Source organism: Rana temporaria, chromosome 1 (genome assembly GCF_905171775.1).
Source record: "Rana temporaria chromosome 1, aRanTem1.1, whole genome shotgun sequence".
NCBI classification, from domain to species: domain Eukaryota; kingdom Metazoa; phylum Chordata; class Amphibia; order Anura; family Ranidae; genus Rana; species Rana temporaria.
Window position 1 is genome coordinate 589,076,447 of NC_053489.1, and position 144,179 is coordinate 589,220,625.

The 144,179-nt window shown below is 44.1% G+C and overlaps 3 protein-coding genes across 4 annotated transcripts; 2 read left to right on the forward strand and 1 right to left on the reverse strand.

Annotated features, from left to right (window-relative positions):
- The first annotated feature begins 223 nt into the window (after window positions 1-223).
- Window positions 224-38,926, forward strand: UGDH (UDP-glucose 6-dehydrogenase). Its single transcript, XM_040335118.1, has 12 exons — window positions 224-393; window positions 11,782-11,950; window positions 16,374-16,475; window positions 17,917-18,117; window positions 25,508-25,705; window positions 28,528-28,675; window positions 30,816-30,910; window positions 32,675-32,805; window positions 33,139-33,272; window positions 33,404-33,495; window positions 35,151-35,261; window positions 38,245-38,926. Exons 2-12 carry the CDS (start codon window positions 11,789-11,791, stop codon window positions 38,353-38,355), a joined length of 1,485 nt encoding a protein of 494 aa, XP_040191052.1. The 5' UTR covers window positions 224-393; window positions 11,782-11,788; the 3' UTR covers window positions 38,356-38,926.
- A 1,723-nt stretch (window positions 38,927-40,649) lies between these two features.
- Window positions 40,650-84,716, reverse strand: LIAS (lipoic acid synthetase). The gene is made up of 11 exons (XM_040335119.1): window positions 84,601-84,716; window positions 79,994-80,160; window positions 75,709-75,802; window positions 73,042-73,122; window positions 58,699-58,855; window positions 58,276-58,333; window positions 56,515-56,643; window positions 53,069-53,214; window positions 49,843-49,913; window positions 47,542-47,653; window positions 40,650-41,266 (listed from the first exon to the last, which is right to left on the reverse strand). Exons 1-11 carry the CDS (start codon window positions 84,649-84,651, stop codon window positions 41,214-41,216), a joined length of 1,119 nt encoding a protein of 372 aa, XP_040191053.1. The 5' UTR covers window positions 84,652-84,716; the 3' UTR covers window positions 40,650-41,213.
- A 290-nt stretch (window positions 84,717-85,006) lies between these two features.
- On the forward strand, window positions 85,007-97,176 carry RPL9 (ribosomal protein L9). 2 transcript variants are annotated; one of them, XM_040335120.1, is made up of 8 exons: window positions 85,007-85,053; window positions 87,806-87,852; window positions 87,966-88,081; window positions 90,838-90,933; window positions 92,024-92,156; window positions 93,981-94,061; window positions 96,200-96,309; window positions 97,119-97,176. In XM_040335120.1, exons 2-7 carry the CDS (start codon window positions 87,807-87,809, stop codon window positions 96,304-96,306), a joined length of 579 nt encoding a protein of 192 aa, XP_040191054.1. In that variant the 5' UTR covers window positions 85,007-85,053; window position 87,806; the 3' UTR covers window positions 96,307-96,309; window positions 97,119-97,176. The 2 variants fall into 2 exon arrangements, with proteins under 2 accessions (XP_040191054.1, XP_040191055.1); XM_040335121.1 differs by having other exon boundaries at window positions 96,200-96,306; window positions 97,117-97,176.
- The last annotated feature ends 47,003 nt before the right edge of the window (window positions 97,177-144,179 follow it).

The window sequence follows — 144,179 nt, forward strand, 5'->3', positions numbered from 1 at the left end:
ACAGGACCCGGCATATCAGAGTGACACGGTATACAGATATAATCCTTCCCAGGATGGAAGGAAATGCTGTATACAGAAGGGGGAGGGGTCCGCCGCACATCGTACGGTCCTCTCTCTATATACAGCACACATGCTCCGTACAATGTATGGGAGGGATCACACCTCCATCTACATCCGGTGCACGCCGACCATCCCCCTCCCCATTCATCACTGCGATCCCCTTCCCTGCACCCCTACCGAGCACAGCCTCACCCCGCTACTTCCCTGACAGCCCGGACCCTCCCACGGGGCGGGGCTAACGGGAGTATATGGAGTTCCAGGACAGTAGAGCGGCCGGCATTGGGTGACGGGGAATCCGCTGTACACATCGCTGAGAAGAGGAGAGAGATCCAGGTGAGTGCGGGATGGGGGGTCGCTTCTGTCACCGATCATCTCATACACTGCCAGCCTCATCATACGATGCCAGGGGTGGATCTGTGTAGAGTGGCAGGGGATCTGTGTAGAGTGGCAGGGGATCTGTGTAGAGTGGCAGGGGATCTGTGTAGAGTGGCAGGGGATCTGTGTAGAGTGGCAGGGGATCTGTGTAGAGTGGCAGGGGTTCTGTGTAGAGTGGCAGGGGTTCTGTGTAGAGTGGCAGGGTTCTGTGTAGAGTGGCAGGGATTCTGTGTAGAGTGGCAGGGATTCTGTGTAGAGTGGCAGGGATTCTGTGTAGAGTGGCAGGGATTCTGTGTAGAGTGGCAGGGGATCTGTGTAGAGTGGCAGGGGATCTGTGTAGAGTGGCAGGGGTTCTGTGTAGAGTGGCAGGGGTTCTGTGTAGAGTGGCAGGGTTCTGTGTAGAGTGGCAGGGATTCTGTGTAGAGTGGCAGGGATTCTGTGTAGAGTGGCAGGGATTCTGTGTAGAGTGGCAGGGATTCTGTGTAGAGTGGCAGGGGATCTGTGTAGAGTGGCAGGGGATCGATCTATGTAGAGTGTCAGGGTACTGTGTAGAGTGGCAGGGATGGATCTATGTAGAGTGTCAGGGTACTGTGTAGAGTGGCAGGGATGGATCTATGTAGAGTGGCAGGGTACTGTGTAGAGTGGCAGGGATGGATCTATGTAGAGTGGCAGGGATCTGTGTAGAGTGGCAGGGATGGATCTATGTAGAGTGGCATGGTTCTATGTAGAGTGGCAGGGATCTGTGTAGAGTGGCAGGGATGGATCTGTGTAGAGTGGCAGGGATGGATCTGTGTAGAGTGGCAGGGATCTATGTACAATGTCAGGGTTCTATACCCCTCCATGCTGCAATGGGCTGATCCTGATTGTTGGACATCTGATTTTTGTTAATAAATGTATCCCTTTAATTATGTACCCCCCCGCATTTCCCTAATTGGATCCATACCGGCAGATCATTTCCTCCTGGGAAGTTCTCCTCCAGAAACTGGGAAACTGGGCAGATCTGAGGGCTTTACTATACAGTTACACACAAGAAGAGGAAGAACTGAAATCTGATCATACATTGTGGGGGGTACATCACTCAGAGGCCAGATGTTCTCTATTGCTGAAAATTACACAGTTGAGGGGGGGGGGGGGAGCATGACTGTTACAAAAAGATACTCTTAATACTGTGCAACTTCATTGCCATGTATCTAAAGCTTACATATCTTTTTCTCCTGCTTCTAATAATAATAATAATAATAATAATAATAATAATAATTGCACAAAAAAGAGAGAGAAAATCTTCTTTATATGTTTGTAATATTGGGGGAGACTTCACTTTTGATTTCCTGTAGACCCCACTGGAACTTAGAGGACCTCTCCCCACCATAGTTAGGGACATCTGCTGACACCCGCCAGCATCCAATCCGGTCCACTAAGAGCAGACGGATGGGGATCCTTTCAGATTGGATCAGATGACTGTCAGAAATGAGACAGGCAATCAGTTTCCATCTGACTGCTCCATAGAGAAGAGAGGGCTGTCTGCTGGGAATAGCGTAACCGACACGGACTTGTCATCCGCCTGATCAGCGGACCAATCCCTCACCGAGCAGGCAGATCAGCTTGGCGGAGTCTTCCCCGTCTTCAAGGGGCCTAAGAAGTTTTGGCTTTGGATACTTAACTCTTCTGGAACGTTGTGATGATTGTCTATAAGAGTAATTTTATCTCTCATTGCTTAAACAGAGTAGACTGAAATGTGATTGGTTACTGTTTAAAACCACAATTGGCACATCATCCTGGTTAATTCAGGTGTGAATAGGTCCTGTATCTAAAATCTGGGGTGTGGTGGTCTCCCGAAAGGTCCCAGGAGTTTGGGTCTACGGGACTGACCAGTGGTCTTCAGGACATTCCCGGGTGTGGTGGTCTCCCGAAAGGTCCCAGGAGTTTGGGTCTACGGGACTGACCTTTCGGGAGACCACCACACCCGGGACTGTCCTGGAGACCACTGGTCAGTCCCGTAGACCCAAACTCCTGGGACCTTTCGGGAGACCACCACACCCGGGAATGTCCTGAAGACCACTGGTCAGTCCCGTAGACCCAAACTCCTGGGACCTTTCGGGAGACCACCACACCCCAGATTTTAGATACAGGACCTATTTACACCTGAATTATCTAAAATCTGGGGTGTGGTGGTCTCCCGAAAGGTCCCAGGAGTTTGGGTCTACGGGACTGACCAGTGGTCTTCAGGACATTCCCGGGTGTGGTGGTCTCCCGAAAGGTCCCAGGAGTTTGGGTCTACGGGACTGACCAGTGGTCTCCAGGACAGTCCCGGGTGTGGTGGTCTCCCGAAAGGCCAGTCCCGTAGACCCAAACTCCTGGGACCTTTCGGGAGACCACCACACCCGGGAATGTCCTGAAGACCACTGGTCAGTCCCGTAGACCCAAACTCCCTGGGACTTTTCGGGAGACCACTACACCCGGGACTGTCCCGGAGACCACTGGTCAGTCCCGTAGACCCAAACTCCTGGGACCAGTGGTCTCCAGGACATTCCCGGGTGTGGTGGTCTCCTGAAAGGTCCCAGGAGTTTGGGTCTACGGCATTGACCAGTGGTCTCCAGGACGGTCCCAGGAGTTTGGGTCTATGGGACTGACCAGTGGTCTCCAAGACATTCCCAGGTGTGGTGGTCTCCTGAAAGGTCCCAGGAGTTTGGGTCTACGGAACTGACCAGTGGTCTCCAGGACATTCCCGGGTGTGGTGGTCTCCTGAAAGGTCCCAGGAGTTTGGGTTATGGGACTGACCAGTGGTCTCCAGGACATTCCCGGGTGTCTTCCAGGGGGGAAAAAAAGGGAGGTGGGAGAGTCCTTATAGTGTAGCAAGTCGGCCCAAAAAAATAATACAGCTGCAAATAGATCCTGTATCTGTTACCATTGCAGTCCTAGAAAGAAAATATTTGTGAAGTAATCTGTTAGTGCATGGGTCTTCAAACTATGGCCCTCCAGTTGTTCAGGAACTACAATTCCCATCATGCCTAGTCATGTCTGTGAATGACAGATGCCTCATGGGATGTGTAGTTCCGGAACGGCTGGAGGGCCGTAGTTTGAGGATCCCTGTGTTAGTGTTTTCATTATGGGGTAAGTTTATATTCTTACGATTGTCCTTGCTAAAGAGAAAAGGGTCCAAGCAAGGGTACAGGAAATCAAACTTTTATAATTGCTGCCTCTTTCATACAACACATTTTCATATGTACAGAGACTTTTTTACAATTTTTTTTTTTTTCTTCCAAACTGTAGGCCAGTCATTTTTAACCAGCATTCCATAGCACTCTGAGGTTCCTCCAGAGGTTGCTAGGGGTTCTTTGAGCTGTGGCTGATTGACCTCCCCTCTGGTGGTGCTTGCATAGTTCCAGGTCCAATACGGCGTGACCGACCCAGTGGTATGATGCCAATAATCATTCTGACCACCACTCTAAGGGGGCAGTTCTTCCCACTGACCACCAATGTAAGGGGCACATTCCCAATGACCCCCACCTATCTTATTTTAACAGGCTTTCCTGAGACTCGCAAATGATTTCAAGGGTTCCACTGGGTTAAAAAGGTTGAGACAGGCTGCTATAGGTTATAGTTAGAATTGTTCCCTCCTGTTCTGCTACATTTCCATTGCATGCCAGTGTGCATGCCAGTGTGGTCTACTCTTGGCATCACGTCTCCTTGACCGTGAATGTTTGTCCAGAGCAGAGTGACCCAGGCTGGATGATCTGTAGCACACAATTGTCCCATGCCCTTGCATTGTGTTTCCTGGCTATCACTGATTATAGGAGGCTTGGCACATTACAATATAACTATACAGTGAATACTCTGTATGTATGTTGCAGAAGTTCATTTGAAGATGGCTGAGGGTTGTCCAGGCCTACTAGATGAGATGAAACTACAAGTTCAGATGTTCTTCATATTGGATGTTGCCTACTTGGCTTTCTAATGTCAGAGTAGGGTTTTATGTTGTGCAAATGCCTTTTATAATATACTGGAACTCTTTTCTATATCTAGTAATGTGAGCGACAGTGAAAGAAATCCCTGTTCTTGAATGCTCCTTCTGTGACGTGTTCACTGAGGGAATGAAAGGCCCCATTTATTACCTGCAGGCGCCGTGCTGTCAGGAAATCCACTGGGATGCCGACTGTATTCCATACTCTTCTGCTCTGACGGCACGTACTTCTCAAGTGTTTTGGGGGACATGCACTTAAAGCGGGGGTTCACCCTAAAACATTTTTTTTTTTTTTTTTTTTTTTTTATGTACCATACCATCCAGCATACTTGCGTCAGCTATAGTATGTTTTTTTTTTTCGCCGCTGTATTTCCCGTTTTAATCGCTCAGTTTTGTTTTAGACTCCGGCGGGGAAATAGGCGTTCCTATGAAGAGGGGAACATGATTGACGTCCGGCTATGGCGTTTCACGCGTTCCGAAAATAGCCGAAATAGGTCTCGGATATATATACAGCGCCTGCACAGTCAGCTCCTAGTCTGTGCGCAGGCGCCGTATAGTGCCGCGAAGAGCCGAGTCCTACTCCGGCTATTTTCGGAACACGTGACGTGCCGTAGCTGGACGTCAATCATGTTCCCCTCTTCATAGGAACGCCTACTCCCCGCGGGAGTCTGAAACGAAACTGAACGATTAAACGGTAAATACAGCGGGAAAAAAAAAAAAACACATACTATAGCTGACGCAAGTATGCTGGGTGGGATGGTACATAGATGTTTTTTAGGGTGAACCTCCGCTTTTAACAATATGATTATTTGCCGAATCTGACAGGAGCAAATCTACGACTTGTCAAAAAGACCCAAAGGAATTGATTTACCGAAGGCTGGTAGACTGACCGCTTTGCAAGTGAAGTTGCATTTTGCAAGCGCATTTTTCCCAGAGTTTAGTGGATGAGGTGAAGTGGTGTTGACTTGATCATCCAATTATGTTGCACATAATTAGATAGTTCTTTGCAAAGTGAAGTTTTGCCACATTTACTGAGCTCCTACCATTATTATTTTTTTTTTAAACCTGCAAGGCAATGGCATAATGTGCTAGTATGTGTTGCGTACTAGCACAATATGAAACAAAGCTGTAAAGTTGCTGCTGAGGGCTGATTTGTGCACGTTTAGGAGATCTTCATTTTACCTACAGGTAAGCCTTATGCCGCGTACACACCAATAGCTAGATTCAGGTCGGCGTATCAGTAGATACGCCGACCTAACTCGGAATCTAAACCCACCTAAGTTTAAGTGTATTCTCAAACAAAGATACACTTAAACCTATCTAAGATAGGACGGCTTGCGCCGTCCTATCTTAGGGTGCAGTATTTTGGCTGGCCGCTAGGTGGCGCTTCCATTGCGGTCGGCGTAGAATATGTAAATCACTAGATACGCCTATTCACGAACGTACGCCTGGCCGACGCAGTACAGATACGGCGTTTACGTAACTCTTTATCAGGATGGAATAGTAATGTTAAAGTATGGCCGCCGTTCCTGCTTCGAAATTCGAAAATTTTACGTCGTTTGCGTAAGTCGTCCGTGAATAGGGATTTACATAGTTTACGTCCACGTCAAAATCAATAGGCCCGTGCGGCGGACTTAGCCGCAATGCACACTGGGAAATGTAGGCGCCCGGCTCATGCGCAGTTAAAAAAAAAAGTCAATCACGTCGGGTCAAGCCTCATTATCGTAAAACACGCCCCCTCAGACAAATTTGAATTAGGCGCCCTTACGTCCGCCCGCTTTAGGCTACGCCGCCGTAACTTGGCAGGCAAGTACTTTGAGAATCAAGTACTTGCCTCGCTAACTTGCGGCGTAGCCTAAACGCGCTAAGCTACGCCGCCGCAAAGTTGCGGCCATCTCTCTGAATCTAGCCACATCACTTTATGTGATGGAGGGGAAAAAAAAAAGACGTTTTGAAAAACGTCAATTAAAATGACCGTGTGTGGGGAAAACATTGTTTTATGTCTTGTGAAAAACGACAAAAAAAAATTGAAGCATGCTTCAATTTTTTGTGTCGTTTTTTTTTTTGTGTCAATTAAAATGATGGCGTGTGGGCAAAACGACGTTTAAAACAACGTTTTTAAACCCGCGCATGCTCAGAAGCTAGTTATGAAGCGAGCTTCAATGGAAAAGAGTGCTGAACGTAACCGAGCTTTGCTAGAGCATTTTGAAAAAACTATGGTGTGTAGGCAACGTCGTTTTTGAAAATGAAGTTTCAAAAACGTTGTTTTATTTCATGATTTAAAACGTCGTCTTTTTTTCATCACATAAAGTGATGGTGTGTACGCGGCATTATTCTAGGCTTAGGCCCCATACTCACGAGCAAACATGTCTGCTGAAACTGGCCCGCAGGCCAGTTTCAGCAGACATGTTTGGTCGTGTGTGGGCGCGAGCGGGCCGAATTCCAGCAAACATTTGCCCGCCGGGCCTTTTCCCAGCGGGCAAATATTCCTGGACTTGTTTTAAAACAGCCCGCTGGAATTCAGCCCGCTCGGACATGTACGGTCGTCAGTACAGACCTACCGTACATGTCCAGGCGCCCGCCGTCCCTCGCATGCGTCGAATGACTTCGACGCATGCGTGGAAGCATTTTAAAGGCGGGCCGCCCACGTCGCCGCGTCATTGTCGCGGCGACACCGCGTCATCGACGCGGCGACACCGCGGACACGCCCCGCGTATTGTTTACGCGCGGACTTCTGTACGATGGTGTGTACAACCATCGTACAGAAGCCCTCTGGCAGACATGTATGGTGAAAACGGTCCGACGGACCGCTTTCACCATACATGTTTGTCCGTGTGTACCCGGCCTTACCTGTAGGTAAAAATTACCAAGCGGGGTTTACAACCGCTTTAAGGTGTAGATGAGTTAATAAAATTATTATTATTATTATTATTATACAGTATTTATATATAGCTCCAACAGTTTGCACAGTGCTGTATGGGAGACGGTAAACATTGCAATGCAGCTCAATGTGGGAGGTCCTTGCTCATGGAGCTTACAATCTGAAAGGGGGGAAGTGGAATAAAAAGTAGTAACTGTGGGGGTGGACATTCACTAGCTGCATAGAAATGAATGAGATTAATCGTGTTTAAAGATAATCTCCACTAATGTATGTCAGGCTTTACGTCTACATCAGGGGTCTTCAAATTTTTCAAACCAAGGGCCAGTTTATTGTCCTTCAGGCTTTAGGAGGGTCGGATTGCTGCCTGCGGGTCAGAAATTTCCTGAGCCCAGCATCAGTGAGAATAAATATGGCCTCAAGGTTGGTGGTCAGTAGGAGACATAGTAGTGACACCTTATTAGTAAAAGGAATAGTATCCCATCATTGGTATCAGTGGAAGAAATAGTGCCCCAAGGGCCGGATAAAGGCTAGCAAAGGGCCACATCTGGCCCTCGGGCCGCAGTTTGGAGACTCCTGGGGCCAGATTCACAAAGATACGATGGTGTATCAGGAGATACACCGTCGTATCTCTGACTTACACTGGTCCTATCTATGCGTCTGATTCATAGAATCAGTTACGCATAGATATGGCTAAGATCCGACAGTGTTACACTGTCGGATCTTATTTTCAATTTGAAAATGGTGGCGTTCCCGCTGATTTACGTTGAATAATATGTAAATCGGCGAGATCCGCAAATTCACGAACGTACGCGGACCCGACGCAGTGTTACGACGTTTCCGTAGCGGCTTTCCCGGCGTATACTTACCCCTGCTTCTATGAGGCGCAGCCAATGTTAAGTATAGCCGTCGTTCCCGCGTCGCTTTTAACTTTTCTTACGTCGTTTGCGTACGCCGATTCAGAAACACGCGCGTCGCAAGTTACGCTCACGTCAAAACCACTGACGTCCTAGCGACGTCAGTGGGAGCAATGCACGCCGGGAAATTCCGCAGACGGCGCATGCTCATTTAAATCGGCGCGGGAACGCGCCTGATTTAAATAGTACACTCCCCCTTAGCCGCGGAATTTGAATTCCGCTGGGGGATTTACGATCCGCCGCCGCAAGTTTGGAGGTAAGTGGTTTGTGAATTACCCACTTGCCTCGCAAACTTGCGGGAGCGGATCTTAAATCAGGTAGATCGAGCACATCTAAAGATCCGCTGATCTACGTGAATCTGGCCCCTGGTCTACATCGTCATTGCTCATTAAAGCCCAAGTATTCACCGTCGCCCCCACATGATTTGCGTAATAGATCAGACTGTAGTCATAGATTTCCCTGTAGCTTCTGAGTAGCCACGATTGCACAACTACACTGGAGACTGTATGATGCCTGCCCCCCCCCCCTCCCTCCACTGGAGACTGTGTGATGCCTGCCCCCCCCCCTCCCTACACTGGAGACTGTATGATGCCTGCCCCCCCCCTCCCTCCACTGGAGACTGTATGATGCCTACCCCCCTCCCTCCACTGGAGACTGTATGATGCCTACCCCCCTCCCTCCACTGGAGACTGTATGATGCCTGCCCCCCCCCCCTCCCTCCACTGACGTAGTCTCTGTGAACCATATGGATGTACTTAACGTGTATCTGGAGGAATTCCACGTTTCACAAGTCTAGAGCCGGGCTGTCTTTATCCTGTGCTTTGAATTTTTCATCTATTCATTGACCGACAAAGTACTCCTAGGAGTAAATAGTGTGGCAAACGCCTACTATTCCACATCTAATTCCACATAATGTTTGTGTGTCTTTGTAATCTCAAAGTGATAAGGGTCTTGTGCCACGTGTAAAATGTAAATGATGCCTTTTTGTTCTTTTAATGTTAACATTACTTTGTTCTGCCCTTTTGGGTCTTGTGTCTAAGTAATTATAGAAATGTATGTTAAACCAGCCCTAGTCTCACATTCCACTTTATCTTGTCCTAACATTTTAAATACAGTAGTGACTCTTCCACAGTGGACTAACGTTATCTGGCAGGAGGTGCACCAAATAGTATATAATATTAATATGCTTGGGGACTTTACTATGAAATGTTAGTGTACTTTTGTCCTTTAAAGTGATTTTAAAACTAAAATGTAATAAATGGCATTTTACCAACCCTAAGGCTGCATTCACACCTAGGCGTTTTGTCGCCTGAAGCGCAACGCTACAATACGCTGGAGGGGAAAAATAACATTATACCCTATGGAGATGGTTCACATCTGCACGCCGAACGCCTGAAGCGCAAACAAGTTCCGGACCCTTTTTTGTCGCGCGTATCGGGCGGTTTGAGCGTTTCCATTTCCCATAGAAAGTAATGGAAACGCTCGATTCAAGCGACTTGCGTGACAACAAGCGTTTGCTACGGGCATTTTGTCGCTTTAATCAATAGAACTTTTCACCCAGGCAGAAGATTAAACAAATCTATCAACCTAGCAACAAGTGATGAAAAGATGATCAACGTTTTTTATTTTAGCCAATAGGAAAAATGAAGTACAAAAACGTCGGACGACGCTGTATGCAAACGCGCAAATAAGCATGAATACGTGCGACAAAACGCTGGAAAAAAACCGCCCAAAAAACCGACTGACGCTCAGGTGTGAATGCAGCCTTAATGTAGGGCAGGGCTCGACAAACCCCAGGCGCCAGGTTTCCCTTTGCAGCCACCCGAATGCTCTCCTGCTATGTATCTTGGACTCCACTTGCCCCTCTGGCCTGGGACCAGCATAGCCGATGTCTCCGGGTAGAGGGGATGGAGGGAGGAGAGCAGACACGCGTCCACTCTTCTCCACTCTTCTCCCCTTCTCGTTGTTGTTGTGTGATGTCCTTTCCAAGTCCCTGATGAGTTTCCCCAGCCATTCAGGCCAGGAAAGAATGTAATGAGGTGTGATGTGCATTGCTTTCCATTCAGTGGAGCACAGGGGAGACGTGCAGGGTCTCGTTAAAGAGAACCTGTGACCAAAAAAAAAATCTTCAAATTTTTGTCCCCCCCTATGTGATGATTTGGGGGGGGGGGTTAGATAATTAAAAAAAACAATTATTGTAAAAGGCTAAAGTCACACCCAAGCACACAAAATCCATCCCCCGCCCAAAATTTACAAACGTAAGTGCCCGCAGCAGAGCACCTACGCTTGAAAACAATGATTGGGTTACATATCGCTGCTCACGCCGGAATGGGAGCAACAATTTTACCAGACCTTCTTCGTAACGCTAAACTGATTACTTTATAGGGGGCTTTTAAAGCTTTGCCTATGGAAAATATAGGGTAGTGACATGTTTAAGGTTTAATACCATAGAGCAAAGGTACCTCCCAATGTACACATGGGGACTTTATGGGCATCTGAGTACATATATTGATTACAAAATTGTTTTATTAAATATTATTAAAAGGTTGGTGCATGGGAGCTGCGGTGGCTCAACGCGATTGGCACTGCGCTGACAAGCCATTCACTGCTGCAGCTAGGGGTTTGGATCCCGGTCTCGGCTACATGTGAATTGAGTTTGGTGGTCTCAGCCCGGCTCCCGGTGGGTGTGCTATGCGAGGTAAGCCTGCGCTTAGTACGCCAACCCCCCCATACCACAAAAAAACACCACACCTACACGCACTCGAAATTGGTTAACATGCACGCACTTTGACCACGCGGTCTCTAAAAAAGAGAGGCGAAGGACTAACGGGGCTGGTTGAGCGGGCTAGATCCTCTCACTCCCTTATAGGGAGTCCCTCTGCCCCGTTGGGCTTCAAAGCAGAGCAGGTAGGGCGGGCTGTGTGGGAGGACCCCCTCACGCACCCGCCATTGCCACCCGGGGCATGGAGAAAGGTGGCAGATTGCCTCTGGGGGAGGCCTGCCTACTCCCAAGTCCGGCTCCTCTCTCGAGTACACGCACAAAATACACTTTAAAAAAAAAAAAAGGTTGGTGCATACATCACCATACAATAAAATGGTAACAAAGCTGATTGAAAAGTGATTGTCTCCTGATATTTGCACGACGTGTTTCAGGACCCGTGAAGAGTCTTTTCCTCAGGGGCATTCCATAAGGAGTTCATTAGACAACATTCTAGAATAGATTATAGCAAACATTAAGAATCCTATTGCAGAAAACAGAGCATTGTAGGAAGTGGACCAATTCAGCACAGCTTTCAACCAATTTGTCAAATAAGAGGATTACAAATAAAAGTATTTTTTTTTTAATTATTATTATTATTATTATAGGGGGTAATGGTATTTAAATGTGGTGCTAGATGTACATGTGTTTTTTGTTTTTATAATAAAACTGGGACGGGCAGATATTGTGGGTACCACCACTTTTAAAAGAAAAATGGCAGTCTGGTTGGGATTTTTAATCTGCCCAATAATTTAGCCCTCTTAGGAAAGTACATATGTCAATTCAGTAAAATAGGAAGGTTAATATAATTCTTTTTTTCTTCAATTTACAGCATAGACATGTTCAAGATTAAGAAGATCTGCTGTATTGGCGCCGGCTATGTTGGCGGTCCTACTTGCAGCGTCATTGCTCAGATGTGCCCTGACATCAGAGTAACGGTGGTGGATGTTAACGAGACACGAATCGATGCCTGGAATTCTGACACCCTCCCCATCTACGAGGTAACATCTACGTCACTACCTAACCTGCAGCCTGTGTGTGTGTGATATAAAATATGAGATGGGTGACATGATCAAAGAATGAGCTCCAAGCACACTATGTACACAGTGTGACCTACAGCCCGCACACTTGGATTTATGGCATTCCATTGTATAGTTGCAATAAAGCTTTTCACAGGCTGAACTTTTGCATTCGGATGACGTAGTTCACTTTTTTTTTTTTTTTTTTTTTTGTGGTATACCAGAGAATACAAAGGGAGGGCATGAAACATTTAAAGTGATTCTTCTAAAGGCACATGTTATACTTGCTAGCTCTGTGCAATGGTTTTGCACAGAACAGCCTCTATTCTTCCCTTCTGGGTCCCCTGAGAGCGCTCCTGGCTCCTCTACCCGCCGGGTGTCCCTATAGCGGGCCATTTGAATCGTGCATGCCCGCTCACTAGACAGTTCAATGAAACAGAGCGACTCGTCCCCGTCCCCCGGCTCCCTCTTTACTGGCTGTAATTGACAGCGGTGAGAGCCAATGAGGAGAGAGAGCTGCTGTTATCGTGCACATCACAGGGTTTTCTTACCTTAATGCAGGGAATGCATTAGTGCCAGTTCACACCAGACGCAGTTCAGTTCATTTCAGTGTGCTTTTTTTTTTGCACAAAACGCATGCACAGTGTTTTCCATGTATTCCAATGGCTCTAGTTCACACCATGCAGTCAGTTTCCGCACCGGAAACTGACTGGGTGGTATGAACTAGAGCCGTTGCAATACATGGAAAAAACTGTGCATGCGTTTTTGGCGCAGAAAAAATGCACACGGAACTGCATCTGGTGTGAACTGGCCCTTAAAGTAAACATTATGGGCCAGATCCACATAGATCGGCACCGGCGCAGCGTATATAAGATACGCTACGCCGCCGTAACTTACTTGGCTTTGTTTCAAATCCACAACAAATTCACGCCGTAAGTTACAGCGGTGTAGTGTATCTCAGAGGCGGAATTCAAATCAGCGATTAGGGGGCGTGATTCATTTAAATGAAGCGCGTCCCTGCACCGAATGAACTGCGCATGCTCCGTTTTGAAATTTCCCGCTGTGCATTGCGCAGAATGACGTCGCAAGGATGTAATTTTTTAAACTTGGACGTGACTTGCGTCCATCCCGATTCACGGACGAGTTGCGCAAAAAAAAAGAAATACCAGCTTTAACTATACGCCGGAAAAAGCTGACTAGAGACGTACGTACGTTCGTGGATCGACGGAAATGGGTAATTTGCATACCAGACGCGGAAAACAACGAGAACTCCACCCAGCGGACGCCGAAGTATTGCATCTACGATCCGAAGGCGTACAAAGCCGTACGCCTGTCGGATCGAACCCAGATGCCGTCGTATCTTGGTTTGAGGATTCAAACTCAAGATACGACGCGGGTAATTTGAAAGTACTCGCTCTGAGGATCTGGCCCTCTGCCTTTAAAACCACTTTAAGCGAATGTAGAAAGGTGATTCCAGCATTTTTACTGCTTACGGGAACAGCGAATGGTAGCATTATTCCTGACTGTTTTGAGCTCTTTTTTGCTAAGACTATTATTTTAGATCTTTCATTTAAATTCTAAAGAAAATATAAAAATAAGAGACCACTGCACACAGTGAAACACCATACTTCCCCTTTAAGTCTAATCACTATTGTCTTTTTACCCTTGCTGTACTTCCTCTGCTGAGTTGGCAGTCATATTGTGATTACAGCTTTGAAAGATCGGGCTTAAAAACTGCAGGAAGTGATCAGTCATATTTACTGTGAGTTATACTCTCTACAAGACTCCTTTTTTATTGTATGTAGTAGTAGCAGCAAATGGAGTCCTGATTAAAAAATACAGTAGTCAAATCTAGAACTGCGTTACCACCTTCTGTTTAAACCAATGGATTTCTTTAGCCTGGCTATTTGCTTGTGCATTTCTATTGAAGAACCTGTGATATTTGTAACCTCTCTATGTGAGATAAAACAAATGGGATCCCAGACAAACAAAGGAGCCACTTTCACATTTCATCTAGGCTTTTGTTTAATTCGGTGATCGTGTCTTTGACACAGAAAGTGATCTAGTTAAAATAAAAAAAAAATATATATATATATATATATATATATATATATATATATATATATATATATATATATATATATATATATATATATATATATATTATGGTAGCATTGTCTTGCAAGGCTAAATTCGATTTTTCTGTAGCATAAAGTAAAATGCTAAGCCTAACTAATCTTTAAAAAATGCTTCCCCCTCCCCACTTTCCAACACCTATGCTAGCCTACCTGTGTAAGAAAGATGTATATGCTGACTTATTTTCAGGCCATGTTGGCTAGCAGTAACTGCAGGGGAGAGGATGGGGTGCTGACAATGAATGGGCCATTGAAGACTATGGGTGGCATGAGAAACTGATGGCGTTCCTTTCTGATACGCATGACAAATTTCTTAGGGTTTGGCAGCCTTGGATTACATACCACCACCCTTCTTGGTTTGACACTGCATTACTGTCAATATAGGACTCTTGCGCGCACCCCGTGGACCTCACACCCCCTTCCTCTGTCATTACCTCTTCGCCTTCTACCCCTCTTCTCGCTCTGCTCCATTCTTCTTCTTTTTCCATTCTCCCATAGTCTATTTTCTCTTGGCAGTTAATTCTCTCTACTCTTTCTAGAGGATGCTAACCTTTAGGTTCTTCTATTGTGTATTATATACTTGTTCTACAGGTTTACAGACAGCCGGGCACAGCCCGGGTTCTAGACCGTATGGTTCTATGGACCCTTTTCTTTTTTCTTATATTTGAGTATAGCATAAGAGCTCGGCTCCTGCTTGCAGGCCCGGATTTGCTTTGTATGACGTATACTATAATACCCTATCGTAAACCTGTACTGTTGGTTTTTATGACAATAAACTTTTTGTAAAAGAAGACTATGGGTGGCAGTCCTGCTCCTAAATATCCAGCCATTGTCAAACATTCTCGCCTGTAACCTCAGCTGGCTGACATGGGAGGTCACATGACAAAACTGGAGCATAGGTGTTAGGAGTGGGGAGGGAGCAATGTTACGATTAGTAGGTTGTTTTGCCTTGACTTCCACTTTAAAGAAAAAAATTTAAGTAAAAAAAATTTTGAAAAATACTTTCCAGTTCAGTGGTAATCCTAAAGGAAATCGTAAACCCTGAAAGCTGTACCAGAAAAGGGCAGGCAGAGGGCTAAGGACTAGTCGTCGGTGTTGCCAGAAGGTCCAAGAAGATCTTCCCCCCATTATGAACTTGCTATGCCTTGTTGTGCACTGTGTCTCTGTAGAGGTGGCAAGAACTTTACTTCCTCATGTCAGAGCTTCTATAAAGAACGGTGAGCAACACAGTATAATAACAATATAACTGTAAAGTAAAGTCACCAATTTCACTCCAGATCTTGTGAGACTAGCAGTCAGAGGCAGCAGTGCCTAAGATCCCACACTGCAGATATACAGCTATGAGGCTATATGCAGGAATGCCTAGACACCATTGTATCTCAGGAAGCACACTGTAACTTTTCCAGCATTTCTGTTCAGGGTAATGCCAAGACTGAAAGGATAAGTTCACCTTTTGTAACCTGTTGCACCCATATTCAGGGTGCAACATGTTACAATCCCACTAGATCCTGCATCTCCCTGGCTCCCCGATGGTGTGTGATCTTCTTCCTCCTGCTCTCTGTAAGAATCTGCAGAGAATGCAGCCACCCACCGTGTCACTCAATCAGAGTTCTGTGAATTTAAAACTACAAGATCCAGCAGCCTTTCATTGATCCCTGCTACGACGTACAGCCAAACAGCTTGCACATAGAGCCTGCAAGAACCTTTGTGGGTGCAATACTTTCCAGGCACTTATTTTTTACATTTACTCCTTTTTATAACATGGCAAATCTTCACTTTTTGAGTTCAGATCCATGTTATTGGGGTGGATTTACACTGCCTCGCTGCACGTTTGCAGTAGTTTTTCATGCACGTTCGCTGTGCTTTACCAGTTTTGGTGTGGTTTCAGAGAAGCACACCAAAACTCCAGTATGCTGCATGTTTGGTGCACTTTCTGAAACTGCACCAAAACCGTGGGACATCATAAAGGGTATGGGGGAAATGAGGGGAAATGCAGCTAACGCACACAAAACCCTTGGGTTAGCTGCGCTTTGCCCCACGAACCATATCGGGGCAGTGGGAAGCTGCAATTACAGTTGGAAACTGACCTTTGTCCATGACACTTGTGGACAACTTGGCTATGATTATTTTTGTGTCATTTGACTTATAAATCATAAAATAGAATTTGTAATGTATAAAATTGATAGCTGCCAGCTGGTAATGTATTTAGACGGTGATCTTTTTGAGTTTCCCACTTATGAGCATTTTGGGTTTGATTTCCCTTTTTGCAGCCGGGATTAAAAGAAGTTGTTGAATCTTGCAGAGGAAAAAACTTGTTCTACTCTACTGATATAGATGGAGCCATACAAGAGGCTGATCTTGTCTTTATTTCTGTAAGTACTTTTATTTTTATATGCAAAAATGAGGCAATAAGGAATTGTTCACCTTTTCAATAAAATGGAGTATGCAGTGGTTCAAATATACTGTGCAGCTTTGTAAAATCTTGCTTAATGTGGTACTCCTGAAGCCTCCTTGATTGTCTTTATCCATCCTGGCTAGCTGCTAGGATGCAGCTTATGGGCTAGATTCGGAGAGATTTGCCTATCTTTAGGCAGGCGTAGCGTATCGCATATACGCTACGTCGCCGTAACTTTGACAGGCAAGTCCCGTATTCAGAAAGAATTTGCACCCGAAGTTACGGCGGCGTATCGTATATGGGCCGGCGTAAGCCCGCCTAATTCAAAATAGGCTGGTAGGGGGCGTGTTGTATGCTAATTACTAGTGACCCCACGTATTTGACGCTTCTAACGAACGGCCGTGCGCCGTCCGTGAAAGTATCCCAGTGCGCATGCTCCAAATTACGCCGCAAATAGTCAATGCTTTAGACGTGAACGTAACTTCCGCACAGCCATATTCGCGTACGACTTGCGCAAAATACGACGCTGTCCATACTTAACATTGGCTACGCATTATAGAGCAGGGGTAACTTTACGCCGGAAAAAGCCTTGCGTAAATAAATGCGCCGGGTGCACGTACATTTCTGAATCTAGCCCCATGTTGCGTGCTTCTCCCCCAGTGTCACAGGAGTAAGCCCTCTTGTTTAAAATCCAGGTAGTGTGCTCTCTGGTGCAGTAGCGGCTGAGCATAGCATTGCTGCGATAGGTAGGAGGAGTGCATTGCATCTGTGCAGCTTTTAAATGGGGGTAAAAATCTTGTTCCTGTGACACTGAGAGGAAGGGAAAGCGCTCAACACATGCTGCAACCTAGCAGCTAACCACAGTGGGATAATTCTAACATGGGAGTTTTTCTACCAGGCTTTGGGGCTGTTGTGATTGGCCTACAGGTATGGCAATTACAATAAAGTAGTATTAGAATCTATTTTAAAATGCTGACAGGTGGGTTTTTAAGACCGACAGATACTATTGGTCTCTTCTGTCATAAATGCAGCTCAGCGTACATGTATGTCATCTGATTTGTGCTGTGATGTGACTCCCGCTTTGTGCTGTGATGCGAATCAAGCCATCATGGCCTAGCCATTCAAGCGGCTGAAGAGACGGAACCCTGGAGAAAGATCAGGTGAAGATGGTAGCAACCAGGATCCGTTAATTGCTGACAGCACAGAGCTGGAGGGCACATAATGGCGAACTTGCTGGTCATAATGTGGTGCACGTTACGGCATGACCCACCTGGGGGTCAGTGTAACAAATATTTTAGCCAATATTTGACAAAACTGCCCAGTGTATTTTAAGCAGCTTGGGCCTCTTTACTACACCTTAAAAGCAAATTTTTAATAAAATTTAACTGACATTACCTGTCTGTTTTTTCTTAATGTAGGTAAACACGCCAACAAAGACTTATGGAATGGGCAAAGGTCGAGCTGCAGATCTTAAATACATTGAGGCTTGTGCCCGTCGTATTGTTCAGAACTCAAATGGCTACAAAATTGTCACGGAAAAGAGCACAGTGCCTGTAAGAGCAGCAGAGAGCATTAGGAGGATATTTGACGCTAACACAAAACCTAATCTTAATCTGCAGGTAAGAATTAAAGTATGTTCTTTCCAACGTTGGCATGTGGGTGTTGGTATCTGTTTTAAAGTGTGTTTCTGTCACATATACCATCCTTTGCAGGGTAATTGCCATTTGTGCTGTCTAAAGGCACACATGACTGGCCTTTCTGAAAGACTCGTCCGTTTTTGTCACCATGCACACCTAAAATCAGATTGTCGGCTTCAAACACTGGCACCATTAGACTCTTCACCAGGAGTCTCCAGACTTTCTAAACACAGGGCCATTTTACAGTCCTTCAAACTTTAGGGGGGCCTGGAATAGTGCATCATCAATGGTGTCCGTGGGAGGAGCTTTGCACCACTTTTGCTAACAGCGGTGGGAATAATGTCCCAAGGGCCCAATAAAAGCAAGCAAAGGGCAGCAGTTTGAAGACCACTGTTCTATACAGATTCAATCTGTAAAGAAGCAGGTTATTGGAGCTCATTTAGTCTAACCCCTTTTTAGTAGCTCCATAATTTCCTTTTCCATTTGGTGCACTGATACAAAATGTACTCAAATGTAAATGGAATTCTTTTTCTGCAGTCTTGCCTCACTGCCTGAAGTATTGGCCTTATTATAATCATGTACCTTACAATAACTCAAATAACTAAGTAAAATAGTAATGTCAACTTTTAGATGCACTGAAAGGTTAAAGTGGAGGTTCACCCGGAAATTACAATTTTTAAGATTGGATTCATGCTCATTTTATCTAGGGGAATCGGCTAGTTTTTTTTAAATCAAAGCCGTACTTACCGTTTTAGAGGGCGATCTTCTCCGCCGCTTCCGGGTATGGGTTGTGGGACTGGGCGTTCCTTCTTGATTGACAGGCTTCCGACGGTCGCATCTATCGCGTCACGATTTTCCGAAAGTAGCTGAATATCGTGACGCGATAGATGCGACCGTCGGAAGCCTGTCGGAAGACTGTCAATCAAGAAGGAACGCCCAGTCCCGAAGACCCATACCCGGAAGCGGCGGAGAAGATCGCTCTCTAAGACGGTAAGTACTGCTTCGTTTTTAAAAAAAACTAGCCGATTCCCCTAGACAAAATGAGCATCAATCTAATCTTATTTCTTTATCGTTACATCACGGGACACAGAGCGGCATTCATTACTATATGGGTTATATGGAGTACCTTCAGGTGTAGACACTGGCAATCTTCAAACAGGAAATGCCCCTCCCTATATAACCCCCTCCCATAGGAGGAGTACCTCAGTTTTTTCGCCAGTGTCTTAGGTGTTAGTCATGGTTTAGCTTGCCTCCGCATCCTTGGGATTAGGTGAGCTACCGGTTCTGTCCAAAAAAGCCTGCGCGCTAAAGTGGTCAGTAACCGGACCCCAAACCCTTGGGGTATAGCCCATAATGCTTTCTTTTTAAGAGAGCTGGACCCTGGGCCCAGAACTTAGAAAACCTTTGGGGCGCCTAATGTTTTCTGTTTGCCAGGGTGCTGTATGGGCCCAGGACAGTGGATCCTTCATGGAAGAAGGTTCCCAGGGCCTGAAGGTCTAGACATCCCCACGGAGATGGGGGAAGATTGGACCTCTTGCTTGGCAAAGTCCTGCGGCATGGAGCAGGTAAGTAAGGGGAAAAAACCTGCGGGGCTTGGCTCTTAGCAAGTTTTTTCTGGGAGGTCACAGGGGACATGCCTAAAGGTTATGCATTGCATCTGGCAAACCAGTCACATATCATGAAGATAGGATGGCTCTATATGTTATATTTCCCCATAAAAAGTGACCTCCCTGGTAGTGTTGCAAAAGCTGTGAGTGGGGCCTTTTATGTACAAGTGTATGTGTGTGTCAGAGAGCTATGCTTACCTGCAAGCCTCCAGGCGATGCTCTATCCAGTCCTCTCCCTCATGCCTGCAAGGCAGGCAAAACGCTGACCTCCTCGTGTGTTCCAGGCCTGCGGCTGCAGGAACAGAGAGGCCCTTCCTCCCAACCCCCCCCCCCCGTCGGCGGGCGCGTGCGCGTGCACGTGTTATAGACGCATTTGGCGCCGTTTTAGCTGGGGGGGAAGGGCGGGTCAGTGGTTTAAAGGAAGGGGCGGCCCTTCCTTAGATGCCACAGCTCATTCATTTCTCTGGCTTAAGGGAGGAAGGACTGGAGTGAAGCACGGGGCGCTGAGGACACACAGTGGCCAGAAAGAATACTACAGTCTTCAGAAGATTGTGGTTTAGCCTAGGAATAGGCTGGTTTTCTTTTCCATCTCATAGTCTTTTCTTTGGCAATACTACTCAGGGGGATAGAATGTTTTTTCTTGCCTAGATTGAAAAGAAAAAAAAAAAAAAGAAGAAAAGTTTTTCTTTGGAAAAAAAAAAAAAAAGAAGGTGTCATCTAGGGTAGAGGAAACATTTTTTATTCCCCAAACAGGTGTTTGGGCATTTAACTATTATAAGTCCCAGGTACCAATAAGTAGCAGGTGTACCTCGGTATTGTACCATGGCATCAAGAGCAGAGGGTACAAAAGGTGGGGATTCCCCCGCAGAATCTGAGGTCTCGGATAGAGCTATGCCGCTGCTTTCCCCACAGGGAGCCTTTGGGCCATCGAGGTCTGGGGCTAGAGCTGACGCGAGTCAACCCAACCCTAAGGTGGTCACGGAGGAGGTGTTACTCGCCTCTTTAAATGAGATGCGGAGAAGCATGGGAGAAATGATAGCCGCAGCCATGCGGGGTAGTAAGCGGAATAGATCTCCGTCACCCGTGCGCGGACCCTCGGAAGAGGAGGTCCTTTCCTCTGGGGAATTGGACCTCTTGGACAGAGACCAGGTAGGTTCAGGGATCGAAGATCCGGATACAGAGGAGTCTGGGGCAGTCTCCCTGAGGGAGAGCTGGTGGATTCAGGGCTTGACGGACTTGGTCCATAAGGCATTCAACCTACCTGTACCAGATCTCCAGGTATCCACGGTTTCAGCTTTGGGCTCACTGAGGGCGCCTCAAAGCAGTGCTGTGTTTCCGATCCATCCTCTATTGGAGGAAGTCTTGTTCCAAGAGTGGAACAAACCAGACAAGGTTTTCTTTCCACCTAAGAAATTTTCTGTCTTATATCCTATGGAAGAAAAGTTTTCCAAGAGATGGGCTTCTCCTGCAGTAGACGCAGCCATCTCATGTGTTAACAAATCGTTAACATGTCCTGTAGAGAACGTACAGGTTTTCAAAGATCCAGTTGATAGACGCTTGGAAGCCCTACTTAAGAACTCCTTCACTTCTGCAGGGGCAGTAGTACAGCCAGCCGTGGCTGCGATTGGAGTCGCTCAAGCTTTATCGGATCAATTTAAGCAAATGCTTGAACTTATTCCTGCCGAGCAGGCAGAAGAATTTTCGGATGTCCCTAAGGCCATATGTTTTACGGTAGACGCAATCAAGGATTCTATCCAACAAGCGTCACGTTTATCATTATCCCTTATCCATATGAGAAGACTCTTATGGTTAAAAAGCTGGGAGGCTGAGCCCCCATGCAAGAAGCTCCTGGCAGGGTTTCCCTTCCATGGAGGACGGCTCTTCGGAGAGGACTTAGATAAATACATTCAGACCATTTCAAGCGGCAAGAGTACTCTCTTGCCAACTAAGAAGAGGGTTCAGGGACCTGCGTTTAAACGACAGTCCTCCCCTGGGCAGGGGCCCTCTAATGCCAAGCAGTATCGACGGCCTCCTGCAAGAACAAACTTCGGCTTCAACAGCAGATCACGAGGACAGGCTGTTAGGGGCAAGAGGCAGTGGTTTCGCAAGCCAGCAAAACCAGCCCCCAAGTCTACCTCATGAAGGGGCGCCCCCACCCACGAAGGTGGGGGGAAGGCTGCGACTCTTTTCGGAGATTTGGGAAGCCAACATTCCCGACGAGTGGGTACGGTCTTCCGTGGCCACAGGCTACAAGCTAGAGTTCCTAAGGTTTCCTCCTCCTCATTTCCAGGAGTCGAGGATTCCAAACGATCTGGAGAAAAGAGCCGCATTAAGGTCGGCTCTAGATCATCTACTTTCCCAGGAAGTAATAGTAGAGGTACCAGTCCTGGAACAGGGGCTGGGTTTCTACTCCAACCTATTCATCATCCTAAAGCCCAATGGAGATGTCAGGCCAATTTTGGACCTAAAGATGGTAAATGCATACTTAAAGGTCCGCTCATTTCGGATGGAATCCGTGCGGTCAGCAGCTGCCACACTCCAAAAGGACGACTTCATGGCGTCCATAGACATAAAGGATGCCTACCTTCATGTTCCAATTTATCAGCCACATCAAAGATATCTACGCTTTATGGTGGCTTCGCGTCATTTCCAATTCGTGGCGCTTCCCTTCGGGTTGGCTACGGCCCCCCGGGTGTTCACGAAGGTTCTAGCTCCAATCCTAGCCAAGCTAAGGATCCAAGGGGTCACGATCCTAGCATACCTGGACGACCTCCTAGTCATAGACCACTCATCTCCCGGCTTGGAACGAGCAGTGGCCCTCACGGTCCAATACCTCGAGAGGTTCGGCTGGGTCCTAAATCAAGAAAAGTCAACATTCCAGCCCACAAGGCAGTTGGAATATCTCGGCATGAGATTAGACACGGAACAACAAGGGGTGTTCCTACCTCTGAGGAAGGTCAAAGCCATCAAGGAATTAATCCTACTGGTTCTAAGCAAGAAAAAACCGACTATTCGCCTATGTATGAGATTACTAGGCAAGATGGTGGCTACTTTCGAGGCGGTGCCATACGCCCAGAGCCACACTCGCATCCTGCAGGCAGCCATCCTGTCAGCATGGAGCAGAAGGCCACAGGCCTTGGATATCCCGTTGCCTCTCTCATCAAGAGTCCGGCAAAGTCTGTGTTGGTGGTTAGACCCTCAGAATCTACTGAAGGGAAAATCTTTCAGCCCAGTGGCTTGGAAGATAGTGACCACAGACGCCAGCCTGACGGGCTGGGGAGCGATTGTGGATGGTTCCACTCGCCAAGGTATTTGGGCAAAGCCAGAGAAGCTTTTACCCATCAACATCTTGGAGCTCAGAGCTGTTCGACTAGCCCTCAGGGCTTGGACGTCGAAATTGCAGGGGCTCCCGGTGAGAATTCAATCAGACAATGCCACGGCAGTGGCATACATAAATCACCAAGGGGGGACCAGGAGTCAGGCCGCTCAGAGAGAAGTGAGCTTGATTCTCTTATGGGCAGAGGCTCATGTGCCCTGCATATCGGCAGTATTCATTCCCGGAGTGGACAACTTTCAGGCGGACTTCTTAAGCCGCCAGACTCTATGGCCGGGGGAATGGTCTCTGCATCCACAAGTCTTTCAAGCACTCTGCCAAAGATGGGGAGTGCCGGACGTGGATATCATGGCATCGAGACTCAACAAGAAGCTAGACAGGTTCATGTCCCGCTCAAGGGATCCGATGGCCTGCGGAACCGATGCTCTGGTTTGCCCTTGGCATCAGTTCAAGCTTCTTTATGCGTTTCCCCCGCCCCAGTTACTACCCCGCCTGCTGCGCAGGATCCGGGTGGAGCACATACCAGTTATCCTGGTAGCTCCAGCATGGCCCAGAAGGGCTTGGTACTCACTAATCCTAAGGATGGTAGTGGGAAACCCTTGGACTCTGCCTCTAAGGCCAGACCTGCTATCGCAAGGTCCGATCCTCCACCCTGCCTTACGGCATCTAAATTTGACGGCCTGGAAGCTGAATCCTTGATTCTCAGGGGTAGAGGTCTGTCTCAGAAGGTAATCTCTACCCTAATCAGAGCCAGGAAACCGGTCTCTAGGGTGATTTATTACAGGGTCTGGAAGGCCTATGTAGGCTGGTGCGAGTCCAAGCTATGGCTTCCTCGCAAGTTCACCATAGATAGAGTTTTAAGTTTTCTCCAGCTAGGAGTGGATAAAGGATTGGCATTAAGCACAATCAAAGGACAGATTTCTGCCCTGTCAGTGTGGTTTCAGCGGCCACTGGCCACCCACTCGCTGGTTAAGACCTTCCTTCAAGGGGTCTTACGTATTAAACCTCCAGTTAAATCCCTGCTTTGTCCGTGGGATTTAAATCTTGTTCTGTCGAGTTTACAGAAACAACCGTTTGAGCCGTTGGCTGAAGTTCCTTTGGTTCTACTGACAAGGAAGTTGGTGTTTTTGGTTGCCATAGTTTCCGCAAGAAGAGTTTCGGAACTGGCAGCCTTATCCTGTAAGGAACCATATCTTATATTTCATAAGGACAAGGTCGTTCTCCGCCCTCATCCTTCCTTCTTACCGAAGGTCATATCCAGTTTTCATTTGAACCAGGATTTGGTATTACCATCCTTCTTCCCTAAACCTACTTCCAGAAAGGAAGGGTTGCTGCATACCTTGGATATTGTCAGGGCCATGAAGGCCTATCTTAAAGCTACAGAGAAGATCCGGAAAACAGATGTGCTGTTTATTCTACCGGATGGGCCCAAGAAGGGGCAGGCAGCTGCAAAGTCCACCATTTCTAGGTGGATTAAGCAATTGATCACTCAGGCCTACGGCTTGAAAGGGTTGCCTCCTCCAGTATCATTAAGGGCTCATTCTACTAGAGCCATGGGCGCCTCCTGGGCAGCGCACCACCAGATCTCTATGGCTCAAGTTTGCAAGGCGGCAACCTGGTCTTCTGTCCACACATTTACAAAATTCTACAAGTTGGACGTAAGAAGGAATACTGATACTGCCTTCGGGCAGGCAGTGCTGCAGGCTGCAGTTTGAGACCCTCGGATTCCGGGGGCTCCTCTTTTTTTGAGTTAAATTTAAAATTTAAGATTATTTTTCTCAAATAAGTTGGATTTATTATGATTTGAGTATATCTCTAAATTAAATCCTTTTGTCTTGGAGATGTTCTCCCTCCCCTCATTGTAAGCATTGCTTTGGGACATCCCATATAGTAATGAATGCCGCTCTGTGTCCCGTGATGTAACGATAAAGAAAAAGAGATTTTTAATACAGCTTACCTGTAAAATCTTTTTCTTGGAGTACATCACGGGACACAGAGCTCCCACCCCTCTTTTGAGGACCATTTTGGGAGGCATACTGCTTGCTACAAAACTGAGGTACTCCTCCTATGGGAGGGGGTTATATAGGGAGGGGCATTTCCTGTTTGAAGATTGCCAGTGTCTACACCTGAAGGTACTCCATATAACCCATATAGTAATGAATGCCGCTCTGTGTCCCGTGATGTACTCCAAGAAAAAGATTTTACAGGTAAGCTGTATTAAAAATCTCTTTTTTTTTTTTTGAACTCCTGCTTTAATGTGGCCTTTCATTGCTGGGTCTTGTATGACTTCAGTGATGCTATGTAGGGCCAGATTGCATGTCTCTGCATTTGGATTTTTTTTTTCTCCACCCCTTCAGGGGATTTCCTCGTAAAATGAAAATTAATACATATTTGTTCAGAAATCAATTTGGAATGAATCTTTTGTCCACAGGTGCTTTCTAACCCAGAATTCCTTGCTGAGGGAACAGCCGTTAAAGATCTTAAGAATCCTGACAGGGTGTTGATTGGCGGAGACGAGACTCCTGAAGGGCAAAGAGCAGTGCGTGCTCTGTGTGCTGTTTATGAGCATTGGGTACCCACTGAAAAAATCATCACCACCAACACTTGGTCATCTGAGCTTTCCAAACTGGTAGGTGTTTTGTCCATTTCTGCTGTTGACACACTTTTTCTCTGTAGAAGGTAGACCTAAGGTGTGTGGGTGTAAATATATGAATGAATGAATGACTTGTATAGCGCAACGCATGCGAACTGAATCGCCTCTGGGCGCTTTTTCCAGCCAGTATCTGCTTGGCTGGTGCGGTCATTTTTACCCCGTAGGATCATGACACGCTTGGGACACAGTCATACACATATATGGAACTCCCGTGTTCTAGCGGGATGAACATTTGGCACAAGCCAGTTGGAACTGAAGTAGCTTATCTGATCTTTTGCCAAAACTCATGACAGATCGACCCATACAAGCCAGTTTATGTTAATGGTTAGACATTTCCCAAACAAACATTAGACAAACCAACCAGTACATCTTCTGGCCCCTGGGTTTTAAAAAAACTGCATGATGAGATAATTGCACTTTTGCCTTGTAACTCTGAGATTGTGTTTATTTGCTACAAGATTCAATGGTCTCAATAGAGTTGAACCATATCTGTGTTTGATATCTAAAGCATGCTAGTAGGTTAATTGGCTTTCTCACAAGTGAACCAGCATTTAAACTTTTGAAAAGTCCTGCCTTGGATCACACGCCAAGACCACTGTTTGTCAGCCAGAAAATCCTCCTCTCTGCCCCTCCCTGATTTAGTTGAACCTTGTTTCCGAGACCTTTATTGCTAAGCTTTTGCCATTCTATTTCACTTCCATTTTTCCAGCTAGGCGGGCTTGGTTGACCATAAGGTAAGGGGCATTCCTACCTGACCATTGAAAGGTAGCTGGCATGTCTTTGCAATGAAGTCTGGGAAATCTGGCCTCAGTATTGTTTGACAGTGGAATGGCGATTGCCCTCAGCTTGAGAAGGGCAACAAAAAAAAATGTATGTTCTTGTAATAAAGTTTATTAGCAGCCATGTTGCGATATCTGGTCTTGGATGTGGTGTGTGTGTGTTTTTTTTTTTTTTTTTTTTTTTTTTTAAGCTGGCCACACACCTTAGGCCCCATACACACGATTATATTTTTGGCAGACTTTTGTGTTCAGATTTACCAAAACCATGTAGTGCAAGGGCCTACCTGATTGCATACAAATTGAAACTCTTAAGGTTTTACCCCCTTACTACATGGTTTTTGGTAAATCTGAAGACCAAAATCTGCAGAAAATCTAATAGTGTGTGTGTGTGTGTGTGTATGGGCTTTAGTCTGCTAATGTAGGACTAAACTCTGTAAACGCAACACTGTTGGCAGGAAGACTTTGCTCACAGAAGAGGCTCTGCATGTCCTGAATATACACTGCTAAAGTCCTCCCAACATATTGCCGATATTGTCTGCTAGTTATTGTGTCAACTAAGCAATCCAGTCTCATTCTTTACAATTGGAAAATCCCTCACTCTACATGATTACAAAATTTTGGTAGCAAAAAAAAAAAAATCAGACAACGCTATCACTAGCTTTATGGTCTATGGGTTTATGTAGGTTTTGACGGTTATAAGGAAGTTACAGTAGATTATAAGAACCATCTGGGCAGGGACTGACTTCAATTATCTTTTTTAATGTAAGAATTCACTCACCCGAAGTGCCGGGGTTGATTCTACTTGAGTAGAGGTTTGTTTCACTTTGTAAAGTTTTTATATTTGCAAAATTTTTTTTGTTTTAGTAAATTAAGTTGCATAGTAGGTGAAGTTTAAAAAAAAAATAAAGTCCAACCTGTGTGTGATTATTAGGGATGCACCGAAATTTTGTCCAAAAATTGCCTTTTCGGCATTATGCTCCTGGTGCCGCCCATTATGGGGGTGTCTTTTTGTCCGATCTCCTCTCCTCGAGCTTAACTACACATGCCGCTGTGACAGTCGGCACACTGATCCAATGGTGGGACATTTGAATCAGTGTGACGTGTCACAAGAGGCGGGACATTGTTACTGCGGCCTTGTGTAGTTAAGCTGCGTGACACCGAGGTTCCCGCAAGGAGGGAGGGCACTGGCAAGCTGCATTGATCTTTTAGTATGTCCCCAGTCTCTGACCATCTCCTCCTGTATAAAAATATTTTTTTAAACGGTCCCTTTCAGTTTTTGGGATCTTCTATTACCATTTTCGGTATTGGTTTCGGCACCAGAAAACCCATTCGGTGCATCCCTCGTGTTTATATGTCAGTATCACATTACATATGTCAGTAAATCCTTGAACATTGTGGTTGTTCAGGTGCTTATCTAATAGTTTAAAAAAAAAAACATCAATGCCCCCCCGCTAAAACCACTGCCTGTGGCAGGGAATTCCACACTCTTGCTGCTCTTACAGTAAAGAACCCTCTACGCAGTTAAGGTTAAACCTCTTTTCGTCTAATTTCAGTGAGTGACTACGTGTCTTATTAAACTCCCTTCCACAAGTTTTATCCCTATTGTGGGGTCACCAATATGGTGTTTGTAAATTGAAATCGAATCCCCTCTCAAGAGTCTCTTCTCCAGAGAGAATAAGTTCAGTGCTCGCAACTCTTCCTCATAACTAACATCCTCCAGACTGTATTAGCTTTGTTGCTTGCGGGACGTTGCGAAAAGTCCTGCAAGCAGCATCGTTGGGAGTGCTCAAACACCCTGCCCATTGCAATGAATGGGCAGCGCTTTGAAAGCACTGTAAAGCAGGACTTTTTAACTTGGTTTTTAAAATAAAAAAAAATAAAAATCCCGGTAGCAGCCAAAATGCTCCCCAAAAACGAGAGGCGCTTTAGTGCTAATGGCCAGGCACTGCAGTGTGAAATGGGTTTTAGTCTGCCAAGCAGTGAAATTGTATTCTTCCCTCTCCTCCCTTGTCCATCTAGGCTGCCAATGCATTTCTTGCTCAAAGAATCAGCAGCATTAACTCCATCAGTGCCCTGTGTGAAGCCACTGGAGCAGATGTTGAAGAAGTGGCCAGAGCTATCGGCATGGACCAGAGAATTGGAAACAAATTTTTGAAAGCCAGTGTTGGTAAGTATTGCAGATCTTGCTGTTTTTTTGCTCAGATATGTTGCCTTATTTGAAAATCAACTTTCTTATTTAATAGGAAGTTACTTTTACTGTTATGTAATCTATTAATACTCCATAAGCCTGTGCAGGAATTTACCTGATCAGTCTGCACAGATTTTAGATGGATCATTTTTAATTCAGTGCTGGTCACAAACTTAGGCTCCATTCACACTAATGCGTTTTTTTGGTGCATTTTGCAGAAAAGCAGGGAATTTTTTTAACATGGGTTCCAATGGAACATGTTCACATCAATGCTTTTTTTGTGCCTCTGCGTTTTTGGAAAGGGTCAGGGACTTTTTTTTCCCTGCAAAAAGCAGCATTTTGCATGTAATAGATTCCAAAGTACTGCGTTTTTACCGCGATTTGCGTTTTGCATTTATTTTTTACCTGTTTTTACCTGTTTATAGCTGGTTGTTAAATGAAATGTAAAATTGACGTAAAAAAAAAAATTAAAACGCAAATCGCGGTGAAAACGCAAGTCAAATGCAGCAAGCACCGCAAAAAGCACTGCAAAAATGCTCAAAAGTAACATGCATAGGTGTGAATCGAGCCTGAAAGTGGAGGTCTTTCTTGTGAAAGTGGAGGTCCACCCTAAAAAAAGACACCAAAATCCTGCTAAAAAAATGAAGCCTTCTTCTTTTTTTTTTTTTTTTTTGATTTACCAGAAATTGCAGTTGCTATGCGGATCTTCCTAATCTACCTATTCCGCGGCAGGTCTTCCTCGTCCTCCTCGCGCTGTCTTCTGGTGAATGGGGCACACTGCCTTCTGGGAACTGTATAACCCAGTTAGCAGCGGCCCATTCACAAAGCGTTGCGAGACTCGCGCATGCGCAGTAGGAAACGGGGAGCTGCAAGGCTCCGCAGCACTGGGACCTGCCAGGATCGGCCTCGGGGGGGGGGGGGGGGGGGGGGGGCAGACATTGCGGGTACCTAGGACAGGTAGGTGTCCTTATTAAAAGTCATCAGCTACAGTGTTTGTAGCTGCTGACTTAAAAAAAAAATATATATATTTAAATTGCGGGTGGGACCCCCCTTTAAGAAATCCATTTAATTTAGTCACGGCAACACCCCTTGCTTTTAAGTTTTCCAGTGGTGTTAGATTTCAGTTCTTGTGCTAGCAGTTTCTGTACACAATGTAAACATTTTAATAGGATTGAGTTGTGTTGCTGGGTCATTTTCAGGCTTAGTGGGACAGTAAACACTGTTTACTGGAATTATTCTTTCAGTGCTAGGTTTGGTTAAAGCCCAATTCAACATTTTATTTTTTTTAAATTGGCAAAATAAAACAAATGTTTTGCCTTTGTCCCTGGCTAATTTTCCGTTTTAATCAGTTAGGCATGAATTAAAGGTGTGTGTGTGTGTGTGTGTGTGTTTTATTTATTTTTTTCCCCCTGTGACTAAGGCTGGGTTCACGCTACAGCACAGAGCGGCTCACAGCAGGGGGTCCAGTGTGTGTCCATTCACTGGTTCAGGTCCAAATTCAGCCCAAGATTTTTGGGCTCAATTTGGACCTGAAACAGACCAAAACACACACAGGACCTCTGTGCAATTCGCACCAGAGATGTGAGAGACGGTCACAATCTCCTGCTATGCGAATTGGATGTGGAGAAAACCACATCCAATTCACAATAGTGTGAACCCAGCCTAAAAGTGAGGAATAAACCAAAATTGAGTTGCCATCAGAATTACATTGGCAACGTGGATGTGAAGGAAAATTTCACCAACGGGACGCAGATGGGGGTAAAGAAAAAGTAGTGGTGGTTTCACTATTCCCACTTAATCTAAACTAAAATGCTTCTTCTCCCTTTTTTTTTTTTTTTTTTTTTTTTGTTCTTTTAAAATCTCTTTATGCATTTAAAGTTCTTAATTTTTTACAAGGTTAAAAATAAATTCTGTAGAGATGTCAGTTCAGACACCGAGAGAGAAACCATGTTTGCCCTATACAGTAAAAGTTTTTTAAGGGAGGAAGTTTACTGTGTGTTTTTTTATTTTTTACCATACAGCAGTACTGATCTATAACGCATTAACTAAAGCAAACCCTTTTTACGTGTTTATTTAGTTGTATTTCAAACCTGTAAAAAATGTTTTCTTTTTTGTACAGGCTTTGGCGGTAGCTGCTTCCAGAAAGACGTGTTGAACTTGGTTTACCTTTGTGAGGTTCTGAACTTGCATGAAGTAGCAAGATACTGGCAACAGGTACATCCTGCTTCTGAGATCCCAGTGTTCTAAAATAGGTTTTGCCCCTTCTGGAAAATGCTTGCTTGCAAACCTTTTTAAACAGCATGGTCTTAAAATCCTAGCTGCTGGTCTGAAATAGGCCTAAGATCGGGGGAGATCAGAATACACTCTGTGGGTATATGTTGGGTTTTCTATAAACCTTTTGTGACCATCGCTACCAGTTGTGGGCTAATAAGCCCAGAAGGTCAAAACTGTGCATTTCATGGGTCGGCCATCTAAATCGGCACAGGCCATATGATTCTTTAGAAACCTCACTAAAAAGAGCAAGCCACTTACAATTTTGAAGCTTGCCTTCTGACATGGCATTCAGAGGTGGAGGGTAGGGTGACCACATTTCCAAGCTACCATTCAGGGACACCCCCTTTCCAAAAATCAGCTTGTGCTGTAACGAATCACAGCACAGTGATTGGACACCATAGTCGGGATTTATGATTTCTCCAATCGCAAGCAGGGGGCGGGATTGTGCGCCTCCAGGCATTCCGGGCCAGGACAAGTACTGTCGGTAAGTAAAGCGGTGATGTGTCGGCTTTTTTTGGGGCCATCAGAGCGGCCCCGGGGTGGCTGTGTCAGTTTTATTCCAGGAAACTGTATTGTCCTGGAAAAAAGGTTCCCGGGCAACCTGGGACACGTGGTCATCCTAGTGGAGAGGTATATATCAAACTTATCCAGCATACTGTCGTACAAATATTTTTCATGTGGGGTGTTTTTTATTATTTTCTTCTTCTCTTACCACTTCTGCAAACTCTAGCGAGAGACTTATTCAGTTTGTCATCTATTGTCTCCATCTCCGTTTTGCATAATGGTGGTGTTTTTCCAAAACTTTATTCATTATTCAGTTTCTTTCTTTTTTCAGAAAGAGAAAAATGTAAATGGTTAAATCGCATTATTAGTATTACCCTCTACTTAACTTTTAGAGATTCAGGGCCAGATTCACGTAGGGCAGCGGCGGCATAACGTATCGTAGATACGTTACACCGCCGCAATTCTTCATCGCAAGTGCCTGATTCACCAAGCACTTGCGATGAAAACCTACGCCGGCGCAAGGCGGGCCAATTTAAATGGGCGTGTGCCATTTAAATGAGGCGCGCTCCGTTTCCGAACTCCCGCCGTGCTTTGCGCGAAGTGACGTCATTTTTTCGAACGGCGACGAGCGTAATTCCGTATTCCCAGACGGCTTACGCAAACAACGTTATTTTTTAAATTTCGACGCGGGAACGACGGCCATACTTTATACAGCAATACGATTGCTATGTAAAGTTAAGGCACCAAAAAACGACTAACTTTGCGACGGGAAACTAGACTAGCGGCGACGTAGCGAACGGGAAAAAACGGCGGGAATCGCCGTAACTCCTAATTTGCATACCCGACGCTGGTTTACGATGCAAACTCCCCCCAGCGGCGGCCGCGGTATTGCATCTTAAGATCCGACAGTGTAAAACAATTACACCTGTCGGATCTTATGGATATCTATGCGTAACTGATTCTATGAATCAGTCGCATAGATAGAAACAGGGATACGACGGCGTATCAGGAGAAACGCCGTCGTATCCCTTTTGTGAATCTGGCCTTCAGTTCTTTTCCCTACCCTTCTCTTTTTTTTTTTTTTTTTTTTTTTTTTTTTTTTTCCACCCCTTTCTTACCCAGCAAAAAGTGGTGTTCATGCAGAAGTGCCTTCTATCCCACTCTATCCCACTTATTACATCTATGCTTTCCAATTTATAGGTTATTGATATGAATGACTATCAGAGAAGAAGGTTTACCTCCAGGATCATTGATTGTCTCTTTAACACTGTAACAGACAAGAAAATTGCTGTCCTGGGATTTGCATTTAAGAAAGACACTGGGGACACAAGGTAAGCAACATGGCCGTTGAAACCATCCTTGCACAGGTGCATTCTGGGAAATGGAGGCTCTATTGTCGGATAGGCTTAGTATGCCACTAAAACTCATTTTATACAATAGCGGCACAATCTTGACTATGTGAACTCCACAATAGTTATCAACTACTCATGCTAGCAGGTTTTGAGACTCCCATTTTGTTTCATCTAATGACCATGGAAGCCAGAGCTGCTGTGCACTGAGGTCCCTGTTGTGAAGGCTAAGAAGCATGTGAACACTCTGCGTCATTATTGGGTATCCTCAGTACTTTTATATTGGGTTTAATTGTTTTTCTTCTTTACCTCCAGAGAGTCCTCCAGTATTTATATATGTAAATATCTCATGGATGAAGGAGCGAATCTGCACATCTATGACCCCAAAGTACTTAAAGAACAGATTATTATGGATTTATCCCAGCCAGGTGTAGCGAAGGATGACAGAGGTAAGGGCAATGGAACGGTCTGAGCACTCATTTATTACAGAAGCCTTTTTTATCTTATAAAGCTAATATTTAGCATCTTATTCAAAGTGTGTGACTGGAACTTTATGCTATGTACTTTCTGTGTTTTGTAGTTGCAAAGCTGGTCCATATTTCTACAGACCCATATGATGCCTGTGAAGGAGCTCATGCCATGGTGATCTGCACAGAGTGGGACATGTTTAAGGTTGGTGAGAAATGGCCCATCCAATCCACTTTGATTTAGATAACCATCATTTTATTTTAAATTCGAATGCCACTCTTACTTTTGAGGGAAGGTTTCCTACTTCCAAAGATGTGGAAGAGGGCCAACTAAGCAAGGTAAAGTTCCCCTAAGGCTCGTCATAGACCGTGCAAACTTCTTACCTGCAACCATGGGTTGCAGGAAAGAAATTGCTAGATTCTTCCATCAACACAGCCCGTGATGACAGGGGAATCCCTCCTACAGAGAAGGTGGGGGTTATTTACGAAAGGCAAATCCACTTTGCACTACAGGGGAGACATGCAAGGAAAATAAAAAACAGCATTTTAGCTTGCACATAATTGGATGATTAAATCAGCAGAGCGCCCCCCCCCCCCTTTCATTACAGATCTACACCTCAGATTTACAGCGACTGCACTTCCAAGTACAATTTCAAGTGCACTTTGCACAAGTGGATTTGCCCTTTGTAATTGACCTCCATTGTGTTCTCTTGAGTGGGGCAAGCTATCCTTGCTGGGAGAACAGTGGTTGCTAGCGGCTATAACAGCCACCAGCCATAATCGCATGTAAAGTCCAGCAGGCTGGTTGTATCAACTTGGGTACATGGTTCAAATCTTTTGGTTCATGCTGAACCGGTCGAAATTCGAACGCTCTGACTGGCTTAAAGCGGGGGTTCATCCTAAAACTACTTTCTAGTATTACAATGTCCCGACACATTACAATACAATTATGCCTATATTTTTTTTTTTTTTTTATGCTGTACATACCTTGGTACAGCTAATTCACCCACGGCTTCCGGGTTGCGAATCCCGCGGGAGTGGGCGTTCCTAACTTGCTGGTGATTGACGTGATGACCAAAAACGAGCTCCCCCCGTCGCATAAGCTGCGTCACGATTGCCGAAAGAAGCCGAACGGCGAGTCGGCGCTATACTGCGCACCGCCGTTCGGCTCCTTTCGGCAATCGTGGCGCAGCTTACGCGACGGGGGGGAGCTCGTTTTTGGTCATCACGTCAATCGCCAGCAAGTTAGGAACGCCCACTCCCGCGGGATTCGCAACCCGGAAGCCGCGGGTGAATTGGCTGTACCGAGGTATGTACACCATAAAAAAAACAAAATGGGCATAATTGTATTGTAATGTGTCAATAGGACATTGTAATACTAGAAAGTAGTTTTAGGGTGAACCCCCGCTTTAAGGAATTTTGCTGCTGCCGCCTTTTTTTTTTTTTTTTTGAGTAATCTTGGCTCTGATTATTTGTGGGGGGGGGGGGGGGGGGGTGGTTATACGAAATGAGCCCTTCCTGTTTTTTTACCAATTCGAAATTGCAGTACATGTTAATACAGTTTATTGAAAAATCTTATTATTCAAAATCAAAGTATGCCTTTCCCACGTTTATAAGTGGTCTCAAAAGCTCCTGCCAGTCTTTTTCCCTAAATGAAGAGCTGGGGAGTGGTGTGTGCATTCCAGGGATTCAGAGCAGCTTGTGCATTGAGCATCGGTACGCCAGGCAATAGTCCTGGATGGGGGTATGCTTGTAAGGGTAGCTACAGCAGGGTTCCGACAGACTCTACAAGGCAGCTATTAAATATTATTTAATTCTTTTTTTTGTATTTGTTGCAATTAACGTGTTCTGTTCTATCAGGAATTGGATTTCCATCGGATCCATTCTAAGATGTTAAAGCCAGCGTTCATATTTGATGGAAGAAGAGTTCTAGATGATCTCCATGGAGAACTACAGAATATCGGTTTCCAGGTACAGAGCGACTATTATATAACTGGCCTTGGTGTTAAAACATGCTAACTGTAAATTCTTTGACGTGAACCTGTATTCTTTTAAAACGGCAAGACCTTAAAATGTATTGGCCAAAAAATATTGTGCTGCAATCCTAAATTTCCCTTCGTTATTGAAACCTGCATTTATGACTACACCCTGCCAAATGCAAAACCTCCCAGTTCAACTGCCTCGGAAGCCAGTAAGAGCACAAGGAATAGGGGCAGGGCTCAAGTCCTGTGGGAACGGAGTTCCTGCACTTTTTTCACAGCAGGAATGCAGTTCCCTTTGCAGGACTAGAGCAGCCGAGCCAATCCTTCACTAAGCGGCGATGCCCAGCTCGAGTCACTGTCAGGGGCAGGCGAACCTTGGTAATCCTTTTATGTTACTGGCCGCTTCCTGTATATGGATTCATCGGGGAGTGTGCGGGTATTCCGTCACTTCCTCGATGCCGCAATGTCTCCTGGGAGCTTTTGTCATTGTTCCCAGGAGACATTGCGGAGGTCTGCCGCGAGTTATCGCAGGATTTAGAAGACCTCCGCAATGTCTCCTGGGAACAATGACAAAAGCTCCCAGGAGACATTGCGGCATCGAGGAAGTGACGGAATACCCGCACACTACCTGATGAATCCATATACAGGAAGCCGCCAGTAACATAAAGGATTACTAAGGTACAGTGGATCGAAAAAAACAAAAAACATGCGGTTTAGTAATTATGCATATGAGTGTATCATATTTTTTTTTTTTTTTTTTTTTTGGGGGGGGGGGTGGATCTTGGGTGGAAGTTCCCACACTTTTTTCCGCAGGACTTGACCCCTGAATAGGGGGGTTGGTAGTTTGTGGTGGAGCTTCTTCATAATTTTCAGAGGGACAGGCTTCAGAGATGGGAATAGAAGGCAGAGCTTTTACTTGCAAATCGTAACATTTCGTTTAAGTTCAGAGCCAAGCGGCTCCAGCCATTTTCCTGTGTCGCATTGGATCTGTGTTTATAGTTTGATCAGATTCTTTCCCATTCTGTCAGTGGTTTTGTAGACGATGATCTAAATCTGATTAAACCAAATTGAAAATGTCAAGTTTTCTGATGTTGCAACGTCATCATGAAGTTCTTCATTAGGTCACCGTATTCCACCCTGTTTGCATCAGTAGTCCAGTCATATACAGGAACCACCCTGATGCATCTGGTTAGTTATCTGTTTAGTGAGATAACCCATTCCTGTATTTATTTATTTTAATTGGTCGGATCTCCAGCCTTGGCCGTGTTTCCAGGAATAAAAAGCCAATTGGCTGTTCTAAGGAAGAAGTTCTGGTATTCAGGCAGACTGTTCTATGGGTGGAACCATGCAGACGTTCTGTAATTCGAACAGATGAGTAACAGGAAGACTATAAACTTTTTCCAGCATGACTCACATATTTGAACTTGTGTATGCTGAGCCTTTATAAACCATTATATCCAAAGTTTTGCAACACTGCCCTTTTTTTACAAGGCCATAGCTGACCCCTCTTTATAAAATATATCATTTTGTCGTAATATGTGTGGTTCAAAATACAAAAATATAATTTTTTTTCCCCACATAACTGGCAGATGGTGTTTATTATTCAGGACTTGCATCCTTTTGGATTTTTGTAACCTGATAACAATTTTGCATTTTTATGCTGCCTTTTTGCCACGCCTGATTATCACAACCTTTTCCAGGTGCTCACATGGACAATTGTTTGGGATTTTAAAATTCATTTAGGTGCAGGTTAAAGGGGAGTTCCAGCCAATATTTATGTTTATTAAAAGTCAGCAGCTACAAAAAGTGTAGCTGCTGGCTTTTAATAAACAGACACTTACCTGCTCCGGCGTTCCAGCGACGCGCCGGCCGGGGCTCCGCTCCACTACCCCCCCCCCCCTATCCAGCCGGCGTCTTCATTGTCACTGTGGGCACCCGGCCGTGACAGCTTTCGGCTTCACGGCTGGGCACCCACTGCGCATGCGCGAGCGGCACGGCGCTGTTTGATTGGACAGGCGATCGCCTAGGACCTGTCACGTGTCCTAGGCGATCGCCTACAGGGAGGTGCTGCCAAAAGGCGATTAAGCTTAATCGCATTTGCACCCACTCGGCAGAAGGAGGAAGTGCCCCCCCCCCCCCAAAAAAATGACTTGCCAAATGTGGCATGTAAGGGGGTGAGGAGTGGGGTAAGCGGAAGTTCCATTTTTGGGTGGAACTCCGCTTTAATTAGGGAGGGTGAAGTTTTTTTGAACCTGACTCGCAACCATCACATTTTTATTGTTGGCTTAAAGCTACTTAAAGGGGTTGTAAAGGTTCATGTTTTTTTACCTTAATGCATTAAGGTGAAAAAACATCTGATGTTTGACAGCCCCCCCCCCCCCCGTTTACTTACCTGAGCCCTCGAAAGTTCCGCGTCATGAACGAGCAGGCTTCTCGGTTCATTCATTGGATGATTGATAGCAGCGCAGCCATTGGTTCTCGCCTAAGGCCAAACGTCGCTCGTGGCGTTTTCCCATGATCGTGGCGAGCTGCGGGTAGGATGTTTTAGGCGAGGCCGCGGCTTCGGCCTAGTCTGCGGCCTTTTCCCAGGATCGCAGCAGACTAGGCAGACGCCGCGGCCTTTTCTAAAAACTTGGGACCGGCGCAGTGTCCATCAGGAAAAAAAATCCATTTGAATTTTTTATTTTTTTATCGCAGATTTTTTTGGGGGCCAAAATTACCCAGCTCTACTTGAACCCATAGAAAACATGGGACTGTATATAGGGCAGTATATACTCTAGACTACAGGCAGAGGCTTTTTATACTGTATGTGTACCTTGCATTTGCTGGGGTGTCGGTGATCTTTTGTACAGGGCAATTCATAAGACTCGTGTACAATCTGTTCTCTTTTGCTTGACCAATGTAGCTTCATAAAAAAATAAAAATTGTGTTGTAAAAGGTAATGTGTTAATTTTTACTGTATATTCTTACAGGTAGAAACTATTGGAAAAAAGGTGGCCTCCAAGAGGATCCCTTTCACACCGACAGCAGATATGCCCAAGATCAGTCTTGCTGATATCCCTCATAAGAAGCCCAGAGTATAATGTATCCCAGAGGCGGCATAAAGCTTGTGGATTCTAATCGTATCATGTCATGTCTGTGGGCACACTATTTGCCGCATTACCTTTTTTGTCTGTGTCCACAGTGACTACAGTTATCTAGGTACATTGCATTTATAATTCCTATCTTAAGTATGAGATAATTTATTTGTAAATAATTCACTTTACAGCCATGCTTGGCATTATGTCTGCCAAACCCTTGCAGTAAATTTGAAGACCAAACAGCCATGCTTTGCTCATTTTCATTTAGGTACAGAATGTCATCTTTTAGTTGCCCTCTATAACCAGTCCTGTATGTAAAGAGGATGGCACTGTAAATGCATCCTACCATCTTTTGTGACCCAGACAACTTTTCTCAGTCTTTTGTATTTTGATATGTATAGGAATACTTTAAAAACGGTTCTATTTTTGGAATGTTTTTTATATTTTTATAAGCCTGTATCATGCTTCTGTCACTGACACCTCGAATAAGGGTGTTATGCTAACCATACCAAAAAAAGGTGTTTTTTGTAATGAATATTAATAATAAAATAAATGATCTGTAACTTCTTTGAAATGGTCTTTTGATATATTTTTCCGCAGCTCTGATGTACTTTACTTTCCATGAACATAGCAGAAGTTAATGTCCTGTTCCTGTAAAAGGAGAAGGGGTGGGAATGTATTTGTCTAGTTTTATAAGCATTTACATTTGGAAATGAAAAAATAAAAGGTCTTCCTCCACTCCATCTGGGCCCTCGTGCAGGAGGGATTAGATGGGGGGGGGGGCACAGAAAGCCAACTTGTGGAGTGTGTGTAAACCAGGGATCGACAAATCCCGGGCGCCAGGTCGCCCTGGGCGACTAGAAATAGGGTCCTGGCGACTTGGCTTGGAAGGGCTGGAGCCATCTGGTGGTGAGCCGTTGGTATTACAAGTTATTACCACCAGATGTGTAAGCTGGCGCCATCTGGTGGTGGCCGTTGGTATTACAAGTTAAACAGCAATTCTAATGTAATTTTTCACTGCCATCTTCTTCCCTCTAATTAGAACCCCCAAACATTATATATATTTTTTTATCCTAACACCCTAGAGAATAAAATGGCGATTGTTGCAATACTTTTTGTCATGCCGTATTTGCGCAGCTGTCTTACAAGCGCACTTTTTTGGGAAAAAATTACACTTTTTTTAAATTAAAAAATAAGACAACAGTAAAGTTATCCCCATTTTTTTTTTTTTTTTTATATTATGAAAGATAATGTTACGCCGAGTAAATTCATACCCAACATGTCACGCTTCAAAATTGCGTCCGCTTGTGGAATGCTGACAAACTTTTACCCTTTAAAATCTTCATAGGCGACGTTTAAAAAAAATCTACAGGTTGCATGTTTTGAGTTAGAGGAGGTCTAGGGCTAGAATTATTGCTCTCGCTCTACCAATCACGGCGATACCTCACATGTGTGGTTTGAACACCGTTTACATATGCGGGCGCTGCTCACGTATGTGTTCGCCTCTGCGCGCAAGCTCGTCAGGACGGGGCGCGTTTTCTGGCTCCTAACTTTTTTAGCTGGCTCCTAGATTCCAAGCAAATTTGTCAACCCCTGCTGTAAACACCTCGTACCCAACTGTCACAGCACATACTTCAATACACTCCAAGGAGATGTGCTGAGAAGAAGTGCCAAATGCAGGGTCCTATAGGCCGTTCCCATGTCTTCCATCCAGCAGAGCCTGGGTACGGTCCCAATGGTGTGCCTAAGATATCCGGAAGCTGTGCCCTTAGCCCATGACACTAGTGCACAGCTGGTACTGGAAGAAGGAAACTACTCAGACTTCCAGAACATTTATGATGCATAAACATTTTTTTTTTTTTTTTTATTATTATTATTTGTCGATTTCAATGTTCTATATTTAACACCTTGTCAGTTGCAAAAATACTTTTCACCACAGAATATGTTCACACCATATACCTAAAGGAAAACATTTACTTGCAGCTCTCCTGCTGTTGATAAATTACAAATATGCATCAGCTGTTAATTGGGCATGTAATTCCTGTACAGAGACTGGCCACATGGTGACCTTAAGTCCATAAATTGTGAAATATCATCTGTTTTATATTTTCTCAAGTTCTGGGTGGATCCAGGCTGGAGATTTGCCTGTGTGTTCACTACAGAAATGTACAGAGATACAGTCAGAAGATTTCTATAGTGACTCTGGGACTAGACTCACTTGGCTGCAGAGACTGTATAGGAAAAGCCATAATGTGCACCACATATGAAATAAGGCTGTATGTATCATACAAACTGTCCCTAATTGCAAGATTCTTTCTCGAAGGTTACTGAATGATTCCCATAATTATAACACATTTCCAGCGTTTACATTAAAAACACAGCACTTGATTCTGCATGAGAGTTCACAGTCCATGTATCCATAACACCAGATTACAGAAGAAGGCAGGGTTTACAAAGACATGTTTAGGTAATGACAGTGTGCATTTACTCTGGGAAATGCATTTTACACATACTGTATGTATTGTGGTCGTGTGTATCCCCCCAGTGGTCACTAGTAGTACTGCACTAGCTTCCTCTGATCAGATGGACGATTGTATAAAGCAGGGCATTTTACAAGCATTGCGCTCAATTTATTGCAAATGTTTGAAGAAATGTTGCAGACAGGTTTGCAGGCATTTGGGCGGAAGAGTTGCAAGAGCAATAAAAACCATCACAAATTCCTTGCCGGATAAGATGTACATCCATCATATACATTCTCCTCGGCCTTCTAAATTTTTCCCACATGTCATCGATCCTACATCACGATTCTGGTTGTAGAGTCCACCAGTTCATCCAAAAAAAAACAAAAAAAAAAAAAAACTTTAAGCAACTTTTTTCTTCCTTTTCTCCACTAAATTCTTCAAAAAGAATTCACCTAATAAATAAAACAAAAGGTTAGTTTGTGATACAGCATTTCCCTTTCCACTGTCATAAAAATATGAGGTCCTCCGGAGCTTAAAGTGGTTACTAAACCCAGGACTCTGCATTCACTATCTCTGGTCTCCCCCCAGTACACAGAACATGGAAATGCAATTATTTTAGTAAATATAAACTGCTAAATACCTTTTCTCATCAGCAGTATATAGCAGTCTTGTGACTTCTATCAGTGTCTGGTTATAGCTTGTAGGAGGAGTTTTCATACTGCACTGACATCATAATGCAGGACCCCTGACCAGAGGATTAACCCCTTAGGTTTCCACAGTGGGTATAACAATCATGCTTTACTGCATATAACGACTGATTTTACTGTTGTGGGTTTAAACCCAAAAGCAAAAATGTAATATATTTCAGCTCACCAATCCTTTAATGTCATGGCTGCATGATTTTCACCCATTAACACACTTCCTATCTTAGGGTGTCTCCACTGGATGGAGGGGCAATTTGGACAGAAGCATTGTTAATCCATGGAGAGGGCAGAGTTAGATGCACTAGCAAATTTAAATTAACATGACTAGCAAATTAAAGCCAAACTCCAGCTAACATGTTTTAGGCAGCTACAGCAGTAACAAACTGTTTTTTTTTTTTTTCTTTGTTGGGATAGAGTTTTTACATAAATGAACCACTTAAGCCGCAAGCCTGTTTTTCAGACTCAGTGTTTACACGTTAACACTTTTTTTTGGCTAGAAATTACTTAGGAACAAAAATGTATAATGTTTGAGGTTCTAACACCCTAGAGCATGGGTGCTCAACCTGTGGCTCTCCAGCTGTTGCAAAACTACAATTCCCATAATGCCTCAGCCTTTGGGAGACATGCTTGTACCTGTCAGCGGCTTGCAATGCCTCATGGGAATTGTAGTTCCGCAACAGCTGGAGAGCCACAGGTTGAGCACCCATGCCCTAGAGAATAAAATGGCGGTCATTGCAATACGTTTTATCACTATAAAAAAATAAAACGGTAAAGTTAGCCCAATTTTTTTTATATTGTGAAAGATAATGTTACACCGAGTAAATTGATACCCACATGTCACGCTTCAAAATTGTGTCCGCTCGTGGAATGGCAGGTCCTCTTAAATATGAGATCTGGGTTCAAAAAGACCTCAGATCTCATATTTAGACTAAAATGCAATAAAAAAATAAATTGTAATTTGAAAAAAATTACAAAAATAAATTGTCTCTTTAAGACGTATGGGCGGAAGTGACCTTTTGACGTCACTTCCACTCTACTATGGTATGGATACGGGTGGGGGCCCATCGTACCCTCACTTGTATATATGCCTAGCACGAGAGAGGACCCGATCGTCTCCACCGCTGCCGATGGCTCCGGTAAGCGGTGGAGGACGCGGGAGGCCCTCTCCTGCGGCCGATAACGGTGATCTCACGGTGAATCCGCCACAGAGACCACCATTGAAAATGGAAGGGCTCTTGCGCTATCGGTACTAAAAGCTAGGGGGCACTGATGCAGTCACCTGGTAGTCTGTCCTCGCCAGAAAAATGTGAATAGGTGATAGTGACGCGCCACTATCACCTAGAGACCACCATTATCGTTTACAGGTCCGGCGCCTGAAGCGATGGATACCTCGGTTGTGGCAGCAGCTGCTGCCGTTACCTAGATATCCCTCTTCAAATTATGGACGTATATAGTCGTGCAGCGGTCCTTAAGTGGTTAATAAAAGCCGATTATTGTAAGCTCCCCCGTAAATGGTTTGTCCCAACCCCCTAGAATATGCTACTATTTCTGCTGCTCTGAGGCTCCATTCACACTATGGCGTTCCATTTTGCGGGCAGAATCAGAGATTCTGCCTGTGATTCGGAAACGCCACAAATAGCGGGACGCCCTTGCGATCCACGTTACTTTGAATGGCACCAAATTGCAGGGCAGTACTACCGCGATTGTTGCCCGACAAATGGCGGTAAAATCACGCAAAAGAATCGCGGGACGCCTGACGTCCAAAAGAATACAAGAAATGGCACCAGGTGAAAATAAGGAAAAAACCTAATAAAGAAAGCTAATGCAGCCAGCATATCTAAGGATTAGTAAACTGCAATATAATAGGAATTTTAACATGCCTGTAAATTCTGTATCTTGGGGTACGGTACAGAACACAGGCATTGACTCTTAGACTATATTTTATATGCTACTACCTTCAAGTGATTGGACACTAGCAAAAGCTTGGCTGGGACTTCCCCTCCCCTTTCCTACCCAGTGTTTCCAAAAAAAAAAAAAACTCCCACCCTATGAATCTTCAGTTTTTTAGCAAGCAGTAAGGAGATCACAGAGGAGAGGGACCTGTGTCATGTACTTTACTGTAGGACAGGGATCTCCAAAGTACGGCCCTCCAGCTGTTGCAGAACTGCATGTCCCATGAGGCATTGTAAAAACTCTGACAGTCACAGACATGACTACCAGAGGCATGATAGGAATTGTAGTTCCTGAACAGCTGGAGGGCCATGGAATTTACAGGTACATTAAACATAAATAACCGCTAGATGTGTCGGGCGCAATTGAGAGTTCTAATGGCATGCATTCTAATGGGCAGAATAAATTAATATTGCCAATGGAATCCATTAACACTCAAGCACTTGATGGGCTTAAATGCGTTAGGCCCTTCTCCCTGGAGCTCTGGCGTTCAGAGGGCTAAACAAACACCCTGGGCCAGATCCACGAAGCAGTTACGCTGGCGTATCTATTGATACGCCGCGTAACTGCTAGTTTGCTCCGGCGTATGTTTGTTTTGTATCCACAAAACAAGATACGCCTGAAGCTGGGCTAGATCCGACTGGCGTACGTCTTAGTACGCCGTCGGATCTAAGGTGCATATTTACGCTGGCCGCTAGGTGGCGTTTCCGTAGATTTCCGCGTCGAGTATGCAAACTAGCTAGATACGGCGATCCACGAACGTACGTCAGGCCGGCGCATTTTTTTACGTGGTTTCCGTAAGGCTTTTTTCGGCGTATAGTTACCCCTGCTATATGAGGCGTATACTATGTTAAGTATGGACGTCGTTCCCGCGTTGAATTTTGAAAATTTTACGTTGTTTGCGTAAGTCGTTCTCGAATAGGGCTTTGCGTAGAATGACGTTCACGTTGTAAGCATTGGCTTGTTGCGGGTTAATTTCGAGCATGCGCACTGGGATACCCCCACGGAAGGGCGCATGCGCCGTTCAGAAAAAACGTAATTTAGGTCGGGTCAAGACGTATTACCATAAAACACGCCCCCATCTCATCCATTTGAATTGCGCGCCCTTACGCCGACACAGATACACTACGCCGCCGTAACTTACAGTGCAAATTGTTTGAGAATACGGGAAATACGCTGTAAGTTACTGAGATACACTACGCCGGCCGTAAAGAAGCGCTGCGCTTCGTGGATCTGGCCCCCTGTGTGCATAAGGTCTTATTATGGTTATTATTATAATACGGGATTTATATAATAGCAACAGTTTGCACAGTGCTTTACAACATGAGGGCAGACAGTACAGTTACAATACAATTTAATACAGTAGGAATCAGCGAACCCTGTTTGTTAAAGCTTACAATCTAAAAGGGAAAGTCAAGAGATACAAAAGGTAATAAATGTGGGGGGATGTGCTGATGGAAAAAATAAATGTACAGTTGTTAGGTGGGGGCAGAATAGGCCTCTCTGAAAAGGTGAGTTTTCAGGGATCGTCTAAAAGTTCGACAGAGTAGGAGATAGTTTGCGGTAGGGAGTTCCAGAAGATGGGAGAGGCTCTGGAGAAGTCCTGGAGGCGAGCATGGGAGGAGGTGGCAAGGGATCTAGAGAGCAGAAGGTCTTAGGAGGAATGAAGAGAACAATTAGGTTTTGAAACTAGGTTAATGATGTAGCTGGGGGCAGAGTTGTGGATCGCTTTGTAAGTTGTTGTTAGTATCTTGAATTTAAAGTAGTTTTTTTTTTTTTTGGATAGAGTAATGGAGGGTTTTAACGCCTCCATTAAGTAAGGAAGCGAAAAGAAACCCCCTGCAAATTAAGGGGAACCCCCAGGTCACCAGAAGTAGTGGACCAATTGGAAGATTTCCATGTAATTACTTTTCTGGGGACAACCCAAAAGTTGGGATTTTCTTTTACTTTCAGTGATAACAGTAAACAGGACAAATAGAGAGAGTGAATGTCCTTAACAGGGGTACAGGTAGGAATAAAAGCCGACAGGTGTTCTAATTCATCTCTATTCTGTCCAAAACTCAAAAAAAAGTTTTGCCTTTAGTTATATTTTAATTTGTTGGGTGAGCAGAAGCCAGTGGAGGTATCGGCAGAGAGGAGTAGCAGACATGGAGTGGTTGGTAAGGTGGATGAATATGGCAGCAGCAGTCATGGTGGACTGAAGGGGTGATAGACTATGTAAAAGGTAATCCAATGAGGAGGGAGTTGCACTAGTCGAGATGGGAGATGACCAGGGAGTGAATTAGGAGCTTTGTGGTATCCTTTGTTAAAGGGGTTGTAAAGGTAATTTTTTTTTTTCATAATAAGCATCCTTTACCTGCAGACATTCCTCTTTTCCCTTCCTCATTGTTCGTTTTTGCTCAGAAGTTGCTCTATTTCTTCTCTGTTCACTTCCTGCTTGTCTGATTTTACTGACCACCGTGATGGGAGGCTTTACTGCGGTGGTCAGTGACGTGCTCGTCCCCTCCTGGGAACTACATCTGTGCGGCAGGATGCTCTCTACGTGTTAGAGACTTCAAGGAGGTGTGAATTACTGGGCGTGCCGCAGTTCATACTGGGAAATGTAGTTCTTACATGAACGAGCGACGCAAACCAGGAAGTGAATGAGAGAACAGAAACTAGAATGCCGGAGGTGATATAGATGAAGGAATTTAATAGGTATTTACTCGTTTTTTAACAGAATCATTGACTATTCTGTCTGTCTACCTTGCAGACATTCATTTTAGGCAAACATTTTTTTTCCCCTTTAGTGACCCTTTAACCACTTCCAGACCGCCGCATGTAGATATACGTCGGCAGAATGGCTTGTACAGGCACATTGGCGTACCTGTACGTCCCTGCCTAAACGTGGGTCCGATCGGGACCCCCCCCCCCGCTACATGCGGCGGCTGGATTCCCGCGGGGAGCGATCCGGGACGACGGCGCGGCTATTCGTTTATAGCCGCTCCGTCGCGATCGTTCCCCGGAGCTGAAGAACGGGGGAGAGCCGTATGTAAACACGGCTTCCCCGTGCTTCACTGTGGCGCTGCATCGATCGAGTGATCCCTTTTATAGGGAGACTCGATCGATGACATCAGTCCTACAGCCACACCCCCCTACAGTTGTAAACACACACACACTAGATGAACCCTAACTCCTACAGCGCCCCCTGTGGTTAACTCCCAAACTGCAACTGTCATTTTCACAATAAAGAATGCAATTTAAATGCATTTTTTGCTGTGAAAATGACAATGGTCCCAAAAATATGTCAAAATTGTCCGAAGTGTCCGCCATAATGTCGCAGTCACAAAAAAAATCGCTAAAACCGATAAACGCTTATTGCGATTTTTTTACCAAAAATATGTAGAATACGTATCGGCCTAAACTGAGGAAAAAAATATATTTTATATATATATATTTTTTTGGGGGATATTTATTATAGCAAAAAGTAAAAAATATTGCATTTTTTTCAAAATTGTCGCTCTATTTTTGTTTATAGCGCAAAAAATAAAAAAACGCAGAGGTTATCAAATACCACCAAAAGAAAGCTCTATTTGTGGGGAAAAAAGGATGCCAATTTTGTTTGGGAGCCACGTCGCACGTGCCGAATTGTAAAAACACCTTGGGTCATTTAGCAGCATATTGGTCCGGTCCTTAAGTGGTTAAGAAGAGGTGTATTTTGAAGATTTTGCAGATGTTGAGGCAGCAAGATTTAGACTGGATGAGTGATTGGATGTGGGGCCAAAAGGATAGTTCGGAGCCCAGGATTACACCTAGGACCTTGGCATGTGGGGACGGGTTGATAGTTAAGTTGTTGATCTTAGATTTCTCACATTCAAAATCAATAATTTCTTACCCCACAAGGGGAGGATAAAGTACTAGCGCCTGAATACCCTAACAGACTCCCATCCTATCAGATTGTCCAAACATTTTCTACTCGGCTCAATCAATTTTTTAATTGAAAGGCCACCCACAGAGCAACATTGCTTGATTCAGCAGGGATCAGACTAAATATGAGGCGTGTGTGATCACGCTAACAGCACTGCTGGACATACCTGCTTTATAGGATGACCGAACCAAAGGTCCACTAGCTGTATAAAGGAATCCTAATTTGTTGCCTACTTCCTCCCAATATTTAAACTTTTCAGGAGTGACAAATTCTTCAACCTGCAGATGACAAAAAGAAATAGCTATCAAGTTTCCATCTTTCATCTGCCAAGGCTATGGAGTAAGTGAAAATCAGTACATTTACAACATTTATTTTATCCTCAATACCTTACAATCATTCAACTCCAATATGTTTGTTACGTGTTTCCATTCACACATACAACTGATAATGAGATCTGCCAGCAGATAAGATTATCCAGTCCTGGAACATTTTTCAGGGTCCATGCACACTGGCCTAAAAAATCGCTGCTTCTCCAGGAGTTTTGTGTTCTGCCTCTAGAAGCAGCTCAATGTTATCCTATGTGTCCATTCACATTAGGAGGATTACAGGCATATTATAAACTCATTGGGGTAGATCCACAGAGCGAGTACGCCTGTGAATCTACTGATACGCCGGCGTACTTTCAAAAATTTCCCGCATCGTATCATTGTTTTGAATCCTCAAAACAACATACGACGGCTTCTGGGTTAGATCCGACGTCTTCGTACGCCTTCGGATCTAAGATGCAATTCTTCGGCGTCCGTTGGGTGGCGTTCATGTAGTTTTCCGCGTCGGGTATGCAAATTAGCTATTTCCGACGATCCACGAACGTACGAGCGGCCGGCGCAATTTTTTACGTCGTCTGTAGTCGGCTTTTTCCGGCGTATAGTTAAAGCTGCTATTTCGTCGCGTATAGTTAGACTTGCCATGTTTAGTGTGGCCGTCGTTCCCGCGTCGAAATTTGCTGTTTTTCTTTTTTTTGTGTAAGTCGTCCGTGAATCGGACGTAAGTCACGTCTAAGTTTAAAAAATGACGTCCTTGCGATGTAATTTCGCGCAATGCACGGCGGGAAATTTAGAAACGGTGCATGCTCAGTTCATTCGGCGCGGGGACACGCTTCATTTAAATGAATCACGCCCCCTAATCGCCGATTTGAATTCCACCGCCAGAGATACACTACGCCGTCGTAACTTATGGCGCAAAATTTTTAAGGATTCGAAAACTACGACAGGTAAGGTACGGCAGCGTAGCGTATCTCCGATACGCTGCGCCGATCTATTTCTCTGTGGATCTGCCCCATTGTTTAGAGGCAGGAAAAAAACAAAAAAAACAACTTCTGGTTTTTCGTAAAGCTGGGCGATTTTCTCCCAAAAAAAAAATCTGTGATTTTTTTAAAGAAAAAAACTTGATTCACAATTCGAATCGAGTTATTTTTTTTTATTGACACCGCACCGGTCCTGAGGAGCTGCGGGCAGGAGTTTTCAGGCGAGGCCGCGGCTTTGGCCTAGTCCGCGGTGTCCGGCCTCGCGGACTAGGCCGAAGCCGTGGCCTCGCCTAAAAACTCCTGCCCGCAGCTCCTCAGGGCCGGTGCGGTGTCAGCGCCGGTCCTGGTGAAAAAAAAAAAAATAGTTTTGCTTAAAATCTGAATCGATTTGACCTCTCAACTCGATTTTAGATTCAAATCGATTTTTTCCCCAGCCCTAGGTTTGCGTTTCTGAATGGAGCTTTCTGGCAGAAAAAATGCAAAACTCTCCTAAACTTTGTACAAATAACGCTCTGTAGTGTTTCCAGGGAACTGGAATTTCTTTTAAGCCTTAAAAGGTAGACAAAATGTTTAATTTTTATTTAAGTTATACTATGTGAATGGGATAATGTAATAAATATAAAGTAGGCAGTATCCCAATTGGATGCAAAAGTGTAAATACAGTTTAAACTTACATGTAGAGGTTCTCAGTAACTTTTAATGCAGGAATATTAATTTGGGCCCCTCTCGCACTTAGGATTTTTTTTTTTCAATCGCTTTTGCATAAAAAAAAATAAAAAATCACCTGAAAAGCTCAAGAAAAATGCTTCCCTTTAAAATCAATAATGTTTTCACACTAGGGGGGTGCGCTTGCAGTGCGGTCAAAAAAAATCCTGCTTGCAACATCTTTGGAGCATGTTTGGGGAGCAAAAAAAAAAAAAAAAAAACACCAAAAATGCCCCTCTCCATTGAAATGAATGGGAAGTAGCTCAAAAACACCCCACAGCATTTTTTCAGTTTTAGATTCACGTGTCTTTTAAAAACCTCACTGCAAATGCTTTAAAAGTGCTGCAAAAGTGCTCAGTGTTTGACTGTCAGTTTTGGCGCAAATCAGTGTGAAAGGAGCCTAAGGTAGCAAAACACTTACTTTAGCTATGTTTATTTATCTCAGAAGTGGTTTATTACCTTTAGATGACGTTTAGTTGGCTGCATATACTGGCCAAGGGTCAGACAGTCCACATCTGCTTCTCGGAGAGCTAAAAAAGATAAGGGAATTTTTATACTGATGTAAATGTACATATGAGAAAAGTGACAACTGCTTTCTTTCCATGTGGAAAAATCACTTTTATATAATTGAATGTACCTTATTTATCGGCGTATATTCACGCACTTGCGTGTTATGCACCTCAGACTCGGAGGGGAACGAGTGCCGCCGGAATTCACCGAGCCGTAATCTCCTGTTTACTCAGCTCTGACATCACACACACAGTCCTGCCTCCACCACCGGCATTGGACCAGTGTTCTGTCAATCACAGGAGCTGGTCCAATGCCGATGGCGGAAGCGGGACTGTGTATGTGACTGCCGAGTGAACAGGAGATGACGGCTGTACGAGGAGATGGTGAGTCTGCAAATGGGCATCAGGCTGCAGATGGACACACAGGCTGCAGATGGACACACAGGCTGCAGATGGACACGCAGGCTGCAGATGGACACGCAGGCTGCAGATGGACACACAGGCTGCAGATGGACAAATAGGCTGCAGATGGACACACAGGCTGCAGATGGACACACAGGCTGCAGATGGACACACAGGCTGCAGATGGACAAATAGGCTGCAGATGGACACGCAGGCTGCAGATGGACACTGACCATTACTGTATTTTGCTTCAAAGTGGTTTATTTAAAAAAAAAAAAAAAAAATCCTGAAACTTCTCTCTCAAATTGGGGTGAGTGTCATACGCCAGCGCGTGTTTTTACGCCAATAAATACGGTAATTAAAGCCAAGCACAACATTTTGATATATTGCAGCCTAGCAGTCATTAATAGGAAGGGAGGGGGGATTCTTCCTTCCACCTCTCTGTGTGGATGGAGGATTTGGCTCTTTTTTTTTGTTCAGCCCCCTGGCTAAACAAAAAACTAAAACTAAAAGGGCATAGCCAGCTTTAGCATTTAATTTAAAATGTTAAACTATGCAGCACAAAAAAACTGCTGATGACAATGTAGGAGAGGAGAAACCTACTGGCTGCTCTCTTCATTACAGCATCTAAACAAAGCTAGAATTTCACTTAAAGCGGATCTGAACCCTCCCCCCCTCCGGTGTCACATTTGACACCTTTCAGGGGGAGGGGGTGCAGATACCTGTCTAAAGACAGGTATTTGCACCCACATCCAGCCACACAGCTTCGGGTTTTCTCCGGGCATGACGTCACCTCCCGTTGTGCTCTGGGAACACTCGGCTCCCAGAGCACAGCGGGAGCCAATCAGCAGCGCAACTCGCGCATGCGCCGTAGGGAACCGGGTAGTGAAGCCGGAGCGCTTCACTTCCTGGTTCCTTCACCGAGAATGGCGGGGGGAGCAGCAGAGAGACGAGCGATCGCTCGTCCTCTGCTGCAGACGGCGCTGGACTCCAGGACAGGTAAGTGTCTTAATATTAAAAGTCAGCAGCTGCAGTATTTGTAGCTGCTGGCTTTTAATATTTTTTTTAGTGGCACATCCGCTTTAAAGTGTTTGTTAAACCCCCCCCCCCCCAAATATATACAGATCCCGGTCCCTTAAAGCAGATTACACAGCACAGAGCTTGTGCTGTGTAATCTGCCCCCTCTAAACTGTAAAAAGAAAACCTCGCTGAATCTGCTACTTCCCGTAGGCCCTCTCTCCCTTGACCACAAAAATCAGGACTGCTGAGCCCTGACCCCCATGGTCTGAGTGCATCCCTGCATCATACGCTGCTGTCCCCTCTGCTCTGCTCTCTCCCCCTTCTTTTCTGCCTGTCAGCTCCCCCCTATTAGAAGCTGGCATAGCACACTATGTAAGTTGTTTTAAAGAACGAGCGTTCTAAATACCGATTTTGAGCTGTCTTCAGGCCGGTCGCGTGACTCGCGGCCGCTTTACAGCTACGAGTCAGAGCTTCTGCGGTAGGAGACGAGTAGCCACGTGATCTCCCCCGTTGACATCAGAGGGAAATCATGGCTCCTCCTGCAGAAGCCATTCATCGGCGCTGTTAAGCGGCCATGAATCATGTGACTGGCCTGAAGACAGCTCAAATTCGGTATTTAGAACGCTCATTTTTTAAAACAACTTACTTATTCTCAGAGGACTTACGACGCCGTAGCGCCATGTACGCCGTCGTAAGTCCGAATCCGAGCCGTTGTATCTATGCGCCCGATTCTTAGAATCAGTTACGCATAGATTTCTTTTACATCCGACTGGCGTAATCTGGCCCATAGTGTGCTATGCCAGCCTTTAATACAAAGGCTGGTAGTGACTTATAAAAGTAGGTTAACAAATACTTTAAAGTGTGAAAACTTCTACCTGGTACAGTAGAGGATGTCAATTCATCTGTGCTCAGTCTTGCCATGAAGAGTTATGGCCTGTACACATGATCCGAAAATCAGACGAAAAATACCGCTTTCAAAGTGATCGTACGATAATGTGATCATTAGTACAGAGCTTTTTCGAGAGCCGATTACGACAGTTCATCTTGTATGATACCAGATCATATGAATTTCATTTAATCACTACAGTTGTCTTCCAAATATATAATAGAAATACACTACAACACGTGACATCACTTCTGATTTTTTTATTCTGTCCTACGATAATTTTTTTACCTTTAGTAACCTCTCCATTTTCGATATGCAACTAGCATGCAAAAAAAACAAAACAAAAAACGGAGGATCTGTAGTCCGATTTTTGTATTGTGCATAGCGGCTATTAATTCAGCTCTGAGCAATCCTCTTGTCTTTTTGTAGTAGGATAAAAAAAGACACACAGATAAGTTTGCGTCACCACATCCCCCACTGCTGTCACTGACATCTGATTTCTTTATCTCCGGCACGGCATAAGAGAACAGAGAAGAGTGTCTATGATTCCAGCTTCACATCCCTCCTCCTTTCTTCTCCAGCTCTCCCAGGTTTGGCTGCTCCACACCTCAGCATGATTGGGCATGCTGAAGTCATGTGGTGCCTTTCCTAAGTTCTGACTGGATGTGACCTACTGCTGAATGGTGCGACATTTGCAAGGTTTGCATGTATATATACATTAATACTGTGCGATAAGTTTATACTGGGTGAGTGGTGGGTTTACATCCACTTTAAAATTCTCTTGCAGTAGGCTAGAAACACTTAAAATGCTACAGAGTCAATGGAAATTCTATTGCTACTTGTACATATAACAATATTTATCTCATACCTGTCATTGTCTCATACACTTGCTCATCTGTCTCTCCTAAACCCAGCATGATGGAGGTTTTTGTTACAATGTCTGGATGGATATGTTTTGCATGCCTCAAGACACTAATAGACTGTTCAAAATTAGCCCGAGGGTCACGAACATACCTGGAAGATTAAAGATACAGTTCTGTGAAATTAAAGGAAATGCGTAATGTTGTTTTATTATGTACAGAAGTAAAATGCAGTAACTTTGTTCAAAATAGTGGTTTCATTTTTAATCAGGTAAATGTAAAATATTGAATATGTAAATTAAATATTGTATGTGCAAATAGTACTTAGAATAGAGTGATTTTCATCTGAATATACAGGTTTTGGTGCCTGTATAGTTCTAACTCTAACATCACTATGAGGAGCAGCACCAAACATGGAGCATACAAGGTAAGTGACCACAGAAAAGCAATGATGGAGCATCATTTTCCACTAACCACTGACAAAGTGGCACCATTCCTTCTAATGATAGAGGCACCATTCTTATCACTGACAGCATGTATTACTCTCACTTAATACTTCCAGTGATCACTAAAGCAGGGGCATCTTGTACCTCTACTGACATTTTTTTCTTCAATTAATGCAGGGGCAAGGTTTACAGCCACTGACACTAAGGCATGGTTGAACCCTTTGGCCACTGATGCTGAAGTATATATAACTCCCACTGACCACCAAAAACAGCACATTTTTTACTTCCACTAATGCCAAAGCATGGTTTATTCCCCCTTACCCTGGGCATTCATTTCTCTTAATGAACATGGAGGTAGGGACACATTTTACTCCCACTAATCACTGATGTAGGGGCATATTTAATTCCCAGTGACATGGGGCATTCTTTACTTCCACTTACCACTGATTCAGGGGCATTTTGTACGCCTACTGACCCTTGACGCAGGGGCATTTATTACTCCCGCTGACCCATGATTCAGGGGCATTTACTACCACTTAGTAACCACTGATGTAGGACATTTTTTTTACTTGCCCTGACGTAGGAGCATTTTGTATTTCTACTAACCATCAACGCATGGGCAATTTTACTCATACTGACCTCTGGTGGGCATTTTTACTCCTAGAGACCAGGCTCCTAAACAATGAGACAAACAGTAAACTGGCCTTTTGTTTAGTTTGAGGGTCCCCACCCTAATGTGTCTATGCTAGTGAAACTTCAGTAAGGACCTTAGATTATCAGCTCCATTTGAAAACATACCAATTACAGTAATACCTTGGTTTACAAGTAACATGGTATACAAGCGTTTTGAAAGGCAAGCAACATTTAATGATATTTGATATACAAGCAGTAGTTTTACTGTAAAAAAAAACAAAAGAATTACACTCACAATGTTAAGGAGTCTGGTGTTCATCCATGTAAAGCCGCGGTGTATATATACAGTAAAGCTGTCGGAGACACCCAGAGACACTCCCAGCTCGGGGTAGGCGTAATGTGCATTCTGAGAAACCAGAAGTGATGTCAACAGTTCCCAAGTGTCTCCAAGTACTCCAGGAAGTACTGGGAGTCACCATCGCCCCTGAACCTCTGCCTACATATAGCACTGTATACTATACACCAGCAGCTTTACTAATATACACAGCGGCTTTACACGGATGAGCTCCAGACTCCTTAACATTGTGAGTGTAATTTTTTATTTTTTTTACATTAAAACTGTGATTCTGATTGGACAAGGTGGAGAGTGCGATGTCACTGCCCCACCTGTTCAACTCAATCAGAGAACTTTTGCATTCATTGTGGAAATGCTTAAAATTTTCTGAATGGCATATGTGGTGAGCAAGGAACCTCCTCTATTTGATTAGGCACTTGGGCCGCCAATCAGCAAGGGACCCAGGAGATAGCAGAGATCACTGTAGTAGGGTTTGCCTACTACATTGATTTCCAGCTTCCATAGGAATTGGCACATGTATACTTAACATTGGCCCAAGCTGGACCAATGTAACTATGCCAAATGCTCCATACCTAAACTTCAGCTTTAACAGCTGTAAAAGTTTTTAGCACTCCATACATTTAAAAAAACATTAAAAAAATAGTCAGGGTTTGATTTGTCAAGTAAACAAATTTCAGCTAACGGGGTGACACAATGAGCTGTTGGTGAATGCTGGTGATCTGTTTGTGAGCATCTAGGCTAGGGCTACACAGGAAATTGTTATCTCAGAGAATGGGTTGAGTTGCTTTAATGCGTAAAAGTCATGTGATTAATTGCACACCAAATTTTCTTTTCTGTTTGCAGATATTATTCAATAACACAATTTCCTGTTCCTAGTATTGCCTTTGTATGACAAAATGAATGCAATACCTAGGATTTTGGCTGGCTTAGACTCGCTTGCCTGTATGTGGGTTCATGCAGTGCTGTCCTTCTCTTAAATGCACCATGTTGTTATTCTGTGACCAGTTGGCTGCCATACCCGCATGCAGACTGCAAGCACCAAAATTATTACCACATGTACAAATAAAAAAACTCTTCTAAGAAAAACGCTTATAGGTTAATTTCACACCTCAGTCATTTCTATGGAAGTGGTTAATTGTGCACAGTATGCGCAATGTGACTGAATTGAAGCACTGTGTGACCATAGGAGTTCAGCTGCACGAACAAGTGACTATAGATTCCTCACAAGAAAAACGATCATTCACAGGAGTTTTGTACTATTGTGCAACAAAAACTGCCCGTGTAGCCCTAGGCCCTGTACACACGGTCGGACAAAACCGATGAGAATGGACCGAGGTTCAGTTTCTTCGGTCCAAACCGACAGTGTGTATAGCCCATTGGTCTGTTTTCCTTTGTTCCAAAATTTTAAAACATGCTTCAAAACCGAACCGATGGACCGCTGCCCGATCGGTCCAAACCGATGGTTAGTACAGAAAGCATCGGTTCAAAACCCGCGCATGCTCAGAATCAAGTCGATGCATGCTTGGAAGCATTGAACTTTTATTCAGCACGTCGTATGTTTGACGTCACTGCTTTCTGACCCGATCGGTTTTTGGAACGATGGTGTGTACGCACATCAGACCATCAGGCCACTTCAGAGGTGAACCGATGAAAACGGTCCGTCGGACCATTCTCATCGGTTTGGTCCGACCGTGTGTACAAGGCCTAAGGCCGCTCATAACCAACCTGATTAAAGACTAATCTGAGTATTACTTGCTACCATCAGAAAAGGAAAGAATTAACTGCCTTTTGTCAGTTGGAGAGATTTTCCAACAGAAACAAAACTCTGATTCTAGTGTGTGAATGTGCAAAAGGATTGAGACACGTTTCAGTAAAAAAGTCTGTTTAAAATTTCATTAAAAGTATTTGAGGTAACCAGTTAAAGGAATAACAACTATTTCTGTTCTAGGTTGGGCAGTTCCAGCAAACCCATAATTGTGCCAATTAGAAGGACATACCATTGAAAAGTGTGCATTAGTACCTTTGTAAAGCTGGCACAGTCTCCACATTGTGAGCAAAGACATCTAGACCGGAATGAACAATGGTTTCTACAGCTTTCTTATCTCCTCGGAAGTCTGGTGTTAAACACTCAACAAGTATTTTAGGATTTCTGCATTAAAGAAAAAAAATAATAATAATAATTGTTTACAGTAAATCTATTTCATATTTAGAAAAAAATATATATATATTCCTATTTCATATTATAATGCTTTATTTTATGCACCCAACTCCATCTTAGGATGGTCATATAGAGCCCAGTAAGAGCATTTAGTACAACAGATTTATTAACCTAGAAAACTAAACAGAGTATTCATGTGCTACCCAAATAAAGAAAGATAGAGACTAGTTGCAGCAGACACCGGTTTGGTGAATTCCTAAGCAAAAAAAAAAAGAGAAATAAAATAAAATCAATAAAAATTGTGCTGCCGCTCTAAGTGATAACAAGTGAAATAAGCAAACTAGACAATAAAGTGTTACGTGCTTGAAAAAAAAAATGTAGGACTTAAAAATACAGTAAAACCTTGGATTGCGAGCAGAATTCGTTTTTTTACAGGGTATAAAATAGAAGAGAGGCACCTCTAAGTGTAGTAATAAGTTGCTAAATGTTGTACCTTCATTAAATGTAACCATATTGCTACACTTAGAGGCTCCTCTCTTCTTTTTTATACTCAGTTGTGACATGACGCTACTCTTATATCAAGGCATTGCTTGTATTACAAGGCAAAATGTATTAAAACATTTTGCTTGTCTTACAAAACGCTCTCAAACCAAGTTACTCTCAATCTAAGGTTTTACTGTAATATCTGTGCAATATAACAGTACAAAATGTATACAATATACAAATTGCTAAATAAAGGTAACACTCTAAAAACAAATAGCAATATAAGGGAGTATTATTATTCATTTGTGCACTTGGACTTTACTTCTGGCACTAGCACTTTCACTTTATGTGCTCTACGTTGCTATTATTCATTCGGATTTACTCCCTTATATTGCTGTTTTTTTTTTTACAATGTTACCTTCACTTTATTTAGCACTTTGTATATTGTATATATTATTTACATTTTGTACTGTTATTTTGCACAGATATTATCTTTACATTGATTCTTCAAGCACGTAGCACTTTATTGTCTAGTTTGCTTATTTCACTTGTTATCTATCACTTAGGCCCCGTACACACGACCAAACATGTATGCTGAAACTGGTCCGCGGGCCAGTTTCAGCATACATGTTCGGTCGTGTGTAGGCGCGAGCGGGCCGAATTCCAGCAAACATTTGCCTGCCGGGCCTTTTCCCAGCAGACAAATATTCCTGGACGTGTTTTAAAACCGTCCGCTGGAATCCTGCCCGCTCGGACATGTACGGTCGTCAGTACAGACCTACCGTACATGTCCGAGCGCCCGCCGTCCCTCGCATGCATCGAATGACTTTGACGCATGCGTGGAAGCCTTTAAATGGCAGGCCCGCCCACGTCATCGACGCGAACACGCCGCGCGTATTGTTTACGCGCGGACTTCTGTACGATGGTTAGTACAGCCATCGTACAGAAGCCCTCTGACAGACATGTACGGTGAAAACGGTCCGACGGACCGGTTTCATCGTACATGTTTGCTCGTTAGTACCCGGCCTTAGAGCGCAACACCATTTATTGATTTTATTGTATAGATTTAATAACCTTTTGAGAGCAATTAGTTTGATTAAAATAACCGATTATTGACTTCCAGCATGTTTATGCATGTACCTTTCTTTCAAGTGAGACACAGTTTTTGCAAAGTGTTCAGCACCTCCATCTGTGAGATCTAAGAAGAAATACATATGAAAATATGGACAAATAAGCACGTATCTAAAATAATCTAAAATAAACTAACAGCTTTAGGCCACATGCACACTGGGAATTAAAATGCCACATTTGAAGTGATTGTAAAGGAAAGAATAAAAAAAACAAAAAACAAACACACGTTATACTATATGTATAGGAGTGAATTAAGATAAAAAACTCCTCTCTTAATGCAGGTTTGGGGCCCCTGAATGCTGCACATATGAGCATATGCACAATAAATAACATAGAGCTGCTTTCAAAGGTGTAAAAAAAAACAAAAAAAAACACCAGACACCTCTAAAAAGGTAAATACGCCTACTGAAAGTGGCCGATGAGCATACCAACCATCTCTATCCACAGAGGTGAGAACCACATAGTCCAGTCCCCATTCTGCTATGGCTTTAGCAGTGTTGTATGGCTCCTCTGGGTCCAGTGGAGGAGGTTTTCTGGAAGTTTTTACTGAACAGAATAGGCAGCCTCGGGTACACGTATCTCCCATTAACTGGCAATAAAACAGAAAGAAACAAACATTAAAATTAATCTTGAATGTTCAAAAACATAAAACATCTAATGCCGCGTACACACGGTCGTTTTTTCTGATGAAAAAAAACGACCGTGTGTACGCGGCATTAGATGTTTTATTTTATTTATATACATTTTTAAAAACGTCATTTAACCACTTGCCTACTGTGCACATACACCCCCTTCCTGCCCAGACGAGATTTTAGCTTCCGGCACTGCGTCGCTTTAACAGACAATTGCGCAGTCATGCGACGTGGCTCCCAAACAAAATTTACGTCCTTTTTTTACCCACAAATAGAGCTTTCTTTTGGTGGTATTTGATCACCTGTCCGGTTTTTATTTTTTGGGCTATAAACAAAAATAGCGTAAATTTTGAAAAAAAACCTCAATATTTTTTACTTTTTGCTATAATAAATATCCCATTTTTTAAAAAAATATTTATTTTTTTCTCAGATTAAGTCGATACGTATTCTTCTACATATTTTTGGGAAAAAAAATAAAATAAATCGCAATAACCTGGTTTGTGCAAAAGTTATATTGCCTACAAAATAGGGGACATAATGATTTTTTTTTTACTAGTAATGGTGGGGATCTGCGTTTTTTTCGGGACTGCGACATTATAGCGGACACATTTGACACATTTTTGGGACCATTCACATTTTCACAGTGAACAGTGCTATAAATATGCATTGATTACTGTATAAATGTGAGTGGCATGGAAGGGGTTAACCACTAGGGGGCGGGGAAGGGGTTAAATGTGTATCCTGGGTGTGTTCTAACTGTGGGGGGAGGGGGGTGACTGGGGGAGGTGACCGGTCTGTATCCCTATGTACAAGAGACACAGATCGGTCTCCTCTCTCCCTGACAGGAGGTGGAGCTCTGTGTTTACACACAGAGCTCCACGTCCCTGCACAGTAACTGGGCAATCGCGGGTGCCCAGCGGTCGCACGCGCACTGTGTTCCCAGTGACGCGACGGGTGCGCGCGCGCCCTAGAGGCTTTAAAAGACAGGACGTCACATGACGTCCTGTCGGAACAATAGAGCATTCCGCCCGCCGTTATTTGACGGTGGGCGGATGTTAAGTGGTAAAAATAACCGTGTGTGGGGAAAACGTTGTTTTATGTCTTCTGAAAAACGACAACAATTTTTTTTTTCAAAACGTTGTTTTTTGTGTCATTTAAAATGATAGTGTGTGGGTAAAACGACGTTTAAAACAACGTTTTTAAACCCGCGCATGCTCAGAAGCAAGTTATGACGCGAGCTTGAATGGAACAGAGTGCCGTCGTACGTGCTGAACGTAACCGCGCTTTGCTAGAGCATTTTGAAAAAACGATGGTGTGTAGGCAACGTCGTTTTTTAAAATGAAGTTTGAAAAACGTTGTTTTGTTTCATGATAAAAAAACGTTGTTTTATTTCATCACAAAAAACGACCGTGTGTACGCGGCATAAGAGCAAAAATAACATGTTTTTTTAGATTTATTATGTTCCGGCTAAAAAGAAAGTCAGCCAGCAGTAAAGTATATGATTTCCAAACAGCAGGACGGACTCTAGACTTCATTGTAAGCTTCAACTGACTGCTTTGCTGAAAACAGACCAGACCATACTCTATAAGGCAGGGGTTGACAAATTTGCTCGGAATCTAGGAGCCAGCTAAAAAAGTTAGGAGCCAGAAAACGCACCCCGTCCCGACGAGCTTGCGCGCAGAAGCGAACACATACGTGAGCAGCGCCCGCATATGTAAACGGTGTTCAAACGCAATTTTAAAGTGTGACATGTTGGGTATGAATTTACTCTGCGTAACATTATCTTTCATAATATTAAAAAAAATGGGGATAACTTTACTGTTGTCTTATTTTTTAATAAAAAATTTACAAGGCAACTTCAAGTCGCCTCCAGGACAGGAGGCTTTCGAGTGGCCAATCAAACAACAATCAGCTCTGTGAGAGGGAGGGGGGAGGGAGGGGTTTGCCTGAGAAATGTATGTTCTCTTCCTGTATTGTTGCTTCAGTTAAGACAGTGATCAGACTTCTGAGGCGACTTCCATTGAAATCAATGGGTACAAGTCGCCTACAAGTCGGATTGAAGTAGTACAGGAATCTTTTCCGAAGTCGGAGCGACTTCAGTAGTGTACATTAAGACGGCTCCATTCACTTCCATTCATTTTCTCGACCGCGCAACTTGGGACAACTTGAAGTCGGATCCCAGGTCGCCCCAGTGTGAACCGGCTCTAATAAGGAACTGCAGTCTGCTCACAAAATTTGTAATAAAAACATCTTTGCCATTCTGAAGCTTCCCTCCAGCCACTTTGCATATTATTTTCTATATACTGCGATTCTGTACTTGCCAAATAGGCTGCAGAAATCTCCCTCCACTGAGTCTGGCTGCAACCATTTTAAATGTGGGCAGCTGAGGTAGCTGCCTGTTCACTTCCTGGATTTACATAGAAACACACAGAGGCACAACTCCAGCTTTGCAGCTCTCATTGGCCCACTTATGAATCACCCCAACAAGAAACAGGAAGTGGGCTGTATAAAGTATTTACTGGCAGAAAAAAAAATGTTTTACTATCCAAAGTTAAAACAACAAGGGCAGAAGATTTAATAGATGGAAAGTAGAAAAAATTACTATTAAGTTATTTCAGCAAAAATACTGCATTATGGCCATTAGATGGAGCTGATGATTATAGGAAATCACTGTCTTATGCACAATATGACCAGAATTTGTCTAGGGTGGGCGAATGTATTTATTTATTTTTTATAAATAGACCCCATAGCAATACAACTTCACCCTAAAGTGAATCGATAATCGTTTTGGAGACATGTGAATAGAATCACTGTATACATTAGTTAGTACCTAAAAACCCTGTTTGTATGTATGGTATGCAGTTATAAATGTGTACTACTGCAGCCACACTTACTATGCAGGTTTTGCTTCCTACTTAGTAGCAGTGTACCTCTTTGCTTAAAGGGGAGTTCCACCCACAATTTCACTTTTTAAATATAAATACCCCTGTAATACACAAGCTTAATGTATTCTAGTAAAGTTAGTCTGTAAACTAAGGTCCGTTTTGTTAGGTTGTTACAGCATTTAAATAGTTTATAATCTAGAAATAGACCGTGGCCATCTTAAGTGTGGGCATCATGAAGCCAGACTGTATGACTTCCTGGATTTCAGCTTTGCATATCTCGCACATGCTCAGTGCACAAGCAATGTAATAGGTTTCAGTCAGGTTTGCAAGGACTACTGGGAAACATGATGCCTATCCCAGAAACCCTTGCAAATAGCCTAGGCAAATAAGGAGGAGGAAGTAATGAAGGACTACAAAATAAAGGTATTTACAAGCAACAAATTAAATAAAAATTGTCCATTCTGAACACTATGAGATTAGAGCATGCAGCACAGACAAACATAAAAAAATGGGTGGAACTCCACTTTAATAACTGTACATTGGTCTTTTACGTGTGTCTAATTCTGTAATTTCTACAATGATTTTACAGGGGTGCTGACTCCCCAGCCTAATGTATAGCTAGGCACTAGGGATGAGCTTCGAGTTCGACTCGAACATTGCCTGTTCGGCGAACAATTTGGGGTGTTCGCGGCAAATTCGAAAAGCCGCGGAACACCCTGATAAAGTCTATGGGAGAAATCTAAAGTGCTAATTTTAAAGGCTAATATGCAAGTTATTGTCCTAAAAATTGTTTGGGGACCCGGGTCCTGCCTCAGGGAACATGTACCAATGCAAAAAAAAGTTTTAAAAACAATCGTTTTTTCGGGAGAATTGTCGGCTCCCGGCAATTCAGAGAAAATTCATTCATTAGAAAAAAAAAAAGTGTGGGTTTCCCCCTAAATTCAATTACCAGGCCCTTCAGGTCTGGTATGGATATTAAGGGGGAACCCCACCGTCAATAAAAAAAAAAATTACGTGGGGTTCCCCCAAAATATCCATTCCAGACCCTTCAGGTCTGGTGTGGATTTTTAAGGGGAACTCCACCCCAAATTGAAAAAAAAAATGGCGTGGAGTTCCCCCAAAAATCCACACCAGACACCTTATCCGAGCACGTAACCTGACCGGCCGCAGAAAAGAGGGGGGGACGAGAGAGTGCCCCCCCCTCCTGAACCGTACCAGGCCACATGCCCTCAACATGAGGAGTATGTCCCCATGTTGATGGGGAGGATGTCCCCATGTTGATGGGGACACGGCCTCATCCCCACAACCCTGGCCAGTGGTTGTGGGGTCTGCGGGGGGGCTTATCAGAATCTGAAGACCCCTTTAAGACCCCTTTAACAAAGGGGACCCCCAAATCCCGGCCCCCCCCCATGTGAATTGGTAATGGGGTACATTGTACCTCCACCAATTCACTAAGGAAGTGTAAATAATAGTAAAAAAACACACACACCGTGGAGAAAGTCCTTTATTAAAAAAAAAAATAATACAGCGGTGGTAATCCACTCTCGATCCCTGCTACAACATTGTCGGTATCCTTCGATGGGTGATCTCCTCTCAGCCGGGGTCCAGCGATGAGAAGATCCATCCAGTTCCGGGATCCAGAGTGCACGCATCGCCGGCCGCTTGTCTCCACCGGAGACAGCCCAGCGAATGACGCGGCTTGAGCCAGTGACAGCTCTTATATAGGTAAGGTGGGGCCACCCACCACGTGACCCGTCCACCTCTGACGCACCTCTGACTACGTCACTGGGGAAGCCCAAAAATCAGGAGAAAAGATATATGGACAGCCGCACACCAAAAATAACCTAAAAGGTAGCCTTTATTGGCGCAAAAGGATAAAAGCACTACAAAACACAGCAAGCAGTGGGATGTATATAGCTGACGCGTTTCGCACAGAGGTCTAGTGCATGGTCATAGCTAAAACATAATGAAATATACTTCAAATATATATATATATATATATATATATATATATATATATATATATATACTAAATCAAGGATAATCACATGGTACACCCCCACCAATGATCAACCCTCACTAATTCAGACTCGTGTGGAATTTGTGGAGCTAGACGGACGTCTAAACAAAAAGCTAGACAAATTAGAAAAGTTTGTTATAGACACAAAAAGAAACAAGATGTGTCGAGATCGCATCGACTACGAGAGCGGCAATGTTTACGTCTGGAAAAGACCACAATTTCAATCGGGTCGATCGCGGGAAAAACTGTTTAAAAAGGTCAGTTTCTCTGATCAGGACACAGAATTTGCTAATGATACTATGGCCACCACAGGGTCAGATTCATCAGATTCAACGAGCCACGATATCATCGGCACACACTCATGGACACCCCCATGCATCAGACAAAAAAGAAAATGCCCACCACAAAAAGACAAGAAGAGGAGGGAGATGACACAAAGACACCCAAGAAACCCCATTATACTCTGCAGGGGCGGATGAAACGGTGAAATCCAACATACTGAACATTTCAACTAGAGTCATCAGCATCGAAGAAAACACTTTACTTTCTAAAGGACTCAATTTCTGTCCCACTAAACATTTTAATCTTTTTGAAACTCTTCTTGATGTCAATAAGTTCTCCCGAAGTCTTACTCTTAGAAAACACTATCATGCCCCCACACCTGAGGTCACACATGTCTCTTCTGGATGTCCGGAGATTGGTGAGTCCGTTTCCTCTCCTATATTGTTTAGGGAAGTCTGCGCCTTGCAAGACCTAATGGATTTAGCCACAGAGTCTAATCCTTGACCCACCGATCGTATAGATCCTAGTAGCAACATATCATTCAAATTACAGTCTGATTTTTACCCTGTGGGATCTAGGGGCAAGGATTTAGACCTTTTTCAAAGAATGATGGAGAGGGACCTCACTCACCTAGCTCGGGGCTGCTACAGGAGACACTCCCCCAGTAATTTATCCAAGGGAGAGCAGTGTGCTTTGATAACGTTGGAAGCAGATAAAAGCATCACCATTAGAAATGCAGATAAGGGGGGTAATGTTGTGGTCTTAGATTCTATAATATATAAAAATGAGGCATTGCGCCAACTATCAGATATAAATACATATCAACTCTTGAAATCAGACCCTACAGTTCCCTTTTCTAAAGAATTAACCACACTTTTAGATCGAGCTGTACAGGCAGGAACCCTATCATGCCAATCTTCCACCACCTACCCAAGGTTCACAAGGGTGTACACCCTCTCGTTGGGAGGCCAATAGTGGTGGGTATTGGCTCTCTCAACGAGCGTTTGGGTGAGTGGATGGATGGGCAGTTAGAGCCACTAGTGGTGAACCTTCCAGGCTACCTCCGTGACACTAAGGACCTGCTCATTAAACTTCATGGGTTTACATGGACAGACGAACATAGATGGATAAGCTGTGATGTTACTAGCCTAAATTCAAGCATTCCACATCATTTAGGAATGCAAGCAGTTAACAGCTTCCTTAAAGAATCTGGAAAATGTTCCTTGGTTCTTAAGGAATTTATACTACAGTACCTTTTAACCCATATCTTTTTCATGTTTGACGGGGGGCTACTACCTCCAGAGATGCAGGGCCTCTATGAGAGCCAAATTCTCCCCTTCCCTCGCCAACCTGTATATGGGTTGGTGGGAGAGGTCCCGCATCTTTGGATGTGGTAGCCCCCGCCGTTTGGACACCTCCTTCTACTGCTGTTACATTGACGATCTGCTATTCATAGTATCAGACAATACAGCTAGTTTAGATACTTGGCTTTCCTATCTAAATGATAATAGTTTAAATCTTAATTTTACGGGAAACATACAGGTCACAACCATTGATTTCCTGGATGTAAAACTTTCAGGGATCAATGGGGAGATCATCACTAGTTTACACAGGAAAAGGACAGTGGGGAATGCCCTCCTTAGGGCAGACTCAGCGCATCCTAAACACACTATCAATGGTGTACCCTATGGCCAGTTCCTAAGGCTCAAATGCCTTTGCAGTGCACCAGAGGGCTTTGCCAGGGAAGCCACCAATATGTCATGCAGATTTTAAGAGAGAGGTTATCCAACTAAGATCATCAACAGAGCCTAATTTAAAGCAAACACTGTCCCCCGAGACTCTTTGTTGCAGGATAGCGATAAGGGTCCCATTGGAAAACGATCCACCACATCATTTAGTGACATTACAGTTTGGAGTTTAATCAAATAAAACATACTATTGGTAAATACCTTCCCATTCTATATAATGATGTGGTCTATCAAAAAATACTAAATAAAGGCATCAAAACAGTGTCTCGGAGGGCTCCTACACTGGGGGCTACACTCTCACCCAGTTTATTTTAGAGCAAGCCAGCAGGCACCAATTGGCTACAATTTAAAGGGACTTTTAAGTGTGGAAAAAGAGGCTGCAAGTACTGCTGTCACATCAAGACAGGTCAGCATATCCATTCTTACAGTAACGAAAATAGCTTTGAGATCAAACAGTTTATCAACTGTAACACTAAATGTATAGTGTATGTTATTAACTATGTCAAGTCCAGTATGTAGGCCGTACAATTCGAAGATTAAAAGACAGGCTCTACGATCATCTATATGATATCGATAAGAACCATAACACTAATGTGGCCAATCACTGGAATACCATACACTCTAAAGACGTGTCAAGCCTATCCATTCAAGGTATTGAAAAGATCACAACTCCCATTAGAGGAGGTGATAGATTCAAAAAGCTATGCAAACAGAAAGTTTATTGGATATTCTCTCTCCACACAAGAATACCAAAGAGGTTAAAGGAGTTGTAAAGGAAATACATTTTTTTGCTGAAATGACTGTTTACAGGGTATAGAGACATAATAGTTAACTGATTTCTTTTAAAAATGATTAAAAATAGATAAAAATCAATCATATAATGTACCTGTAGTTTTTTAGTTTTGTTTTTGCATCTAGTTTCGTTTTTGCATGTTATCCTGTCTCTGTGCTATACAGAGCCATAGAGCAGTAATGGTTTGGAACATGAAACTAGAAACTCCCAGTACTGTGGTCATCAGGAAACAGACAACCAGGAAGTGTCCAGAACATAGAAGAATTACAGCAACATCAGAGCAAAAACGAACAATGAGGACATGAAACCAGGACTGCAGTAGGGTAAAGGAAGCTATTTAGGTAAAAAAATAAAATAATTCCTATAGTGACCCTTTAAATTTTGAGTGGGATGTTTCCCACTTCTACGACTAATGAGGATGAATTCCCCCCCCCCCCCCCTTTTTGGACTCATGGTTCTAGTTCTCTGCACCTCCCCCCTTTAATGCCTCCTTCGGATTTATTTTCTGTTGTATTTTCTGTTTTCAATTCTCTTGTTACATAATGATCATTCTTTCATTCTTTGTTTCGAGTTTAGAGACAACAATGTTTCCATATATCCTGTGGCATGGTGTGTTGATCATTCCATCATGTCCTTTTAACACATCCTTTACCAATTGGTGGGTTATATTGTTACATTGTAGCATGGTAGGTCCTGTAGTTCACCGTGTCCCTATATATCTAATCGTCTGGTTGGTTACATTGCAGTTCGGTATGTCTATTGTTCATTGGTCAGTTGTGTCGTTTAGAACATGTTTATTAATCAGCCAGCTACATTGTTCTTGTTCTTTTTCTGTTTACATGACTACACATGCACATGTTATCATTGGAAACAATGCAACACATACAATACACACGCCTTGAGGGTCCCACTAAACATATAAGTGTCAAGATGTTCATTTGGTTATTAATCTATTTTAAGAGTATTTCACTCACCTGTTTTTTCATTGGGCTACCGTCACAACGCAAGTCAGTTATAAACTGAGCCCTTGAAAAACGCTAGTGAAACCTAATCACGATTATACTTGAATAAGACCAATAACATCTTTTCTTATATACTCTTCTTTCATATACTTCCATTCAATTTTTGAATGTAGGTTTAAATATTTTACGTCATACAGGAATGTTTTCCTATGTTTAAATTACTTTTTCATGCAACATGTATCATAGTCAATGTGATGGTTCCATGGGGTTTTGACTTCTGGACAAAATCTATACATACAAGATCAATTGAGATCTTGGGGTTCTTTTACATTCTACTGCCAATGGATCGAGGCGTACACGTCTCTTTGCTCTTTTTCGTTTGCGCTGATTGTTTGTGTTTTGTCAAGGTGATTGGGAGAATGGCACCTACCCATACTTTGATACACACAGGCACATGCGCATAGATTTTGGCGAATATACATACCGATATGCCAGCCGTACCCCAGGAAGCACACACTTCCCCTTTATTTTTCATTTTTTATCTTTTGATCGTTACATCTTCTTACGTTATATACTAGTTATCTACACTTATTCAGACACACATATTGTCATATTTTGTCTATAGTTTCACATATCGTGATTTTACATTTCTCAAACGAACAAATTACATTTTATTAAAAATATTATTTTTCCTTACACTTCTACAGCACATTACTCGAGCACTCTTACGAGCGTTCATTTAAATGTATTAGCAATAGCATTGTTCACGTTCGAGTTATATTGCTCTGTACACTTTCTTTGCACATTTTGAGCTCTTCACTAGATTTTCACTTCTACTCACACATATATTCATTCTCACTACACACTTTGGCCCAGATTCACAGAGAGCGCGCGCACATTACGCCGCCGTAGCGCAAACCAATGTACGCCACGCCGACGCAGCGCAGAGAGGCAAGCATGGAATTCAGGAAGCCAGTGCTCCCCACGCTGCGTCGGCATGGCGTAGGTTTCGAAGGCGCAGGCCGCCATAGGTGGAAGTGGGCTTGACCTATGCAAACCCATGCAAATGAGGCGTGACCCCATACAAATGATGGTCCGAGCGCCAGACAAGTACGTTTAACAAACTGCGCATGCGTCGTGCCGTGGAAGCATCCCCCTGTGCATGCTCACAACCACGTCGGAACAACTGCCTAAGATACGCCGGATCACTGCCTACGCCATGAACGTATCCTACGCCCAGTCAGACTCACGTCCTACGTAAACTACGTAAAATACGCCGGCTTGTATTCCTTGGTGCAGACCTTTGCATGTCTGCTGCTGGGTTGGAGCGCCACCATGCGTCCAGCCTACGCCGGCGTAGGCAAGTTATGTCGGCAGGATTAGGCCTGTTTTTAGGCGTATCTTAGTTTGTGGGTACGGCACACAGATACAACGGCGCACATTTGCACTTACGTCGGCGTATCTTGTTCTACATCGGCGCAAGTGCTTTGTGAATCCGGGCCTTTATGTTTACATCATTTTTGTATATACAGTACGTAATTTTTTTTACAATAAGATCATGCGAGCTGGAATTTATACATTATAAAAGATCATTGTCACAACAACTACTTCACTTTTTTGCTTATATATATACAGGGTTGGACTGGCCATCGGGACTACCGGGAGTTTCCCGGTGGGCCGATGGCTCAGTGGGCCAGTTGTCACTCAGGGGCGTCGGGAGGGGATGGCTAGAGCCCAGAGTGGGTCCCCAAAAAGCCCGGAGTCTCGCCCTTAGTGTAAACATCCAGTGATTGGTGGGCAAGCGGGGGGCGTGCGGCCGCAGTGAGAGTGGAGCTGTCAAAACGAAGCACTGATGTCGGGGATGGGCGGGGCCAATATGCGGGCGGGGGCACCCCCATCCCCGACATCATTGCTTAGATTTGACAGCTCCATTCTCACTGCAGCCGCACGCCCCGATACCAATGTGCGGGGCCCCTTCGTCCAGTACATTTGCAAACACTGCCTGTATACACTCTGACAGTCAGAATGTATACAGGCAGTGTTTGCTATGTACTGGACGAAGGGGGCCCGCACATCGGTATCGGGTCGTGCGGCTGCAGAATCTGACTGCTGGCTGGGGAGGAAGGTGGTGGCCGCACCCGTTGCAACTACTGCACCTGCACGGTTCCAGTGCAGGCTGCAGAGTATCGCTGCTGGAGGGGGTGCATGGAGTGCATGTGCAGGGTGACAACAGTGAACCTGTTGAACATCCTGCCTGTGTGTCCTCTTCTCTCCCGTGTAACTCCTCCTCCCCCCTGTCCAGACTGTCCGAGCAGAAGACAGAGCTGTCTAACTTTTCAAGCTTGTGATTTGTTGCTAGGGGCGGTCCTAGCAACCAATCGTCTGTCTGTTACATGAAAAGTTAAACTGCTCCCGCCTTCTGCTTGGACTCGTCTGCCGCCTCTGTCTTCTCCCTGCTGTGTAAGGTAAGGGAGGGGGCACTGACATAAAGGGAGCTGTGTTTGTTGCAACGAAAGAAGATGGTTGTAAAGGATACCAGAAAGGAGGGGACTGTAAAAGGAAGTGGGTGTCAGTGTATGTGTAAGAAGGGGGGGGGATCAGTGTATGTGTAAGGAGGGGGGGGGTCAGTATATGTGTATGGAGGGGGGGGTCAGTATATGTGTAAGGAGGGGGGGGGGTCAGTATATGTTTAAGGAGGGGGGGGGGGTCAGTATATGTGTAAGGAGGGAGGGGGGGGTCAGTATATGTGTAAGGAGGGAGGGGGGTCAGTATATGTGTAAGGAGGGAGGGGGGTCAGTATATGTGTAAGGAGGGAGGGGGGGTCAGTATATGTGTAAGGAGGGAGGGGGGGTCAGTATATGTGTAAGGAGGGAGGGGGGGGTCAGTATATGTGTAAGGAGGGGGGACAGTGTTTGTGTCAGGAGGGGCGGGGGTCAGTGTATGTGTCAGGAGGAGGGACAGTGTTTGTGTCAGGAGGAGGCGGGGGTCAGTGTTTGTGTCAGGAGGGGGGACAGTGTTTGTGTCAGGAGGGGGCGGGGGTCAGTGTTTGTGTCAGGAGGGGGGGCAGTGTTTGTGTCAGGAGGGGGGGGGTCAGTGTATGTGTCAGGAGTAGGGACAGTGTTTGTGTCAGGAGGAGGGACAGTGTTTGTGTCAGGAAGGGGCGGGGGTCAGTGTTTGTGTCAGGAGGGGGCGGGGGTCAGTGTATGTGTCAGGAGGGGGGGGGACAGTGTTTGTGTCAGGAGGGGGGGGACAGTGTTTGTGTCAGGAGGGGGGGGACAGTGTTTGTGTCAGGAGGGGGGGGACAGTGTTTGTGTCAGGAGGGGGGGGACAGTGTTTGTGTCAGGAGGGGGGGGTCAGTGTTTGTGTCAGGAGGGGGGGGGTCAGTGTTTGTGTCAGGAGGGGGGGGGGTCAGTGTTTGTGTCAGGAGGGGGGGTCAGTGTTTGTGTCAGGAGGGGGGGGGGTCAGTGTTTGTGTCAGGAGGGGGGGGGGGTCAGTGTATGTGTCGGGGGGGGGGGGGGGTCAGTGTATGTGTCTGTGATTTTTTTTTAATATGCAGCATGGTGGGGGGACGGGAGTAAATGCACTGCCACTGGTACTGATTTTATACATATGTGCATTAGTTGCATTTTTTTTGACTCTGACTTTGACTTTGATGTGTATGGAGGGGGGGTCAGTATATGTGTAAGGAGGGGGGGGATCAGTATATGTGTAAGGAGGGAGGGGGGGGGTCAGTATATGTGTAAGGAGGGAGGGGGGTCAGTATATGTGTAAGGAGGGGGGGGGGGTCAGTATATGTGTAAGGAGGGAGGGGGGGTCAGTATATGTGTAAGGAGGGAGGGGGGGTCAGTATATGTGTAAGGAGGGAGGGGTCAGTATATGTGTAAGGAGGGAGGGGGGGTCAGTATATGTGTAAGGAGGGAGGGGGGGTCAGTATATGTGTAAGGAGGGGGGACAGTGTTTGTGTCAGGAGGGGCGGGGGTCAGTGTTTGTGTCAGGAGGGGGGACAGTGTTTGTGTCAGGAGGGGGGACAGTGTTTGTGTCAGGAGGGGGGGGGTCAGTGTATGTGTCAGGAGGAGGGACAGTGTTTGTGTCAGGAGGGGGCGGGGGTCAGTGTTTGTGTCAGGAGGGGGGACAGTGTTTGTGTCAGGAGGGGGCGGGGGTCAGTGTTTGTGTCAGAAGGGGCGGGGGTCAGTGTTTGTGTCAGGAGGGGAGACAGTGTTTGTGTCAGGAGGGGGCGGGGGTCAGTGTTTGTGTCAGGAGGGGCGGGGGTCAGGTGGAGACAGGTGGCCGGCAATGCGTGCGCTCTGGATCCAGGACCTGGATGGATCTTCTAATCGCTGGGCCCCGGCAGAGAGGAGATCACCCATCGCTGGATACCGACAACGTTGGAGCGGGGATCGAGAGTGGATTGCCACCGCTGTTTTTTTTTAATAAAGGACTTTTTCCACGGTGTGTGTGTGTGTTTTTTTACTATTATTTACACTTCCTTAGTGAATTGGTAGAGGTACAATGTACCCCATTACCAATTCACATGGGGGGGGGCGGGATCTGGGGGTCCCCTTTGTTAAAGGGGTCTTCCAGATTCTGATAAGCCCCCGCCTGCAGACCCCACAACCACCGCCCAGGGTTGTGGGGATGAGGCTCTTGTCCCCATCAACATGGGGACATCCTCCCCATGTTGAGGGCATGTGGCCTGGTATGGTTCAGGAGGGGGCACTCTCTCGTCCCCCCCTCTTTTCCGACAATTCATTATAGCCGCGAGTGATTTTCAAATGACTTTTTTTCCTTCAGAAATGACACTTTGTGCAGGGACAGTTCTAAGCACGGGAAACATGCGCTATTTCACAGGCATACTTTATACCCCCCCCCCCAGGTACAAAATTTAAAGGAATATTTCACTATTATTGTTTCACTTTAAGCATTAAGAAATTCACTGCTCCCGAAAAAACTTCAGTTTTTAAAACTTTTTTTTGCGTTGATACATGTCCCCTGGGGCAGGACCCGGTCCCCAAACACTTTTTAGGACAATAACTTGCATATTTAAAATGAGCACTTTAGATTTCAAACGTTTGAGTCCCATAGACTTTAACAGGGTTCACACAAACTTTTGGTCTGTTCGCAGGTTCTGGTGTGAACCGAACGGGGTTTGTTCGGCTCATCCCTACTGGGCACTTAAGTCACAATTAACAAATTTGTACATATTACAAATCAGAATATATGAAGGTATGTTGTTTTTACACTTTTGATGCACTTGTACTTCATGTCCTTAGATTGGGGCATCAAGTGGGCTGCACCAGGAAGATTTCCCTTTCCAATTCACTATAAAAATAATATTCTCTGGTTCCGATAGGAGTTTTCTGTTATTTTTACACTACTTTTGGGTCGTTCAGCATCAATTACAAATAATTAAACATTTTATCTAAGCAGCAGTTTGGAATGACGCTTTTCCTCACCATGATGGTTGCTGTAGCAGTGCCATACTCTCCACCACCCCAGCACTCTCCGATGTTGGGGCACCGAGCCTCTTCACATACCTGATTAATACACAATTTATTAGTAGCATGTTCGGAAATACACCCAATAGTACTAACGGCATGACATGTTATGTCCAACACACATATCTAATCTATATTTTTACACGTACCATCACAACCTGAATGCAAATCTTATTCCAAATATTTACTAATCAGAATGTTAAAAAAATGAAACACTTCATTACCAACTGGAATTACTCAATGGTCCGTCTAGGATTTCTGGTATTACAAAAGACTTCAAAACGCTCACTCTCTGTATGGAACAGAGTATATATATATTTTTTTACTTCAAGCTAATCTCCAGACAAACAGCTAAACGGATAACATATTTATAAGGAAGTAGTTTTCTCTGCCAAAAGATTTGAATTTCTGTCCATCCAGATCTGAAATTTACACAGCTCTGGCACGCCACACAGAACTATATAGCAGGGCAGGAGACCTGATTTATTTCTCAACTGCTGCAGTTTAATAACACTTAGGCCCGGTACACACGAGCAAACATGTACGATGAAAGCGGTCCGTCGGACGGTTTTCACCGTACATGCCTGCCAGAGGGCTTCTGTACGATGGTTGTACTAACCATCGTACATAAGTCCGCGCGTAAACACTACGCGGGGCGTGTCCGCGTCGTCGCCGCGGCGACGTGGGCGGGCCTGCCATTTAAAGGCTTTCACGCATGCGTCAAAGTCATTCGACGCATGCGAGGGACGGCGGGCGCTCGGACATGTACGGTAGGTCTGTACTGACGACCGTACATGTCCGAGCGGGCAGGATTCCAGCGGACGGTTTTAAAACACGTCCAGGAATATTTGTCTGTTGGGAAAAGGCCCGGCGGGCAAATGTTTGCTGGAATTCGGCCCGCTCGCGCCTACACACGACCGAACATGTATGCTGAAACTGGCCCGCGGACCAGTTTCAGCATACATGTTTGGTCGTGTGTACGGGGCCTTACAGGTGTTTATCCCACCATCAACCTGTGACCGGTCATTAAAGGTAAAAGCAGCAGACTGTTGAGCTCATTACTTTGCTCTCTCCACCTAGCAACATGCTTTCTTGAAGTTCAGCATAACTAACTGGTTTCTTGTGCTGGTTCTCCCTGCCCCAGTGTGAGCTTTGTTTAACAGGGACAGCAAAAGGCCGATATCAAGTCAAATTTAGGTGTTTACACTGCTTGCATTTAACAAAACATTAATGTGTATTAATTAATACAGAGCTGCATTATTTGCTGTGTTTTTATATCTGGCTGGAATTCAATGTTAAATTTTTTTGTAGATTTAAGACATTAAAGATTTTAGAACTTAAAGTGGCTCTAAAGCCTTAGGGGCATATCCACAGAGATCTGCACCCGCGCAGAGATACGCTACACCCCTGTAACTTACCCGGCTTTAGTTCGAATCCTTAAAGATTTCGCGCCGTAAGTTACGGCGGCGTAGTATATCTCTGGCGGCGTAGCGGCGCGTAATTCAAATCGGCGATTAGGGGGTGTGTTTCATTTAAATGAAGCACGTCCCCGCGCCGAATGAACTGCGCATGCGCCGTCCCAAGGACGTCATTTTTTTTAACATAGACGTGAATTACGTCCATCCCGATTCACGGACGACTTACGCAAACAAAAACAAAAATTTCAAATTAAACGCGGGAACGACGGCCATACTTAACATAGCAGGTTTAACTATACGCAACAAAATACCAGCTTTAACTATACGCCGAAATAAGCCGACTTGAGACGACGTAAAAAAATGCGACGGCCGCTCGTACGTTCGTGGATCGTCGGAAAGAGCTAATTTGCATACTCGACGTGAACGCCACCCAGCGGACGCCGAAGAATTGCATCTTAGATCCGAAGGCATACGCAGACGTAAGCCTGTCGGATCTAACCCAGGATGATCCGACGCGGAGGATTCAAAACAGCGATACGACGCGGGTAATTTGAAAGTACGCCGGCGTATCAGTAGATACACCGGCGTACTCGCTCTGTGGATCTGCCCCTTAACGTTTTTCACCTTAATGCATTGAATGGGTGAAAAACCTTCTGTAATGCCCCAGCCCCCCCCCCTTTTTTCTTACATGAGCCCAATCTGATCCAGCGATGTGCACAAGAGCACCGGCTTTCGTCGCTGTCTCCCGCCCAATTTTTTTGGGCATCCCTGTCTCATTGGGGACATTTTGCTTCCCTTCTTTTCCTAGCCAAAGCAGAAAGTGAAAGGAAATTCCTCCATAGTGAAGTAATCCCTGGTTGTCTCAAGGATTACCAGAACTTGTGTCCCCATTGAAAGATTTCCCCTCTATTCCTGTTCTGGGGACAACACAAATGGGGTTGATTTACAAAAGGAAAATAGACTGTGCTCTTTGCAAGTGCAGTTGCGCTAATTTTCCTTAGTAAATGTAATATGGTAGACTTAAAAAAAAAAAAACTACAAAAAAAGAAAAAAAGTTGCCTTTAGTTATACTTTAAAGACTGTAAGTAACAACCATTATGGAAATCCAACTGTTATTGCAACGTACAATAAAACAGCTGGCAATGCATCTAGGCAAGACTACATATATAATTCAGAAATGTATACTCTCATAGTGTGTTACACTTACAGTGTGGAGATTCAGGGTCCGTAAGGTGTTTTTCAGTTTATTGTAATTTTTGCCCATTGGAATTGAAGTCTTTGCCCAAGGTGGGAGTCTTAATCTGTGAAAAAAATGCAATATTTCTTACTCTAGTACCCCAAAAAAACATTATTGGGACATTTGTGAGATATAAAGAGCCCATATTTTAAAGCTGAGCTAAGAGAATGTACTATAATAGAAAAAAATTATCACTATTTAAATGGGGGCTGAGAAATGTAAAAATAAGGCCTAATAAGTAATACCGACTATATTATTATAATATTGCGTTGGATAAATTCTTCATTTACACAGAGATGGTCCGGGTGCCCTGCCAAAAGTCTCCAAAACTGATTTATGCAAAACAGAGGGAACTTTGCAAAGCTACTTTTTAAGAGCTTGGGTAGAGAGTCCCAGGGCACCACTTCATGTAAGATTATCAACATGATCCTTCCAGTTTCAAAATGTCTACTTCTATACTGCTCCTGTTATAAAGCTATAGGTCATGGGTGTCAAACTCAATGTCACTGCGGGCCACTTTAGAATTATGGTTTCTCTCAAAGTGCCAGTTGTATCTGTAAAACTGTGTGTCTACTCAGATACATGGGAGTATGTGGTGTACATAGTTTAGGAGTGCGCTACATACAAAGTACAGAGTTCAGGGGTGCCCTGTGTAGAGTGCAGGGTTGAGGAGTGTGCTACATACAGAGTGCAGTGTTTAGGGTTGTGCTATGTACAGAGTTCAGGAGTGCATTATATACATAGTGCAGAGCTCAGGAGTACGTGGTGTACAGAGGGCAGGGGTGTACTGTATATTTCAGGGTTTGGGGGTGCGCTACAGAGTGCAGAGTTCAGGGTTGCCCTGTGTAAAGAGTGTAGGATTTAGGAGTGCAATACATACAGAGTTCAGGGTTTAGGGGTGTGCTATGTACAGAGTGCAGAGTTCAGGAGTACATGCTGTACAGAGTGCAGCGGTGTAAAGTTCAGGGGTTCGCGATGCACAATGTGCAACCCCAACCCTCCCCAAAGCTTCCTCTCATCTCTACTCTCTCCTACCTGGGCCGGCTCTCGCACCTCCCTCTGTAGGCAGCTTTAGCACTAGAGTATTCAGCTCTAGTATCTCCCTGTATAGGCGGCTCTACTACCTGTGTATTCGGCTCTAGTTCATTCCTGTGTAGGCAGCTCTGCCTCGCCTTGCAGAGAGATTGTTCCCTCTCTCAGATTCTGAAGATCTGTCCCCGCTGTAAGTGCTAACAGAGATCGGTTAGATGTGTTAGCTGCTGAGAACAAATCTGTCTTTTGTAAACACAGTAGGCTTCCATGTTTACAAGTGACAGCGGGGAGCGGATGCAGAGGGTGAGAGCCAGAGGGGGCGGAATAGAGTTCACGCCATGTTCAGGCTGCAAAACTGGCTGCGAGGCCTGGCAGTCCGGATTCGGCCCTTGGACCTTGTGTTTCACATATGTGCTATAGGGCAGTGGTCATTAACCCTGTCCTCAGGGCCCACTAACAGGCCAGGTTTGCAAGATGATGAAATACATCACAGGTGATATCATTTGCTGCTCAGTTATTGCAGTATTCTAGTCTGCATCTCCCCAAGGTAATACATAAAACCTGGCCTGTTAGTGGGCCCTGAGCACGGGGTTGATGACCACTGCTATAGGGCATCATTGTAGTGAAGATGCTTGAGGTGATTGCAGCTGGATAAGTGGCCCGGAAACAAACACAATGGAGTACGGTCTGTGATATTGTGTTTATTTGCACCAACATTTAAATTTCCAGGTTAAGCTTTCAGGGTCAAATCATCTGTTTGCAAATCATCTCAGGAATATTTCTGAATTGTTCCAATCATTTATATGACCTGTACTACATACAAATAGCAGCAGCCAATCATCTGGACCAGCTTAGTTACCTGTAAATATTGGTATGCAACATCCAGAGGGCTGCTTGGGATGCAGAATTTTTCAGTTGTTATCCATTCCACACAGTGAATTTACGATTAGGCCGGGGATATGCAATTAGCGGACCTCCAGCTGTTGCAGAACTACAAATCCCATGAGGCATAGCAAGGCTCTGACAGCCACGAGCCTGACACCCAGAGGCAGAGGCATGATGGGATTTGTAGTTTTGCAACATCTGGGGGTCAGCTAATTGCATATCCCTGGATTAGGCGCTCCCAGGGTTGTGAAAGGCATCAGCACCTGCTCTTACTGCGCATTATGCCATTTGGACTTTTTGGATTTCTCAATAAATGTATGGATCTTAGCCAACAACAGTGTGCGGTCATTCACCTGGTAATTGTCCGCATACAGTGAGAGCTTTGTTTTTCTGGCAGCGCTGCAATGACTTCCCATCTCTTGTAGAGAGCATAAAGAGTTGCTTGCTTGGCACGTCCTCCGTTCAGAAAATGTCTTGCATTCTTTTTAATGAATATGAGGGGTTTGCTGATTGGACAAGGTAGAGAAGAAGTGTCACAATCTACCCTTGTCCAAAGGACGCCTTGCATTCATTGAAAAGCAAAAAAAAATCTGAATAAAGACAAGGTGTGAACACTCTCTATTCTCATTGGAAGAGATGGGATGTGGCTGCAGTACTGCCGGAAGATCAAAGCTCACACTGTGAAATAGATGACTCTCATGGGCAGAAAAAACAAAACAAAAAAACACGCTGCGTTTACTTTAGACCCATAGGCCCAGGATTCACAAAGCACTTACGCCGACGTATCTCCAGATACGCCGTCGTAAGTACAAATGTGCGCCGTCGTATCTATGCGCTGAACCAGAAACCAAGATACGCCTTAAAATAGGCTTCATCCGACCGATGTAACTTGCCTACGCCGGCGTATCGTGGGCGCATATTTACGCTGGACGCATGTGGCGCTCCCATTGATTTTCGATTCAAATATGCAAATGAGGGAAATACGTTGATTCACAAACGTACTTGCGCCCGGCGCATAATATACGCGGTTTGCGTAAGTCGTACGTCCGCTGTAAAGTTATTCCCCATATATGAGGCGCAACCCATGCAAAGGTATAGACCAGGGAACACACGCCGTCGTATTTTACGTAGTTTACGTTGGACGTGAATACGGCTGGGCGTAGGTTACGTTCACGCCGTAGGCAGTGATTCAACGTATCTTAGGCAGTTGTTTCGACATGATTCTGAGCATGCGCACTAGGATGCGGCCACGGGACAGCGCATGCGCCGTTTGTTATATGTATCTGTCTGGCACTCGGCCCATCATTTGCATGGGGTCACGCCTCATTTGCATGTCTCACGCCCACTTCCACCTACGCCGGCTTACGCCTTAAAAACCCAGCGCAGATTTGGGAGCAAGTGCTTTGTGAATTCAGTGCTTGCCTCTCTGCGCTGCGTCAAGGTAGCGTAAAAAAGATACGCTACGGCGGCATAAATATGCGCCGATGTCTGTGAATCCGAGCCATATTTTCTGCATGAAAGAAAAATCCTGTGTAAAATACCTGCATAAAGGTCTCATATTTATGTGCATTTATTCACGTACATGAGAAAAATCTGCAGATCTACGCGTGAAAGATCTGCAGCTGTGTCCTGCTTTTTTGTGCCCAACCAAATGCAGTGCACATTTTCCTAAATAGATGCAGCTTTGTGTATTGGTTCATTGATTACTATAGTGCTACACTTAGGCCCCATACACACGATAGAATCCATCCGCTGAAAAATCCCAGCAAATGGGTTTCAGCGGATAGATCCTATGGTGTGTACACTCCAGCGGATCTGTTTCCGCGGATATTTCTCCCCTGGGATGGATTCCAGCAGATCGAATATTTGCTGACATGCCAAACAAATCCATCTGCTGGAATCCATCCCAACGGATGGATCCACTGGTCTGTACAGACTCACCGGATCCATCCGTCCGAAGGGATCCCCCGCATGCGTCGTAATGATTCGACGCATGCGTGGAATTCCTTATATGACAGCGTCGCGCACGTCGCCGCGTCATAATCGCGGTGACGGCGCGACACGTCATTGTCAGAGGATTTCGGCGCAGATTTCAATGCGATGGTGAGTACACTCCATCGCATAGAAATCCGCGGAAATCCTCGAGAGGATTTATCCGCGGAAACGGTCCGCTGGACCGTATCCGCGGATAAATCCTCCCGTGTGTATGGGGCCTTAGACAAAACAATCTGCTGTACACATCTAAACGCACTCATTTTTTTGCCTGTGTGAATGAGCCCTTAAGATAACGAAGTTGGCTCAATCTAACTTTAAAAAATCAAAGAAGTGTCACTCTTACCGCTCTCCTTTCTGGCGCTTCAGATTTCCCTTGTATTCAGCCCATGTAGTTTTGTCTGTTAAGTCTCCCGATATAAACTCACGCAGGTCTGGCCCATTTTGGATGAGGTCCTTCTGATCATTTGACAAATTAGATAGTACTCTGTAAGATGTGTTGTATTCTGCCAACTGCAAAAAAAAAAGACATGCATCTAATATGGCAATTATACAATATTGTATATCCATTACTGTAATATAAAACAATGAGATTCACTAACAATACAGTAAATATTATCCCTTTATCTATTGGAAAGAAGTCTTTGAGAATAACTGAACAACTGATTGTTAATTCACTGGGGTCAGTGTTACTAAACCCACAACAGTAAAATCAGTCTGTATATGCAGTAAAGCATGCTTGTTATACTCACTGTGGAACATAAGTGGTCAATCCTGCGCATTGTGTAGAAAAGGCGGTTTGATCCTGTCTTCTCTGATCCTCCTGTTTTTTTGCTGTCCCCAGCCAATCTGCTGATAGTACAGAGCCCTGGAGGCACTCTGCACATGTTCATTTTGGTGTGTATTGCTACATAGGTGGATTCAGGTACAGTTATGCGGGCGTATCAGTAGATACGCGGTCGTAACTCTGAATCTACGCCGTCGTAAATTTAAGCGTATTCTGGAAACCAGATACGCTTAAATTAGGCTAAGATACGAGCGGCGTAAGTCTCCTACGCCGTCGTATCTTAGGGTGCATATTTACGCTGGCCGCTAGGTGGCGCTTCCGTTGAGTTTGGCTTAGAATATGCAAATGACTAGATATGCCGATTCACGAACGTACGTGCGCCCGTCGCAATTAGTTACGTCGTTTACGTTAGAGATACGCCGGCGTAAAGATAAAGCTGGTCTCTAGGTGGCGCATCCCATGCAAAGTATGGACGTCGGAACAAGCGGATCTTTTTACGTCGTTTGCGTAAGTCGTACGCGAATAGGGCTGTGCGTAAATTACGTTCACGTCACAGGCATTGAGCCGACGTATCTTTGGGCGTAAATACGACGTGATACTGAGCATGCGCGCGCATGCGCCGTTCATTCGGCCATGCATCTACATGGGGTCAAGCCTCATTTAAATACAACACGCCCCCTACAGCCTACTTTGAATTACGCGCGCTTACGCCGGCCCATTTACGCTACGCCGCCGTAACTTAGGAGGCAAGTGCTTTGTGAATACAGCACTTGCCTCTCTAAGTTGCGGCGGCGTTACGTAAATACGGTACGCTACGCCCGCGCAACGTAGATCGGCCGTACGTGAATCTAGGCCATAGAGTTGTTGTTTTTTTCTTTTAAAGGGGTGCATGTGATCAGCACAGGGCCAATCAGCACTGTCCAGATAGAGAGTCGGGGGGTCCTGCAGCCTCATAGGACAGTCGGAGGAGAATGAAAAATCCTCCCACAAGCTTTAACCAGACACTCATAGAAATCATAAGGCTGCTATATACTGCTGATGAGAAAAGGTATTTAGCAGTTTATATTTACTAAAATAATTGCATTTCCATGTTCTGTGTACTGTGGGAGACCGGATATAGTGAATGCAGGGTCCTGGGTTTAGTAACCACTTTAAAGCGGAAGTAAACCTATCAATTTGATAGTTTCAAAAAACAGTTAACATTCCCGGCATGCCGGAAATTCTAGCTGTTCACATGTGTTGTGCTCTCAACCAAACAGTCAAACCATCCAATGGCTGGGGTCATAGAGGTCACATGTGCAGCATCATAGCAGTTGCAGAGTAAACAGAGGCTAAGATGGCAGCTTCCTTGGCTGAAAACAAAAGGAGGGTTTACTTCCACTTTAAGTGAATTCAGAAATGTGAAGTGACCACTTACTTTGTCCATGAAGAACAAAGTAGAAGGGTCACTTAGCTGCCACACTCCCCAGCAGCATATACTCACTTATATTTGCTTCCCTGCCACTATGTTCAGCCAATACGAGCAAAGTGAAATGTGAGACCATAAAATGATCAGTATAGATAGAATATAAAATAAAATCCTTTATTATAACCAGCTTAAAAATACTGGTAAACAGGATAAATAGAGGGTGAATTTCTCTAATGGGGACACAGACAGCAAATAAACCTGACAGGTATTTAAATCCCTCTACGCTCTATCCATAACTACAACAAAAAAAAAAAAAGTTTGTGTTTAGCAATACTTTATTGGTGCAATAATCATCACACAAATGTACTTGAACGTGAGCGTAACCATGCTATTTAGAGTTTTTTTTATTTGTACAACTTGTAGCACAGGAGAAGAATCGTGTTTTTTGGTTTCTTAGACATTCATGAAGGTGCCTGAATATAAATATTTTCCTTCAAGCTTTATTAAACTCCCATTGGACACTTGTACCTACAGTAAGCTTATAATAAAAGGTAACCCATAGGTACAAGGAATACCTCCTAAACATGCACCATTTAGAAGATATTTATAGCTAGATTCAAAAAGACGCACCTAACGTTAGGCAGGCGTAGCGTATCTCATATACGCTACGCCGCCGTAAGTTAGAGAGGCAAGTGCTGTATTCTCAAAGCACTTGCGTCCTAAGTTACGGCGGCGTAGCGTAAATGTCCCGGCGTAAGCACGCCTAATTCAAATTGTGAAGAGGTGGGTGTGTTTTATGTAAATAAAGCATGACCCCACGTAAATAATGTTTTGAACGAACAGCGCATGCGCCGTCCGTGGACGTATCCCAGTGCGCATGCTCCAAATTACACCGCAAAGACTCATTGGTTTCGACGTGAACGTAAATGACGCCCAGCCCCATTCACGGACGACTTACGCAAACGACGTAAAAATTAAAAAATTCAACGCGGGTCCGATGTCCATACTTAACATTGTACACGCCCCTAGAGGCCGGCCTAAATAGACAGCTAAGATACGACGGCGCCCGCTGTAGTATCTTAGCTAGATTTAAGTGTATCTCAATTTGAGAATACACTTAAATTTACGACGGCGCAGATTCAGAGTTACGACGGCGTATCTACTGATATGCCGGCGTAAACCTCTCTGAATCTGGCTATTAGTGTCTTTGCAGCCAGTGATGTCACCAGAACATGCACCCTGAAGGAACAGCATATTCATGGCGTTCCTTCAGAGATTTGTGATGCGCGAGGTCGAGATTCTCATGTGCATGAGGGACGCCATTCAAACGGCCAGAACCCGCAAACTCGGAAGGAAGACCGGGTGAAGATGGAAGCCCTGTCTGCAGTGACAGCGTGCCACTGGAGGGCATTGTTTGAAGGCAAGTCTTTCATAATGTGCAAGTATGCGATCCTCAATAGATAAGGAAAAGACCTATGTGCAAGAAGTGAGACGAATGGAAGCCCCAGCCCCGGCTTCAGCTATGCCATGCCACCTACGCGTTTCGCTCCACCCCTTTGGAGCGTAATTATGGATCTATCCTACATATATAGTGGAGTCAGAAGTTGATCTCTCCATTGACTTCTGTACAACCAGCCAGTTGGAAAATGTTCCTGATTGATCAGTCCCATTGGCAGTATAGCCAGTCTGTGAGTTCTGGCAACAAGGAAGTCTCTCTGTTTCCAGAATACAATAACCAACTAGATCCATACCGAGTGTGTGGATGGAGGAATTGATCCTTTTTTTCATTGCATTCAATCCGCTGGTTGAACAAATGTATGGGCTGCCTAAGACAGGAGGTGTGTTACTGGCCAGATAAAGCGGAGTTCTACCCAAAAGTGGAAGTTTTGCTTATCTGCCTCCTCCCTTCCCCCCGATGCCACATTTGGCACCTTTCAGGGCAAAGCGGGTATCTGTTTTTGACAGGTACCCGTCGTTGTCCCATCCCCACACCTGAGAGATCTTGCCTTCGTGAGATCACTCGGAAGTTCGGCCCCCATCCTCGTTCCCCCGCCGCTGGGCCATTCAGAAAGCGCATGCGGAGTAGGGAACCGGATGTGAAACCGCAAAGCTTAACTGCCCCTTACATGCAATAGCAGCACCCGATAGCCGACATCGCTGCATTCCAGGACAGGTAAGTGTCCTAATATTAAAAGTCAGCAGCTACAGTATGTATAGCTGCTGACTTTTAATTATTTGCTGGGGGAAGGGGAACTCCGCTTTAAAACATTTAAAAAAGAAAGCCAAAACAAATGCAGCCACCACATCTAATGACAGGTAAACTGCAATATATTAAAGGGGGAGTAACCCTGCAGATTTTTTTTTTTTTTTAAACCTGTAAGGCAAAAGGCATAATGAGCTAGTATACACCACATATTAGCTCATTATAAAAATACTTACCTTAGAACGAGGCGTGGGCAGGTGATCTCGGTCCACGCCGAGGGAGCGGACATTTTCACTTGATGCGTCATCCGGGTATCGCTGCTCTGGCGCTGTGAGTCGTGTCTTCCGGACCTTTCAGCCGGGAACGCAGAGCGCATGGTTTAGGAGATATTCTTTTTTCCTACAGGTAAGCCTTATTATAGGCTTACCTGTAGGTCAAATAAAAAAAAAGGGGGGGGATATACAATCACTTTAAACTTCTGGTTTTGGATTCGGAGACTCTTTAATCAGCCCCAACAACCTAAAGTCTCCCGGTACAGATAAATTGATGTCTCACCGCGGTGAGCCTCAGCAGCCCCGCCCCTCTCCTCAGCCCGATCAGCCTCATCGTGTCCTGGAAAACAACCTGACAGCTCCCGGGAGCTCGGCACTCTGCTAATCGAGTCTGGGCTCCGTAGACTGAGTAAGGGTAGTCTGAGCCCTTCAGGCATCCGTAGCAGAGCAGTAGTTGATGATTATTGTGGCCGATTTTATAAACCTTATACAGGTATAAATTACGCTTTTTGTGTTTCTATTATAGCTATACATGCCAGAACCTCCATAGCCTACAACCCCATGGCTAAAACATTCACACTGTTAGCAATTCAGATTATAAACTTCTGATCGATAATCGACTGATTACGGCTGCGTTCTAGAGTCCTGCCTGGAAGTGGCTTTGGGGCTGTACGTCGCCGGCTATATAAAAACGTGATGACGACACACGCCTTCCCTTTTCCCCGTCAGCAGCGAGGTAAGGAGATGGCGGCGTCTGTAGTGATAGAGAGGAAAAATCTACCTCCATCCCGGTGTATGGGGCCATAGGAGAGCCCGGCAGGGTGTACAGCATAGAGCGCACGGTGTGTGGAGGACGACGGAGCGGGTATGGGGCTGAGGATGGTCCTGTGTGTTCTGTATACAAGTCACTCAGTACTCTCCCCTCCCGGGCCTACAGATGGCGGAGTGCTCTGTTTGCAATCTCTGTATAGAACATTGGCTGCTATGAGGCTGCTGGGTGTCCTCAGGGTGGCTCGGCTGTCCCTGGAGGTGATGGAGCAGTGAGTGTTGGTGTGTATCGGAGGTTTCCCTTCCTTCCTCCACACTAATCTCTATGATCCGGACAATATCACTCAGCTCTGTGCCGGCTCTACACACCACATGTCATGCATGGGGCTCTGCTGCTACTACTGGTTGTATTAGATTGCTTACTGTTCTACCTTCTTCATAGGATTGTCCCATGGATGTATCACACAGATTGTATTACATTGCCCCAAAATATAGAAGGGGAAATATCCCAGAAAGCTTAGTGTTATACCCTCAGTGAAATGAAATCTAGATCTATATCTAGCTATGTGTTGAATGTGCCCTGGCATCTCTTTGCCCTGACTGCAGCTGTCATTTGTGAATTCTTGGAGATCTCTTGCCTTGGGGTTGCCATCTTGGGGGTGACTCTACTATCCCCCATGGAGCCACATTTCAGTTGGTGACGGAGTTTTTCCCTTAAAGCGGGGGTGCACCCTAAAAAAATTCTAACATTACATTGAGCTCACTCCCGACATTGACAGTATGCTGATCTTTTTTTTTTTTTTGCCGTACATACTGTTGTATTGTTATTTCCCCCCCCCCCTTCTGGGTAGTGAATCCCGGGAGTGGGCGTTCCTATGCACAGGCTAAGTAATTGACGTATGACAAAAGCTTCCCCCCCGGTGCGTACGGCCGCGTCAAGAGTTGCCGGAAAAAGCCAAACGTCGGTGCGCCGTATAGAGCTGACTCGCAGTCCGGTTTCTTTCGGCAACTCGTGAGGCGGCCGGGGGGGGGGGGGGAGAAGCTTTTGTCATGCGTCAATCAGCCTGTGCATAGGAACGCCCGCTCCCACGGGATTCACTACCCGGAAGCCGGGGGGGAAATAACGATACAACGGTATGTACGGCAAAAAAAAAAAAATCTGCATACTGTCAATGTCGGAAGTGAGCTCAATGTAATGTTAGAATTTTTTTTTAGGGTGAACCCCCGCTTAAATAGTTGATGTAAGTAGTTGTAGTGTTGGTGAATACTTTAACACAGCTTTAAAAAAAAAAAAAAACACTTTAAGGCAATGGTATAATGTGCTAGTATGCATCGCATACTTTCACATTATGTGAAACTTACCTTGGAACGGCAGCCTCCAGCGGCACGTTTTCCCTGCTGAAGACTCATCCATCTTGACCAGGTCTCCTGATGGAGTTTGCACATCCCATGTGAGTGGCCACGATGACATCGCATCACTTTGGCGCAGGGAAGCTGCCGTTTACAACACTGCACTCTGAAGGAACGGCATACCTGTGCCGATCCTTCAGTTTCTTGCCATAAACGGCAGCTTCCCTGCGCCAAAGTGATGTCATCGTGGCTCCGGCCACTGGCATTGCTGGAATCAGCAAACCCGGACGGGAGACGGCGCGCTGCCAGAGGCCATCGTAGGCTGCCGTTCTAAGGTAGGTTTCACATAATGTGCTAGTATGCAATGCATACTAGCACATTTTGCCATTGCCTTAAAGTTTTAAAAAAGCTAACTTTTCAATACTACAATATAGTTGGACTTTAGGCCAAAAATAAATCTGTGCACAAGCAGGGATTTTAATGTAGAAGAGACATGTTTTATGTCTTCTGCATTAAAGTTCCTCGCCTGTCCACCCCTGTACAACATGCTGTGCAGCTCACTGCATAATTTAGGTAATGCCGAATCTCGCTGAACTTCGGCGCAGGCGTGATGTTCTCCTTGCCCAGCCAATGAAAGCGGCCAGCGATCGGAAGCTGGCCGGCCAAAGATGTCGGCGTCTTTGCAAGGAGTTCCGGGACGCTGAGGTGGGTATAGTTCCACTTTAGGCAGTCTAGGGATGCAGTACTGTCATCACTTGGGCTGTTGGTCTTCGGGCCCCTGACATGTCTGTCTTGTGTGGGAAGCTGGCTGTGACTTCCTGCTTGCTCATTTACCGTACTGTGCGTGCTCAGGATTCACTGCCCTTTCTGAATGGCCCTGCAGACTCCTGGGACCTGTCCCAAAAGGGTTATTGTGGTGGGGGATATGCAGACTTTCACTTGGCTCACTTGGGTGAGCCAAGTGGGAGCGGGCACTTGTTGGAAATGGGTACACGCTCCCTGGAAAAAGGTAAACTAAATTGGCAGTCGGAGTAGGAGAAAGCTCTGAGCTTTAAAGTCTCTAATTTTGTCCCTCCAGGTTGGCTTATAAGTCTTACCTGTAGGTACTGTGATCTTCTGAACTGTTCAATAGATGGTCACATCAGCTGTAGCCAATGACATCCGCATGCGCAATGCGCTCTGCATTCAGTGCACACTGAGTGTAGAGTAGTTTAGAGGTCCCATGAAGGAGCTAAACATTTCATCAGGCTGTTGCATTGTGAAACTTGGCTTTTATCTATTTCCTGCAAAATAGTAAAGTCTGAATTTTGGCAATATGCAGGTCTGTAGCGAATGTTATCCTTATTTTTATTTATTTTTCCTCCCTACAGAATGAAGACCATTCTCAGCAACCAGACTGTCGACATCCCTGACAAGGGTAGGTGTCTTGGGTAGCAATACTGATCTTGGCTGCATTGGATTTAAAACACTTGTGTAGCGATGCTGATTCTGTTTGGGTTTGATTTGTCTGACAATTTGTTTTCTTAACAGTGGCCATTTCCTTGAAGGGCCGCACAGTAACTGTGAAGGGGCCCAGAGGAACTCTGAGGAAGAACTTCAACCACATAAATGTAGAGCTGTGTCTACTGGGCAGAAAGAAGAAGAGGGTAAGTGCTGCATTTTGTGATTTGTTGTAGGTGACTTAGTGGATGTAAACCTCATTTGTGAAATCTGACCTAGGCATATATCTGTAGTGTTTACTTCTCTCTCTAAAGCTCCAAGTGCTGTGTATTTCTGCTGCTCCTTTCCTTGGTTATCAGCAGAGTCCCTTTTGAGAAGTTGACACAGGAGATAACAGCAGCTGGAAATTGTCGGGGAGGGAGCTTAGAGATGAGCAGAGACCTTGTCTATTTTACAGTACAGCTCTGCATGTTCCTTCATTCCTCTGCCTATGTGTGGGGGGGGGGGGGGGGTGCGCCTTTCCTCTAATCAACTCAGTGTGTCCAAACTCAACACCCAATGCTGGAAAAGGAAACTACATTTTTAACACTATCAGCACTTTATCAAGAATGTATAAAGGGGAAAACGGCATACATGTAAAACTTATGTAGGGAGATTTGTTTAATCTCTGTATCATCTGAGGCTGTTCACTTCACTGGTTATTGAAGGTTTACATCCACTTTAACCTTTTGCCATCCATGCGTCATTTCATATAAAGCCTGAATTTCAAATTTTATGCTTACGGTTACAGATGTGAACTTGGTACTTTTTTTTATATATTTCAACTTTTGGATTTTCAGTAAGTGATCAAGGCTGTAGAGCCACTTGATTGCTTTAAGGGTACATTTGGACATTTCCTTTAAAGCATGATCTGCATTTCAGATTGTGCTTCGCAGGTGATTGAGTCGGTGAGGAAGTAATGGGACTATTCCCCCACTACGTATTTTTGAACCTCATTTTGCCAATAACAGCGAGTTGCACCTTTCCATTTATCTGAATGTGTTGCGTTTGGGATTGATGCATGTAGATTTTGCCACAGACGCAAAGCATTGCGACCACGGCATATAAACACCCTTGTTTGGTTTTTTTTTTCAACTTAAGGGGAAGCGGTTGGTGGATAAAAATGCAGCTTAATTTTTACTGCCCATCTCCAATTGGCACATTTAAATGAGGCCTTACAGTATTGTAAAGGTCTGGCGCCCACTTTGGTTTTGGACTACTGTAAATGTTTAGGATGCTGAGCAGGAGGAGTTTGAAGAGCAACTATTTTTCTTTACAGTGAATGACCCCAGAAGCGATGAGCATTTAGTCACTTCCAGGTTCAGAACTGTCATTCCCCAGTTGCTGTTTCTGGGCCAGCAGCTAATCAAGCTTAATAATTGGGTACAGTGGAGGGCAGGAGGGGTGGGGGGGGACAGAAGTGGATCTGTCACCTGCATATATCAGATGGGGCTTGTCAGTGGTAGGTTTAACAGAACAAAGGGGGAAAATAAGGGGTTTATGCTTAGGATTGACAAGCACTTTAAAGCGGTAGTAAAATGCTGGAAAACCCCCAGTAAGACAATGGCATAATGTGCTAGTGTGCATTGCTTACTAGCACATTATGAAATACTTTCCTTAAAACGAAGCCCCCCGTAGGGCAATGCTGAGGGGGCTGACGTGTTCCCTCTGCGTTTCTTCCGGGTTCACGGGTGCTGTGAGTGGCCAGAGCAGTGATGTCACTTCCGCTCAAGCGCCCTCCGTTGCGGCAGGGAGCTCTGAAGTTTCGGCAGGATAAACCTGACCTTCAGAGCGCATGTGCCGCTTACCTACAGGTAGGCCTTGGTCTAGGCGTTGTAGGTAAATATCATCCAGCGGGGTATACAACCGCTTTTAAGGCCGGCTCACACTAGCCAATTGCAGTGCCATGTCTTGAATGACACGCCTGCGCATCCTTGTATGATCTCGCACTAGATCAATTTGTTCATAGATAAGGGTGAGCAGCAGTGATTTTTTTTTTTTTTTTTATATTACCTGCCCCCCCCCCTAATTTTTCGTTAAAAAAAATACGTTCACCTTTCCAAAAATACACTTTTTGCAGGTAAAAAAACTTGCTTTTCATTAGTCTGTAAAGCATTACACCTGCAATCAGCAGATCGCAGGTGTCATCCCAGAAGCCAGATGCTAAGTCAGCTGTCTGCCCGTATCTTCCATATGGACAGACAGTTGCTGAAGAGCAGGAAGTCAATGAAGCCCAAGAGCGCTCACCAGTGCCCCTTTTCATTGAAAACTACAGTCTGCCACTTCTGGATGTCTGTACTTTTAGTTAATTTATTTACAGGAAACTGAATGATGTGGCTGTGGGCAGAGCCCCATAATGCTGTGCTGATTTAAAAAGGTGACAGCGGGTGCATGTTGGGAAGATCCCCCGCCCCCCCCCCCCCCCTCCTGCTGTCAGGTGAACTTATCCTTTAATGGTTATTTTACCATTCTGCATCAATTTGGAAAGGCAGAATTTGTAATGAGTCCTCCCTTGTCCATACTCAATGTGCCCTGTATTTTGTGAATGGTTCAAAATACAACCTGGGAAATTAACAAGGGGAGAGATGGATACAGTGTAGCCTTCCTGTATGAAAGCTGCAGCAGGCTGAAAGTATAGTGAGCTGTATGATCTGCCCTGATTTGGTGTAAATATAAAAAAAATTGCAGAAAGTGACATAAACCACTTTTTGAGCTAACTTTTTACACTGCAGTATAACAAAAAAAGTTGCTTTGAGTTCTGGTTAAGATCACATGTGGGATGTTTTATAGGGGTGGGGAGTTTTCAGGCTTGTAGATTTCTAGATTTTTGTTGCTTGAAGTTGGACGGTTGTGTAGTATGCTTAATGACAGGGATGAATAAAATGTTTTACTACTTTATTCAGTGCTTATGTGTTTCTTGCAGCTCCTTGTTGACAAATGGTGGGGTAACCGAAAAGAGCTGGCCACAGTGCGCACAATCTGCAGCCATGTGCAAAACATGATCAAGGGAGTCACACTGGTAAGTTATTTTTAGAATTGGGTTGCTATATTTATAGTATTCTGCATCCCCCCTTCTGTACCTGAACACATATGTAGGTAAATTAGAGTGGAACAATCTGAACCCAGCAGAACATTCAGATGTTGGAGAGTGGCAAAGATGAACGTCTGTAGCAGAGGGAGCAGGCTGTCAATGCTGTACTGGGGAAACAAATGGATTAAAGTGGTTCTAAAGCCTGAGTTTTTTACCTTAACGTATTCTTTACATTAAGGTAAAAAGCCTTCTGCATGCAGCTCCCCCAGTCCCCCCTTATACTTATTTTAGCAGAGACTCAGCTCTTAGTCTTCAGTAGCTCAGACAGCGACTGAAGCCATTGTCTCCTGCTGCAGTTTATCCCAACCAGGGAGGCTCTGGGGAAGGCATGCAAGAGTGCCCCCCTTTGTGGGGGGGCCAGAGAAAAGGAAGATTTGGGGCTGCTCTGTGCAAAGCCATTGCACAGAGCAGGCAAGTATGTTCATTTACTTATTTTTTTTTTATGAACCTTTAATACCACTATAAAGATTCACTGTTCTAATAGTAGTTTGACCACCTGTTATAAAGCGGAGTTCCACCCAAAAGTGAAACTTCTGCTTGTTCCGCGGCCCGATCTCCTGGCAGTTCGGCCCCCCTCCTTCCCCCACTGCCAGGCTAATTGGAAAGGGCAGTGTGCTTTGAGCATGCACAGTAGGGTACCAGCAGTGAAACTGCCTGGTTCCCTTGCCAGGAATGGCGGCAGCACCCGGGTGTCAATCCAAAGATCGGCTGGGGTGCGAACATCGTGAACTCCCTGGGCAAGGTAAGTGCCCTAATAAGTCAGCAGCTACAGTATCTGTAGCTGCTGACTTTTTTTACTTTTTTTCACCCAGGCTGCACTTCCTCTTTAACATTAGAGTTTATGGTAGCTCTACTATAAAGTACAGGGAGGGAAAGCGGCTTTTTAGACATATTTAATATACAGGTGAACCTCTGAAAATGAAATTCTACAAGCATAATGCAAAAGCTATATGTTGTGCTTGTAAAATGTAATCTGCACTTACTATAAATATAGCTTGACTTTTTTTTTTTTGCGCAGGGTTTTCGTTACAAGATGAGATCGGTGTACGCTCACTTTCCCATTAACGTAGTTATTCAGGAGACTGGGTCACTGGTGGAGATAAGGAACTTCTTGGGTGAAAAATACATCCGCAGAGTACGCATGAGACAAGGTACGTGAGCTTGCTTCTGATGGAAAAGCTAGTTATAGACCGGTTTTAATTTTTTTAACCCATTTCTGAAAAGGTGTAAATGGCATGAAATTAACAGCTGCATTCATAAATGTGATATGACTGTTAAAGGATCACTAAAGGAATTTTTTTTTTTTAGCTAAATAGCTTCCTTTACCTTACTGCAGTACTGGTTTCATGTCCTTATTGTTCGTTTTTGCTTTGAAGTTGCTGTAATTCTGCTGTGATCTCCACACTTCCTGCTTGTCTGTTTCCTTATAACCACAGTACTGGGAGCTTTTCACTGTGGTCTAAGCTGTCATTACTGTGTGTCTAAAACTTAACAGAACCAATCAGATTAATTTTAAAAACAAAACACTGCCCTGGATTTGTTTGTTTTTGTTCTGTGTGTGTCTCTCTAGTTCACAGGAACATGAAACCAGTTTAAAAGTGAAACCAACATGCAGGCACATATGATTGATGTAATCATTTTTAAAAGCAATCGGTTAACTTTTATGTCTCTATACCCTGTAAACAGTCATTTCAGCAAAAACATTTTTTTCCTTTAGTGACCCTTTAAGCATTTGACAGTGAAGCTTTAATGGGCCTTTATTAATGTTGGGTTTATCTTGGAACGTTGGGACACATTAAGTAGATCTGTCCACTTTCAGCATAACACTTTCAGCATAATGTGTACCTGTTTTCATATCTAAACGAGAAGCATATGCAATTTTCTACTCTTAAAGCGGGAGTTCACCCATGTATTAAAAAAAAATTTCTCCCCTTAGATTCCTGCTCGTTCGTTTTAGGGGAATCGGCTATTTGTATTAAAATATGAGCAGTACTTACCCGTTTTCGAGCTGCATCTTCTTCCGTCGCTTCCGGGTATGGGTCTTCGGGAGCGGGCGTTCCTTCTTGATTGACAGTCTTCCGAGAGGCTTCCGACGGTCGCATTCCATCGCGTCACTCGTAGCCGAAAGAAGCCGAACGTCGGTGCGGCTCTATACTGCGCCTGCGCACCGACGTTCGGCTTCTTTCGGAAAATCGTGACGCGATGGATGCGACCGTCGGAAGCCTCTCGGAAGACTGTCAATCAAGAAGGAACGCCCATACCCGGAAGCGACGGAGAGGATGCATCTCGTAAACGGGTAAGTACTGCACATATTTTAAAACAAATAGCCGATTCCCCTAGTAAAAACGAGCAGGAATCTAAGGGGGAAAAGTGCCCTCTAAGGGTGAACCCCCGCTTTAAGTGTTGCTGAGTTCATGAAAGTGTGTCACTCATTGCCTTGTGCTGAAGGGTGCATCTGGTTTTATAGTAGTCATTTATTATGTCATCTTCTGTTCCTATAGAACTTTTGAACATTGGAAACTAGGTTTCTATAGTGGCAGATTCTCTTTATCCTTATAAAGCTACCCTAGGCTGCCTGTGTGGTTTGATTTAAAAAAAAAAACGCCTTTTTAAAAACAAAGCTGTGTGTTGTGGTGTTAAGATTATTTGTACAGTCAATAAGGCAGAGATTGAAGTCTTCTATCACTAGAACCATAATATAAGGAATATGACTCTGGATTTTGTGTGCCTACCAAAAAAACATAACTGAATTATGTTGACTATATTTTGTGGTACGCAATTGTATCATGTTTGTTCGTATGGAAAGTATAAAATAAAACATTAAATTAAAGACACTTTCTTGGGATTGGATAACTATGTGAAACTTTAACAGTGAGTGTCAAATGTTCTTTTAATGAAAAGCAATTAATGACAAATTCCTTTGATATTTGACTATATTGTGCTCTTTGCTGACTGAGGTCTTTATCTGTTTGCAGGTGTCTTCTGTGCCGTGTCTCAAGCCCAGAAAGATGAGCTGATCCTTGAAGGCAATGACATTGAGCTTGTTTCAAACTCTGGTATGTTACCTTAGAATGTTAATGAGCAAACCTCAAATCCAAAGGACTGAAGCAAACGTTTGCTTAAAGTAAAACTTAAGGCAAAACTTTTTTTGTGGAGAGGGATTAGAACACTTTTCAGTTTTTATTGCGGTCTCTAAATAGACCACAATAGAGAAAATAGAGATTCACCCTATTTGCCCTGTTTTCTTAATGGTAAAAGAAAATCCTAAATTTTGGGTTGTCCCCAGAAAAGTGGGGAAATCATGGAGTGGTACACAAATTTTAGCTGATCTCGGGAGCCCCAAGAGATTCCCTTTAAAGCAGAGTTCCAACCACAATTAGCATTTTTTAAATGTATGTCCTTTCATCATGCGTTTTTATAATATAAATCCGGTCACTTACTATTTTACAATCCACCGCCGATCCGCATAGATATTCAAAAAATAGTTTATAAAACTGTCTACACCGTTGTCATTTTGCTTGTGGGCATTGTGAAGCCTACAAGCACTTCCTGAAGTCTTGGATGGGGAGTGATAATTGGACAGCGCACTGCATCCTGGGAAATGACACTCATTTCCCAGGAGCATTAGAGAAAGATGTCAGCATCCTAGGTGATTTCAAAGGCAGATTTCGTGGGACCGCATAGCAACAGGCATTTCCAGAGGAGTAAAAACATTTTTTTTTTATGTCTAATGAGTACAATAATGAAATTAAAATTTTGGGATGGAAACTCCACTCTAATTTGCAGGGATTTCCCCACTTCTGTTTTGGCTATGAGACAGTAAGTGAAGGTAGGTCTTCCCAATGGGACACAAGGGCAGACATAAACTTTTACAGGGGTTATAACCCTCCCTTTGTCCAAAGTGGAAAGGTTTTGCCTATACAGTAGTTCTGTTTTTAAATAGGCAGGTGTTTTCAATCCAAAAATCATAAAAAAAATCTCTCGCTGTGGCCAAGGTGATTCTAAAAAGAAGCTATTACAATACTTTTGTATAATGTGAAAAACTAATGTGCAGCACTACTAAATTGGATTTAAAAAAATCATTAAACCCATTCTGAGATGTGCATATACACTTGGTGCAAAAACAAATCACGTGCAGCAAACCCAAAATTCATATGGACACAAATAAAATATAGTGCATAAACTAAAACAAAATGAACCCCGCAGTTCAGGGATTAGCGGAATTTAAATGGACATGGGTATTTTATAGGCATTAAGTCCTCGGGTTAAACTGAGATGGGTGTAATTGATGAAGAATGACAAATGAGTCCTAAAGCTCAGTGCAGGGTGTCGCAGGGCTCAAGACAATCCAGAAACTCAATGACAAGATCATGCTGCCCATGTGTAGCAGTCAGGAGCTTACCAGACGTGTATGCCCACCAATAGTGGTCAAAATGCACGTTTGGTGAATAATGAAATGCTCAGGTCCTACGCCTCATTCTCAGAACATCAATCATAAGCCTTAAGGTACATCGGTTGCCAGGCTAATCGGTTTCATAGGACATGGTTTACATGCATGCAGTATAAAATACAGCTCAAATCAGACTGAAGGCAAATTCTTCTAGTTTTGGTTTGTAGCTAAATTATGCGACTTAACACACCCCTGAAGTGACAAGTGAATGAGAAAATGTGGACTTTTTTTTATTTAAATGCTGGAACCATTGTTTAGAACAGTGGTCTCCAAACTGCAGGCCAGATCTGGCTCTTTGCTTACCTTTTTATTTGGCTCTTGGGACACTTCTTCCCACGGATATGGGGCACTTCACCAGCCTCAGCTTGTACCAGGGGATTGGGCAGTATTCCTCCTGACCACAGATGCGATAACATTTTTTACACCCACTGGCTATCAAGCCTGAGACATTCTATACTCCCACTGATGCATGGTAATTTTTACTCATTGGCTACAGTCTAGTCCCACTACAGTCTAAAGGACTTGCCCTTTGTTTAGAAAGTTTGGACACCCCTGGTCTAGAACATTGGGTCATCATGTGTAAATGTGGAATCAGTCTAGTTTCATAATATCACACAGTAGTAAATAAGTATTCTCATTTATATTCTGCTCTGCACAACATATAACTCTTTACAGTGTATTGTAATAGTTTGTCATGTGATACAGAAAGTGATTGTAAGTTATTTTTTACTGCTTTTTTCTTAGCTGCATTGATCCAACAAGCCACCACAGTAAAGAACAAGGATATCCGAAAATTCTTGGATGGTATCTATGTCTCAGAAAAAGGAACAGTCCAGCAGCTTGAAGAGTAAAAGGTTAGTTACTTTATCTCCTAAAGTGCATGTAAATCAGATATTTTTTTGTTTTGTTTTTTTGCAACCTCACTTATATTTAACCAAATAATTGGGCAATGCATTTGTGTGACCTAAAATTCATTTAAAGGTTGTAAGCCTTAAATCCCATACACTATTCAATTTCCTGCAGAATTCTGTCTTCAGATTTACCAAAACCCTATAATGGGAGGTCAAACCTTTAAAGTGGATGTCCACTGAAAAAAAATATAAAAGCCAGCAGCTACAAATACTGCAGCTGCTGACTTTTAATATCAGGACACTTACCTGTCCTGGAGTCCAGCGCCGTCTGCAGCAGAGGAGTAGTAATCGCTCGTTACTCTGCTTCCCCCCCCCCCCCACCATCCTCAGTGAGGGAACCAGGAAGTGAAGCGCTCCGGCTTCACTGCCCGGTTCCCTACGGCGCAATGCGCAAGTCACACTATGCCTGCCGATTTGCTCCCGCTGTGTACTGGGAGCCGAGTGTTCCCAGAACACAACGGGGGGGGGTGGGAGGTGACGTCATGCCTGCAGTCTGCCCGAGACTGTGTGGCCGGAAGTGGGTGCAAATGCCTGTCTTTAGACAGGTGTCTGCACCCCCCTGAAAGGTGTCAAATGTGACACCGGAGGGGGAGGGTTTCGACATAAGTAAATTGCAGTATGGCAATTCATTATCTGTGCTGAAGTGTGCCATAATATAGTGAATTCTAGTGTGTGGTGTGTTTTTTTTTTTTTTTTTTTTTTTTTTTCACCCTGTATGCAATATTAACTTATATCTAATTTTTTTCTTACAGATTAATTTCAAGAAATCTGGATCCTGTGCTACTTCTAAATAAAGTCCATTTATCTAAACACTGTGTGCTGTGTCTACATTTGAGAGCAGGTCATGTGTTCTAAATGCTGTGCAAAAATCTAGGTTTTAACCCAATATAACTCTGTGAGCATACAGCTAAATGACCATAATGGTTTCAAACATCTGTGTTTGAGTTTGCCTAAATATTCATGCACGCCTGGCCAATCTTTAGGTGTTCACTGATTAAGGTTACATGGGCATCTCTGGCTGTTCATGCATACCAGTTGGTTCTATTTGGAAGTATTTCAATAAACAAAACTGTCCAATTTGCAGGTCCACCTGGTCTTTTGGGTGCAAATTAATGAGCAATACCCCCTCACATCTGTACAGTGTGAAATCTTTGTTCTTGGAGTGTTCATGGCTGTATCTTCAGAGATGTCAGAAGTGTAACTTTTTTTGGAAGTCAGTATGTACTCTATATTTTAGAGGTCAAAAGTAACTAAAACACATCTTCCTTTACAAGCAAACATGCCATGCTACCTTGCAAATGTCTACTATAAATTGCCTACGGCACAAATTTCTTCCCCCTCTGCAAGGCCCCTTTCACACTGAGTTTTCCAGGCGTTTTAGTGCTAAAAATGGCGCCTGAAAGCCAGAGGGCTTTCACACTGGAGCGGTGCGCTAGCAGGACTGCTCCAAAAGTCCTGCTTAACAGCATCTTTGGAGCGGTGTGTTTACCGCTCTTTACCATTGAAGGCAATGGGAAACTGCGGTAATACCGCCGGCAATGCGCTTCTGTAGAGGTGCATTGTGGCCGGTATTAACACTTTTTGGCTGCTAGCAGGGGTTAAAACCGCACCTCCCACCCCAGTGTGAAAGGGGCCTAAAACTCTCCATTCTTCAGATGAAGCAGTGCTTGGGAGAGTAAGGGAAGTCCTCCCCCAGGTCTTTGGTTTGCCATGACACACATGGCAGTTAAGGAAAAGCCTAGGACTCTTGGCTTTTCAATGGCTATTGCTGCTTTGGTCTGAGAGGCATTGCAATTGCTCTGTTGCTGGCCCAGCTTTATAGCCTGAATGGTCACATACAAGAGCACCCAATTGTTATGGGTACCAAAAAATATATCTTGGAAGTCAGACATGCTAACAGATACATTGCTGTACTGTCTGAGTGAGTTTACAAACGCCCATAAAACAGGTGCTACAGGCCCCAGGCAAAACAAACTGAATTGGCATGAAGTTTACAACATGTTCTCAAAGTACTGTACTTCTAAATCACCTTTATTTTCAGTTGAATTAATATTTTGTAGCTTTATTAAAAAAAACTTTTTAAAATAAAATTTCACCTAATGGGTTGGAGTACTCCTTGACATGGGTGCCTTTGTTGCCAGTACCCCCTAATTTATAATAGAGATCTACCACTGTCACAGGACACCCATTTTTTTATACATTGTGCCTGCATTTTAGTCATTCATAAAGTGAAAACTATGTTGTCTGATGGTAGTAGAGCCATGGTCACAAGATTTTGATAGGAGGCTCAGAAGTAAAAATAAAACTGCCTATTTGTAGATCAAAATGCTGTTGGTTTTTAAATGTGCTGGCAGCAATACTGCTGCTTTATGAAGGGGCCTGTTTCTGAACAGTTGAAAAAATATATCAAAATATCATCCAATATCAACTTCTTTAAAAAAAAAAAAGCACACACCCAACATTACAGGTTCCTTCAGTACTTAAAAAATTGTTCTAATTTGATTATCTTGGGCATAGGTAGCATCCATCTACTTCAAATTTTCATGCTGTATCAGCGAGGCCTCATACACATTGGTCATTGAGCTCCCTGTGCCTCAGATTCTGGTGCAGGCACACGACACGGGGGAGGAGCGCCTCTGTCATTTGGTGTCACGAGCAGAGTGAATAGAAGGGGGAGACCACCAAGCAGGATAGACCGAGGCCCCTGGGCAGCCAGCAGACTGATCTGTGAAAGCAGGGTTCACTTATATCTGGTTCCTTTGGAAGACTCGGATGTTTCCATAAATAATGCACAGATTAGTCTTGCCATACATGATTGGAATTTGCCCGTTTAGACTCATTGACATGGGTTTCTGGGTCCATATTTTCCGGTAAGTGTACGGCACCATTCTTGGTGGTGGATCACTACATTGGTGGATGTCGGAGTGATTAGACACCCCAATCTATTGTCGCTTTATTTGAACTTTGGGGTGCATCATGGTGGCTAAGTTGAAACTTTCAAGATTCCTTTGGACTATATATGGTCATATTTTATTTTTTGCACCTCATTTCCCGATTGATTCGATCTAATTGTTCATACAAAAGTTTAGGGCTGCACTCATTTGTTTTATGGGTTCATCACAATTGATGTCAATTGTGGCGATGGCAACTATTAATAGTCAATTGGCGCAATAGACTCAGATTAACCTTTCAGCCCTGCTATGGGAGGCATTTTTCTCAGGGTGTATACTGCCCTAAAGATTACCACTCAATGTGTATATAAAAGGTAGTGCTGAGCTGTTGCAAAAAAAAAATATCTAAAATCAAATTATAAGAGTGCAAGGATCCGTGATATATAAAAAACAATAAATGAGATTGTCCCAATTCTTGGTGTACTACCAGTACTAAAGATATATTGCACAAATAAAGTGCAGATGTGCAAAAAACTTTTGATCCCAAATATCACACAATCCAGAAAACCTTAATATACTGACTGTATTAGTGAGGTGACTTGCCCTACCAGCAAGTGCTGTAGCAATGGTAAGTGCAAATCAAAATAGTGCCAGGCAGGGCGTGTCCCGATGTGAGCAGCGGCAGACGTGTTCCAGGAGAGCTCCGGTCATCCTGTGCCATCCGTGCATCTGCCGACTCAGGGAGCACCGCCACGGCCTAGGGATTGTTCCCCTTCATCTCCTGCCCTGGCTGAAAATTGAGCGGGTTGCCGTTCGCTGGAGGAGACGATTCGCCAGCCTGTACTCGCGGCCGCCGCCATCTTGCCAGCCTGATCCTCACACCATCTGGGACCATCCTCGCTGCTGCCGACTCGGGGGGCACTGCCGCAACACCAGGTGTGTTCCCTTGCCTCTCCTGCTCTGCCCGGGCCGCGTATTGTGCGGTGGAGCCGCTCACGGGGCTGGACGTCCGCTCGGCCATAGCCGGCCTGTAACTGCGGCCGGAGCATCCCATCCATCCACCGGGCCCTGACCATCTGCGGCTCCGGTGCTCTGTCGGGCCATCCTGGTGTCTCCCCTGTGCCTCGTGTCCCTGCTGCGGTTCGGAGGACCCCTGGACTGACGTTGCCTGTGGAGGCCTGCTGAGGCCTAGCTGACGGCGGCCATCTTGCCGGACCTGGGACTCGCGGCGGTGCTATCCCCACCCAGGGCTCCAGAGTACAGGTAGGCCTCCGATACCTGTCCAGCCCATCCTTTCCTCACCTCGTGCTGGGGCCTAGTGGCGGCTGCCACTTAATTCCCCCAGGCCTCATCCTGCTGAACTGCTAGGGCCTCGGCTCTCACATCTCTGCCCCCCTCTCCTTCCTACCAGGGGATTTTGCCTGCCCCCTTGCAATCATCACCCCGGACTCGAGTGCTGCGGTTCCCCCCTCTCTGTGCCTTCCCCAGTGCGGATGCCACCAAAAAAGCATAAGTCGGCCAAGTCCACTCCGCAACAGAATCAGCCGACCTCCCCCTCGTCGCGTCCAGACACCGTTCTGATCGGGAGGCTACTGGCCGATTTGGAGATGGAGCCCGGAGACGCTCCGGTGGCAACGACATCTGCTCCTATACCGCAAGATAGTACCGCCACGATCCTTGCAGCCATTGAACAGAGCAGAACCTCATTACTGATGCGCATAGATCACCTTGCTGAGGACTGCACCCTGATAAGGAACGACTTGGACAAAATCAGGGGGAGGATAACTGAGTCTGAATCCAGGATCTCAGCTACCGAGGATCTCGCTGCTACCCACGTCGCTTCCATTGCTGAGCTGCAGCGCACAGTGCAGGCCCTCGTTGCCAAGTCTGACGATGCCGAAAACCGTCCGGCGGAATTCGCGGAGGAGTTCTTTAAGGACCTGCTGGGTATTACTGCTGTCACTCCTAGCTATGTGGTTGAAAGAGCCCATCGGGTGCCCACGGGCCGAGCCGTCCCAGGAAACCTCCCTAGACCCTTCCTGGTCCGCTTTCTGAATTACCGAGACAGAGACAGAATTTTGGCAGAAGCTCATAAACATCCCACACTTAAACATGGCAATGCCTCCATCCTCCTTTTCCCTGACTTCTCGGCTGAGTTGCAGAGGAAGAGAAAGACCTTCAACGATGTCTGTAAACGGCTTAGAGGAAAAAATATTAAATACGACATGCTTTACCCTAGCCGACTACGGGTCCAACATGACGGCAAAGTTTGGTTTTTTGACACCCCTTCGGAGGCTGATGACTGGCTGGCTACTCTGGGCTAATCGTCTCCCTTAGACGCTACTTGATGCACGGATCATTCATATCCTGAACTCCCTGTCCTTTTATCTTCCTTTTCACACAGGCCGGAGCTACGGCGAGCACACCCTTACGCTGGATAAGCATCTACCCCTTGCAATTTGACTTTGCTTAGCTCGCAAGACGTTCCCTGACCTGTTTCTCATACACCTTTTTGGAGAAACCCTATCATAGGGCTGAGCCTGCAGCTTAGTTTAGTGCTGCAGAGGACTGTATGGTGGCCTAATTTTTAGGTCTAGCTTTACAAGTATTGTGTTTCTGTTTTTGGGTAAAGACCACTTCCTGGCCTCCATGATGTTCTGGGGGGTAGGGGGGATTGCTAGGATAAGCACCTGGTGCTTGGGAAGTTGTAGTTTTGTTTCTGTGATGGTTTACATGTGTGTTCTGTGTTTCACGTACAATGGCTCATGCTCCACTGCTGCTCACCAGGTGTCACCTGCTAGACGACTGTTAGTCTCCTCTAATTATTTTGGCCGAAGTCCCTATGGCGTCACGTGATCAGGATTCATTTTCTGTGGTATCCTGGAACGTACGTGGACTCAACTCCAAGTTTAAGAGGGCGCTTCTTTTTCAATACATCAAACAATTCAATCCATCGATCCTGGTCCTGCAGGAGACACACCTGGTGGGCAGTAAGCTCATGGCTTTGAAAAGGCCCTGGGTACAGAAGGCCTTTCATGCCTCCTACTCAACGTATGCGAGGGGAGTTTCCATCTTGATACATAAGTCTCTCCCATGTGTCATAGAAGCGGTTCACACGGACCCGCTGGGTAAATTTGTTATATTGGTACTCTCGCTGTGGCAGCAGAGGTATGTTCTTGCAGGTATATATGTGCCACCACCCTTTAAATCTGAAATTTTGTATACTATACTGGAGAGGATCACCCCCTACTGTCCTGCAAAAATTTTGTTTCTGGGCGACTTTAATGCCATCCTCTCCCCTGATTTGGATAGACCCTTGCCGCCTAAGTCCTTCACAGGGGAGTTGTCTAATTGGGCATTAGCTGCGGGGGTAACGGAAGTCTGGAGGTGGAAATTCCCATCCACTAAAAGCTTTTCATGTTTTTCTACCTCATACAAAACCGCCTCCAGAATTGACTATGCTTTTGCTAACCCCTCCATGCTGATGGATGTTCTAGACGCATCATATTTGTCCAGTGGTCTCTCTGACCACAGCCCCCTGCAGATCACCCTGCGCATCTCCTCCTCTCGTAGTGGCTCTATGTGGCGGCTTGGTGCGCAGTGGATTTCCCAACCTGATATAGCGGAACAGGCCCCCCAAGCCTTGCGTGCTTACTGGGACTCTAATGAAGGGTCATCCTCTCCTGAGATAGTCTGGGATGCTTTCAAGGCATTCACAAGGGGCCATTACATCTCGGCCATCAAGGGGGTCAGGGTGCAGCAAACTGCTGCCACGGTGGCGTTGGAGAATGGGGTGGAGTTGGCTTCGGCCCAAACTTTGATGCGTTGCAGGCATCCAAACGCAGTCTTCACCTTCATGTCACAGAGGTTACTAGATTGGAACTGTATCATAAGAAACAAACATTTTTTGAACAGGGGGACAGGAATGGCAGACTGTTGGCAATGATGTCCCAGCATGACATCCCGAGTACAATGATTCCTGAGCTCACCTCTCCCACGGGTGAGGCCATCTCATCTCCAGAGGCCATTTTGCTAGCGTTCTGTGACTTTTACCAATCCTTATACGCCACCACATTGCCCACGGGTTTAGACCCAAAGGAACTGGAACTCCTCCTAGATCCAATCGCCCTGGGTTGGCTCTCCGATTCGGAGAGATCACATTTGGTTGCCCCAATAACTGCCGAGGAGGTTCTTGCTGTGATTAACTCCCTGTCCACTGGTAAGGCTCCTGGCCCTGATGGTCTTCCGGTAGACTTTTACATAGCACATGCCGGCATGTTGGCTCCCCGGCTGGCTGCCCTGTTTTCTCATTGCCTGAAGCGGGGCTCTCTCCCACCCTCCATGGCGCACGCGCATGTTATTCTCATTCCCAAATCTGGTAAGGATCCCAAGTTATGTGCCTCCTATAGACCCATAGCGCTTCTTAATAACAACCTCAAAATTCTGACTAAGCTCCTCACGGCTAGGCTTAACACTTTACTCCCCTCCCTCATAGACTCGGATCAGACCGGTTTCATGACCCACAAGTCTACAGATATTAACCTTCATAGATTGTTCACTAATCTTCATGCACAACATGACAATCAGGGTACCAGAGTAGTTGCCTCCCTTGATATTGAGAAGGCATTCGACTCATTAGAATGGCCTTTCCTGTGGGAGATTCTGCGAAGGATGGGATTCCCCCTGGTGTTTATACAATGGCTGCAGACTATATATCATTCACAGACGGCTGCCATTCGCTTAGGGGGTCGGCTATCTCCTGTTTTTAAGCTTGCTAGGGGTACGCGGCAAGGCTGTCCTCTCTCTCCGGCCCTATTTGCTATTGCCATGGAACCAGTGGCTGAGGCACTACGTGTCTCGCCACATGTTAGAGGTCTCCGGTTGGCCTGGTTGGAGGAGAGGGTGGCCCTGTACGCTGATGACCTCCTCCTTTTTCTAAATGATGCCGGCCCTTCTCTACAGGGGACACTGCAGGTCCTAGAACAATTTGCAGAGGTGACAGGGCTTAAAGTCAACTGGTCGAAGTCACAATTGCTTGCTATTGATGAGAATGCTAGGGGAGGGGCTTCGGCTTCTCTTCAGCTACAATGGGTTGATGATTTTACATACTTAGGGGTACGTGTCTCGAGGAATGTGGCTGACTTCTTTCCGATGAACTTGACCCCGGTAGTCAACTCAGTCAGGGCCAAGCTGAAAGCATGGGAGAACCTTCCTCTATCCCTGTTAGGGCGTGTCAATCTTATTAAAATGAAAATCCTTCCCAAGTTCACATATTTGTTTCGTAACTCCCCTCAGTGGATCCCCAAATTGTTTTTTTTCCACCTAAACCAACTTTTCTCCTCCTTTCTATGGGGCCCACGCCCTCCCCGCATCAAGTTAACCACTCTCATGCGCCCTTGTTGGCAGGGGGGACTAGCGTTCCCGGACTGCCACAAATATTTAATTGCGACTCAATTAGTCACTGCATTCTGGTGGCGGATACATCCAACTCGGCCTGGGCCACTGAAGCCGCAGTGTTGGGGTCTGTGGAGGCCTTGTCGAACCTCCTATTGCGAGGTCCGAGGGTTCCGTACAACCTGACCCCCTCTATGTGCACCACCCTTAGGGCCTGGAGGGAGGGCCTGGCCTGTGAAAAATATCCCTCAACGGCAGTATCCCCGAACGCCCCCCTCTGGAACAATCCCACACTTAGTCACTTTGTTAACATCCCAGACCCGGTGGTGTGGACCAAGTATCACATTAAAATTCTCTCGGATATCACCGCAGACCTCTCAATTTTCTCCTTTGATTGTTTAAAGTCTAAACACAATGTCCCGCCCTCACATGGATTCAGATACCTTCAGTTGTCCCATGCTTTCAGGGCCCAGTTTCCACCAGGCGAAAGGCAACTGGTGCAGTCTGACTTGGAGCGGATTTTGCGCTTCGACTGTGCAAACAAACCCACCTCTGTGTTATATGCACATCTCCTCCGAGTCTCTTCTCCTGAATTGTCCAGGCTCCGCCAGCAATGGGGCCGGGATGATCCGGAACTAGACTCTGAGGACTGGGTGGATATATGGGACTTCCCATTTAAGATACTGGTCTCCCTGAGAGAGATCGCCTTATTCAATACAAGATTGTCCACAGAGCATATCTCACTCCCGCCCGAGTGCACCGGATGAGGTCCTCCCTCTCCCCGGAGTGCTGGCGTTGTGACCATGCTCAAGGGGACTACATTCATATTTTCTGGTCCTGCCCGGTCATAACAGTTTTTTGGTCACAAGTCTTTTTGGAGGTGAATGAATTGTTCAGTATCTCTATTGTCCCGTCCCCAAGAATATGCCTGCTGGGACTGGTGGAGGACCTGGTGCCCAGGGTGGCTGAGAGAACCCTGTTGGGACTCTTGCTGTTCTATGCCAGGAAGTCCATCGTCCTGTGCTGGAAGCGTAGGGCCCCTCCCTCGTTGGGACTCTGGAAAACACTTGTCAATAATGTGATACCCTTATACAAAGATACTTATGTACACAGAGGCTGTCCGAAAAAATATGACAGAGTCTGGTCTAAATGGTTGGCAGAACCCTCCACCGCGGCTGCGGATTAGGAGGCTTCTTTGATTTCTGATAGCGTTGCTTGAAGTCTTACTGAACCGTCCCCTGTTGGCACAACAACTTGGGTGACCATGTTTCACCATCCTCCTACCCCTGGAGCTTGAGCCAGACCACCTCATTGATGATGGTTTAATATGGTAGTCGCCAATTTCTATTGTGTCTTGGTTCTGTACTGCTACCCCTGCGTGGGTCCTGACCGTGTTGTAAGCCAGATGTTGGCTGTGCTATTGTACGTTGTATTGTCTATGTGTTTTTACAAATAAAATAAAAAAAGACTTTAAAAAAAAATAGTGCCAGGCAAATTAATCCTTTTCATATAGATACAATGGTCAAGTGCAAAGCATACGTGACCATCAAAATTTATTAACAGTACAAATGAAACTTATTTCTAAAACTTGTTGCATGATGTTTCTAAAACAAAATAGTGAACATGCAGAATGGTGTTTATATTAAGAGTCCAAGATGAGCAAAATTAAGTGTTATGTGCTGAATTTCAGTGCTGGGTGACAGTGTCTTCTATAACTTCCACACTGTGGTTGATCTTCTAGTGATGGTAAAGGAATGGCCCCTTGCCTCACTGCTGCGAGGTTACAGCATGTATATAAACCCAATCCAGATCCGGCCTGGTGCTGCCTTAGAGCATGGGAATGTGTTGCCTGGATGTATGGCGCAACTTGCCTGTTCTTGGGGTATAGGGTCTCCAGGTGGCGTGCATATATTAGCAGGAAGAAGGTAAAGGAATCCCAATTTGGTGTAGCATTTTTAAATAGAATCCACGTTTATTGAATAAAATAATTTGTACTCATTTAAACAACATTTAAGGTGCATATCAAATACGAGCGCCGAGCTTGTTCGTGTCACCTCCGGTGCTTGTAGTGTCCCTACCTGTATTGTCATTGACCACGTGACTTCATCCCCAGAAGAGTCAGAGTGTCCTGACTTGCCTGCTTGCCCCCTCCCCCCTCAAGAGGCTTTCTCCACACCAGGGAGAAAGCCTTGAATTACAGTGTTGAGTTAGACCGAAGAACAAGAAGTGAGGATTTCTCAGAAGAAATAAGGACATTTAAAAGCAAAATCTAAGGATGAGGTAAGTGAAGGAGGACTGCACTAAGGTAAAGGAAGCTATTTAGGAAAACAAAATTCCTTACAACCCCTTTTAACCTCATTTGTGCTGAAGTGCGTTACTATCCTGGGCTTTAGCTGTTGATTTTTATTTACCAGCCCAATGTTTCATTAGATTACTGGTATGCTGCAGCTTTACAGTATACAGGGAAAGTGACCTGTTTGTTCAGATATACAGCCTGTAATTCCTTTTAAGGCCTCATGCACACTAGGTGTTTTAGTCCCGGTTAATAGGGTTATGGAATTTAGTTGGCGAAGGGTACAGATGCACCATACAACCTTGCTGTCAGCAACTTGTTAAACTTCCAGTGTACATTCCTTTCTCCATTATATTTATGGGTGGGAAGCCATGGGTGTTACACAAGCTGAACTTCAAACATGTTAGCTTATCTCAGTTACATGGTGGTTTGATAGGACGAATAATTTCAACAAGTGGGATAAGTAGGGTTGTCCAGATACCGCTTTAAGACCGAGTGCAAGTGCCAATACTTTATTTCTTTTCAGGGCTCATGTACACTGCTTCTGGTAAATGGACAATTGGCATTTTTTTTTTTTTTTTTTTCCCCAACTGCTTCTGAACTTTTTCTTTTTTCTTCCCCCATAGTACATGTACACATGGTTGTTTCTATGCAGTTGAGTTTACAGTTTTTTTTGGAACGCAAAAAATGGTTTCAGAAGCTGAGTTTAGAGACATTTTCACTTAGGGGTGTACTCACTTTTGTTGCCAGCGGTTTAGAAATGAATGGCTGTTATTTTGAGGGGACAGCAAATTTACACGGTTATACAAGCTGCACACTCACTACTTTACATTTTAGTAAAGTGTCATTTATTCAGTGTTTTCACATGAAAAGATATAATAAATTATTTGGGGGGTGGACAGTAAAGGTCGATTGATATGCCAGCTGATATTTGGAGAAATCTGCATCAGCCCATTATTCAAATTAGGCCGATATTGAGTTCTGACTGCGCCTCTGCCAGCAGAGTTTGGGGAAGGAACGTGAGGTTCCTCCTCCCTTCTCCACACTCTGTTGGCAGAGCAGGGCCGTGCTGTGTGAAACTAGAGAGGAACTGTCAAAATTGAGGTTGATGTCAAGGTGGGCGGGACCCAGCTATCTAACACCAGCAAATGTGATGCAATCTGGGCAGGTTGCTACATGTATGTGGCTTTCTGTGAACTCTCTGATGGAACTTCCAATCGACCTCATAGCTCTCAGACCACAAAAGAAAGAAAGTTACCGCTCCAGGTGGATTGTGTTAGGATAATCAGTATGGTCTCAGGAGATCAAGGGTGCTGGCAATGCACAAGGCAACAAATGGAAAAAGAAAATATGGACAGCTGCACTCCAACAACCTTGATGGTTGTCTTTATTAAAAAAAAAAGGAAAACTGCACTACAAGTCACAGCACACAACACAGGAGTAAAACAGATGATGCGTTTCGCACTATAAATTAGTGCTTAATCATAGCTCTCAGACCACACTGTAGCCACAACAGTGGAAGGGACCCAGAATCTCCAGTGGAAATCTCCAGATAAGCCTCAAAGTACCTGGACTGTTAGGGTGAAACTCTGGATGAAATTGACACGCTGGCTATGACTCCAACGTGTATGGTATGTGCAGAAAAAAGGGGGCTCCAATGGTGTAGCTCAAAAAAACGATTGGGTTTATTAAAACCAACATACAAATGATAAAAAGTGATCACATAAAAATTAGGCAATGTGGGGAGCAATGAACCTTTGACCTACGTGTTTGAAAAGAAGAATTGTTGGAACTTTATATGAGGCTATGCCCATCCAGCACACAGGTCTCCATCCTGATTTATATGAGAAAGAAGATGACAAAGGGGCAGTGGGACTTTGTATGAAACACACACACTAAGGCTCTATGGGTCAATCATTATAAGATGAACAAATTATTTAATAGCGTCAAATTGGAGCATAATGCATAGAATGACATTCATATTGAATCAATAAATATGATACAGAGTAAGGTAAAACATGATTGGTAAATCACATCATAATAGTAAAAATAGTTGCATAATATACAAAGTAACACATGATTAATAACAGCAGCATACCCAAAAAAGACATGATGGCATATAGTATTGAATAAATTGATGACTTTTGCTTGAGTCATCAATTTATTCAATCCTATATAATTAATAAGGTACTTATATAGCGCCGTCAATTTATGCAGCGCTTTACATATACAATGTACATTCACATCAGTCCCTACCCTCAAGGAGCTTACAATCTAAGATCCCTAGAAGCCAATTGATCTACCAGCATGTCTTTGGAGGGTGGAAGGAAACCGGAGTACCCTGAGGAAACCCATGCAGGCACAGGAAGAACATGCAAACTCCAGGCATATAGCTATATGCTATCATGTCTTTTCTGTGTATGCTGCTGATATTAATATTAATCATGTGTTACTTTGTAACATTTTTACTATTATGATGTGATTTACCAATCATGTTTTACCTTACTCTGTATCATATTTATTGATTCAACATGAATGTCATTCTAGACATTATGCTACAAATTGAGGCTATTAAATAATTTGTTTATCTTATAATGATTGACTCATCCTGCCTTAGTGTGTGTTTCATGATGAGACTTTTTAAGCGAACTTGTATTCACAAAAAGTTATTAAAAAATATTACATTTATTAATATTTAAAAATGTTGTAGTGGTGTGACAGAACACCAACATATGTACACACACACAGAGCTTTAACAAATCGTGTCCGAAGCCACTAGCCCTTAAGTGCCCGTTCACACTACCACGACTTGGGATCCGACTTGTGTCGCCCGACATGAGAAATTCCATTGAAGTGAATAAGAGCCATCTTAACCACTTTTTGCGATTCGGCACTGCCTCGCTTTAACTGACAATTGCGCGGTCGTGCGACGTGGCTCCCAAACAAAATTGGCGTCCATTTTTTCCCACAAATAGAGCTTTCTTTTGGTGGTATTTGATCACCTCTGCTGTTTTTATTTTTTGCGCTATAAACAAAAATATAGCGACAATTTTGAAAAAAATGCAATATTTTTTACTTTTTGCTATAATAAATATCCCTCAGTTTAGGCCGATACGTATTCTTCTACCTATTTTTGGTAAAAAAAAATCGCAATAAGCCTTTATCGATTGGTTTGCGCACAATTTATAGCATTTACAAAATAAGGGATAGTTTTATGGCATTTTTATTAATAATTTTTTTTTTGCTACTAATGGCGGCGATCAGCATCAACATTTTTGGGACCATTGTCATTTTCACAGCGAAAAGTGCTATAAAAATGCACTGATTACTGTGAAAAAGAAGAATGCAGTTTAGGGCTTAACCACTAGGGGGCGCTGAAGGGGTTAAGTGTGACACTTAACCCCTTCAGCGCCCCCTAGTGGTTAAGCCCTAAACTGCATTCTTCTTTTTCACAGTAATCAGTGTATTTTTATAGCACTTTTCGCTGTGAAAATGACAATGGTCCCAAAAATGTTGATGCTGATCGCCGCCATTAGTAGCAAAAAAAAAAATTATTAATAAAAATGCCATAAAACTATCCCTTATTTTGTAAATGCTATAAATTGTGCGCAAACCAATCGATAAAGGCTTATTGCGATTTTCATATGTGTTTCTAACTGTAGGGGGCAGGGCTGGACGTGTGACATCAGTGATCGTCTTTCCCTATATCAGGGAACAGATGATCACTGACATTGCCACAATGAAGAACGGGGAAGGTGTGTTTACACACACCTCTCCTCGTTCTTCAGCTCCTGTGACCGATCACGGGACACCGGTCACGGAGCTTCGGACCACGGCTGGGCTCTTAAAGAGGATGTACAGGTAGGTGCTTGTGCCCTTCTGCCGACGTATATCGGCGTGAAGGGGTTCCTAAGTGGTTAATGTACACTACTGAAGTCGCTCCGACTTCAGAAAAGGTTCCTGTACAACTTCAAGGTGACTTCTAGGCAACTTGTACCCATAGCTTTCAATGGAAGTTGCCTCCAAAGTAGGATCAGTGTCTTAACTAAAGCAACTTTACAGGAAAAGAAAATAGTTTACTCGGGCAAACCCCTCCCTCCCACAGAGCTGATTATTCTGTGATTGGCCACAGCCAAAATCGCCTGTCCTGGAGGCAACTTTAAGTTGCATTGTAGGTTGCTCCAAGTCACGCTGAAGTTGCCTTGCAAAGTCACGCTGTAAGTCTGGTTGCCCCTGTGTGAACAGACACTGAAGGGAAAGGAAAGGTTTTCACAAAGTTTTACCTTTCCCCCAACCCTGTGTAGCCTACCCCAAATCACTATACTTACAGTTTTGTTCAAAATTATTCAACCCCCCAATGCTGTAAAGGGTTTTAGGGAATTTAGTGTACATTTGTAATTGTATTCAGAATGAAATTCTACAAGGACTTCTTAAAGAACCATATGCAACTAAAATGACATCACTTGGTTTTGTAATACAGTAGTAATCTTTCTTTTGTGAATTCTTCATTTACACAATTATTCAACCCCTTAAAGACTACCACTCTGAAGAACAGAGGTTCATTGAAGTGTTTTCAATCAGGTATTGAAAACACCTGTGGATGTCAGGGAGCAGCAATAAAGCCTAATAAGCACCAATTAGGCAGCTTTAAAATGACTGTGATACTCAGCTCCTTCTAGACATTTACTGGTGTGGTTACAAACATGGTGAAGTCAAGAGAATGGTCCAGGAAGACAAGAGAAGAGGTGATTACTCTTCACAGGAAGGGCAATGGCTATAAGAAGATTGCAAAGATGTTAAACATACCAAGAGACACCATAGGAAGCATCATTCTCAAATTCAAGGCAAAGGGCACTGTTGAAACGCTACCTGGTCGTGGCAGAAAGAAGATGCTTTGACTGCTGTGCGTTACCTGAAGCGTAGAGTGGAGAAAAGTCCCCGTGTGACTGCTGAGGAACTGAGAAAAGATTTGTCAGATGTGGGTACTGAAGTTTCTGCTCTGACAATACGGCGCACACTGCGTAATGAAGGCCTCCATGCCAGAACTCCCAGGCGCACCCCCTTGCTGTCTCCAAAGAATAAGAAGAGTCGACTGCAGTATGCCAAAAATCATGTGGACAAACCACAGAAGTTTTGGGATTGTGTTCTGTGGACTGATGAAACAAAATTAGAACTGTTTGGGCCCATGGATCAACGATATGTTTGGAGGAGGAAGTACAAGGCCTATGTTGAAAAGAACACCTTGCCTACTGTGAAGCATGGCGGGGGGTCAATCATGCTTTGGGGCTGTTTTGCTTCTGCAGGTACAGGGAAGCTTCAGCGTGTGCAAGGTACCATGAATTCTCTTCAGTACCAGGAGATATTGGATGACAATGTGATGCAGTCCGTCACAAGCCTGAGGCTTGGGAGACGTTGGACCTTTCAACAGGACAATGATCCCAAACATACCTCCAAGTCCACTAGAGCATGGTTGCAGATTAAAGGCTGGAACATTTTGGAGTGGCCATCGCAGTCACCAGACTTAAAGGGTCACTAAAGGAATTTTTTTTTTTAGCTAAATAGATTCCTTTACCTTACTGCAGTCCTGGTTTCATGTCCTCATTGTTCATTTTTGCTTTGATGTTGCTGTAAATCCTCTCTGTTCTGGACACTTCCTGGTTGTCTGTTTCCTGATCACCACAGTACTGGGAGATTTCTCACTGTGGTGACTAATCAAGGAGGTGTGATTACTGTGTGTAAAACAAAACTGGATTGGTGCTGAGGGGTTTTAGACAAAGCATCGCTGCCCTCTATTGGCTCTTTGTCTCTGTACATCAGAGAACCAGGAAACAACAGCAAAAACGAAACTAAACTGCAGGTACATTATATGATTGTTTTTTATCTATTTTTAATCATTTTTAAAAGGAATCAGTTAACTATTATGTCTCCTATACCCTGTAAACGGTCATTTCAGCAAAAAAAATGTTTTCCTTTAGTGACCCTTTAAATCCGATTGAGAACCTCTGGTGGGACTTAAAGAAAGCAGTTGCAGTGCGCAAGCCTAAGAATGTGACTGAACTGGAGGCTTTTGCCCATGACTAATGGGCAAAGATACCCGTAGATCGCTGCAAGACACTTGTGTCAAGCTATGCTTCACGTTTAAAAGCTGTTCTAACTGTAAAAGGATGTTGTACTAAGTACTAAGATTGAATGTCACTTGGGGGTTGAATAAAACTGATAATGATGTGAGCACAGAAAAGACATTTGTGGTTATTTCATTATAAATGTTATATTTTTCTGACCTACACGTGCCTCTTTGATTTAATTGTAAGCAGGATGACTGAATGATCAAAATCAATGTCAAACTGGCCAAAAAAATCAATTTCAGTGGGGGTTGAATAATTTTGAATACAACTGTACCTTGATGTCGCTCTATAGCCTGTGGCATTGTTTATATTGATCCAGTGGGTGCAGTACAGTGTTTCCCAACCTTTTTTTTTTTTTTTTCCCCTCTTAGCCAAGGCACCGTTTGTGCATATTTTAATCTCAAGTGACCCCATTCTAAAATGTAAAAAACCAAACTAATAATTTTCCATAATGCTGTGAAATTGACACATAGGACAGGCACCAAAAAATAAGCTGCATTCACATCTCTGCGTTTTGAATCATGGTCAGATTTGCTGTGTTTATAAAGCGCTGAGGTGTGAATGACAAATTGCAGAAAGCACATTTGAGATGCCATTCATTTGAATGGCACCTAAAATCATGGTGTGGTTTTGCCGCAGTAAATCACACTGCAATCTAGGGCTGCAACTAACGATTATTTTCATAATTGATTAGTTGGCCGATTATTGTTTCGATTAATCGGATAATAGCCTTAAAAAAAATAATTGCTTTTTTATTTTTTTTTGGGCCAATTTGTTGTTGGGCAGATTACTAAACACAAATTGCAGCAAAAACACATTACATGCTTTTCTGCAGCTTCTCCATTGAAGTATATTGAACAAAAAAAAACAAAATAGCACCGTTTTGCGTTAAAAACTCCTTGCCCTTTCCAAATACGCAGCAGCTGAAAAGAAATCATGGATGTGAATGTGTCCCATTGGAAAACATGTAAATGAACTGTAGTGTGTTTCTGCAAAAAGCACCAAAAAAACAGAGGTGTGACCCTGGCCTGAGATGTTTAGTAACATAATGGGGGTTAAAAAAACAAAAATTAGTACAAAAAGAGCAAATAATCGCTACTGTAAGGGGTTAATTTTTTTACTGTGGGACAGTGAAAGTAATATTTACAGTAGAGATTTGCTTTTTTGTACTATAAAGGGCTAATTTTAGTTTTTTTAACCCCATTATGTTACTGGCCGATTAATCGATTATGAAAATTGTAATCGATTAATTTCATAATCGATTAGTTGTCGATTAATCGATTAGTTGTTTTGGCCCTACTGCAATCATAGCAACTCACATTGTGTGAAACTTGTCCAAAAAAGTTCAGGAGCTACTTTTGGGTGACATGCTTCATGCGATGTGTAGAAAACAAAGGATGGCAGCACTCCCATACATGATGCAATTAAGATTTATTCCAAAAGGATAGAAACAGCACTCAATGGTGTACAGGCAGGGGAAAGCAGGTAACCCGTTTCACACGACTAGCATGCTTTGTCAGAACCATGCCTAAAACAATCACCATACACATATAAACAATACCTCACAAAAGTGAGTACACCCCCCACATATTTGTAAATATTTTATTATATCTTTTCATGTGCCCACAACGGATGAAATTACACTTTGCTACAATGTAAAGTAGTGAGTGTACAGCTTGTATAACAGTGTCAATTTGCTGTCCCCTCAAAATAACTCAACACAGCCATTAATGTCTAAACAGCTGGCAAGAAAAGTGAGTACACCCCTAAGAAAAAATGTCCTAATTTGGACCAAAGTGTCAATATTTTGTGTGGCCACCATTATTTTCCAGCACTGCCTTAACCCTCTTGAGCATGGACTTCACCAGAGCATCACAGGTTGCCCCTGAAGTTCTCTTCCACTGCTCCATGACGACATCACAGAGCTGGTAGATTTTAGAGATCTTGTGCTCCTCCACCTTCTGTTTGAGGATGTCCCACAGATTCTCAATAGGGTTAAAGTCTGGAGACATGCTTGGCCAGTCCATCACCTTTACCCTCAGATTCTTTAGCAAGACAGTGGTGGTCTTGGAGCTGTGTTTGGGGTCGTTATGTTGGAATACTGCTTTGTGGCCCAGTCTCTGAAGGGGAGGGATCATGCTCTGCTTCAGTATGTCACAGTACATGTTGGCATTCATGGTTCCCTCAATGAACTGTAGCTCCCCAGTGCCGGCAGCACTCATGCAGCTCCAGACCATGACACTCCCACCACCATGCAAAACACACTTGTCTTTGTACTCCTCACCTGGTTGCCGCCACACACGCTTGACACCACCTCAGCCAAAAAAAATTTATCTTGGTTTTATCAGACCACAAAACATGGTTCCAGTAATCCATGTCCTTATTCTGCTTGGTTTCAGCAAACTGTTTGCAGGCTTTCTTTAGAAGAGGCTTCCTTCTGGGATGACGGCCATGCATACCAATTTGATGCAGCATGCAGCGTATGGTCGGAGCACTGACAGGCTGACCCCCCACCCCTTCAACCTCTGCAGCAATGCTGGCAGCACTCATACGTCTATTTCCAAAAGACAACCTCTTGATATGACGCTGAGCACGTGCACTCAACTTCTTTGGTCAAACGTGGCAAGGCCTGTTCTGAGTGGAAGCTGTCCTGTTAACCACTGTCTTGGCCACCGTTCTGCAGCTCAGTTTTAGAGTCTTGGCAATCTTCTTATAGCCTAGGCCAGGGATATGCAATTAGCGGATCTCCAGCTGTTGCAGAACTACAAGTCCCATGAGGCGAGACTCATGCATGACACCCAGAGGCATGATGGGACTAGTTCTGCAACAGCTGGAGGTCCGCTAATTGCATATCCCTGGCCTAGGCCATTTTTATGTAGAACATAGTTACATAGTTAGTCAGGTTGAAAAAAGACACAAGTCCATCCAGTTCAACCACAAAAAATAAACAAACAAAATAAAAAACACAGTACAATCCCATACACCCAACTCCATACCCACAGTTGATCCAGAGGAAGGCAAAAAACCCCAGCAGAGCATGATCCAATTTGCTACAGCAGGGGAAAAAATTCCTTCCTGATCCCCCGAGAGGCAATCGGATTTACCCCGGATCAACTTTACCTACAAATCTTAGTACTCAATTATTTTATGTACATTTAGGAAAGTATCCAGGCCTTTCTTAAAGCAATCTACTGAGCTGGCCAGAACCACCTCTGGAGGGAGTCTGTTCCACATTTTCACAGCTCTTACTGTGAAGAAACCTTTCCGTATTTGGAGGTGACATCTCTTTTCCTCTAGACGTAAAGAGTGCCCCCTTGTCCTCAGTGTTGACCGTAAAGTGAATAACTCAACATCAAGTCCACTGTATGGACCTCTTATATATTTGTACATGTTGATCATATCCCCCCTAATTCTCCTCTTCTCAAGAGTGAATAAATTCAGTTCCTCTAATCTTTCCTCATAGCTGAGCTCCTCCATGCCTCTTATCAGTTTGGTTGCCCTACTCTGCACTTTCTCCAGTTCTCCGATATCCTTTTTGAGAACTGAAGCCCAAAACTGAACTGCATATTCCAGATGAGGTCTTACTAATGATTTGTACAGAGGCAAAATGATATCTCTGTCTCTGGAGTCCATACCTCTCTTAATACAAGAAAGGACTTTGCTCGCTTTGGAAACCGCAGCTTGGCATTGCATGTTATTATTGAGCTTATGATCTACCAAAACCCCCAGATCCTTCTCCACTACAGATCCCCCCAGTTGTACTCCCCCTAGTATGTATGATGCATGCATATTCTTAGCCCCCAAGTGCATAACTTTACATTTATCTACATAAAACCTCATCTGCCACTTAGTCGCCCAATTAGACAGAGCATTGAGGTCGGCTTGTAAATTGGCGACATCCTGCAAGGACGTTATTCCACTGCATAGCTTGGTGTCATCTGCAAAGACAGAAATGTTACTTTTGATCTCAGACCCAATATCATTTATAAATATATTGAAAAGTAAGGGTCCCAGCACTGAACCTTGGGGTACACCACTCATAACATTGGACCATTCAGAGTAAGAATCATTAACCACGACTCTCTGAATTCTGTCTTTCAGCCAGTTTTCTATCCATTTACAAACTGATATATCCAATCCTGTAGACCTTACCTTACACATGAGCCGTGTGTGCGGAACTGTATCGAACGCTTTTGCAAAATCCAAATATATCACGTCCACAGCCACGCCTCTGTCCAGGGTTTTACTTACCTCTTCATAAAAGGAAATCAGGTTTGTCTGACAACTTCTGTCTTTCATAAATCCATGTTGTCTGCTGCTTAAATAGTTTTTTTCCAGCAAGAACTCATCCATGTGGTCTTTTATTAAACGTTCCAGTATCTTCCCAACTATAGAAGTTAGACTAACAGGTCTATAGTTACTTGGTAAAGACTTTGTTCCCTTTTTAAACAATTCTTTTTTTTTTCAGATCCTCAGTGTGTTCTTTACCATGATGTGCCATGTTGAACTTCAAGTGACCAGTATAAGAGTGTGAGAGTGATAACACAAAATGTAACACACCATCTCCCCATTAACATCGGTGACCTTGTAACACTAATAAGTCACATGACATCAGGGAGGGAAAATGGCAAATTGGGTCCAATCTGGATATTTTCACTTAGGGGTCTACTCACTTTTGTTGCCAGCGGTTTAGACATTAACCACTTAAGGACCGCCGCCTGTAGATATACGTCCACAGAATGGCACGGCTGGGCAGATGGACGTACCGGCACGTCCTGTACATCTACCCAGCCGTGGGTCGCAGGCGCGCGCCCACGACCCGGTCCGAAGCTCCGGGACCGTGGGCCCCGCGGACCCGATCGCCGCTGGGGTCCCGCGATCGGTCCCCGGAACTGAAGAACGGGGAGAGCCGCGTGTAAACACGGCTTCCCCGTGCTTCACTGTGGCGGTTACATCGATCGTGTCATCCCCTTTATAGGGAGACACAATCGATGACGTCACTCCTACAGCCACACCCCCCTACAGTTGTAAACACACACTAGGTGAAACATAACCCCTTCAGCGCCCCCTGTGGTTAACTCCCAAACTGCAACTGTCATTTCCACAATAAAGAATGCATTTTAAATGCATTTTTTGCTGTGAAAATGACAATGGTTCCAAAATTGTGCGAAGTGTCCGCCATAATGTCGCAGTCATGAAAAAAATCGCTGATCGCCGCCATTAGTAGTAAAACAAATTTTTTTTTATGAAAATGCAATAAAACTATCCCCTATTTTGTAAACGCTACTAATTTTGCGCAAACCAACCGATAAATGCTTATTGTGATTTTTTTTTACCAAAAATATGTAGAAGAATACGTATCGGCCTAAACTGAGGAAAAACATTTTTTTATATATTTTTGGGGATATTTATTATAGCAAAAAGTAAAAAATATTGAATTTTTTTCAAAATTGTCGCTGTATTTTTGTTTATAGCACAAAAAATAAAAACCGCAGAGGTGATCAAATACCACCAAAAGAAAGCTCTATTTGTGGGAAAAAAGGACGCTCATTTTGTTTGAGAGCCACGTCGCACGACTGCGCAATTGTCAGTTAAAGCGACGCAGTCCCGAATCGCAAAAAGGGGCCTGGTCCTTACCTGCATTTTGTCCGGGGCTTAAGTGGTTAATGGCTGTTTGTTGAGTTATTTTGAGGGGACAGCAAATTGACACTGTACAAGCTGTACACTCACTACATTGTAGCAAAGTGTAATTTCTTCAGTGTTGTCACATGAAAAGATATAATAAAATATTTACAAAAGTGTGAGGGGTGTACTCACTTTTTGTGAGATACTGTATATATCGTAACATCACATGTAGTTAATTATTCAATTAGGTGATTGAACCCACTGTTTCCAACTTTTTGTTCTCAAACACAAATATTTGCATATAATTCCAAATAGATCAAAAGAGCACTGGCTTCTCAAAATAAAGTATCTGAAAAGAAAAAAGATATATAAATACTAGTGTCCTTATGAAAATAAAAAGAAAAGAACAAAATGTAAATAAAAAATTCATATAGCAGAAATATATTAGTTGAAAACAAACACACCAATTAATATATGCAAACATTTTTAATTTGTGACCCATCCAAAGATATAAGTAATGGATGGAAAGACCAAACATACAAAAAGCAAAAAACTATTTGTAAGATAATCAAACTCACGTTCCATAAAAAAAAAAAAAATCTTAAAAATGTGTCAAATCCCACTCAAAGTTGAGGCCCATTGGAATTCTGGTTTGTAGAGAAAAAAAAATCCAGAACATCTCACATTTGCATAGGGTCCTAAAAACATCACCACCCCTCCTAAGGTTGGTGACCTTCTTTGCACCAATTGGACCCCATTAAAGTGTCTGGCCACATTGGTTATTTTTGTTCCTTCTCATTGTCATAGACATGATCATTAATAAAAACTAAGCTTCCCTGGGACACACAGATAGAGTTGGTCTGTGAGAGCAAGAAGGACCCGTAGGATATATCACCGCGTGGGATTTTAAAGGCCCTGGCTAGGGGTTTAGCCACATGTTTATACTGCCTTACGTTCTGGTAAGCCTCTCAAATTTAGGGTGTTTTGGTGGTGGTGGTCCCTTGAGTCACGAATACCTTGTATATGCTGGTCCTGCTGTACTTCACCATTGAGTTCCTTCTTTTTGTGTGTGACACGCCGTGATCTTGTGGCTCTTGGTGCGGGAAGCTTCAACATCCACCCCCTTGTCATCCCCCTGCGAGGATCATCAAAAGGCCCTGGCTGGGGTTTGCAGCCGCAAGCTTGTCATTGCTTGCCATCCGGTAAGCCTCCACCTTTCTATCTAGTGGTGTCGGTCATCGCATATGTTTTCAACAATTTATTCAATACTGAAGAACTTGCTTGCAATGATTTTTGATTGACACAAAGACTCTTTTGCCAGTTATTTGTTTTATTCCTCTTTAAATTAGGGGTTTTTGCATATTTATATTATTTCCATTATTTTTTGTTATCAACTGTTTGTTTAGCTTAGTTTTTATTAATAGCGCAACATTTTTTCTGTTCCTTACGTGATTTGTGTTTGTATGACACTGCCGTGTTGCAGCTAAGTTAGTTATTCTAAGTGTGTAAGCGCGGTATTTTCTCTTTTTGTCAATAGACATGATCATGCAACCCGTCCCGAAGCCTTCTGATTGTGTGTCCTACATATTGTATTGCACAAATTTTGCTAATTATCAAATAGACAACATTTCTGGTGTTACAATTTATGAAGGATTTATTGTTAAAGGACCTATGATTCACAGTAGAAAAAAATTTATCACTTTGTAACAACCAGGGACAACACGGACAACCGGTACTTTCACATTTAAATGTCCGGGTGAAATCCAACCATAAGAGTAAGCTATGAATAAGCACTAAAGTTTGGTGTGAAACGCGTCAGCTTTTTACCCCGTCTGCTGTGGCATGCTTTTTGTGTGTTTTTTGATTTTAAAATAAAAGCAATTTAGCGAATTCCATGCAAATGGGGTAGAGAAAATAAGGGTATAAGTTAAGCTGGGTTAATATTTTTTCTGTGACAGTACGTTTTTTTTTCTAGGCGTAGCCTCTGTAATGTTCTGGGCCATACTTAAAGTAGACAGTTTTGCATTTGGCTAGGGTTAGGGTCACTACTGAAAGCACGAGGCAATACTTGGACCCTATAAAGGTTGCACAGGCAGTCCAACTCTTCCAGGATGGCACATCAATACGTGTCATTGCCAGAAGGTTTGCCGTGTCTCCCAGCACAGTCTCAAGAGCATGGAGGAGATTCCAGGAGACGGGCAGTTACTCTAGGAGAGCTGGACAGAGCCGTAGAAGGTCCTTAACCCATCAGCAGGACCAGTATCTGCTCCTTTGTGCAAGGAGGAACAGGATGAGCACTGCCAGAGCCCTACAAAATAATCTCCAGCAGGCCACTGGTGTGAATGTCTCTGACCAAACAATCAGAAACAGACTTCACGGGGATGGCCTGAGGGCCCAACGTCCTCTAGTGTGCTATGTGCTCTCTGCCGTACACTGCGGAGCTCGATTGGCTTTTTCCATTGGTCACCAGAATTGGCAGGTCTGCCACTGGTGCCCCATGCTTTTCACAGATGAGAGCAGATTCACCCTGAGCATATCTGACAGACGTGAAAGGGTCTGCATCTGTAACATCGTTCAGCATGACCGGTTTGGTGGTGGGTTAGTGATAGTCTGGGGAGGCATATCCATGGAGGGACGTACAGACCTCTACAGGCTGCACAATGGCACCCTGACTGCCATTAGGTATCGGGATGATATCCTTGGACCCGTTGTCAGACCCTACGCTGGTGCAGTGGGTCCTGGGTTCCTCCTGGTGCACAACAATGCCCGGCCTCATGTGGCGAGAGCATGCAGCCAATTCCTGGTAATTACCCTTTCTATTTAGTATATCATCTTTATTGAATACCATGGTGCTGATAAACTGATGACCGAATTCCCTAAGTCCAGACAGTGTCGTGAATTTATGTTGTCCATTGTATGTCCCGTATGTTATATATGTTCATGGTAGGATACCCATTTTTTCGGTATCATTTTTATAATAGACTGTATTCTGTTCTTGTACCAATCCTTTTGATACCACAATTAAATAATCTACTTTTTTGATACTATAATAAACAAGCTTTGTATTCAAAGGTATTTAGATCATTACTGTGTGGCCAATAGTAACCCCATTTTTTCTTGAGCTCCCCTGAGGTCATTTTTCACTCTCCCAATCTTTCTTTCCCCTTTTTCTTATGTTTTTTTGACATATGCATATTTGGTTACGGCTACACATCCATCACTTGATGTGCGATCCATTGTAGAAATTCCCTGATCCTATATTTCTACTTCTAATGGTTAAAACTTGCGCTTTTTGCCTTCCCCCATTCCCCAAAAATCTTGTACATCTCATTGAGCCATCTCTCTGGAATATAGGATGAAAATAATTATGATAATTTGTATTGATTAATTGGTTAAATGATGCCTAATGGATTTCTGGTGTGAAATATAACAATATAAAATTAAGTGAGAATAATGTCAGTATACATCTTGTTCCCATGTGAAGAAGGGCATAAGCTTTGTAGCCCGAAGCTGCTATTTGGAACGACATGAAAAGTGTGTAATTTATTACATGTGGAATTAATACATTTTAAAGTGGAGGTTCACCCAAAAAATCATTAGATCGATGTTCTCCGCCGCTTCCGGGTATGGGCTGCGGGACTGGGCGTTCCTATTTGATTGACAGCCTTCCGACGGTCGCATACAGCGCGTCACAAGTTCCCGAAAGTAGCCGAACGTCGGTGCGCAGGCGGTGCTTCAGAACGCCCAGTCCTGAATATCTTACCCGGAAGCGGCGGAGAACATCGATCTCTAAAACGGTAAGTACTGCATTGATTTTTAAAAAAAAAAACACCCGATTCTGCTTCGCATAATTAGCCTCAATCTAATGTTAAAACATTTTTTTTGGGTGAACTCCCGCTTTAAGTGCAGTCATCCCTTGATTTTTGTTGTGTGTGTGTATATATATATATATATATAAATGTAATCACTTGAGGGGTGTCTACTTTCCAAAAAGGGATCATTGGGGGGAGGGGGGTTTGTACTGCCCTGCCATCTTAGCACCTCAAGAAATAAGATGGGCAGTCCTAAACTAAAAGCTGCGTAAATTCCAGTAAAATGTACCATGGTTTGTAGACGCTATAACTTTTGCGCGAACCAATAAATATATGCTTATATCATGTTTTTTTTTTAACATTTTCGTTCTCTTTTCTTTTTATTTTTGGTGATCAAATACCACCAAAAAAATCTCTATTTGTGGGGAGGGGGGGGGGGGGACACAAATTTAATTTGGGTACAGCATTGCATGACTGTGCAATTACCAGTTAAAGCAGCGCAATGCCAAATTGCAAAAAGTTCTGGTCATTAAGGGGGTAAAACCTTCCGAGTACAATATAAATAAGTATATTGTATAAGAAGTTATCATTCCCATTTGCACAAGAAGATGTTTATCAGAAGAGAATAACAATGTACGTTCATCAACTGTCGTCAACATTTGTCTTAAAGCAGCACATCAAAAAATAACTATTTTAGTATTAGAACAATATTGTGAATATACCGAAAGCTAGAAAAGATGAAGAAGGTCCAGTTTAGAGGCTCACACTTGCACATGGGTCCCATGTATTCTAAAATTGTTTTGTCTCTATCATTTATTATGTTAGCAATTTTTTTTTTGTGCAATAATCCAAGATTTTTTTTTTTTTGCCTGAGACAGGGAGGCTGAGGCCTTCTTCCATGCTCTAACTATGGTCATTTTAGCTGGTAGAAGATGAATAAAGTTTGTCTTTGTGAGCTGAGAGGCTTATTGTTCTTACTTCTAAAATGCTGTAGTGTATGCCAAAGTATGCTGCTAAATGTATTTTTAACATACAGCCAGATGGGGGCACTCTTTTACTTCACATTCATCATGTTCTGTGCATGTTGATTGAAAGCCACTTATTTATCTTTAAACATTTTCAAGGAAATTGTGCCAAAGATACTTAGTCACACAAAAATGTCCATATGACCATAGCTGGATTAATTTTTTTCCCCAATGGAGTTTATTCATATGATCTGCAGCCACATCTCTCCATAAGGATACATGCAAATGGCTATATGAAAATATGGCAAATGGTAGGCAGGTTCCTGCTAGCAGCAAGATTGTATTTAAAAAGTGCTTTCTATTTCTCTGTTTAAAATAAAAGCAAAAACAAAACAAAAAAACCTGTGCTTTCTACATGTATATAACATTTGAGCAATGTTTGCACGCATACAATGCTAATGTGTTAATGGCCTTCTGTTGCTAGGATGCAGGCGGCTTCTACATTTTTTTCTTTCTAAGGCCCCATACACACGATAGAATCCATCCGCAGATAAATCCCAGCAAATGGGTTTCTGCGGATAGATCCTATGGTGTGTACACGCCAGCGGATCTGTTTCCGCGGAGAAATCTCCTCTGGGATGGATTCCAGCAGATCGGATATTTGCTGAGATGCACAACAAATCCATCTGCTGGAATCCATTCCAACGGATGGATCCGCTCGTCTGTACAGACTTACCGGATCCATCCGTCCAAAGGGATTCCCCGCACGCGTTGTAATGATTTGACGCATGCGTGGAAGTCCTTATATGACAGCGTCGCGCCGTCGCCGCGTCATAATCGCGGCGACGGCGCGACACGTCATCGCCAGAGGATTTCCGCGCGGATTTCAATGCGATGGTGTGTACACTCCATCGCATCGAAATCTGCGGAAATCTTTGAGAGGATTTATCCGTGGAAACGGTCCGCTGGACCGTATCCGCGGATAAATTCTCTCGTGTGTATGGGGCCTATGACGCAGGTAGTGTTTGCTGCTTAGCATCCTAACATTCTGTTATCACAATGTTTACATAATCCAAATAGGCTGCAGACCTTGACACTCAGTTGTCAGATGAAGACTTGGAGAACTCTTTTGCTCTTACTCAGCGATTATCCATAGCGAACAAAGCCCAAGAGACCAACTTTAACCACTTAAGCACTAAGCCCATTTTTGACACTTGTTGTTTAGAAGCTAAAATTTGTATTTTTTTCTAGAAAAGTACTTAGAACCCCCAAACATTATAAATATGTTTTCAGCAAAGACTGGGGAATAAAATGGCAGTTGTTGCAATATTTTATGTCACATGGTATTTGCGCAGCGGTCTTTGAAATTCAATTTTTTGGGGGGAAAAAATTCACTTTCTTTAAATAAAAAAAAAAAAAGAAGAAAACAGTAAAGTTTGCCCAAATATTTTGTATATTGTGAAAAGAGGATGTTACACCGAGTAAATAGATACGAAACATGTTACAGTTGAAAATTGCGTACACTCGTGGAATAAAGACAAAGGGCGGTACTTAAAAATCTCCATAGACAACGCTTTCAATTTGAGTGAGTTCGCATACAGAAGCGAACGCATACGTAAGTCCCGCCCACATATGTAAACGGTGTTCAAACCACATATGTGAGGTATCTCTGCGAACGTTAGAGCAAGAGCAATGATTTTGGCCCTAGACCTCCTCTGTAACTCAAAACATGTAACCAGTAAAAATATTTAAAGCGTCGCCTATGGGGATTTTTAAGTGGCGAAGTTTGGCGCCATTCTCACGAGCGTGTGCAATTTTGAAGGGTGACATGTTAGGTATCTATTTACTTGGCGTACCTTTATCTTTCACATTATGCAAAAACATTGGTCTAACTTTACTGTTTTTTTTTTTTTTTTTTAGCACAAGAATTTTTTCTGTAAAAAACGTGTTCGAAAAATCGCTGCGCAAATACCGTGCGAGATAAAAAGTTGCAACGACCACCATTGTATTCTCTAAGTTCTTTGCTAAAAAATCATATATAATATTTTGGGGTTCTATGTAATTTTCTAGCAAATAAATTATTTTTACATGTAGGAGAGAAATGTCAGAATTGGTCTGGGTGCTCCAGAATGCCTGAAGGTGCTCCCTGCATGTTGGGCCTCTGTATGTGGCTGCGCTGTGTAAAAGTCTCACACATGTGGTATCGCCATACACGGCAGAATGTGTTTTGGCGTGTAATTTGTGCTATGCATATGCTGTGTGTAAGAAATAACCTGCTAATATGACAATTTTGTGGAAAAAAAATTAAAAAGAAAAGAAAAAAAATCTTGATTTTGCAAAGAATTGTGAGAAAAAATTACAACTTCAAAAAACTCATAATGCCTCTTTATAAATTTCTTGGAATGTCTTCTTTTCAAAAAGGGGTAATTTGGGGGGTACTTGTACTTTTCTGGCATGTTAGGATCTCAAGAAATTAGATAGACCTTCAGTACATCAGGTGTGATCAATTTAAAGATATTGGCATCATAGCTTATGGACTCTTAGGCCCCATACACACGAGAGGATTTATCCGCGGATACGGTCCAGCGGACCGTATCCGCGGATAAATCCTCTCGAGGAGTTCAGCAGATTTCTATGCGATGGCGTGTACACACCATCGCATTGAAATCCGCGCCGATATCCTCTGGCGATGACGTGTCGCGCCGTCGCCGCGATTATGACGCGGCGACGGGCGCGACGCTGTCATATAAGGAATTCCACGCATGCGTCAAATCATTACGACGTGTGCGGGGAATCCCTTTGGACGGATGGATCCGGTGAGTCTGTACAGACGAGCGGATCCATCCGTTGGGATGGACTTCAGCAGATGGATTTGTTGAGCATGTCAGCAAATATTCATCTGCTGAAAATCCATCCCAGGGGAGATTTATCCGCGGATAAATATCCGCCGGAGTGTACACACCATAGAATCTATCCGCTGAAACCCATTCGATGGGATTTATCTGCGGATAGATTCTATGGTGTGTACGGGGCCTAACTTTCACAAAGACCAAATAATATGCACCAATTTGTACTTATTTTTACCAAAGATATGTAGCAGTATAAATGAATAGCCAAAATTTATGAAGAAAAATTACTAATTTGCTAAATTTTACAACAGAAACAAAGAAACACAATCGATGCCAATCGGTGCCCACAAATGGGCACTGACTGGCAACATGGGCACTGGCAAATGATGCCCAGCAATGCCATCTGTGCCACCCCTCAGTGTCCATCAGTGCCACCCAGTGTCCGTCAGTGCCACCTCTTAGTGCCCATCTATGCCCAGTGCCCACCTATCAGTGCCCATCTGTGCCACCCATAAGTACCCATCAGTGCCAACCATAAGTGCCACCCATGAGTGCCCATCAGTGCCGCCAAAGAGTGCCCAGTGCCGCCTATGAGTGCCCATCAGTGCCGCCTATGAATGGCCATCAGTGCAGCATACCAGCGCCACCTATCAGTGACCATTAGTGCCGCCTATCGGTGCCCATCAGTGCCACCATATCAGTGCCCATAATTGAAGAAGAAAACTTACTTATTTACAAAAAAATTAACAGAAAAAAACAAAAACTTAATTTTTTTCAAAAATTTCGGTCTTTTTTTAAATTTCTTGCGCAAAAAATAAAAATCGCAGAGGTGATCAAATACCACCAAAAGAAAGCTCTATTTGTCGGAACAAAATGATAAAAATTTCATTTGGGTACAGTGTAGCATGACCGCGCAATTGTCATTCAAATTGCAACAGTGCTGAAAGCTGAAAATTGGCTTGGGCAGGAAGGTACGTAAGTGCCTGGTATGGAAGTAGTTAAGTGCCCAGTTGTCAAGTGTAAAAAAACAAAAAACATCACTTTTATTGCTGTCACAAGGAATGTAAATATCCCTTGTGACAGTAATAGGAGGTGACAGGTACTCTTTATGGCGAGATCGGGGGGTCGAATTTCTTCTTTGCTCTTTAAAGTATTCAGATCGCCAAAATCGGCGATTCTGAACGTTGTAATTGTTTTTATTCTGCGCCATTGGAAGCCGAATAAACTGCCAACTCCGTGATGTAGCTTCCGGAATTTTGGTATATTGGATATTGGTATGAGTGCAGGTTCAAGGCCGTGAATGTAAGCAGTGTGAGTTCGGAGACACGTACTAACACATATGTCAAACTAAGAGCATCTGTGTTAGTGCAGCTGCTGTGTCCAAATTGACATGCATGGGGATGCATGGTATTACTGTGCGAGCAAAACACAGCCCTCACAAGGGTTTACACCTGTGTGAATGAGGCCTTACAGATCTGAACGCAGCACAAGTTGACTCATCTTTAAGGCCTGTACACACGATGCAAAATTCGTACGTTCATTTTAGTATGGTCCATTCGACAGTCGATTCTGACTTTTTGGATGGAAAAAATCCTGATGTGCAGACTATATATTTTTTGTCGTACGTAAACAGAATGTCTGATTTTCGGGTAATGAGTACAGAAATCGTCACACAAAAGTAAAAAATACAAACATGCATGATCGTAAACCAGAGAACGACCCAGAAGAATTTGGCCGTGTAAACTAGCAATCCTATTCAAGGAAGAAGATTTGTCTCGCGCAAATGAAATTTCGAAATACAGTACACATTATCATCTTTTATTTAATATGATAATTATTAAGAGCTGCTGCTGGTGATGCTGATGTCTTTTTAAAAATGTACTTAAAAAGGCATTTGTTCTGTTGATATGAATGATTTGGCCTTATGCATGCTGTATGATTGTTCTTTGGAGTTACCACAACACCATTATCCATAAGTTATTAATAGAAAAAATAAAACTATTTTGTTGTCCCTTGTTTTTCTTAAGCTTTTTTTTTTTTAATGTAACTCTAAGAGCCGGTTTACACAGGGGCGGCACGACTTTGGGGGCGACTCGGCCAGGCGATCTCAAGACAACTTCAGAGGCGACTTGCAAAATGACTTCTGTATTGAAGTCAATGCATGTCGCCCCGACTTGCCCCCAAAGTCGTACAAGAACCTTTTTCTAGGTCGGAGCGACTTGAGTCGCTCCTATTAGAACGATTCCATTGAACAGAGCGGAGCGCGACTTGTCAGACAGCTGAGTCACCTGACGAGCCGCCCCTGTGTGAACTGGTGTTCTGCCGAGCTGGTTCCTCCTATCGATATGGTTCCCTCTTGACTGCGCAGGCGCAATCCGAGCGGCGGAAATCTCAGAGCGGGAACAGCTGTTCGTCAGCTGTAGACGCGCTCGCTCCCGATGCCTGATTATACACTCCGCCGATGCTTGGTAATACACGACGCTCTATAGTACACGCCGCTCTATACAGCAAGGGGCGGATATGATATTGAGCAGTGCTTTTTTGGGGGATGGTTTTCAGAATAAAATACACGTTATACAGCGGCGTGTATAACCAATCAAAAAAGCACTGCTCAATATCACATCCGCCCCTTGCTGCCCCTTGCTGTATAGAGCGGTATGTACTATAGAGCGCAGTGTATTTCCAAGCGTGTATAATCAGGCATCAGGCATCAGGAACAAGCTCGTCTACAGCTGACAATCAGCTGTTGAGGTTCGGAGATTTCCGTGGCCTCCTACTGCGCCTGCGTAGTCGAGGCAGGAACCTATCCGATAGAGGAACCAGCAATCTACTGAACTTGCCTGAACCACCTCTGGAGGGAGTCTATTCCACATTTTCACAGCTCTTCACTTACTGTGAAGAAACCTTTCCATATTTGGAGATTAAATCTTTTTTCCTCTAGATGTAAAGAATAAAAATAAAAAGAACATAAATCAACTTAGAGATCCTCTGTCAGACATCAAATATGTAGCAAAAAGTGCATTCCATGCTCAAAATTAGCAACAAAAACATAAGAATATAAAACTTAAAAAGAACAAATCATAAATGAATAGTATTTATAAGTGGCAATAATGGTAGTGTACAGACCATGCTGGTTAGTGGGGCTCATGTGGCTGATATTGGTACTGGATGCTGCTATGGTGGTAGTGGAGGACCTCACACATGTGCCGTTGGTCCTCTGACATGAGGCACAAATTTTTGCTGTCAGGATTTCAGAAGAATCTGCCTCATCTGTATTTCTTTGAAGGGCTATAGAGGCATTGAGTAAAAAAGAAGCAGCAGCATCCTCCAGGTTTTTGGTTTTCCTGGTTCTTTTGGCGGCAGTAGGTAGTGTGGGGTTCAGCTTCTCCGACACAGGGATTCCAGTCGGCTCCTTCACATTGACACTTTCCCGTGTATGAAAATGTGACATTATTATAATGTTTTTATTTAATTTGCTCGTCAATAAAACAAGACTTTTTTTTCCTAGGTGTTGCAAATTGTGTATAAATAGAAAAGACTATCATTCTGGCCACAGCATTTTTATTTTCCCTAAAAATCTGTTATTTGACTACTGTGTTTTGAGATGAAAACCACTTTGTTAAGGCTGAAATATAGGCTCAATAATGTTTATCCAGTGCTAGGAATCAAATGCAAACAAAAACGCACAGCATGGTCCGATAGATGGCAGCGGGTGACGTCACGTACTTCCCTACCGAACGTTGCGTCCCAAGGGCGGGACTTCTTCAGCGGATGTAGGGGAGAGGAAACGTGCACCCAGTTATATACATGTATGTTGCTATAGAGAGTAAGTGGCTACAATGCAGCATATGGACCAAAAAGGTCTCTCTCTGCATTTGATTCCTAGCACTGGATATAGTGCTTTTTATGTAAGTGTATTTTCACTATTAAATGTTATATTGGTTATTGCGGAGAAACACTATGTTTTGTTTTTCTTACATCGGATTCCATGGCTGCTATCCATGCTGATATTACTTGAGATCTGCCATCCATGCTGATATTACCTGAGATGTATTCCTTTCCTGCTTGGATTATGCTGTTACATGCCTGGGATTGACCCTTATGGGAAAGCGATTTTTTTATTATCAGTGAGGTGAGCGGCCATTGTTACTATTGGTGGAGGTCTCCTGCTAACCCACGCTATATCACCTGCATGCCTCATATTGTCAGTCACTTATAAGAGAATCACCTGGATGATCTTTATTTGGACTCTTCCTCTAGCGCTGCACTACCTACTTTACATTGACTCTTAAGGAATTTATAAATTGAATCCTAGTGCATAGCTGCTGATTGTGTTTTACCTGTATATTGCGCTGATTTTTTTACTATTTTCAATAATGTTTAGTTATCATCATTGTATTTTTTGGAGACAATGGGCCAGATTCAGATACAATTACGTTGCTCCACGGCAGCGTAACGTATCTGATTTACGTTACACCGTCGCAGGTTTACAGCGTAAGTGCCTGATTCACAAAGCACTTACCTGTAAACTTGCGGCGGTGTAACGTAAATGCGCTCGGCGCAAGCCCGCCCAATTCAAATGGGGCGGGCACCATTTAAATTAGGCGCGTTCCCACGCCGAACGGTCTGCGCATGCTCCGTTAGGAAATTTCCCGACGTGCACTGCGCAAAATTACAGCGCCCCAACGTTTTTTTAAATGCGACATGCGTTACGGCGTTTCGTATTCCCGGACGTCTTACGCAAAAAAAAAAAAAACGAAATTCGACGCGGCAACGACGGCCATACTTTAACATGGCTGATCTAAAGATAAGCCATGTTAAAGCAGGTGTAACTTTGCGACGGGTAAAAACGACTAGCGACGACGTACGGGATTGCGACGAACGCGCGGATCTTCGTGGATCGCCGTAACTAGTCATTTGCATATTCTACGCCGACCGCAATGGCCTCGCCACCTAGCGGCCGGCCTAGAATTGCATCCTTAAGATCCGACAGTGTAATTCAATTACACCTGTCGGATCTTTTGGCTATCTATGCGTAACTGATTCTATGAATCAGTCGCATAGTTAGGACGGCCGGAACACAGAGATACGACGGCGTATCAGGAGATACGCCGTCGTATCTCTTCTGTGAATCTGGCCCAATATGTTCTGCAATGCTATACCTTCATCAAGTTTGGCTCCTCCACATCTTCCTCTTGGGATTCAGGACATGGGCTCTCAGCAGAGGTGGAAGGCAGGGTTGACAGAGATGATCTGGGGTCACACTGCTCAGTCAGAAAGCACAGGCTGTCAAAGTACCAGAGCCTTGGCACATAAACATCGTCTGATGCTGCTCCTGACTTCTCCGACTCCCTAATTTTATTCAGCTCCCTTTTTCTATTATGTGCCATAATAGCTGGTCCTCGAACGAAAGATCGGATTATTGCAAAACCTCAGGCACGTAAAGCCTGCTAACTGAATTAGCTGAAAATTGAAATACACAGCTGCGTTCAGAAAAGAAAAAACATTGAATGGATAAAAACATTGTGTATTTTTGTGCCCCTGTGTACATGAGTTCGTATTTAACCTTATTTGAGTATTTAAAACATCCTCCTAAGACTTGAAACTTTGCATATACAGAATAGCCCCCTTTTGATGTCTCAAATACACCTTAACCAGTTCCCGACCGGCGCACGACGATGTACATTGACAGAATGGCACGACTGCCAAATGGGCGTACAGGTATGTCCCTTTTAATTTGCGAGCCGTGTGGTCGTCAGCGCCAGCGGCGCGCCTTCGCGACCCTGCCGTGAGCTCCGTGACCGTGCCCGCGGGACTCGCGGACCCCATCGCCGTGGGTGTCCAGCGATTGGGTCACAGAGCTGAAGAACGGGGAGATGTCAGTGTAAACACAACATCTCCCCGTTCTGCCTAGGTGACACTGTCACTGTGTCAGGTCACCTGAGGCCAGGTGACAGATGCACACCATTGGGGTCAGGAGGGCACCGCTAAGGTAGTGGACCCTATGGCTGACTGCTGCAGATGGAACTCTGGGTGGTTAATGAAGGCAGGTCCGCTGGAGCACTAACAGGGTTCCCACAGGGATCTAAAGCCTAAGATTCCCCAGGGTGCAGAGTCTAAGATCCAGCAGGTGTTCACCAGAGCCTCTAGTGGTGAGGATGGACTGGGCTGCAACTGGATCCAGGTCGCGGCCCCCATAGTCCCCTAGCTCACGCTCACAGTAGGCTATAGAAGATAGAGGGGAAGCAGCAGCTCAGGATAACAAGAGATAGGGAGGGGATAAACCAAAGTTCAGGGCGACAAGCAGACAAGGATAAACAAAGGACACGCCAAAGGTCAAGGTCACAAGCAGACAGGGATAGTCGAGAACAAGCCAAGATCGGTAAAACAGAGACAGACGTAGAGCACACGGCAAGCAGGAACCCAAACACACAATAGCTTAACAAACACTGGTGATAAGCACGGCTGGCTTGCAGTTCACAGGTTAACATAGAGTTCCCAGATAGGGCCTGGGGTGGAGCCATGCTAGAGGAGAGATTACTTAAGAAGCCAGGTGATTGGCTGGCCTCTAAGGTGAGCACATGAAGGAGGTATGCTGACAGACAGACATTATTGCATATCAATGACAGTACCCCCCATCTTATGGGCCCAGGCTTAAAGGGAAACCTCAGATGAAACCTCCTCAACAGACGAGGTACAAAGACCTTAGATGCAGCGATCCAAGACGCCTCCTCCGGACGAAATCCTCTCCAATGCACAAGGTACTGAAGAATGCCCCTGCAGAGCCGAGAATCCAGAACTTGACTAACCTCGTACTTTAGATTATCCTGAGAGACCGGAACCGAGGTAGGGAGAGGACGAGAGGATTTATTGAGGACCAAAGGCCTTTTAGGAATAAGCAAGGGCATGAGAGGATCAACAGGAATCTGAGGAGGGTTCCCCAGACCCTTACAGATGAACTGGACATCTAGCACAGAACCAACAGACTGGGCAGAGGTCAGTGGAACCCTGAGGTCGGGTTGGTTAGAAGGTGATATGTCACAGGAGTCAAGCTGGATAACTGAAAGACAAGCAGAATGCAGAGAGCCCGGAAAAAAGGTTGAAAACCCCACTTGGCCGAATGAGGCAGTCTATCCAAAGGATGGATTGAGCCCCTTAAACGGGTTTGAATGGACGTAATAGTATTAGGGTGAGGCGAGGTTGCAGAAGGTCCTGAATAAGAAAAGGTAGGAGGCTCACTGGGCATGGACTGGACTGGCATAACTGGTGCAGCGGCCGAGTGCATAGCATAGTCAGGTGTAGCGACTACCTGAACTGTATCGCAAGGCGTAGTGACTGCAGAACTTGCAGACAAGTTAGCCTGGCTGTGCGTCCAAGGGTGCTTAGGGACAGACAAAGGTAAATGGTTATGCAAACTGGAGTGAATGGTCGGCTCTGGTTCACAGTTGGGCTCCTCATCCATAGTGCCACATGACCTAGAGAGTGCATCAGCCCGACTGTTGCAGGACACATCCCAGAAATCACCATATGCAGTAGGAAGAGCAAAAGATACTGGGATGGTGGCAGCAGGAAGTTTCTCTTTTGGGGCAACCTTGGGTAGGCAGGACGAGTAACAGGAGGAACCCCAAGCCAGGATCTGTCCAGTAGTTCAGTCAACATGTGGAGAATGGAGCTGTAACCAAGGAAGTCCCAGAACGATAGGAGTTGAGGCCTTAGATAAGATAAGGAAGGATATCCACTCCTAGTGGAGTGTCCCTACCGACATCTTAACAGGGAGTGTCTGGAAGCGGATAGAACCCCCGGGAGAACGGTGCCATCAATTGCCAAGACCACCAATGGCGTGGTGAGAGGCAAAAGAGTAAGTTTCATGGCACTTTTATAGCACCGATCGTTGTAAAAATGGTCCCAAAATGGTGTTAAAAGTGTCCGATGTGTCCGCCATGAAGTTGCAGTCAAGATAAAAATCACTGATCGCTGCCATTACTAGTAAAAAAAATTATTAATAAAAATGGCATAAAACTATCCCCTAGTTGGTAGACGCTATATAACTTTTGCGCAAACCAATCAATAAAAGCTTATTGAGATTTCTTTTTTTTACCAAAAATATGTATAAAATTACGTATCGGCCTAAACTGAGGAAATTTTTTTTTTTTATATTTTTGGGGGATATTTATTATAGCAAAAAGTAAAAAATACTGAATTTTTTCAAAATTGTCACTTTATTTTTGTTTATAGCGCAACAAATGAAAACCACAGAGGTGATCAAATACCACCAAAATAAACCTCTATTTGTGGCAAAAAAACTATTGTAAATTTTGTTTGGGAGCTACGTTGCACGACCACGCAATTGTCAGTTAAATCGACGCAGTGCCGAATCGCAAAAATTGGCCCAGACTTTAACCAGACAAATGGTCCGGGGCTTAAGTGGTTAAGTGAGCTGCCATTGCTGATCTGTTTTTTTTTTTTAAAGGTGGGGGGGGACTTCATCCTTATCATTCCTTCATTACTCAGTGTGTAAAAAATAATCTGGAAAAGGTATACTGTATATGTACAGTGCATTGGGAAAGTATTTTTCCAACGCTTCACTTTTTCTACATTTTGTTATGTTACAGCCTTTTTCCGAAATTGATCAAATTCATTATTTTCCTTTAAACTCTTAAACCAGTACCCCATAATGACAATGTGAAAGAAGTTTGTTTGAAATCTTTGCAAATTTGTTAAAAATAAAAAATGCAAACATTCCCATGTAGATAAGTATTCACAGCCTTTGGTCAATACTTTAGTGAAATACCAATTACAGCATCAGGTTTTTTTGAGTATGATGCTACCGCTCAAGCTTCATCAGGTTCGATGGGGAGCGTCGCTGCACAGACATTTTCAGACTTCTCCAGAGATGTTCAATTGGGTTCAAGTCTGGCCTCCTCATAGACATACATAGAGTTGTCCTGTAGCAACACCTTTGTTATCTTGGCTTTGTGCTTAGGGTTGTTGTCCTGTTGGAAGATGAACCTTTGCCGCAGTCTGAGGTCCGGTGCGCTTTGGAACAGGTTTTTATCAAGGATGTCTCTGTACATTGCTGCATTCATCTTTCCCTCGATCCTGACAAATCTCCCAGTTCCTTCCGCTGAAATACATCCATACTGCATAATGCTGCCACCACCATGCTTCACTGTAGGGATGGTATTGGCCAGGTGATGAGTGGTGCCTGGTTTCCTCAAGACATGACGCCTGCCATTCAGGCCAAATAGATAAATCTTTGTTTCATTAGACCAGAGAATTTTATTTTGTATGGTCTGAGAGTCCTTCAGGTCCCTTTTGGAAAACTCCAGGCGGGTTGTAATTTGCCTTTTACTCAGGAGTGGCTTCCTTCTGGCCACTCTACCATACAGGCCTGATTGGTGGAGTGCTGCAGAGATGGTTGTTCTTCTGGAAGGTTCTCCCTCCACAGAGAAATGCTGGAGATCTGTCAGAGTGACCATCAGGATCTTGGTCACCTCCTGACTAAGGCCCTTCTCCCCCGATCACTCAGTTGGGCCGGTCAGCCTGGTCTAGGAAGAGTCCTGGTGGTTCCAAACTTTTTCCATTTACAGATGATGGAGGCCACTGTGCTCATTGGGACCTTCAATGCTGAAGGAATTTTTCTGTACCCTTCCCCAGATCTGTGCTTCCATACAATTCTGTCTTTGAGGTTTACAGACTTGGACTTCATGGCTTGGTTTGTGCTCTGACATGCACTGTTAACTATGGGATCTTATATAGACAGGTGTGTGCCTTTCTAAATCATGTTCAATCAACTGAATTTACCACAGGTGTACTACAATCAAGTTGTAGAAACATTTCAAGGATTATGAGTGGAAACACAATGCACCTGAGCTCAAACCTCAAACTACGGCCCTTCAGCTGTTGCGGAACTACAAATCCCATGAGGCATTGCAAAACTCTGACATTCACAGACATGACTAGGCATGATGGGAATTGTAGTTCGAAGACCCCTTTTTTTTCGTTTTTTTATTTTTAATAAATTTGCAAAGATTTCAAACAAACTTCTTTCACGTTGTCATTATGGGGTATTGTTTGTAGAATTTTGAGCAAAATAATGAATTTAATCTATTTTGGAATAAGGAGATAGCATAACAAAATTTGGAAAAAGTGAAGCGCTGTGAATACTTTCCGGATGCACTGTATACCAGGTGTTACATATGCTTGTTTCAGGTTGAGAATCCTAAATGTGATAGTGGGAGGATTGGGTGTAGCGTCTCTGATGGTGCTTGTTAATAAAGTTTTTCTGCAGAGGAAGAGATGGTGCGTGGCCTCACATTTTTGTTTGCCACACAAGTTGACAGAGCCTGGAGCTTGGCTGGCACCCACATATAGAGTGAAAGTTCAGCTGCAAAAGGTAGAATATGAATTGCAAATAACTGGCACACAGTAGCATGGTTTGACATTTAGAAATACAGTATCTCACAAAAGTAAGTACACCCCTCACATTTTTGTAAATATATTTTATTATATCTTTTCATGTGACAACACTGAAGAAATGACACTTTGCTACAATGTAAAGTAGTGAGTGTACAGCTTGTATAATAGTGTAAATTTGCCGTCCCCTCAAAATAACTCAACACACAGCCATTAATGTCTAAACCGCTGGCAACAAAAGTGAGTACACCCCTTATTGAAAACGTCCAAATTGGGCCCAATTAGTAATTTTCCCTCCCTGGAGTCATGTGACTCAATAGTGTTACAAGGTCTCAGGTGTGAACGAGGAGCAGGTGTGTTAAATTTGGTGTTATCACTCTCATGCCGCGTACACACAACCGTTTTTCATTACGTGAAAAATGCAATTTTTTTAATTGGTCATTAAAAACGATCGTGTGTAGGCTCCATAGCATTTTCGTGAAAAACGGTTGTGTGTAGGCTTTAACAACGGGAAAAAAAACGCGCATGCTCAGAAGCAAGTTATAAGATGGGAGCACCCGTTCTGGTAAAACTAGCATTTGTAATGGAGATAGCACATTCGTCACGCTGTAACAGACTGAAAAGCACGAGGACTAAAAAGCGGGAATCGTCTCTCACCAAACCTATACTAACACAAAATCAGCAAAAGCAGCCCAAAGGGTGGCGCCATCCGAATGGAACTTCCCTTTTATAGTGCCGTCGTACCTGTTGTACTTCACTGTGCTTTGCTCAAGCATTTTTTTTTCACGATCGTGTTTATACAAGGCAGGCTTGACAAGAATTACGTCGAGAAAAACGTTGTTTTTCCCATGACATGAAAAATGGCCGTGTGTACGCGGCTTCACTCTCTCATACTAGTCACTGAAAGCTCAACATGGCACCTCATAGTAAAGAACTCTCAGTGGATCTGAAAAAAAGAATTGTTGCTCCACATAAAGATGAACCACATTTTTACTGCCCCACAACTGCTCCCCCTTAAAGGGTTTGTAAAGGATTATTTTTTTATCTTAATAGCTTCCTTTACCTTAATGCAGTGCTGTTTTCATGTCCTCATTGTTCGTTTTTGCTCTCAAGTTGCTGTAATTCTTCTCTGATCTCCACACTTCCTGGTTGTCTGTTTCCTGATAACCACAGTACTGGAAGCTTTCTCTCTGTGGTCACTAATCAAGGAGGTGTGATTACTGTGTGTCTAAAACCCCTCAGCACCAATCAGTTTCATTTTCCAAACCATCACTGCCCTGTATTGGCTCTGTGGCTCTGTACATCACAGAAGCAGGAAACAACATGCAAAAACGAAACTAGAAACTGCAGGTACATTATATGATTGATTTTTATCTATTTTTAATCATTTTTAAAAGGAATCAGTTAACTATTATGTCTCTATTCCCTGTAAACAGTCATTTCAGGCAAAAAAATGTTTTCCTTTACAACTCCTTTAAAGCGGAGCTCCATCCACTTCCATCTGATCTCGCAGAGGTGAAGTCACCCAGAAGTTAGACCCTCTTCTCCTTTCCCTGCCGCCAATCCTATTACAAAATGCAGCGTGTTTCGCGCGTGCGCAGTAGGGAACCGACTGTGAAGCTGCAAGGCTTCACTGCCGGTTTCCCTTAAAAAGAAATGGCTGTGACAGCACCTAAGATATTGGGTAAAGACACTGCTGGATTGTCATGGATATGCAAAAAGTCTGGCAGCTTACCTGATCTCCATGTGTTCATTAGAGGCCTGACCCTCCTTCTGACTGTCTTTTATCACCTTCCTCTCTGTATTGCTCCACCCTAGGCTATCCCAGGAAGCCTATATTAACCATTGCACTGTCTGCTTTGCTGTTCAACCGTGTTGTTAGCTTTTGTTCCTGTCTGCAGTGTGCTACGATTATCTTCCTGTGTACCGTTTTTGGCTCGTCCCTAACTTCCCCTGTTTGCCTGTGATCCTGACCTTTTGCCTGCCCCTCAGTTACCCTTGTCTGCCTGTTGCCCTGACCTCGGCTTACCCATCACTACCGCTTGTCCTGCTTGCTGCTTCCCCTCTCTCCCTGCGGAGCGTGACCTAGGGGATCCCAGGGGTCGCGACCTGGATCCAGCTGCAGCGAAGGCCATCCTCACCACTAGAGGCTCTGGTGAACACAAAGCTGGGTCTTAGACTCCGCGCCCTGGGCGATCTTGGGTTCACACTTCCTCTCTAATCGCAGCAGTCTGCCATAGGGTTCACTACCCTGTGGTGCATCCCTGACCCCAACGGGGTGCACTTGTCACCTGGCCACAGGTGACCTGACATGGATTCATGGACAGGTAAGTGTCCTAATATCAAAAGTCAGCAGATACAGTATTTGTAGCTGCTAACTTAAACTTTTTCTGAAGGAGCCTGGAGCTCCTCCTTAAGCTGCAAAGGTAGCAGCCAGGGGTGTGTGTACACATGCTGTGACTATGAGGCTGCACTTCACGGCCATGGCAGGAATTATACCTTTTACAATGATTGGTAGTAGTGTGGCGGTAGTTCATGTGAATGGGGCCACGCTGCTACATGCACATGGTTGTGGAGCGGTAATGCAACATTTATGAGGTTTAAACAAAGATGAGAAGGTGACATGTTGCCTCCTCACAGCCTGTCAAATGCCTCTGAAAAACAGTCTGAGCGTGAAACGCTTTTCAGAGGAGCAGCAATCCCTGTCGCTAGTGTAACAAGCCCTAAAAAATTGTCTTCCAGTATATTTTAATATTATAATAATCTCTGCTCTCTCCTCAGACTAGAGTGCTTTATGTCTCTTGGTCAGTGCTGTTTGTCATGGTAATGGCTCAACACAGTCTTAGTTTTATTAGAGACGTGGATTAAAGGATACTTTTTTACACTTATCCCATAATCAGTATTTTTCCATGACGTGCGTCAGTCACATATCCTGTTTCTATGGTGTTGGAATTAGTAGCGATACAGGAAGGTGAGAAGCAGGTTAGTCTATACAGCTGGCATTCTCTAGGGAGCATAGCAACCATGTTTTAGGACAGGTAAGGAGGAAATTGTGTAAAATGTTTAATTGGCAATAAAGTCCTAGGTAAAGCGAGCCATGATAAATATGTAAAATGACCATATCTTTTCTGGAGCAATTAACCAGATTAGAAAGTGATGTTTTATTTTGCAATTTACCATTACAAGGCTGTTAGTCCACTGTGACTACGCTGAGCTTTGACTTATAGATTTAGCAGAGCAAACAATGCCAGGTTGTTGATACTCAGTGTATCCTTTTAAAGATAGTTGCCCACAAAATGACAGCCACTGAACACCTGGGGGAAATTTTCCAGGACAGTGTGTGTTGGGGGGCGGAGAACATGAAATTAAAGGGTCATACCCAAAGTCAATACTTAGTGTTTGGTTGATGCAGGAGAGTTGAGCATATCAGCAAATTACCTGCTGTTCCCAAACACTGGCTCATATGTTCCAATGGAAAGAACATCCAAAAGCCACGGAATAATAGAGATGTGTTATTGTTTAAAGTGCGGCTTAATGCAATGACATACCGCCTTAGGCCGTTGTTCTGTCGAAGTGCCCCCGATCGAATAGTGCCTGCACATGCGTAGGACGAAGCCACACTGCAGATGAGTTGGCAATCAGCTGGAGTGACGTGACCAGGGCTCAAGCGCACATCGTAGGATGTATCTCTCGATGGGAGATACCATTTCACGAGCACAATTGAAACCTATACAAACAGCGGGGGGGGCCATAGTTCTCACATTTTGCCTCACAGTGTGCTGATGATCCGGTTTTCTCACTGTTTGTATAGGTTTAAATTGTGGCTGTGAAATGGTATCTCCCATCGAGAGATACCTCCTACGATGTGCGCATGCAGAGTTTGTCCCAGACACTATTCGATGGGGGGGGGGGGGTACTTCTCCACAGAGCACCATCCATACATGGTTCATTTCTCGATTAGAGCCATTAATGGACAGGCTGAATGTACTGATTGATCAGCTTGGGTTATAACCAGCCTACAAGATTTTCTTCAGATTATCACAAGCGACTGCTATAGCTGCTAGCGTTAATCACTGTCTTCTCCCGACAGGTAAGGCACCCAGCCGGGAAAAGACTGGCTGATTCCCATGTCATTGCTGTCTGTGTTGCCTGGTACGTTTCAGGAGGGGGAGCGCTCACTCTTCCCCACCCCCTTTCGCGACCTGCTGGGCTTTGTTGCCCGATGCTGTTTTTTGGCGTAGGAGGTTCCCCTTAAAATCCAGACCAGATCAAAGGGCCTGTATGCTCTTGGAGGGGGAACCTGTTTTTTTTAACATTTTGCATGGAGTTCCACCTAAAGGTACATACCAGTTGGGGATCGAAGTTGGATCCCTGTTCATTAAAGTCGGATGCATGTCAGACTTCAAGTCGCAGGGCAAAGTTGTAGTATGACTGTCGTGTCATACCAGTGTGAACCGGGCCTAATCACCATGTCAGATGTCACAAGTTGGATGGTTAGGACAAGGATCCTACTTTGATCCGAATTCAATGATATTCAATGGGCTGAAGTAGGATCAAAGTTAGACCAAAGTAGTGAAGGGAGCATTTTCAAAGTTGGACCGACTTGTGTCGGACCAGTTAAGATGGCTTTCATAGGGAACCATTGATTTGCACAAGTCATGCGAAATGAGCTTCCAATGTCGGAACGTTTGTCGTACAAGTGTAAACCTGGCTTGCCTGATTAATGCCATACAGGTGCAGCAGCTGATTGATAATTATAAAACCATTCCCATACAGATTCGCTTAGCACATGGGCACAACATTTCGGAATGTGCAGCAAGTTTTGTTAAAATCCTTGCAATGTATATGCAGTAGATTACCCAGAGGGGAATGTTTTTTTCCCTCAACAAAAGTGGAGTTATCTTTAAAAGAAAAGATGGACTTTTTTTTTTTGGATAATTGAAACTCTAACTATGAATGCATTTTATGCTGAGGAAAAGTCGTATACACCGATCAGCCATAACATTATTACCACTGACAGGTAAAGGGAATATATTGTTACAATGGCATCTGAAAATTGGTGGGATATATTAGGCAGCAAACATGTTGTCCATGAAGTAGATGTGGGGAAAGCAGAAAAAAATGGGCATCGCAATTGCTGTGTATGGGGCTGCGAAAGCCCATGGTGACCCATGTTCACAGCCAAAAGCTTCCACAATGAACATCAGAACTGGACTACGGAGCAATGGAAGAAGGTGGCCTGGTCTGATGAATCGTGTTTTATTTTACATCATGTGCATCACTTACCTGGGGAAGAGTTGACACCAGGATGCTTTATAGGAAGACAAGTTGGCAGAGGCAGTGTGATGCCTTTGGCAATGTTCTGCTGGGATACCTTGGGTCCTGTCATTCATGTGGATTTTACTTTGGTGTTTATGCCTCAATGGGTCAGGGCTGTTTTAACAAAAGGGGCAATACTCAATATTAGGTGGGTGGCACATCCATGGCTTTTCCAGCCGTCAATATTACTATATGTATTATTATATTACCCTCAGGTAAGAGTGCTTGGGAAATGTTTTGTTCCCCCTCTTCCAACCATTCCCCCTTGTCCCATCCATGAAAGTAATTTGCACTTATTCTTATTATTATGTTTTATTATAGACAACTTTGCTTTTAATCGCTCCTGATGATTGGGAAAACCCATGAAACGCGTAGAGCTACTCAACGACTGTTACATGCTATCACATTGCAAAAGTATGTCTGAGATTCAACTGTTTACTGTAGTTACGGCAATATATAGTTATATGTATTTATTTACTATCCTTATCTATGTTGGAATATATGTGTATACACATGAACCATTAATTTGTTACCCAATGCTATTATTATTACAGTTATTACCATTATACAATTATGTCTCAGGAATCAATAAACATAAGTGCATTTTTCATTTTTAGCAGTGTGCTTCATTCAAAGTCCCACCAATCTCCCCACCTTGTTTAACCACTTCCATACCAGGCACTTACGCACCTTCCTGCCCAAGCCAATTTTCAGCTTTCAGCACTGTCGCACTTTGTACCCAAACAATTTTTTTATCATTTTGTTCCCACAAATAGAGCTTTCTTTTGGTGGTATTTGATCATCTCTGCGGTTTTTATTTTTTGCGCTATAAACAAAAGAAGAGTGACAATTTAAAAAAAAACCACAATATTTTTTACTTTTTTATTTAAAAAATATCACAATTTTTAAATAAAAAACATTTTTTTCCTCAGTTTAGGCCGATACGTATTCTTCTACATATTTTTGGTAAAAAAAAATCGCAATAATCATATATTGATTGGTTTGCGCAAAAGTTATAGCATCTACAAAATAGGTGATAGATTTATGGCATTTTTATTTTATTAATTTTTTTACTAGTATTGGAGGGGATTTGCGATTTTTTTACTGTCACCGTGACATTGCGGCGAACACATCGGACACTTTTTACACGTTTTTGGGACCATTCACATTTATACAGCGATTAATGCTATAAATATGCATTGATTACTGTGTAAATGTGACTGGCAGGGAAGGGGTTAACCACTAGGGGGCGTTGAAGGGGTTAATATGTTCCCTAAGATGTGTTATAACTGTAGGGGGAGGGGACTCTCAAGGGGAGGAGACCGATGTGTGTTCCTCTGTACTGGGAACACACATTGGTCTCCTCACCGCTGACAGGAGGTGGATCTGTGTGTTTACACACACAGATCCACACTCCTGCCATGATTACCGACAATTGCGGGCACCCGGCGGCAATCGCGGCCGCCGGGCACCCGCGCCGGGTCAAGAGCGCGCGCCCTAGATCGCCGGGAACGCAGGACGTCATATGACGTCCACCCGGATCGAGGAGGGGTTCCTGCCGCCGTCATTTCACAATGACGCGGTAGGGATGTGGTTAAACATATTAGGGATGGAGGCACATGAATCTACCCCTCATTGCCTCACACAAAGTCCCACCCTTATTCCCCCCTTTTCTATACTTTGGTGTTTATGCCTCACTGGGTCAGGACTGTTTTAACAAAAGGGGCAATACTCAATATTAGGTGGGTGGTCATAATGGTATGGCTGATCGGTGTATATTGTAATAAAACCTGTTTAATACATCTGAGATTCCATTCAAATAGCAGATCTGGGGGAAGGGCTTTCAAATGAAATAGAGTCGATGGTAAAAAATGATGGTTGTTCTGACAAACGATTTTTCTATAAATGTTTGAACAGAAATCTAACCGTGTATGGCCAGCTTAAGTCTACCTTTTCTTCTAAAATGCCTAGAGAAGAGAAAGCTACAATGTTATCTCAAGTCATTCTTATCTAAGGAATGTCATTGGGTCATGAATCTCAACTGGAATGTGTCTGTCAGCTGAAGAAATTTATGACCATATCCAGGGGGATTGTGTTATGTAATTGAAATAGTTTTTCATGTTA

What these genes read in the sequence shown, in the direction of transcription:
- UGDH (XM_040335118.1), top strand. Translation starts at nt 11,789, where the DNA reads ATGTTCAAGATTAAGAAGATCTGCTGTATTGGCGCCGGCTATGTTGGC. An exon ending in ACACCCTCCCCATCTACGAG is followed by an intron (nt 11,951 to 16,373) that starts GTAACATCTACG and finishes CCCTTTTTGCAG; the next exon opens with CCGGGATTAAAAGAAGTTGT. An exon ending in ATTTTTGAAAGCCAGTGTTG is followed by an intron (nt 28,676 to 30,815) that starts GTAAGTATTGCA and finishes TTTTTTGTACAG; the next exon opens with GCTTTGGCGGTAGCTGCTTC.
- LIAS (XM_040335119.1), bottom strand. Translation starts at nt 84,651, where the DNA reads ATGAGGCTGATCGGGCTGAGGAGAGGGGCGGGGCTGCTGAGGCTCACC. An exon ending in AAGCGCCAGAAAGGAGAGCG is followed by an intron (nt 75,803 to 79,993) that starts GTAAGAGTGACA and finishes TTTTTTTCACAG; the next exon opens with ATTAAGACTCCCACCTTGGG. An exon ending in AGTGTATGAGACAATGACAG is followed by an intron (nt 49,914 to 53,068) that starts GTATGAGATAAA and finishes TATCTTTTTTAG; the next exon opens with CTCTCCGAGAAGCAGATGTG.
- RPL9 (XM_040335120.1), top strand. Translation starts at nt 87,807, where the DNA reads ATGAAGACCATTCTCAGCAACCAGACTGTCGACATCCCTGACAAGG. An exon ending in TGATCAAGGGAGTCACACTG is followed by an intron (nt 90,934 to 92,023) that starts GTAAGTTATTTT and finishes TTTTTTGCGCAG; the next exon opens with GGTTTTCGTTACAAGATGAG. An exon ending in CAGAGTACGCATGAGACAAG is followed by an intron (nt 92,157 to 93,980) that starts GTACGTGAGCTT and finishes ATCTGTTTGCAG; the next exon opens with GTGTCTTCTGTGCCGTGTCT.